This window comes from Erinaceus europaeus, chromosome 2, assembly GCF_950295315.1.
Source record: "Erinaceus europaeus chromosome 2, mEriEur2.1, whole genome shotgun sequence".
Lineage (NCBI taxonomy): Eukaryota > Metazoa > Chordata > Mammalia > Eulipotyphla > Erinaceidae > Erinaceus > Erinaceus europaeus.
In genome coordinates this window covers 47,426,577-47,570,755 of record NC_080163.1, presented here as the reverse complement: position 1 = coordinate 47,570,755, position 144,179 = coordinate 47,426,577, and the positions used below count along the sequence as shown (strand labels likewise).

The window sequence follows — 144,179 nt, the reverse complement described above, 5'->3', positions numbered from 1 at the left end:
TCCTTTCTATTCCCTAATCTTGTCATTATCTTTTCTCCAAGGAGCCCCACTTCCTGCTAGTGAGAAATGATATTAGAAACCAAGATCTGAGTGGTAGATGTGCTCAACGCATTGGCGGTGTCACTATTCTCATGCCCTCAGTGGTCTGAGATAGTGAACATTTACTTCCATCTGTTACTTTATCACATAAGCCAGAGTTCTGATAGAGATCTCTATTTTCACTCCAACTCTAGGAGGGGCATTCCAATAACTGCCACTATTGCAACTCCCCTCTCTGAAAGTGAGAAACTTGATTTCCTTCTTTCCCAATATATTTGCTTGTCTGCTCACTCCCCCTTGTCACCATCTTTTCTCCCTCAATGACTCTCACCCTCTGGCCCCTATCCAGGGACAAGCCCACCCACAGGGGCACACTCCTCATTCTGCTTAGACATGGACCCCATCTATGTAGATCTGACATCTTAGGCACTTTTCCCTTTCTCTCCCCTCAGGTTCACTCCTTACACTCTGGGCACTGCCTTCATTCTTCAAATGGAGACCTCCCAATTGAATGGTAATTTCATTTTTATTTGTTTAGGGACTGTTAATACAATCTTCTAAAGGTACTGCACCATCAACTATTTTTTTAAATACAAATTGTAGGGACCAGGCAGTGGTGCACCTGGTTAAGTGATGCATTACAGTGTACAAGAACCCCAGTTTAAGCCCCTGGTCCCCACCTGCAGGGGGAAAGCTTCACAAGTGGTGAAGCAGGGCTGCAGGTGTTTCTCGGTCCCTTTCCCTCTCTATCTCCTCCTCCCCTCTCAAGTTCTCTCTGTTTCTATCTAATAAATAAATAAAATTACAATTTTGGTGTTACAACTGAATCTTATAACATCTTTGCAGGATGATTAAATCAGATTTAACTATCTAATGCAGAATCATTTAAGCAAAATAGGATGCTAGAAATGTCTAGTACCTTTAGACATGGAGGAATGGAGAGAGGAAGAAAGCAAAGGGGAAGGAAGGACAGGGGTCTGTGGTGGCACACTGAGTTAAGGTCACACAGTATGAGGGAAAGAAGGAGAAAAGGGAAGGAGTGTGAGATAGGGAGATAGGGGAAATGGCATACAAATTCCTGACCTTCCCATTCTTACTCCTTGGGGCTTAAAACCCTCTCCCACTTCCAAACCAAGTAGCACAAACTCATACTTTCCCCATAACTGATAGACTTCCCTCAGTGGCAGGAAGCAGCCCAGGCTGGTTCATTCTTAGGACTTACTGTACATGAGTCTGTGCTGAACATGACCCTGGGCTGTTTGCAACCATGCAATGACTCTGCTTTGTAGCTCCTTCTTGGACTCAACCCAGATTTTACTTTGAAAAAAAATGCTAAGGTGCTTCATGAGTAGTGAATCAATGCTGCATCTCTCTCTCTCTTTCTCTCTCTCTCTCTCTCTCTCTCTCATCTCCCCCTTTCCTTTCACTTTCTTTTTAAAAAATATTTATTTATTTCCTTTTGTTGCCCTTGTTGTTTTATTGTTGTAGTTATTATTGTTGTTATTGATGTCGTCGTTGGTGGATAGGACAGAGAGAAATGGAGAGAGGAGGGAAGACAGAGGGGGAGAGAAAGACAGACACCTGCAGACCTGCTTCAGAGCCTGTGAAGCGACTCCCAAAGCTGGCATAGGGAGCCGGGGACTCAAACCGGGATCCTTATGCCTGTCCTTGCGCTTTGCGCTACCTATGCTTAACCCGTTGTGCTATAGCCCAACTCCCTTCTCTCACTTCCTATGGTCTCTGTCCAATAAATAAATAAATAAAAGAAATGTTAACATACATTCCTCTTTTTCCTCTACATGGTTTATTCTAGATCAACACTTTTCAGAAAGGGTTCTACATGACAGCAGTCCTATGAGATGCACATAAAAGTAAGTCTGGGCACTAGTCTCCACAATATATTCATCCTGGGGGTTAGTCAGCTCATCTCAGCTGCCTATTAATGTAAAAACAGATGAACTGGGGTCGGGCAGTAGCACAGCAGGTTAAGCAAACATGGTGCAAAGCACAAGAACCAGCATAAGGATCCTGGTTCTAGTCCCTGGCTCCCCAACAGTAAGGGGTTTGCTTCACAAGCGGTGAAGTAGGTCTGCAGGTGTCCATCTTTCTCTCCCTCTCTCCGTCTTTCCATTATCTCTTGATTTCTCTCTGTCCTATCCAAGAACAATGAGAGCAATAAGAACAATAATAACAAAACGATATACAACAAGGGCAACAAGAGGGAGAAAATAGCCTCCAGTGGATTTGTAGTGCAGGCACTGAACCTCAGCAATAACCCTGGAGAGAAAACAAACAAACAAGATGAACTTTCTGGTGGCTAAGTGTACCTGAGTGGTTCTTTAGCTTTTCTCTCCCTTATGTGAAAATGTGCCTCATATGTAATAAATAAGATCTTTTTTTTTTTAGAAGGTCCACTTTCTCTACATATCAACAGGTGATGTGAATAGCATTTATGGTCCTACTTAAATACTGAAGGTATTTCTTTTTTATTAAATAACTGTTACCTCTTGATGTTATATAAGTCTGGCTTGCTAATAAGAGCTCTTTATCTGGACACAGGAATTCTAGAAACAGTTAATTACTCTCTTAAAAAAAAGATTTTTTTTGGGGGGGGCTGGCGGGTTAGCTCAGAATAGGATACATGCCTTGTCACACTGCCTAAGTTCAAACCCCAGCACTGCATGGGAAGAGTCATCACACCAGGGGGGATCCCCAATAGTTGTCTCTCCCTTTGCCTATCTGCCTGAATGAATGAAAAAGTGACCTGGAGTGTTGAAAGCACACAGATGAAAAGCCCTGGTGCTACAAAAATAAGAAAATAAGGTCTTTTAGGGCCAGAGAGCTAGCTTACCAGATGTGTGTGTGTGTGTGTGTGTGTGTGTGTGTACATATATAAATAAACACACACACACACATATATATTGGAATGTCTACAATATCCATTTTGTTTAGTTTTTGATGCCATTTTGGTTTTGAGTTGAAGCTCTTTTAGTTTTGATAGCAAGGAGTCTAGCCTGAAGAAGTGGATGTTAGGAAGTATGAGATCAAAATGCAAATATGTTTTTTTTCTGTTTTCTATTAAAATAACTGCACTATTTAACAATTAGGGGCTGATGAGATAGTTCAGTTGGGAGGGTGCCTGCTTTGCCATGTGTGCAACCCAGCTTTGAGCTCCTCAAACACCACATGGGAGCACTGTAGTACAGGAAGTATCCACATTGGGCTGTCTCTTCCTCTATTTCTCTGTGTTTCTCTTTCTGTCTGTAAAAGTTGACTCCAAGAGGTGAAGAACTCAGCAGTAGCAGCAGCAGCAACAACAAAAAGTTAAAAAAAATTGCTTTTGAGTGTGTGTGTGCATGCACAGTGGATAAAGTATTGGACTTTCAAGTATGAGGGTCTCAGTTTGATCCCTGGCATCAGATGTGCCAGAGTGATGCCCTGATTCTCACTCTCTCCTTCAACATTAATATTTTTAAAGTTAAGAAAATTAAAGATTGTCTTAGGGGACACAGCTGACACCCATCTAGAGAGAGACCCACAGTTCCCGGAAATGAGTGCCCCGGAAGTTCCTGAGGCAGTGCTAGCAAAAACAACAGGAACTCTGCAGCAGCCTGAGTGCCACAACCAAAGACACCTTGGTCCAGCTAAAGCTAACCTCAGAGGATCTGGAGAAGCTGGCCAAGAAGGCTAAGAGAATCTCTTAATATGGATCAAGCAAAGATGAAAAAGGCCCTTGGGCATAAAAAAATTTAAGTGTGCCCATGTGTATGCTGAGAAAGCTGTGTGTAAGCAGCAGGAATGTGTGAAGTGGCTCCCCATGGCTTCCAGTGTGGATGCTATGGCCTCCATTGATGTGCAGACAGCCATGACCCTGAAGCTACAGTGACCAGAGCAATTGAGAATATAGTTGCCATGATCAACTCCAAGCATATTCCAGCAATCACAGAGAAATTAAAGCAGCAGTCAGAGAAGCTGGAAGTACTCATTTCAATGATGCAGGCAGGACACTCTGAGCTCTTTCACCGCATAGACAACACCTCAAACACTGGTGGACATTTCATTTTCAGTATTGCAGAGAATGACCAAGAAAAAAAAAATGATGGAACAACTCAGCCAGCTGCCTGAGGGGGCCTCTGCTATTTGCCAAGAACTCCAAGCAGAGCCAGGAACATCAGGTCTATCTTAAGGCAGGAAGCAAAGAAGGCCCCCCTGGAGGCAAGGCTTTTACCCTGGGCTGATACTCCTTCCAGGAAGACTATTTCCTGGCCCCGGGATATGGGCTTTTTTCTTTTTTCTTTACTTTTTTTTGTAGGGCAGGGAATTACACTTATTTCACATTAAGGGGTTACAGGTTGATTCCTACCAGACCTGCACAGTCTTGTATCGCAGCACCCAATTTTTATCTATTTCAAGCTGGGTGCGCCACAAGTCCATCAAGGTGCTGACAATAAAGGTGACAGCAGGTTGGCTGTAATCAGAGCCCACCACTCCAGATACTGGAATGTGGAAGTGAGAGTCAACCAGCAGCAGTTATTTTCATTTTTTTGCCTATGGATTTTTTATTTCATTTGATATGGGTTCTTTTTAATGTTACACACCAAGGAAGAGGAAATGCCCATCTTGAAAACTGGCATGGGGATGGGTCCCTGATGGTCATATCCTGCCTCTGTCACACTGTGCTTGGTTTGCTAGTACCCTGCCCTGAAGGAAGAGCAGCGCTGTGCTGTGGCTGCCTATGTTCGCTAGAAGAGAGACATCCTGTCCCTCTGCAGTCTGTGGGCGCAGAGCTCCAGGGCTGTACTGGGGCATGGGGAGCGGCTAAAAGGGTTCTTTTTACATTTAATTGCCTGGTTTTACATTTTGTTTTAAATAAATTAATTAAAAATTTTTTTATATTTATTTATTCCCTTGTTTTATTGGTTTTTTTTGTTTTATTGTAGTTATTATTGATGTTGTTGTTGGATAGGACAGAAAGTAATTGAAAGAGGAGGGGAAGACAGAGAGGGAGAGAGAAAGACAGACACCTGCACACTTGCTTCACTGCTTGTGAATTGACTCCCCTGCAGGTGGGGAGCCGGGGGCTCGAACTGGGATCCTTCCGCCAGTCCTTGTGCTTTGCGCCACCTGTGCTTAACCCGCTGTGCTACTGCCCAACTCCCTAAATAAATTAATTTATTAAATTTTCTCCAGCTTTGCTTTAGTGGACTGAGAGGGGATGGACAAGGTAGCCACAGGCAGGACCCTGGCTATTGAACCCCCAACATAATGGGAAGAGGCTGTGGAGATTGTACACCCTCAGGCCCAGATTGCAAAGTCAAACACCTGAAGTTTAAAGTTACTTTTCTCACCTTTTGTTTTCTTTCTGGAAAGGGTTTGAATTATTTCCATGAGAGAGCAATAGAGCACTGCTCAGTTCTATATACAGTGATACCAGGGATTAAACCTGCAGCCTCTGTGGCCTCAGGCACAAGAGTCCAGTGTTCTCCCTGCATGCTATCCCTTGGTTCATAAATACTTTTTTTTCTAAAAGCATTTGTCTTGAAATAAAATTAAAAAATAATAATCAGAAGAGGAGAGAGAAACCAGAACATCACTCTGCCATATACAATGCCAGGGATCCAACTGTTGACCTGATGCTCTTAAGTCCAACAATATAGTCGGTGCATCATCTGTTAGGCTACTACCTGAAATAATTGCTAAATCACAAAAATATTGCTGGGATGGGGACACAGTATAATGCTCATGAAAATGAGTCCTAAGTCTGAAGGTTTTTTTGTTTTGTATTTTGTCAAAAATAAGAGGAGCAAGTGCAGGTGGGAAGCCTTGAACAAGAGTGCCCTGCTCTGTGTGCCAATCAGTTCTATCCCCAGCACCACCATAAACCAGAGCTAAGAACTACTTTGGTTAAAAAAAAAAAAAAAAAGAAGAAGAAAGAAATTCTGTGGGGCTGGGTATTGCTGCATCTGGTTGAGCACACATGTTGCAGTGCTCGAGGACCTGGGTCGAAGCCCCTGTTCCCATCTGCACTGGGAAAGCTGCACAAGTGGTGAAACAGTGCTGCAGGTGTCTCTTCCTCTGTCTCTCCCCCTTCCTCTCAATTTCTGGCTATCTCTATCCAACAAATAAACATAAAAAAATTTTAAAGTCTGAAAGAAGTTAAAGATTTATTTATTAATGAGAGGAGGAGAGAGAGAACCAGAGCATCACTGTGGCACATGCAATGCTGGGCATCAGATTTAATAACTCATGCTTGAAAGTCCAGCACCCTATTTGCTGTACTACCTTGTAGGTTGCTCAGGGGTTTTTTATTATTATTAAATGAGTTGAATATTGTTTGCTTAGTGTACCCTCCTTAGGACTGAGACCCCACAAGGAGCACTAAGCAGTCATGTTTCCCCAGCACACGTCTTTCCAGGACAGCCCTGAATGATGCCAGGAAAGGGGCTGTGCACTGCTGTCACTTAATCTCCAGGGCCCAGCATGTACCAGGCCACACTAACACTTCTCAGCAGAGCCTGGGCCTGTTCACTATGTTTCCTGCCCTCTCCTCCCAGAAGTACCCTTGACTTTTGAGCAGGCATCCTGGGTACACGTTCCATGATGCCAGCTCAGCTTTGAGGATGGGCTTTATTTCGGGGAACTATGGGGAGCATTTGAAACCAGGCCAGCCAAAGAAGATGAGGGAAGCTTAACAGATACCAAATGAGTGAGCCATTTCTGGATGTGCGTGCAGACCCTATGAATAGGGAGCAATGTGGGGAGAGAACTGCCAGATGTGTGCAACCTCTGGAATAAGCAACCAGCAGACTACCTAACTGGAGTGAGGTTGGGTCTATGTCCTTACCTCTGCACCTCAGCTCTGGGGTGTTGAGGACCCCCCACAGTGAAAAATCCTCACTGTTTCATTCTAAATCCCACAAAACCAAGTTATGGTTAAGTATCATATATGAGGTATGCTTTTCCATCAAAAGAAATAATATTGGGGGGGGGCTGGGCAGTAGCACAGTAGGTTAAGCACACATGGTACAAAGCACAAGGACAGACATAAAGACCCTGGTTCGAGGGGGTTGGGCGGTGGCGCAGTAGGTTAAGCGCATGTGGCGCAAAGCGCAGGGACCGGCATAAGGATCCCTGTTTGAGCCCCCAGCTCCCCACCTGCAGGGGAGTCGCTTCACAGGCGGTGAAGCAGGTCTGCAGGTGTCTGTCTTTCTCTCCCCCCCTCTGTCTTCCCCTCCTCTCTCCATTTCTCTCTGTCCTATCCAACAACGAACAACATCAACAATGGCAATAATAGTAACCATAACGACAAAAGGGGGAAAAATGGCCTCCAGGAGCGGTGGATTCATGGTGCAGGCACTGAGCCCAGCAATAACCCTGGAGGGGAAAAAAAAAAAAAAGATCCTGGTTCGAGCCCCTGGCTCTCAACCTGCAGGGGAGTCACTTCACGGGCAGTTAAGCAGGTCTGCAGGTGTCTATCTTTCTCTCCCCCTCTGTGTCTTCCCCTCCTCTCTCCATTTCTCTCTGTCCTATCCAACAACAATGGCAACAATAATAGTGACAACAACAAGGGCAACAAAATGGGAAAAATGGCCTCCAGGAACAGTGGATTCATATTGCAGGCAGAAAAAAACAAAAAAGAAAGAAAGGAAGGAAGGAAGAAAGAAGGAAAGGAAGGAAGCCATGAAGGAAAGAAAGAAACAAAGAAAGAGAGAGAGAAAGAAAGAAAGAAAGAAAGAAAGAAAGAAAGGAATAAAGAGATATTGGGCCTAGGAAGGAAGTCATGGGACTGGGACAGCCTGAGTGGGAGGTGACTGGGCAACAGGGACAACAGAGTGATGGGGCCACAGACATTTCCCAGACAGTTTCCAGCAGTTCTTACCTCTTAGATTTTACACTCTGTGCACTGTCATCCCCAACCAACTAATAGCAGCAAAGCAAGAGCAGTGGGAGGAAGTGAGAACATTCCTTTCCTCAAAGAAACATTTAACTGGAATTTCTTTAAAAACACAAACAAACAAGCCAGCCATAAAAAAAAGACTGTTAGCATGTCCTGGGCTTATTCACCCAGCCCAGTCAGAAATGCTGTTCTGAGTCTCCAGAAGGATCAGGCTGGCAGTGGAGGGAAGTGTAAGCCTGACCCAAGTTCCTGTGGAGATCACCCATCCACATGTCCCAAATAACCATCCAGTAACTGGATTTTGAAAGGAGGTGCTTGAGCTCCACCTCCCACTGCTTTCCCTCCCTTTTGGTATTTGCTCCCTTAGTCCACCTCCTGGGGACAATGGGAATGGAGGAGAGGTCACAGATGGCCTCCTCTATCTACCCAGTGAAGGTAGACAGAACCTCATAACCCAGGATTGGGGTTCCTGTGCTACTGTCCTCAGGCTACCTACCAATCTAATACCTGGAATGAATGAAAAAGATCCACCAGAGAAGAGACCGGCTTCCTCATGGAGTTTATATCCTAATTAATTGAATGACTCTGTGATGAGCACAGTGGAGAAACTAGGGACAGTGGCCTTTGTCCTTGACAATCCCAATGTCCTCTCTTCTGCCCTCAGGAAGCAGTTCCTAGGTCTCTTTTGAGGAGTCTATTTGTCCTTCTACTGCACCTCCTCCTCCATGCTCAAGATTTGGTTTCAAATCACAGGCCTTGGGTATGACCCAGAGCCTTCTATTCTCACGCCACAAAGCATATAGCAGGATGAGGAGGGAGAAGTGCCCCCAGCCACAGAGCCTTTGCCAGGAAAGCAGAAGCACAGAGGCCCTCTCCCGGGACTCAGTGAGGGTCAGGAGGCTGTGGGCCACTGCCAGTCTGCTCCACTGGGAGCCTGAGAGAGGACAGGGTGGATGAGTGTCATCTCTGAGCCCAAATCCAATTCATTCCCAGCACCACTTCCAGACATCCTGGTAGATGCTCTGCTAGATAGTTTTCATCTTTTGCTTAAGTCCGGCTGAATTTTCTGTCTTTTAATGACCAAAGCAGACCTGTCTGGCCTGTGACGGTGCCAAGTCAAAGAGCACCCCCGAACTAAATTTGAACTAGTCCATTAAAGACACTGCTACCCAGCTCCTCTTCTCCTTTTGTGGGATAGTAGACACCCAAGAGGGAGAAAGCATGTAACTGAGAGCAGCAGGTGGAGACTTTCTCCCCTGTTCTGGCTACAAGCAGGTCACTTCACTCTAAGTGGCTTTTCTCAGGTGGTCCCCAGGCTCAGGGCTGCTCTTGCAATTCCTGTAATGGGTAGAACATTCTCTTAATGAAAACAGCAATGTTGCAGGGGGAGCAGGTTCCCACCCTCTTAGGAAAGCTCCAGCAGGTGACTTGGATGCTGGGAAAAGCAGATCCCCAAGTCTGGTGGAGTGTTAAAACTCTTAGAGAAGCTCCAGTAGGCTTCCCAGTGTTGTATCTGTCATGGTAGTTGCTGTGAAACATGGGTGAAACCTCCATGAGTCAGGCAAGATGATCTTCATTTGTCAAGAGAAAGTGGAAGAGATATGTAGACATGTAGGAAACCACAGAGAGTGACCTGGCTTCCCAGGGCCAAGAATTTTATAGGCAGTTGGTGGACCTAAACGGGAGCAGGTTGGCCCCATCTGCTATTGGTCCCTGAGGTGATTAAGTGATTAGTTATTCTAGGATGTCTCAGAATAACTGAGGGGGAGAGAGGGAAGACACTACAGCACTGAAGCTTCTTCCCATGTGGTGGGACTGGGCTTGGAAAAGGTTTTTCAGTTGGATATAGATGTACTACATCTTTTCAATGTATCCAATTGAAAAACCTTTTCCAAGCCCGGCCCCACCACATAGGAAGAAGCTTCAGTGCTGTAGTGTCTTCCCTCTCTCCCCCTCAGTTATTCTCTTTCTATCTGAAAAAGTCCTCCTGGAGCAGTGAAGCCCTGATAATGGTAAAAAAAAAAAAAAAAAGTTAATGATTACTCAACACCATTAACAATAAAAACAGGACAGAAATTTTCAGCCATCAGGTTGAAAAAGATGAAGACAATGGGTGAGATACAACACTGGTTCCTCACATTGCCCTGGTTGAGGAATGTGAATGGGCACGACTTTACTGAAGGCAACTTCCAGCAGCTACCCAGGTAGGAGAAATGCACATTCTCTCTCTCTTTTAACTTTTATTCATTTATTATTGGATAGAAACAGAGAAATTGAGAAGAGAGGGGAGATATAGAGAGAAAGAGAGACACCTGCAACCCTAATTTACCACTTGTGAAGCTTTCCCCCGTAGGTGGAGACCAGGAGTTTAAATAGGGTCCTTGCGCACTGTAAAGTATGAAGTGCACATTCTCTGAGTCAACAGAAATCACTTTCAAGAACACTCTAACCTACTGACAAAGATATGTGAAGAACACACACACACACACACACACATCTATTTCTATCCCAGGGCAGCAAGGCTTCAAAGATGGCCTCCAACAGTCTCTCCCCTCCCTGCACCTGCACATTGGCTGCTCTTAACTCAAGCTGTAGAGTCTGTACAATGGAATGTGACTCAGGTATGGTAGAATAAAAGACGAAATGCAACCATTTACAAAAGTATGGATGGAACCTAGAGGACATTGTGCTTAGGGAAACAAGTCAGATAAAGAAGGACAAACACTGTTTGGTTTCATCCATGTGTGGTAAATAACCCAAGTGGCCCAATGAAATGAATTAAACAAAAATGTTCAGACCAGGCTGGAGAGATCTCAGTGGGAAGGGTGAGTGTCTTGACATCCATGAGACCCAGCTCCACACGGGAGATGTTATGGCACCAGAGAATGTTTCAGTGCTATTGTGCCTCTGTTTCTCTCCCTCTCCCTTCTGTCTATCTAAATATGAAAGTGACCCAGAGTGGTGAAAATTCACACATGTGTGAAGCCTTGGTTCTAGGAAAACAAACACTTTCTTAGAATATAAGATCAGAAGGGAAGGGATGGGGAGAAACAAATAGTGAAGGGCAGAACTGGACTTTTTAGTGGTGAATTTAAAGCAGTATATAACTTTAAATTTGATTAATAATGCTGTACATTTGAAGGCTATATAATATTATAAACTAAAGTTAACACTTCAACACATTTCAATGATTCACTTTAAAATTTAAGCGATTTTTGGAAGGTGAGGTAGCTAGTGCTGCAGAGCTCTCATCCGCTCGTGCTCCTGACTCACTGCTGTTCTCGCCGAGGAACAAGTCAGTCAGGAAACCGTACCCACAGCCACGGTCTTTAAGGATACCGGGAAGACCCCTGTGGAGCCAGAGGTGGACATCTGCTGCATCAGGATTACACTGACCAGCCGCAACATGAAGTCCTTGGACAAAGTGTGTGCCGACTTGATCAGGGGTTGCAAAAGAGAAGAATCTGAAAGTGAAAGGGCCGGTTCAGATGCCTACCAAGACTCTTGAGAATCACTACAAGGAAAACTCCTGTAGTGAAGGCTGCTTTAAGACTTGGGGGCCAGGGAGTCCGGTGGTAGCGCAGGGGGTTAAGTGCATGTGGCGCCAAGCGCAAGGACCGGCGCAAGGACCGGCATAAGGATCCCGGTTCGAGCCTCCGGCTCCCCACCTGCAGGGGAGTAGCTTCACAAGCGGTGAAGCAGGGCTCCGGGTGTCTTTCTCACCCCTTCTCTGTCTTCCCCTTCTCTCTCCATTTCTCTCTGTCCTATCTAACAACGACAACATCAATAATAACAACAACAATAAAACAACAAGGTCAACAAAAGGGAATAAATAAATAAATTTTAAAAAAAGAACTTGGAATCTCTTCCAGACGAGGATCCACAATCGACTCATTGACCTACACAGTCCTTCTGAGATTGTTAAGCAGATTACTTCCATCAGTACTGAGTCGGGAGTTGAGGTTGAAGTCACCATTAAATCTTTTTAAATAAATTGATAACTTGTTAACAAAAAATAAATAAAATAAAATAAAATGTAATACTTTTCGGGACTCAGGTGGTAGTGCAACGGGTTAAACACACATGACGCAAAGCTCAAGGACCAGCACAATTATCTGGATTTGAGCCCTCCCCCTCCCCACCTGCAGGGGGTCACTTCACAGGCAGTGAAGCAGGTCTGCAGGTGTTTGTCTTTCTCTCCCCGTCTGTCTTCCCTCCTCTCCCGATTTCTCTCTGTCCTATCCAACAGCAACAATAGCAATCATAATAATGACAACAACAAGGGCAATAAAATGGGAAAAATGGCCCCCAGGAGCAGTGGATTTGTAGTGCAGGCACCAGCCTCAGCAATAACCCCGGAGGCAAAAAAAAAATTAATTAATACTTTTCTTAAAAATCCAAAATATGTGGAAAGAAAAAGGTAGAGGGGCTAGCAGTGGTGCACCCTGTTAAGAACATGTGTTATCATGTGCAAGAACCCAGGTTGCAGTCCCTGATCCTCAGTTGCAGGGGGGAAACTTCACAAATAGTGAAGCTGGTCTACATCTCTCTTTGTCTCTCCCTCTCTATCTCCTTCCCTCTCAACTTATATCTGTCCTATCTAATAAAAAAAAAGAAAATAAAAAAAGGAAAGTGGCCACTGGAAGTGGTGGGTTCATAGTGCTGGCACTGAGCCCAACCAGTCACCTTGGTGTCAATTAAAAAATAAATGAGGAAGTTGGGTGGTAGTGCAGTGGGTTACATGCAGGTGGCACAAAGCACAGGGACTGGCGTAAGGATCCTGGTTCCAGCCCCCGCTCACCACCTGTAGGGGAGTGTCACTTCACAGGCGGTGAAGCAGGTCTACAGGTGTCTATCTTTCTCTTCCCCTTTCTGTCTTCTCCTCCTCTCTCCATTTCTCTCTGTCCTATCCAATAATGACGACACCAATAACAACCATAATAACTACAACAATAAAACAACAAGGGCGACAAAGGGAAATAAATATTTAGAGAAAAAAATAGAAAGTCTAAAAGGAATGAAAGAAAAGGAAGGGAAGGGAGAGAGTGGGGAGATAGCATAATGGTTATGCAAAGGACCTTCACACATGAAGCTCTAAAGTCCCAGGTTCAATACCTAGCACCACCATAAGCCATAGTTGTGCACTAAGCTCTGGCAAAGAAAAAGAAAAGAAAAGGCAGTCGTGCTTGCTCAACCCCAAATCTAGATTTGTTCTGTGATGGGGTCTGACACTAGAATGTGGCAGAAGTGACATGCTAGAGCTGCAACACAAGTGTGGGAAAAACTAACCCCCACACTGAGGCCCATCAGAGTAGAGTTGGGGGCCCCTGAGATAAGTGTAACAGAGTAGGGGTACTCTGTTCCGCAGCCACCTAACTGCCACCTAGCTGTCGACCAGGAGAATGAGAACCCCGGGACCCTCCTTTGCCAACTCCACAGGGGACAGACTCACTCAGTCAACTCCTAGAAACATGAGGAATGTCCAGTGTTGTTTTAGGCCACCAAGTGCTAAGGGTGTGTTCCTCATCGATAGGTGACAGAGAAATAGCCAGGGAGGTGGAGAAGCTCTTGAGCATGGGACTCACAAACACAAGGGCCTGAGTTTGACCCCAGCACTACCAGTTCGTTCTGATTCTCTCTCTCACACACAAGTCAACATATATATATATGTATATGTATATGTATATGTATATGTATATGTATATGTATATGTATATGTATATGTATATGTATATGTATATGTATATGTATATGTATATGTATATGTATATGTATATGTATATGTATATGTATATGTATATGTATATATATATCTCCGAAATACTGATTGTCATTTTGTATGAAGTAGAAACAAATAGGAAACTCTGCAAAAATTATTGGGAAGAGAATGGTCACCTAAGCATGAAGAAAATCTGCATGAGGGGGCTGGGTGGTGGCACGCCTGGTTTAGCGCACATGTTACAGTGCGCAAGGACCTGGGTCTGAGGCCCCCGTTTCCCACCTGCAGAAGGAAAGCTTTGCAAGTGTTGAAGCAGTGCTGCATGTGTCTCTCTGCCCCCCCCCCATCTATCTATCTGTATCACCCCCTTCCCACTTGATTTCTGGCTATCTCTATCAAATAAAGATGATAAAAAATTTTAAAATATATTTAAAAAAAAAAGAAAATCTGCATGTAGTCACAAGATAAGGCCCCCAAGACAGGTCAGCAGGGCAATGTGTCTAGTGTAATTCTATGTTATATCAAAGTGTACATAGTTAGGAAAATGCATGTACACCAACTATGAACAGTAGTCACTTCTCAGGAGAAAGATGGGTTTAAGGGCATAGCAGGAGGCAAAACTTCCACTTTCTGTATTGCTTGATACCTGTTTTGTAGTGATCAAGCATTAGTTTTAGACCTGAACAAAAGAGGACAAATGGATTGTCACGCCTTTTCAATCTAGGCTTCTGACTTACTGAGCTTGTAGGAGGAGCCCAGTTCTATGCTGGCAGCAGCTGCACCCAACACCTGCACAAATCCACATGTTATTGCTGATGTTCACATCAACCCAACACCTCCTGGGTCATTATTTTCCTCATTTCTGAACCATGGGCATTAAGGCTGATGAGGTTCAGGTGGTTAGGGAGCTTCCCAGGTGGCACCCATAGAGTGCTAGAACCTGTATTTGTATCCAGGCAGTCCCACTCCATCACCCTGGCAAGGAATTGTGATGCCCTGGCTGGGGAGAACCACTCATAAGAGAGGCAGTGATGGCTTCAACTATTGCATGTATGAACTTGGGTGCCCAGTCCAGCTTGATGGCTGAGAAGCTGTCAGGCGGCAGACAAGTGCTCAAGCCTGGACCTCATTCTTGCATCAACCAGCACTGACCAAAAGCCTCCTCAACTGCTCTTGCTGGCAAAAGTTGAGAGAAGGAAACCCCAGGGGTACCTCAGTTTCCACATATATAAAATGGGATAGATAGCAAAAGTGTAAACTCCATGGGCCTGCTGTGCAAAGTTGATAAACCATGTCATGTAACATGCTTTGTGCCAAGGCAAACAGACAGCCAATTCCGATAAGCAGAGGTCACTGTAACACTAGCATCACAATGTGCTCATTTGCCGATAGCTAGGCTGTGTGCGACACACGCATTCAACAAATATTGCAAAGAATTGAATAGTTATAGAGGACATCCCAGAGGAGATGCTAGGTGAGCCTGTGCTCAAAGCCAGATGAAGCTTTGTAGGGTGAAGGCCCCCACCTTGCCCAGGAGGCTCTGGAGGGCCAAACACAAGACAGAGGCCAGGCAACCCTGCCAACTGCCTGGCTAATACAGTTAGTTTGGGCCTTATCACAGTGGGGAGCTGGGCCTCAGACACTGTGGGGGCTGAGCGCAGGGCCTGCTGAGAAACCAGACTGGGAGCAGGCCTGCTGCTGCCTCCACAGGGAGTGTGGCGGGGGTGGGGACGCAGGAAGGCCTGGGGGAGCACCGGGTTATTTGTTATGGGGTGAAGAGGAAGCTGTAAGTGGTCCTCTGTCCTCCATTAACAGCAGGATGGAGTCAGGCTGGAGCCGGCGGCTGCGGAATCAGCCTTGTTTTTTAAACACACATGGCTGGCCCGGGCCTTTTAACCCCGAACACCCCAGGGTTCCTGCAGGAAGAAAACAGTAGCCTTTGGTCTAGCAGCTCTGCAGCTGGGGTGTAGCTTAGGGCATTTCTGTTCAGCTCAGAAACAAACAGAAGATAAGAAAATTGTGATAAAAGGAACTGTACTTTTATAATGGATTATTCAAAGCCAGGGAGTCTGGGCCTGCAATGGTTCTTTATACTGGAGACTCCTCACTGTGCGTCCTCAAGACTGGGGCTGGGGGTTGGGTGGAGGCGTGGGGGAGAATCAAATCAGGCAACTTAAGGCCATAAAGAAACTCTCACCATTTCTCTTCACCCATCCACCCCTTCCTGTCACCAAATGTTGGCTGAGTATAAGATCTAGAAACACTGGGACATACCCAGGTCCCACTCTGCCCCTGAACTTTACCTGGTGCCATATTTCATTGGGACTATTTCTGCAGCAGATTTCAATAAGGGGGAAAGTGACTAGACTTCTTAACTGTTTGGAGAAGTCTCAGTATACTCAGGAAGGTCCTGAAGGCCTTGGCTGTCTCTCTAGGAAAACTTGGGTGTTCTGTACAGAATTGTGTAAGTACAGGCTGTGTGCAGAAAGGTGCACAGCTTTGGTTCCAAGACCCCACCTCCCTCCACCCCCTCCACCAATGAGCACTTTAAAAAAAAAAATTCCCTTTTTGTTGCCCTTGTTGTTTTCTATTGTTGTAATTATTGTTGTTGATGTCGTCGTTGTTAGATAGGACAGAAAGAAATGGAGAAAGGAGGGAAAGACAGAGGGGGAGAGAAAGAGAGACACCTGCAGACTTGCTTCATGGCCTGTGAAGCAACTCCCCTGCAGATGGGGAGCCAGAGGCTCGAACTGGTATCCTTGCGCCGGTCCTTGCACTTTGCACCACATGCGCTTAACCAGCTGCGCTACCACCGACTACCACTTTTTTTTTTTTTTAAGACAGAGAGGGAAAAGGGTAGAGAGAGAGTGAAAGAGACTGCAACACTAAAACTTCCTTCAACACTGTGGGGGTCGGGTTTGAGTCTGGGACACGGCACATGGCAAAGCAGCTCACTAACCAAGTGAGCTACACCTCCAGCCCAACACTGAGCACAGACATTTTAAGGGGCAGGTCTGTCCCTCCTAAATCAGTCTGGCAAACATCCTTCCAGCTCTTTCTGAAACTGTTCTGATTCTGCATCCCATACGTGAGACAATCCTTAATGATCAGAGGCTGATTACAAACATCTTGGTGGTTCAGAAATACCCAGGAACATGGTCAAGCTGGAGTAGTGGCTCTGCCTGTGGACTCTGAGACAGAAATACCCAGAAGGTTGAAGCTCAGGTTAGTGACAGGGAAGATTAGAGCTCCACTGCAGACCCCTGGAAAGCATCTCAGAACCCCACTTCTCTCCATAGCATGGGGTGGGGTGCCTTACAGTCCGTAGGTCCAGCCTGCCTCATCACACCCACCACTAGGCTGAGGAGGAATTGAGGAGACAAGACGGTGGAGCCTTCTAAGGCCCCAGGCTCATCACCCACTCTTCCCCTGTCTAAGCCCTGCCTAAGGGCCCAGTCCTCACTGACTAGAGCAGGAGCCCAGGCTACAGAGAAAAGAAAGCAAGAAAGACCTGGATTCATCCGATGAGACTGAACTTAGACTCCGTGAAAAATCAAGGATCCTTGACAGAGCTGAACTTCAGCCTAATTCAACCAACTACCCTCCCAGAGTCCTTAGTCCTTTTTAAGAAGAGTCTTGTTTTATTTTTGTGGGCATATTAGTATCAGGGATTGAATCGATGTTCTCAATGCATGCAAGTCCTGTGTTCTATCCAGTGAGCCAACTCCCTGGACACAAAGTTCTTATTTAGCTCATGACTTTCATCCCCTGCTCCCACTACACAAGAACTGACTCCCCCCCAATCCTGCCAGAAAGCAGCCCACAAAGCCTGAAGCTGCCCCAGATGCAGTCCCACCAGGAGCCCAGGCAGTAGGACTACAGCTATGCGGAAGCAAGATTAGGACCCACAGCCTTTGGTCGGACTCAGTGGGAACATGCCAGCCCCCAAACTTGGGAATGATTACTAACAGACCATGTCCCAACTTTACACATGTTCCACATCCACAAACTGGAAAAAATGTTGAATTAAATATGAAACAGGAAATGGAGATAAAGACACACACACACACACACACACACACACACACACTCTTCTAGTTAGCACAGGGATGAAAGCCAGGGGTGGTGATTTTTAATTAGAAAGGAGGACTAATAGCTGCCTCCCAAGGCCAAGTCATTCAGCACCAGGCAAAGTTAACCCCTGCAGCCTCAGGGACTACCTACAAGCAGCCACACTGCTAGAGAATACTTTTGGGGAGGGGGTGGGTTAAAGTCATGCTTGGTTAGTTTTAGTTGAAGAATCTTTATAAGAGCGAAAGGAAAACAGGAAGTGGAGGACAGAAGAAAAGAAAAAGAGAGTGGGTTGAGAAGATAGCACAATGGTTATGCATAAAACCTTCATGCTTGAGGCCCCACAAGTCCCAGGTTCAATCCCCAGCACCATCAGAAGCCAGAGCTGATAAGTGCTCTAGGAAAAGAGAGAGAGAGAAGGAAGGAAGGAAGGGAGAGAAGGCACATAGTGGGTTCACAACAAATATTCATGGAATAAGAAGTAACTAACATGTTGGTGTGGTACAGTGGTATATGTTACCATGCACAAGGACCTAGGCTCAAGACCCCAGGCCCCACCTCTAAGTGGGGAAGCCTCAAGAGCTGGGGCAGTCCTGCAGGTGTCTCTGTCTCTGTCTTAACCTCTATCAAAAGAAAAGGAAAGGGAGTTGGGCAGTAGCACAGCGGGTTAAGCGCACATGGCGCAAAGTGCAAGGACCGGCATAACTAGTGTAAGGATCCCAGTTCGAGCCCCTGGCTCCCCACCTGCAAGGGAGTCGTTTCACAAGCAGTAAAGCAGGTCTGCGGGTGTCTTTCTCTCCCCCCTCTGTCTTCCTCTTCTCTCTCCATTTCTCTCTGTCCTATCCAACAACAACTACAACAATAAAACAACAAGGGCAACAAAAGGGAATAAATAAATAGCTATTTTAAAAAAAATTTTAAAGAAAAGGAAAAAAAAAAGGGCAGCAGGAATGGTGGAGCCATGTAGGTACCAAGCCCCAGAGATAACCCTGATGACAAATAAAATAACATTAAAGAAATACAACAGACAATGTTGTACCCAGTTAATACACACATTACAGCATGTAAGGGTCCAGGTTCAAGCCCTTGGTCCCTACCTATAGAGGCAAGGCTTCACAAGTAGTAAAGCAGTACTACATGTATCTTTCTTTCCTCTCTGTTCTTCTCTATGGGATAGATAGTCCTCTTCCCTTTCAATCTCTGTATCCAAAAGTAATTAATTTAAAAAATTTTTAAAATGTGGTTCAGAAGGTGGCACAGTTAATGAAGCATTAGGCTCTAAAGCTTGAGGTCCTGAGTTCAATCCCTGAGTGATGTCTGGTTCTTTCTCTCTGTGTTCCTGTTTTTTCATTAATAAATAAATAAATAACTAAAAAAATTTTTTTTTTGCCTCCAGGGTTATTGCTGGGGCTCAGTGCCTGCACTATGAATCCACTGCTCCTGGAGGCTATTTTTTTTTTCCATTTGTTGCCTTTGTTTGTTGTTCTCTGTCATTGTCAGTTGTTATTGTTGTTGGATAGGACAGAGAGCAATGGAGAGAGGAGGGGAAGGCAGAGAGGGGGAGAGAAAGATAGACACCTGCAGACCTGCTTCACCGCTTGGGAAGCATCCCTCTTGCAGGTGGGGAGGCAGGAGCTCGAACTGGGATCCTTATACTGGTCCTTGAGCTTTGTGGCATGTGTGTTTAATCCACTGTGCTACCGCCCACCCCTGCCCCCCCAATTTTTAAAAAAGTAACTAACAATGCATTTCCTGGTGTCAGCACCACACTGTGGGGCTAATGTAGCTGTCAGAGGAAGATGACAACAGAGCTGAGCAAGTCTGCCCTGTGAGCTTTCCTCCAGAGCCTCCCACCCCAGGGAGAATCTTCCCAAATGCACACAAACATCTCTGACCTGCTCAGACTGCTATTTTGCCTGCTCACACTGGGGACTTAAGTCACACACTGATACAAGCGAGCTGTTCTTTTTGAACATGGCACAGAAATGCAACAGTGCCAGCAGCTTACATTTCATGAACATTTCTGTGCCAGACACCAGCCTGGTTAACTTACAGCTAAGTCATCCTTTAATTCTCACATGGCCCTTTTGAAGTGAGTTAAAGTATCCCCACCATGCTGACCAATAAACTGTGATTGAGAGAAGTGAAAGAACCTGTCCAAGGCCATAGCCAGTCTGAGTGTTTCCAGAAAGTTCTTTAAATTTTTTTTAACTTTATTTATTTATTTGTTTAACCTGATAGAACAGAGAGACATTTATAGTGAAAGGGAGCTAGAGAGGGAGAGAGAAACAGAGAGATACCTGCAGCGGTGCTTCACCACTTGTGAAGCTTTCTCTTTGCAGGTGGGGACCAGGGGCTTGAACCTGGGACCTTGAGCATGGTAGATGTGCATTTAACCAGGTGCAGCACAACATTTTCCAGAAGGTTCTTATCCCATCTCTCATCACTGACTCCAACCTGTACCAACGACTGAAGCCAGGGCCCCACAGGGACAGAGCAACTAACATGGCAACCTGACTCTGAGAAGCTGGGTCAGGCAGAAGGCAATCAGTCTCTGGTAGTCTGTATATAGAAACCATTCTATATAAGTTTGAGATTTCCCCCGCTCTATTTTGTTTGCCAAGAGAGCTTCATTGGCACTTCATGCCTGCATGATCCCACCACTGCTTAAGGTCTCTCTCTCTTTTTTTCCAGATAGAGGGAAAGGGAGAGAGAGAAAAAGAGGAGGAGGAGGAGGAGGAGGAGGAGGAGGAGGAGGAGGAGGAGGAGGAGGAGAGATTCCACAGCACTACTTCATCTCTTAAGAAGCTTCCAATCTGCATGGTGCTCCCATGTGGTGGCTGGAGGTTTGAACCTGGGCTTTCATGCCTGGTAAATACATACTCTCTATTGCTCTATTGGGTGGGCTCTTTCCTAACCCCCTATTGTGTAGACACTAAGGAAACCCCATTATGAATCCAAAAAAGATAGATGACTTGATAGCTCTAAGATCAGCACTTATGATTGTTCCTGCTTGTCTTACTTCTTACACAAGCAGCAGAACTGCAGCCCCAGTGTATGGAAAGGGAGCCCTTCCTGATCCAGAAGGCCCAAGAATGTGCGTGATTCAAGAACTGGCCCTGACTATGCCAAAGTCCCACCTCCTGCAGCACAGGAGTTGTACAGTAGCCAGATTGTTGAATTTAAACACATGAGGTTGGGGTCAGGTGGTGGCGCACCTGGTTGGGCACATGTATTACAATGTGCAAAGACCTGGGTTCAAGCCCCTGGTCACCGCCTGCAGGGGGAAAGCTTTACGAGTGGTGAAGCAGGGCTGCAGGTGTGACTTTGTCTCTCTCCCTGTCTATCACCCCCCCCTCTTGATTTCTGGCTGTCTCTATCCAATAAATAAAGCTAATAATAAATTTAAAAAAAATTTTTTAATCCTTTAAAAATAAACAAACAACAAAAAAGAACATGAGGTCCTAAATTCAATCCCCTGCATCACCACATGTATCAAAGCAATACTCTGGTTCTTTCTCTTTCATTTTAATAATATTTATTTATTTATTTGCCTCCAGAGTTATCACTGGGGCTTGGTACTGGCACTATGAATCCATTGCTCCTGGCAGTCATTTTTCCCATTTTATTGGATAATACAAAATTGAGAGAGGACAGGGGGAGAAAAAGGGGGAGAGAAAAATAGACACCTGCAGACCTGCTTCACTGCCTGTGAAGAGACCCCCTATGGGTGGGGAGCAGGGACTCAAAACTCCTAGAGCTTAGTACTGTGTGTGCTTAGTCAGGCGCACCACCACCTGGCTCCCAATAATTTTTTTAAAAGATTTTATTTATTTATTTATTTATTTATTAATGAGAAAGATAGGAGGAGAGAGAAAGAACCAGACATCACTCTGGTACTTGTGGTGCCAGGGATTGAACTCAGGACCTCATGCTTGAGAGTCCAATGCTTTATCCACTATGCCATCTCCTGGACCACCTTTTTTTTTTTAAGTCACCTCCTGGTTCTCCAGAAGTGTACCAAATACAAATATTTAGCCCCCCTTTCTTTTCCTTTCTTTCTTTCTTTCTTTCTTTCTTTCTTTCTTTCTTTCTTTCTTTCTTTCTTTTCTTCTATTTTATTTGATAGGACAGAGAAATTGAAAGGAAGTGGGGATAGAAAGAGAAAGACAGACGCTTGTAGACCTGCTTCCTCACTCATGAAACTTCCCTGCTGCAGGTGCGGAGCAGGGTGTAAACCTGGGTTTTTGTGCATAGTAGAGTATTTGCTCTACTGGGTATGCCGCTGCCTGGCCCCCTGAATAAATACTATAAATATTCTCTGAAACAAAGAAGGGTAATTTGGCTTGGCCCTAACTGTCCCCCCTGCTCCCCACCAGCTTTCATTGCACAGTCCCTTTTCGTCAAGTAGCAAACCAAGCTCAGCCTCACTTCCAATCCCTCACCCTTGTCTACCCCTCAGATCCTCTCATCACTTTGCTGGGTGTGGAAAGTCCTAGCCTTGCCCACCTTATTGAGGCCCCTTATTCTTTAAGCCTGTGCTCAAATAATGTCCCTTTTTGAAGTGCCTTGGGACCTCACCCAACCTAAGTAGGGCAGCAACTCCCTTGTCTATGCCCCCATCTTAGCTTAGAGCATGGTGCCCCTTGTAGGGAGGCGAGGAGCCAGTGTCACCCTACCTGTGAGCAGTTAGTTACTAGTCATAGGGCATCCATATTCTCTAGGCAAAACTCTCTTGCTTTTTATCGTTTTTGTTTTTCCCCACCAAGACTCCTTGCCTGTACAACTCCACTGTTCCTAGTGGCCATTATTTTTTTTAACATGGAGAGAAAGAGAGAGGAGAGGTAACAAGGCATCTCTCCATTTCTTGTGAAGCTTCCCTGTGCACTGCCCTCGTGAGTGCTTCCATGTGGTGATCAGGGGCTCAAACCCAGGTTCTCATGCATGGTGACATGTGTACACCATTGAGTAAGCCACCTCCTGACCCCCAGAATGTTTTTTTTAATCACAGTAATGATTCTAGGAAGAAGCTATTACTGTCCTTGTTCCCTAAGAGTAGAAACCAATGAAAGGTGAGGTTCAATAGCATGTCCAAGGTCATAAAGGAGATACTGGGATTCAGCCTAGCTCCAGAGTTCTTGCTCTTCACTGTGCCGTGCTTCTCAATCTCTGTGATTCTTCATAACTCAAACAATAGCCCATCTAAATACTTTGGAGTTCCCACACACTAGCAGCTCAAAGGGTACCAGTCCTCACCACCTAGAGTTACTGCCATCCAGCGCAATAGCCACTTAGTCACAGGTGATTCTGAGCATGTGAAATGTGGCTCATCTAAATTGAAATAGTTTGTGCATGGGAAGTAGAAAGGAGAGGTGGTTCTAGCACATGTGCTACTATATTCAAGGACGTAGGTTCATGTCCTTCATCAGGACTTGCAGGAGGAAGCTTCACAGTGTTACAAGTGTTTCTCTGACTCACACACCCCCTAAGGGGAAAAAAAAGGCTACTGGAAGTGATAGAGTCATGTAGGCACAAAGCCTCAGCAGGAACCCTGGTGGCCTATTACCTGTGGCCTTGGTCAGGGAGTCCTGGAATTCCCACACAGACATGATGGGCCTAAACCTCTAACAGACCCCTCGTTCCACTGTTGCTAGTCGTCTCCATCAGGAACAACATAATGGACCCCTTTGTGGACCCCCATAGGACCTTGCCCTCAATGTGGATCAACAATGGTAGGGAATGTTCCATTCTCCAAACCAAGGTTGGGCAACATACTCTACCAGATGGGTCCTGAAATTAATGCAGCCTGGAATGTTCCTAGCCATGACCACAGAATGTGAGCTCAGAGCTACATGAATGCAGAGGTTATACAGGCTCCTGTGCTGAATATGGGCCCCAGATCAAATTGATGGGATTTACAGTCAACAGTATTTATATAATTTCCCCATATTTGGGATCTACTCTCTTCCCTGATTCAGCGTTCTAGTCTTTTTTCCAATAAAGACACCATCTCCTCAGGCAATACTTTGGGTCCACCTGCATGTTAGCTGTCAGGCTCAGGCAAAAACTAGAAAAATCATGGGTCCTTTGGAATATACCTATAAAAAACCTATTAGCTTTTTCCAAAATGGAGACCCTAAATCTCATCTGAAATATTCTTGCCTTTGGGTTCATGATTAGTCAACAATTTGTTCTGTTTTATATCTTTTTTTAAAATTTAATTTATTTATTTATAAAATGAAATACTGACAAGACCATAGGATAAGAAGGGTACAGTTCACATATTGCACCAAAGTAAAAGACCCTGGGGTGGGTGGGTGGAGAGAATACAGGTCCATGAAGGATGATAAATGACATAGTGGGGGTTGTATTGTTAAATGGGAAACTGGGGAATGTTCTGCATGTACAAACTATTGTATTTACTGTTGAGTGTAAAACATTAATTCCCCAATAAAGAAATAAATTTTTTTAAAAAAGAAGGGTACAGTTCCCACCACCAGAGCTCCATATCCCATCCCTTCCCCTGATAGCTTTCCTATTCTTTAACCTTCTGAAAGTATGGACCCAAGGTCATTATGGGGTGCAGAAGGTGGAAGGTCTGGCTTCTATAATTGCTTCCCCACTGAAAATGGGCGTTGCCAGGTCAATCCATACTCCCATCCTGTCTCTCTCCCTAGTGGGGAAGGGCTCTGGGGAAGCAGAGCTCCAGGACACATTGGTGGGGTTGTCTGTCCAGGGAAGTCTGGTTGGCATCATGTTAACATCTGGAACCTGGTGGCTAAAAAAGAGTTAACATATAAAGCCATACAAATTGCTGATTAATCATGAACCTAAAGGCTGGAATATGGCAGATGAAGATTTGGGGTCTCTGTTTTGGAAATAGCTAGTAGGTCTATGATATGCAGGTGGGCCCAAGTTATTGTCTGGGAAGATGATGTCATGGCTGGAAAAAGGGCTAGAAAGCTGGCTGTTGAAAATAAATCACTGGGAGTTGGGCGGTAGCGCATCTGGTTAAGTGCAGGTGGCGCAAAGCGCAAGGACCAGCTTAAGAATCGTGATGCAGGGAGTCGGGCTGTAGCGCAGCGGGTTAAGTGCAGGTGGTGCAAAGCACAAGGACCGGCAGAAGGATCCCGAACCCCGGCTCCCCACCTGCAGGGGAGTCGCTTCACAGGCGGTGAAGCAGGTCTGCAGGTATCTATCTTTCTCTCCTCCTCTCTGTCTTCCCCTCCTCTCTCCATTTCTCTCTGTCCTATCCAACAACGATGACAACAACAATAATAACTACAACAATAAAACAACAAGGGCAACAAAAGGGAATAAATAAATAAAATTAAATTAAAAAATTTAAAAAAAAAAGAATCCTGATGCAAGTCCCCGACTCCCCACCTGCTGGGGAGTCACTTCACAGGCGGTGAAGCAAGTCTGCAGGTGTCTATCTTTCTCTCCCCCCTCTGTCTTGCCCTCCTCTCTCTCTATAAAAAAAAAAAAGAAAGAATTTTTTCCTTTAGGAGACATCCAATTTCTTTTTTTTTTTAATATGTAACAACATGAAGGCAAATGTATTAAGGTGGACCAATGTTGTTGTCATGAGCAGAAGATAATTTCTCACTGTGTACAATATTGAATTCAAACTAATGACAATAGCTTTTAAATATTAAAAAGTGTTACCTGAAAGCAAAAATACACAATAGTCTGTAGTGAGTCAGTATCAAGTTCATAATGAAATAGTGTCTACTTAGATAACCTCCTCACCTACTTCCTATTACAGTTCTCTCACTCACTCCAAAGCTAATCTTATCAAAGCAAGGACTGTAAAAGCTGAATAAGGGCAAGAGACTGGCATACTTCAACAATGACTCTTTAGTCACTATCAGGCCACCCCATCAGCTGGGGCCCTAGTCTATGAGTCCTGAGATTCCCAAACAGACATGATGGGCCTAGACCTTGAATAAGTCCCTCTCTCCATTGTTACCAGTCATTTCTTTCTTTCTTTCTTTCTTTCTTTCTTTCTTTCTTTCTTTCTTTCTTTCTTTCTCTTTTTTTTTTGTTGTTGTTCCCAACTTTTTTTTTATCCTTTTCTTTTTTCTTCTTTTTTTTTTATTGGGGAATTAATGCTTTACATTCAACAGTAAGTACAATAGTTTGTACATACATACCATTCCCCAGTTTCCCATATAACAATACAACCCCCACTAGGTCCTCTGAATCCTTCTTGGACCTGTATTCTCCCCACCCACCCACCCCAGAGTCTTTTACTTTGGTGTGATATGCCAATTCCATTTTAGGTTCTACTTCTGTTTTCTCTTCTGATCTTGTTTTTCAACATCTGCCTGAGCGTGAGATCATCCCATATTCATCCTTCTGTTTCTGACTTATATCACTCAACATGATTTTTTCAAGGTCTATCCAAGATCAGCTGAAAACGGTGAAGTTACCATTTTTTACAGCTCAATAGTATTCCATTGTGTATATATACCACAACTTGCTCAGCCACTCATCTGTTGGACACCTGGGTTGCTTCCAGGTTTTGGCTATTACAAATTGTGCTGCCAAGAACATATGTGTACACAGATCTTTTTGGATGGATATGTTGGGTTCCTTAGGATATATCCCCAGGAGAGGAATTGCAGGATCATAGGATAAGTCCACTTCTAGCCTTCTGAGAGTTCTCCAGACTGTTATCCACAGAGGTTGGACCAATTTACATTCCTACCAGAAGTGTAGGAGGGTTCCTTTGACCCCACACCCTCTCTAGCATTTGCTGCTGTTACCTTTTCTGATGTATGACATTCTCACAGGAGTGAAGTGGTATCTCATTATTGTCTTGATTTGCATTTCTCTGACAATCAGAGACTTGGAGCATTTTTTTCATGTGTTTCTCAGCCTTTTGGATCTCTTTTGTGGTGAATATTCTGTCCATGTCCTCCCCCCATTTTTGGATGGGGTTATTTGTTGTCTTGTTGAGTTTGGCAAGCTCTTTATATATTTTGGTTATTAGCCTCTTGTCTGATGTATGGCATGTAAAGATCTTCTCCCATTCTGTGAGGGGTCTCTTGGTTTGGGTAGTGGTTTCTTTTGCTGTGAAGAAGCTTTTTAATTTGATGTAGTCCCATAGGTTTATACTTGCCTTAGTCTTCTTTGTAATTGGATTCGTTTCATTGAATATGTCTTTAAAATTTATGCAGAAAAGAGTTCTGCCAATATTTTCTCCTAAGTATCTGATAGTTTGTGGTCTAACATCCAAGTCCTTGATCCACTTAGAATTTACTTTTGTATTTGGTGAAATACAGTGGTTCAGTTTCATTCTTCTGCATGTTTCAACCCATTGTTTCCAACACCATTTGTTGAAGAGACTCTGCTTTCCCCATTTAATAGTCTGAGCCCCTTTGTCAAAGATTAGATGTCCATAGGTGTGGGGGCTCAGGAAGTACAACTCTTAATGTATCTATGTGAATGAAAAAATGGGCCAGGAGCAATAAAATCATGCATGTGAGAGACCCTGGCTTTGGTGGGGAGGGGTGGAGGAGAAAAAGAAAGAAAGATGGAAAAAAGAAAATTACTTTCTTGTAACCCCAATGAAATGACTGATTGATTTATGTAGGGATTGCCAATGGGAAAATCGATTTTAGATCAAATGAATATTCAACACCAACCAAAGTATCACCCCACAAATGGCCTTCTAGTAACAGTGAAAATGGGGCCCGTGGGGCTGGGTTACATGGCACAGTGGGTTAAGCACACATAGTATGAAGCGCAAGGACCGGCACAAAGATCCCAGTTTGAGCCCCCAGCTCCCTACCTTGGGGGGGTGGGGTCACTTCACAAGCAGGTGAAGCAAGTCTGCAGGTGTCTATCTTTCTCTTCCCCTCTATCTTCCCCTCCTCTCTTGATTTCACTCTGTCCTATTCAGCAACAACAATAACAACAATGGAAAAAAAAAAAAAAGGATGGCCTCCAGGAGCAGTGGATTCGCAGTGCAGGCACCTTGCAACATCAATAATCCTGGAGGCAAAAAAGGGGGGGGGCAAAGGGTTGGTGTACTCAGTTGAGCACATGTTACCATAAACAAGTCCCCAGTCCCCAGTTCCCACCTGTAGTGAAGAAGCTTCCCAAGCAGTAAAGGTCTGCAAGTTTCTCCCTCTCCCTCTCCTTCTTTTCTCTCACCCTCTCCCTCTCTCTCACTTTCCCTTCTTAATTTCTCTCTGTCCTCCTATCAAGTAAAATAAATCAATCGTTAAAACAGTAAATTTTGTTAAATATACTTTATCACAATTAGAATAATTTAAGTGATTAGTACCTGATATAAAACAAGATAAAGCGGAAGTCAGGCGGTGGCGCAGCGGGTTAAGCGCACGTGGCGCAAAGCGCAGGGACCGGCGTAAGGATCCCGGTTTGAGCCCCCGGCTCCCCACCTGCAGGGGAGTCGCTTCACAGGCGGTGAAGCAGGACTGCAGGTGTCTGTCTTTCTCTCCCCCTCTCTGTCTTCCCCTCCTCTCTCCATTTCTCTCTGTCCTGCCCAGCAACGACCACATCAATAGTAGCTACAACAAAAAAGAACAACAAGGGCAACAAAAGGGAATAAATAAATAAAATAAATATTAAAAAAAAATCTTTCTTAAAAAAAAAAAATAAGATAAAGCTTAGTCCATACTTGCAGAAGGATAAAGAATAGGGAAACTTCCAAAGAAGGGGATGGGATACGGAACTCTGGTGGTGGGAAATGTATGAAATTGTACCCCTCCTATCCCACAGTCTTATCAACCATTATTAAATCACTAATAAAAAAAAAAGACTCATAAGCCACAGATGTCACATCTCATTATAAGTACTTATAATAGGTACAATTTTTTAAAGATTTATTTTATTATTATTATTATTGCCTCCAGGGTTATTTCTGGGACTTGGTGCCTGCATCAGGAATCCACTTCTCCTGGAGGCTATTTTTTCCCCTTTTGTCACCCTTAAAAAATTTTTTTTTATTTACCAATGTTGTGGTTATTATTGTTGTTGTTATTGATGTCACTGTTGTTGGACAGAACAGAAAGAAATGGAGAGAGGAGGGAAAGAAAGACACCTGCAGACCTGCTTCACGACTTGTGAAGCAACAATCCCCCCCCCTTCCCCCCCCCCACAGGTGGGGAGCCAGAGGCTGGAACCAGGATCTTTACACTGGTCCTTGTGCTTTGTGCTATGTGCATTTAACCTGCTGCGATACCTCCTGACCCTGTAATTATTACTTTTAAGAATTATCTTTATTTTATTTGATAGAGACAGCCAGAAATCAAGAGGGAAGGAGGTGATAGAGAGGGAGAGAGAGAGACACCTGCAGCCCTGCTTCACCACTTGCAAAGCTTTCCCCCTACAGGTGGGGACCAGGGGCTTGAACCCAGGTCCTTGCGCACTATAATGTGTGAGCTCAACCAGGTGCGCCACAACCCAGTCCCTATTTTAATTAATTAATTCATTTTTTTTCTTCCAGAGCACTGCTCAGCTCTGGCTGAGGGACCTCAGAACCCCAGACATGAAACTCTTTTTGCATAACTATTATAGCATATGTATTGCCAGGAATCAAATCCAGGACCTCAGACATGCAAATCCTGTGCATTATTGCTGAGTTCCCCTGTCTCTGCCCCTGCCCATCCCACCAGGTACAATTCTGTCTAGAATTCCAATGCGCTATCTGTTGTGCTACAGAGACAGGTCATCAGGTACAATTCTAAGATACTTTTCAGATACTGTGGGGTGTGCATCATCTTACACTCAGTGCTTGGAAAGCAGCTTCGGAGAGTCTAAGTACCTTGCTCAGTACATCTCAGATGATGTGCTGCTCAATTTTAAAGAGGTCTCTCAGAAAGTGGGGCCTGAATAACCAAACCAGGAGACTTCTCTGCTGCCTCCCCTTGCAGACTGTGTGGCATCATCATATAACACATCGGCCCTTCCCCTAGTGAGGCTGGGCTCCCAGTGTGTAAGGCTGGCTGTTCATCTAATAGCACTCATTACCACCTACCCGTGCTGGGTGAGGCTGGTGCAGGAGCCAAGACCCCATTTAGGTCAAAAGGCATTTAACAATTCATCTGTGATGTCAGCCCCACGGCTAGGCCCCAACTAGAAAGAAGAGCACAGAGGGATGTGGGTGTTGATGGGGACTGGGGGCTTGAACCCAGATCCTTGCACACTGTAGTATGTACACTCAACTAGGTGTGCTATCACTGGGCCCCAGCTTGACCTTTCTACACTTAAAATCCAAAAGCTGCCAGCACAGAGAGGATATGGGTAACAGTGAACGTGGTCATACAGGAAAGCAATGTGTAGAGGTGAGCTTCCTGAAGTCCGTCGTCTCTGCCTGGAGTGGTTCCAAGAACCAGACGTGTTGTCCTTCTGGGCCCTCTGCTCTCTCACTCCAGTCATTTGCCATCTGTCCAGGTGGCCCAGGGCCCCTGGCCTTCCTTTCCAGCTGAGGAGTTGCTACTTCCTACAAAGCTGTGCTCACAGATGCTCAGGGCCCCTGGAATCTGCTCCAGGTGCTGAGCCCTACCTGGCTGCTCTGTCCTGAAGCTTAGCTGCCTTGTCAGTAGCTGGTGTCTATTTGCTCCCAGCCCCAAGCTTTGAGGTCATCCTGTTTTCCCCAGGGGAAAATGATTCAGGAGCCAGTGAAATAGCTCACATACATAGTGCACTGTTTTGCTATGTGTACAACTCAGATTCAAGGCTAGTCCCCACTGCTTTGAAGGAAACTTTGGTTTTTCTCTCTCTCTCTCTCTCTTTCTTTCTTCACCCCTATGATAAAAGTCATAATAAAATAAAAAAGAAGGAAAGAAGAAAGGAAGTTGATTTGGGACTCATGAGCTGGAGATCAAACCTGGGGCCTGAGGCATGCAAGGCCTGTGCTCAACCTCTGAGCTGTACTATCTCCAATCCAGCCCTGAGATTGCAGCCAGGGACAGAGACAGCAGGAGGAAACCTGCACCTCCCCCAGGCCCCCACTCCCCTGCCTCTACCCAGCCCCCAATCAGAGAAAGCTCTGTTTGTGTGTATAGTTCTGTCAAGACTCTTCCCTGGGTCAGGTCTGCTCACTCAGCAAGTCCTCCAGGCTCTAGAAGGACGAGTGTGAGACACACAGCTGGGCCATAGTTTCTTGGCTCAGGTCCCCAAATATGGATTTCCTCAAGTGCCCACTGAGTAAAGAACCCCCTCCCAGCCCAGGTGCAACTCTCCTCCTGACCGAAGGGGTGGGAAGCTAAATTGGAATCTCAGCAACAGCAGCTGCTCCTGAGGAAATACCCCCCACACACACACACACAGTCCATGCCTCCAGGGGCTGCGGTTTGGGTTCCAGTGTGGACAGGCTGCTTGGTACCACATTCCTACCCTTCTTGACACTTGGTGGCCAGGCTCCTGTAGGACTATAATGATTTAAGTTTTTCTCACTGCCCAATACTCACAGAGTGCAAGCTTCACAGCACATTCACATGCCTAAGTCCTCTCAAACAACACCTTTTGTCATTTTGGTTGATCAAGTGAAAGTTATTTGGATTCATTTTAAAGACAAAAACAAAATTTAAAGTATTAAACTTGGATTCTATTCTTATCTCTCTGGGAATATTGCTTGGTTTTTTTTTTTTCTAATAATTAGCTCCATTTCTGGGCATTCTTTTTTTTTAAATTTTTTTTATTATCTTTATTTATGTATTAGATAGAGACAGCCAGAAACTGAGAGGGAAGGGGGTGATAGGCAGGAAGAGAGACAGAGAGACACAGAGAGACAGTGGTGAAGCAACACTGCTTCACCACTCGTGAAGCTTCTCCCCTGCTGGTGGGGACCGGGGGCTTGAACCTGGGTCCTTGCACACTATAACACATGCGCTTAACCAGGTGCGCCACCACCCGGCCCCTATATTGCTTGTTTTTAAAGCTATACTAGAATTTGGTGGAGGGGGCACACATTCAGATTTTAGGTTGACTGGTTCTGAGATGACATTTATGTTCATTCAAGATATGCAGGCAAAGAAATTTAGCTCAAAACAATTATCATTTGAACCTGCATCTTACTCTGATAGGCCTATTAGTCCTACTTCCGGTTGTGATAAACTCATACAAGATCACTTTAACAAGGACCTACTTATTTATCTCATCCCAGTTTTTTGTTTTGTTTTGTTTTGTTTGCACAACCAGTCTATTAAATCCCATGGAATAATGGCATCTTCACAATAACCTTATTTTGTTCCATTAACAATAAGTAAATCTGGCATATAAACCTATCTAGTTAGCAACCCATTCTCAATGCTATACAACGAGGTGGTGTGGTGTCATGGTTTGGGCAGATTCTCTGGAGCTAGACCTGGGCAGAAATCACAGCTGTGTGTGCTTCAGCCGGCAGCATGACATTTCTAGGCAGGTGCTTCTTATGCTGCAAAATGGAGAGGCTGAGGAGCACGTGGTAGGCACACCACAAGTGCTCACTGCTCCTCCAGTTTTTAGTCCTGACCTTCACCCCTCCCAGTTGTAATCTCCTGAGGCAAATGTCTCAGCAAACACATTGGAGGAACCAAACACATTGGTGGGTGGTCTGCATAGCCCTGGGCACCACCTTCATGGTATCCCCGACCTTTTGTCTAGTGTGGAGTCACCAGTAGGGCCCTGGAAAAGCACAGGCACCCAGGAGAGGAAAGAAGATTCTTCCATTTCTCTGAAAAATTTATATCCTGCTTTGTATTTCACCACCCTCAGCAAACCACCACCCCATACATCACATCATCCTTGATTAACTCTTTGTTCCTGAACTAGGAAGAGGTCTAATTTGTTGCCCTGTCCTCTGAGGGTAACTTTTAAATTGTCCTCAAGGTGCCTAGGATTTGGGCCCACCCAATAAGGGTCGTACCGTCCTTGAAAAACCTTAGTCTTCTCCCCTCCAAAACCAGTGTAGGTGCTGCTGAGTTTACATGGGCAGGCTCAGACCAGCTGACACCCGCCAAATAGTCAAGATGTTTCCATAACAGAACTCAGTGAGGGAGTGGGGAAGGAACTGTGAAGCAACTTATACATTCGGTAATGGCAGATAGTGAAAATAAATCGTGGTATCATCAGAAGGCAGAATATAACTCAGCCATTGAAGAGGATGTGCCAGGAGACTAAGCAAAGTGGCCTTGCGACAGATAGAATGAAAAAAGGTTTTGTTTTGTTTTGCTTTTTTAAAGTTTGTGCAGGGGAATGGGGTTTGAAAGTCTTCAGAAACCTTTTCCCCAGACATGTGTTTTAGGTATTTCACACACTTTGTACAGACGCTTGCCCCCTCAAAAATAGGCCAGAAGAAGAAGAACCAAAAAATATTGGCAAGAAAGATTGGCATGTGGTGGATGGGATGCAGCAACCTACTCTCTGTTTTGCTCAGCAATGTTACCTGCAATAAGGAACTGACATCACTTTGGGAAAGAGAAGGAAAAGAACTTTAAGAGAACATTCAGAATAGCCTCACCAGCGCACATCACAGTGAGCAAGAGTCTGGGTTCAAGCTTCCCACCCCCACCTGCAGGGAGGCAGCTTCATCACAGGTGGAATAATGCTACAGGTGTCTCTTTCTCTCCCATCTCAGTTTCTCTCTGTATTTATCCAACAAATAAATTTTAAAAAGGAAAAGAATAGCCTCACCTCTGGCTTCTCTCTGGCTGAATCACATCACACAGAGAGAAGAGACGAAGATAACTGAGCTGCCCCAGCTTGTATGTCACTGACACTCCTCTTGGGGACCACTTCTCAGTAGCAGAGCTCCCCATCTCAGGCCCAGGATGGTCCTGGCAAGAGCTGCCTGCTAACCCGTCCCAACATGTGTTTCTAGTAACCCTGTTTGTGGCCGCTTTTTTTCTCTTATCGCTCCTCCTGTGACCTTTGCTGTTTTACAGACGCACTGGCTGGAGCCAGGTGGATTTGTTTGATTTTTGTTGATGGTTATTAGGAAGAGGAAGTGCCAGAAGGGATTACCTCAAGTTTAAACCTAGTTCCAGCAGAGTCTTGGGGCCTTTAATTATACATCTTGGGTCTGTTTGGTAAAGAAGTGGTCAAAGATGTGCTTTTTATCTCCTTTGGAATCTCCTGTGGTTGGTAGCATTCCATCTGTGCTTGGTGTTCCCCTAAACTCAGACCACTGGCTTCTGGGGGGAGGAAGAGAAGCAGAGGGTGGGCTAGGAAGCTGTTTTTTTAAAGTGCCATATCTGGGAGTTCTGGTCTGGGACATCTGGGGGTATAGACGGAAGAGACAGCGTGGGGGCTGGGCGGTAGCGCATCGGGTTAAGAGCATGTGGCACAAAGCAAAAGAACCAGTGTAAGGATCCTGGTTCTAGCCCTCAGCTCCCCACCTGCGGTGGTGGTGGGGGGTGTCACTTCGCAATCAGTGAAGTAGGTTTGTAGGTGTCTATCTCTCTCCCCCTCTCTGTCTTCCTTATCTCTCTCCACTTCTCTCTGTCCTATCCAACAATGACAACAGCTATAACAACAATAACAACCACAACAAGGGCAACAAAATGGGAAAAACAGCTTCCAGAAGGAGTGGATTCATAGCGCTTGGCACCGAGCCCCAGCGATAACCCTGGAGGTGAAAAAAAAAGAGAGAGACAGCCTAAGAGTCACACACACACACACACACACACACACACACACACACACACAGAGAGAGAGAGAGAGACAGAGAAAGAGAGAGAGAGACAGAGACAGAGAGAGAGAGACAGAGAGAGAGAGCTGGAGTCTTGCACTTGGGACAAGGGAATCACCACACTTCCCAGGCGGGCATCACGGGTCAGTGACTTCCAAACTACAGGGATGAGGGTAGGTGAGATGCTGCTTGTTTCTTTTTGTAGCTTACCCCCACATTGTAACCCGGAAGTGGAAACAGTCTACCTGGAATCCCCCCACAGGCAGGCAATCGCCATGTCTGGGGTGATGGAGCTACAGATCAGCTGGAGTTGTGCAAAAATGGACCTAATTCAAACAGATTCTTCCAGAAACTGAAAACAGTGGGACTCCTTTATTGGATAGAGGGAATGCCAAATTACAAAGCTGCCACAGGTCCAAGACTAGGCAGTTTTCACATATGAAATACAACTTAATTAGAAAAGAAAAGAACAAAAAAGTTGAGGGTGGTGGGTCACTGAGGATCTTAACACTTTATTGGTTTAAATTTAGCCAGGAAATTAGGAATTATCCTTTAGCTGTTTGTATTAAAGACATAGTCATGTAGCTTAAGTGCACACACAATTTCAGACAATAGGACTCCACATCCCATTTAATTTATGCCCCAGAGGGTCTGGAATTTAGGGAGGAACACATGGTTAGAATGGAATCAGGAACAAATGGAGTTTCCTTCGAAGCCTCTTTTATCCCAGGATGGGACCCCTTTGCCACCCAAATTCTGCCCTAAGCAAGGATATTACTTCCATACCTCCCCCAACATCTCAGAGACTCTCTTTAGCAGGAACACACAGTGATTGAGGACAAATTCTTGCCTCATCTCTGGAATTCTTCAACACCCTCAAGGCAAGCTAAGTAATATTCTTTTTCCTTGGCACTGCTGTCTCATTAGAACAATTAAAACACCCTGAAAGATACAAGGCAAGGTCTATACCAGAAGAGCACCTTTCCAAGAGTCAATCCAGGCTCCTAGCTGAGGTTCCCAACATTGTTCTGGGGGAAGTGGGAGTGGCAGAAATGCTGCCTGGCTGAGGGTATCAAGGCCTAAAGACTTCCGGGAGGTCTGAGTTCATTCATAGTTCTTCTGCAATCCAGACATGGGACATCTTCTATGATGTTAGGTGGGACATTTTTCATTTTGGTAATTATATATTGTAGTGAGAATCCTGTGGAGTTACCATGTGGGGGTAAGATTTATTTGTAGGGCCAGGCAGTGGCATACTGGATTGAACACACACATTACTGTGCACAAGTACCCTGATTCCTACCTGCAGGAAGCAACTTTCATGAGCCAGTGCTGTAGGTGTCTTTCTTCTTCTTTCTTATTTTCTCTGTCCTGTCAAATATTAAAAAAAAAAATCAACGACAAAAGCAAAAAATAATTATTTGTTTGTGGCTGGGGAGACAGCATAATGGTTATGCAAGACTTTCATGCCTGAAGGTCCCAGACATGAAAATCCTAGGTTCACTCCCCAGAACCACAAGCCAGAGATGAGCAGTGCTCTGGTTCTCTGTCTCTTTGTCTCTCTCTTCTGTATCTCTCTAAGTAAAACTTTTTTTAAAAAAAGATTTGTTTGAACAAAAATGAAAAGATTTGTTTGGCATAGGGGGAAGAGAGAGAGAGAAGTAAAAAGAGAGAGAGAGAGAGAGAGAGAACACTAGAACAGAGTGCTGGTACCAGGGATCAAATCCAGGACCTCATGTTTGCAAGTCCTGCAGCCAAGCTTCCTCCTCAGCCACTGAACAGATAACTAAAGTTTGGGATAATCCTGTGTCATTTATAAATATTCACCAATGTATATGAAAAGCTTGGTCAAGGGCAGGGCTAGACAGAAAAATGGTATGCAAAGTGATTCTCATGCCTGAGGCTCCAAAGTCCCAAATTCAAGCCCCAGCACCACTATAAGCCAGAGGTGAGCAGTGCTCTGGTAAAACTAAAACACTAGAGACAGTCCTCTGTGGTATTAAGAGCTATGGAATCAGCAAGCCTACAGAACAGAAATAAAACTCCTATGTCAGAAGGTCATGCTGAAAACGAAGAGAAATAATACAGCAGGTCCTTAAATGACATTTCATTTAATGTCTTAACATTGGTGAGAAAAAGACAATTCCAGAAAACAGTGAATTAAAAGATATTATTTAAGTACCACAGCTATTTTAATTAATTCATTCATTCATCTAGGGTTATCTCTGGGGATTGGTGCCTGCACTATGAATCCACTGCTCCTGGTGCCATCTTTTTTCCATTGTTATTGCTATTTTTATTGTTGTTGCTGCTGCTGTTGTTAGGACAGAGAAAAATCGAGAGAGGAGGGGAAGACAGAGAGGGGGAGAGAAAGACACCTGTAGACCTGTTTCACTGCTTGTGAAGTGACCCCTCTGCAGATGGGGAGTTGGGGGCTTGAACTGGGTCCTTGCACTTCACAATGTCTGTGTGGTAAGCTGCCACCTGGCCCCCAGTTATGTTTTAAACCTTTCACTTGAAGTTACTTTCTAAGAACCAACTGGTGGTTCTAAGGAGGTACTTTAAAAGTGTTTAGTGTGGGAGCTGGGCGGTAGTGCAGCGGGTTAAGCGCAGGTGGCGCTAAGCACAAGGACCGGCATGAGGATCCCGGTTCGAGCCCCTGGCTCCCCACCTGCAGGGGAGTCGCTTCACAGGCGGTGAAGCAGGTCTGCAGGTGTCTATCTTTCCCTCCCCCTCTCTGTCTTCCCCTCCTCTCTCCATTTCTCTCTGTCCTATCCAACAACGACGACATCAACTACAACAACAATAAAAAGACAACAAGGGCAACAAAAGGGAAGATAAATAAATAAAAATTACAAAAAAAAAAAGTGTTTAGTGCAACACTTGGTACAAAGCAAGTGTTTAGATAGCAGGGATGGGGTTAGAAATGGAAAGGACTCATTCTTTCTTTTTTAAAATTTTTTATTTATAAAAAGAAAACATTGACTAAACCATAGGATAAGAGTGGTACAACTTCACACAATTCCCACCACCAGAATTCTGTATCCCAACCCCTCCCCTGATAGCTTTCCCATTCTTTAACCTTCTGGGAGTATGGACCCAAGGTCATTGTGAGATGCAGAAGGTGGAAGGTCTGGCTTCTGTAGTTGCTTCCCCGCTAAACAACTAAACATGTGCGTTGACAGGTCGATCCATACTCCCAGCTTGTCTTTCTCTTTCCTTAGTGGGGAAGGGCTCTGGGGAAGCAGAGCTCCAGGACACATTGGTGGGTTGTCTGTCCAAGGAAGTCTGGTCGGCATCATGTTAGCATCTAGAACCTGGTGACTGAAAAGAGAGTTAATATACAAAGCCAAACAAATTGTTGACCAATCATGGACCTAAAGGCTGGAATAATGCAGATGAAGAGTTGGGGAGGGGGGGGTCCTCCATTTTGTAGATAGCTAGTAGGCATATTTTAGTTATAGTCCAAAGGGCCTGTGGCTATACTAGTTTTTGTTTGTTTGTCTTTTTTTCCCCTGAGCCTGAAATCTGATATGCAGGTGGATCCAAGTTATTGTCTGGGGAGGTGATGTCATGGCTGACAGAAGGACAAGAAAGCTGGATCAGGGAAGAGAGTAGCTCCCTAATATGGGAAAAGTGTATAAATATTGTTGACTGTAAACCCCATCAATTTGATGTGAGCTGGGGCCCATATTCAGCCTAGGCACCTATGTGACCTCAGCATCCCTGTAGATCTGAGCTCACATTCTGTGGTCTTGAGTAGGAATATTCCAAGCTGTCCCAATATCAGGACCCATCTTACTCAGGTGTAGCATAGAGTATGTTGTCCATCTTCCCTTCAGAGGATGGGACATTCTCTACCATTGTTGATCCAAGTTGAGGGCAAGGTCCTATGGGGGCCCACAAAGGGGTCTATTTTGTTGTTCCTGATAGAAATGACCATAACAATGGAGAGAGGGATTTATTCAAGGTCTAGGCCCATCATGTCTGTTTGGGAATCTCAGGACTCCCTGAGGCAAACGCTAGAAGAAGAAGAAGGACTCCCTGAATAGGGCACCAGCTGATGGGGTGGCCTGATAGTGACTAAAGAGACATTGTTAAAGTATGCCAGTCTCTTGCCCTTATTTAGCTTTTGCAGAAAGGACTCATTTCTAAAGCAGGTTACCCATAACTGTCCTGCAAACTTTTTCCCAAGAAGATGCAGTCCAAAGAATATAGGAATATTTCTCCCTTTCAGTCATGCATCTGCTGTTCCCAGAGAAAAAGTCCTTCAAATGCTAGGACTACAGACAATTTCAAGGTAGTCATAGTTGACAGCTCCTTTAACCACTTCCTGATCTGACTACAGTAGACCCAGTGGATTAAGAGGAGAGTTAAGAGATATCTCCATTAGCTTCTACCCCAGATTCACTCTGGGTGCTTCTCACACCAGGCAAGCCTGAACACAGACCTCACTCAGGTCATTGCTGCTTTATTCTCTACAGAGGCAGAATGCAAAGGTCTGGATCATCCCCAAACCCCCACTCAGTAGCAGGCTTGTTCTCCCTACTCTATCTCAGTGAAATTCAGTGAGCCTTGCAATTTTTAACTCAGTACTGATGGAGCTGGGTAAACTCAAGTGACTAGCAAATGTACATGGAACACCAGGGGCCCTGATAAGCAACTGATAGGGTGTGCCTGTGCTTCCGCCAGTTCTATTTAAACACTGATAGACTCAGGGCAAACGAGAATGCTTTTGTGTTCTGAGCATCCACAGCTGCCATCCGGAGCCCATTCTGGACATGGCCAATGCTCAGTAGGTAGAAGAGAGGGTGGAGGGTGGTGCAGCAGGTTAAGCGCAGGTGGCTCAAAGCCCAAGGGCCCGTGTAAGGATCCCAGTTCAAGCCCCAGGCTCCCCACATGCAGGGGAATTGCTTCACAGGCGGTGAAGCAGGTCTGCAGGTATCTTTCTCTTCCCCTCTATCTTCCCTCTCCTCTCTCCATTTCTCTCTTTCCTATCCAACAACAACAACATCAATAACAACAATGATAACTGCAACAACAATAAAAAACAACAAGGGCAACAAAAGGGAAAATAAATAAATAGATATAAATTTTTAAAAATCATTAAAAAAAGAAGAGAGGATAGGAAGCAAACTTTTCCTGCAGTTAATCAGATAAATATAGGCAAGGCTACCTGATCTTCAGTATGGGGCACCAAATCTTTCTCCCTGGTCACTGAACACATCTCACAGCAATTTCCACAAGTGAGACTGAGGAAACTTCTTCTAGAAAACTCACTACAGATTCTTCAAAGGCTATATGGGTTCATTCAAGCCATGGTCCACTCACATCACAGTAGTAAAAGATGAATGACTCTGTTCACAATGAAGGAGTAGGGGAAGATGGGAGTTGGTGTGTTTACCTGACAGCATTATTGTAAACCAAGGGGAAAAAAGGAGTTAAGGTCAAGCCAAAGGAACTCCAAGGTAATCAGATTACTATGGAGCTGGAGGACAGGGTTTGTCTCTCATAAACACGTGCATTTCAGTTATTTAGTAAACAGCATTTATAAAGCAATTGAAAGTCTTTTTAAAATTTTTTTATTTATAAAAAGGAAACATTGACAAAACCATAGCATAAGAGGGGTACACCTTTGCACAATTCCCACCACCAGAATTCTGTATCCCATCCCCTCCCCTGATAGCTTTCCTATTCTTTAACCTTCTGGGAGTATGGACCCAAGGTCATTGTAGGTTGCAGAAAGTGGAAGGTCTGGCTTCTGTAATTGCTTCCCCAATGAACATGGGCATTGGCAGGTTGATCCATACTCCCATCCTGTCTCTCTCTTTCCCTAGTGGGGAAGGGCTCTGGGGAAGCAGAGCTCCAGGACACATTGGTGGGTTGTCTGTCCAGGGAAGTCTGGTCGGCATCATGTTAGCATCTGGAACCTGTTGACTGAAAAGAGAGTTAACATACAAAGCCAAACAAATTGTTGACCAGTCATGGACCTAAAGGCTAGAATTGTGCAGATGAAGTGTTGGGGGGGGTCCTCCATTTTGTAGGACATTTAGATAGGACAGAGAGAAATGGAGAGAGAAGGAGAAGGCAGATGGGGAGAGAAAGATAGACCCATGCAGGCCTGCTTCACCTCCTGTGAAGCAATTCCCCTGCAGGTGGGAGCTGGGGTCTCAAACCGGGATCCTTATGCTGGTCCTTGCGCTTCGTGCCACATGCACTTAAGCTGCTGCACTACTGCCTGACTCCCAAAAGTCTTTCTTGAGGACTGCGAAGATAGCATAATGGCCATGCAGAAAGACTTTGATTTGTAGCATTGAGACACCAGGTTCAATCCCCAGCATCACCAGAAGCCAGAGCTCAACAGTGCTCTCTCTGGTCTATTTTTCCCAATGTATATCTCTCATTAAATTTTTTTTTAAATAATAATTTTTTAAAAGAAAGACTTTCTTGACTTGTAAGTGGATAAGAGCCTTGCTCCTCAAAATATGGGTCCCCTAGATCAGTGGTTTAGACATCATGTTGTTATAAATGCAGAATCTTGAGCCCCAGATAAGATCTCCTAAACCAGAAGCTGTCATTTAATAACATCGCCCCGCCAGATATTCGTCGGGATGCGGCATCATCTAAGTTCATTTCCCACGTCTATGCTCGACCAGACCTGCCAATATACGCGGATATCTTCGCCCACCCTGTTCAACGCTTAACGTCTTGTCACCCAATCTGGTCCCCTATGCCTACACTGAACTTCTCTGTTCCAGTCTCTTGGAAACAGAGCTGGCAGTCAGCTGAGGTAAAGAACAAACACCTCATCACAGACCCCTGCGAGCGTCAACCCGGCTTTGACCTAGCATGTTATGATCGGGCCCTCCTCAATCGCTATCGAACAGGCCATGGCCGGTGCGCCGCTATGTTCCATCGCTGGTGAGCCAGAGACGACCCGAACTGCCCCTGTGGCTCCAGACAGACTATGACCCACATAGTCAACGACTGCCACCTCTCCAGATTCAAAGGAGGTCTCGAAACTTTACATCAGGCCCAACCTGATGCTGTTGACTGGCTACGGAAGAAGGGCAAACGCTAGAAGAAGAAGAAGAAGAAGATCCCTGGACAACTCTCATGCAAGTTACAGTTTGAGAAGCATTAGCTGGCTTATAAGGTTCTTGGATAGATATTTTAAAGAATTCTTTGTTTGTTTATAATAGATTTTACCTAACCACCAATTTAAGTAAATTAGGTTTAGTTTAAAAAGATGAGATAGTAACAGAACATCTACTAACAAAATAAATTTTGCCTTTAGGAGGCAGGCATTCTCAAATCATAGTGAAGAAATAGTTCTAACAGATAGTTCAACATACAAGTCACAATCAGAGTAGCTTCGAGCACCCTCTCCAACCTGAAGATGAGATTATTCTTAGTAGTCCAAAGACTGCACACTCTTCCCATGAAGGTTCACAGGTGTATACACGAGGATAAGTTGTATTTTAAAAGATTTATAGAAGTACTCCTATTGAAAAAGGCAGATTTTAAATTATCTGAGTCAAAATGTTCCTATAATTGATATGGATAACCTCTGGGGGAAAAGAAGGCAGAAAGGGAGGGTATATCAAGTGTCAATTAGGGCTTGAGAGTGCCAGGTTGCTCTCTTTGCTCCATTTTCTCTGTGACCTTACCCATTACCAGACATCTGGAAGCTTCCTTACCGTCATATGGGGATAACAACACTGATGATGTTCAGTTCTTATGATACTAAAAGAAATTCTGCATGAAAAGTTGCTGGGATATTGTGCAGATGCAGTCACATCTGCCATGTTGTCCCCTCAGGCTACTGCTAGTTCCCGCGAGAGTTGGGACATTCTCGGAGTGCCTGTTAGGCCATGTTGTGCCCTCAGGGCATTGTCTATTTCCCCGTGATATTTGGAGTGCTTTGGTCACTCCTCCCCCTTCCCATTCTTGCGAAAGCTGCTCCTATAAAAGCCCTTCTTCTTCCGCACCTCGCTCTCTTGCCAGCGCTTCACTTTGGTGTTCAGACAAAGGAAAGGTTACTGCGTGAGGCGGCCATTTTCACTACCTCCATGTGGCCCAACCTGCTTCTCTAGCACCCAACTCTGGGGTGCCAGCGCAAATAAAGATTCGTGTTCCCTCTTCGCTCTGGACCTCCTCTCTCTCTTCTCCACCGCACACAACAACAAAAAGTGGTATACAGCTAGTTCTCACTTAGGGACCCATTATTTATCAAGCACTTGGAGTTACAAGCAACTTTCTGATGAGTCAGCACTGCATCAATGACAAGAGCTCAGGTCACAGAAAACAGCACCATAGAGGCTCCGCTTCAAGCACCTCATCTCACATCACCTCTCTGTTTCAGTCTTGTTCCCTTAGTCAGTCAGGGTGGACTATAATAGCACTTCCCTCTATGTATTTGTACCTCATTATATATTCTATAGGACAGTTAATTTTCTCTACTTTCGATTAGGCTGTGTGCAGCTGACATGCTGGGCTCACAGTGGTAAGGGAGGCCAGAGAAGCCAAGGAAGAGACAAAGCACACGGTTCCTGCAGGCAAGGATCAAGAAGATCATGCAGGCTGACGAGGAGATTGGGAGGATGTTTGAGGCCATGCCTGTCATCATCTCCCGATGCTAGAGCTCTTCCTGCAGTATCTGCTGAAGATAGCCAGCCAGGGTGCCTGATACAGCCCATATGAACAGAAATGTAGCCTCGTCTCCCAGGATCCCCCAGGTCCTGCCTTAGCACAGGTTGGAACCAAGAGAGGGGAAGAGTCCCAGAGCACTGCCATCAGCACACCCTTGTGACATTATAAACTTAGAGGGAAGATACAACAAACAACAACAACAACAAAACTTGTGGTGCAGGCTAACGAGGACAAGAACAAATTCCAGACCCAGTGAAGGAGAAACAGTGATGCGGAGAGTGTGAGCCCACTTCATGGAGAACACAAAGGACAAGAGTACATCTCTCAGGTGACTGTAGCAGGACCTATGGTCTGAGCTCCAGGCTAGAATCCCCCACACCCACCCTCATTGCAACCACAGTGAAAGGCAGTTGTCAGGCTGGATCAAGAGAAAAGCAAAATAATGTGAAAGAGTGAATCAAGATGGTATATGAGAGTGTTGGTGGGTATATAAACTGAGAAGCCCCCAACAAATAATACTCAATGCCTAAACAACTGAGAGAAAAATCTAAGATAATCAGATAAAAAAAAAAAAAAAGGACGACAAAAGTTGGATAAGGGTAAGAGACTGGCCCACTTAATAATGGCCCGTTTCGTCAATATCACACCACCTGAACATCTGGGACTCTAGTTAGGGAATCCTTAGATTCCCATACACATATGATGGGCTTTGACCTCTAAAGGATCCCTCTCTCCACTACGAATGGTCGCTTCCATAAGGAAAAACAGCATTTTGTGGGCCCTCTCAAGACCTTGGCTCTACCATAAAGCAATGACAGTAGGGATAACCCCAATCTCCAAAGGGAGGCTGGGGGTATCTTGCCCTCCCACTCAAAAAAGACTGGTCCTGAAATGAGTGCAGCCAATGTTCCTCAGATGTGACCATGAGCTATAAGCTCAGACCAATAGGGACTTAGAGGTTACACAGGCTCTGGCACTAAATACAAATATGTATTTACATATGGGCCCTGCAGCAGTTGGATGGAGGTAAATAGTTAATTTTAGCCGCAGAATATTTTTTTATATAAGAAAGAGAGCTACTCTCTGCCCTAATCCAACTTTCTATTCCTTTACTCTGACACCATTTTCTCAGACAATCTTCTCATCCAACCTTGGGCTAGCTATCAAACTCAAGCAAAACTACTATAGTTGTATGCCCCCAGCAACACATCTAAAATGGTTCTCCTAGCTTTCTTCTACCCTAAAATCCCTAATCTCATCTGCTCTGACCCTATTTTCTGGTTCCTATTCATTAACCATCTTGTCTCAACTTAGGTCATGCCACCTTCTAGACACCAAGTTACAGATGCCACCATGATTCCATCCTGACTTCTCTGGGCAGACCACCTCACCAAAGTGTCCTGGATCCTCACATCTCCAGAGCTCTGTTCTACCAAGGAAAGATAGAAACAGGCTGGAGGTATGGATTGACCTGTCAATGCCCATGTTCAGCGAAGAAGCAGCTATAGAAGCCAGAACTCCTACCTTCTCCCCATAAACAACCTTGATCCATACTCTCAGTGGGGCAAAAGTGATAGGATGAAGATAAGAGGACTCTGCACTCCAGCTCCATCAGCATCCAGAGAGAGAGAAGGAAAAGGAGAGAAAGGGACATATGGAGGTAGCTATGATGTTATGAGTGGCTTAGAAGGGAAGAGAGGATTGAATCAGAAAAAGAAGGGGCAACTATGTATAAATATGGAAAGATAGTTGTAGAGAAGATGGTTGGCCCATGTCTACAACTTTAGGGGAACTGTGGTGGATTTCAGTGGGGAGAGTGAAGATTCAGAGCTCTGGTGGTGGGAATGGTGTGAATGCAAACCCCTGTGACATGTAATTCTATAATATAAAAATAAATAAATAAATAAATAAATAAATAAATAAATTGAGCAGCCCCTATGGAAGACAGTATGGAGAGTCCTTAAACAAATAAAAGCAAAAATACCTTATAATCCAGCAATACTACGCCTAGATATTTATCCAAAAGATATGAAAACACTATTTCAAAGGGATATATACACCCCTATGTTCATAGCTGCACTATTCACAATGGTCAAGGAGTGGAAGTAACCTAAATGCCCATGAACAGAGGACCAGATACATACTCCCCCTGGAGTATTACTTTGCAATTAAAAAAAAAAAGACATTGCCATGTCCTTTGGATGGCAACACTTGGTTGAATGTACATATTACAGTGCACAAGGACCCAGGTTCTAGTCCCTGGTCCCCACCTGCAGGGGGAAAGCTTCACAAGTGGTGAAGCAGTGCTGTCTCTCTGTCTCTCTCCTTCTCTATTACCCCCTTCCCTCTTGATTTCTGGCCACTCTATCCAATAAATAAATAAAGATTTAAAAAAAAAAGAAAAGCCTGCATGGCAAGAAAAAAATTCTTAAAGAGAAAAAAAAGATGGTGAGAATACTATGGTGGTTACTGTTGGGAGGGTGGACACAGAACTTCGGTGGTGTAGAACTATATACCCCTGTAATCTTACAGACCATTATTATCAGATCATTATTGGTTAGGAGGGGGGAAAAGTCAGGGTGTGAGAATAAAAGGATGGAAAAGAAACAGGTTCCCACATAGGAGCAATAGATGTTGCATCACCACTAGGAGTCCATGCTCTGCTGACAGGAACAAAGTGAAGTGTTGGGAAATTGTGCTGATGTGGTTGAACATCAGCAGGGCCCACAAACCACTATATTTCCATGCAAGTATTATTTACAGATCCCCACCATGTTATCCCCTCAGGGTATTGCTAATTCAGTTAAAACCATTGCAACAGTTGCTAAGGACGCTTCCACCTTCTCAGCATGCCTTTTGCCTCTCTCCATTCCCTTTCCTAGCCAATCCTGTCCCGACTTGCCACTTCCAGAATTCTCCTATAAAAGTCACTCCTATCTTCTCTTCCCCTCTCTTTCCCACTTTCTTCTACCTCTCTTTTCTCTTCCACATCCCGACCTGGAGAAGGGCTGGTGGGCATAATGGGAGGCGGCCATTTTGCTAGCTGCACGTGGCCTAAACCCGCTATGCCCACACCCAACTCTGGGGCATCCACGTGAATAAAGATTTGTGTTCTCGTTCCTCCAGGAGTTCCTGGTCTCTTCTCTCTCCCACACACAACCTGATAGTGAAGAACTTAAAGGGGCAGCCCCTGCTGCTCGGCAGGAAGCTTTAGTGTTGAAGGGTCTTTCCTCCCCACTCTCTCTGTTTCTCTCACTCTCTCTCCCTCTCCCCCCCATCTGAAAAAGTGATCCTAATTGCAGTGAAACCATGATGAAAAATATAAATAAATAAAACAAACAAAAATAAAACCAGAGTGTGCTCCTGGTTGAGAGCAGACATTACCATGTTCAATGACCCAGGTTCAAGTACCTGGTCCCTACCCACAGGAGGGAAGCTTTATAAACAGGGGAGCAATACTGCAGATGTCTTTTTTTTCTCTCTCCTTCTCTATTTCCCCCTTCATTCTCAATTTCTCTCTGTCTTACCAAATAAAATAAAGGAGGAAATGGTTGCCAGGAATGGTGGATTTGTCATGCAGGCACTAAACCCCAGCAAAAGGGGAAAAAAACACCCAAAAAGTTAAAAAAATTAATCTTCCAAAACCTGTCATTTTAAAAATAGAAATGGATGGGTCAGCTTCTTCTTCTAGCGTTTGCCCTTCTTCCGTAGCCAGTCAACAGCGTCAGGTTGAGCCTGATGTAAAGTTTCGAGACCTCCTTTGAATCTGGAGAGGTGGCAGTCGTTGACTATGTAGGTCATAGTCTGTCTGTAGCCGCAGGGGCAGTTCGGGTCAGCTAATACTCTGAGAAACACAGTGGTCACCGCTGGGTGGTGAAGGCACTGAAATTGGGTGGTAGATGTAGTGTGGAGCTATACCCGTTGCCTTATAATCTTCTAAACCACCAAGAAATTACTAATTTATCTTTTTAAAAATAAGATAAAATGAAATGATGGTCCAGACCAGAGGAACGGTTCACCAGGTAGTTTGTCTTGCCAGGGGCACAAGCGGCCCAAGGTTGAGCCTTAGCACCATAGAGGATAGGAGAGCACCACAGTATTAAGAATAGTCCTGCTGCTATGTATGGTGTTTCTCCCTCTTCTTTTTTTTCCTCTTTTCTTAAATATTTAATTTATTAATTCCCTTTTGTTGCCTTCTTGTTTTATTGTTGTAGTTATTATTGTTGTCATCGTTGTTGGATACCACAGAGAGAAATGGAGAGAGGAGAGGAAGACAGAGAGGGGGAGAGAAAGACTCCTACAGACCTGCTTCACCTATTGTGAAGCTACTCCCGTGCAGGTGTGGAACCAGGGCTCGAACCGGGATCCTTATGCCGGTCTTTGCGCTTTGCGCCACCTGCGCTTAACCCACTGCACTACAGCCTGACTCCCTTGTTTCTCCCTCTTCTATCTCTCCTTGAATGAAAAAAAAAAATAGCACCAAATAGTGAAACTGCATGCAGGAGGCTCAGGCCTATATATATAAAGAAAAACATAGCCCAGAGAGATAGCTCAGGAGTTGAGCATTAGGCTTGGATACCTGAGAGTCCAGAGGCCTCAGGTTCAATCCCTGGCACCATCATATGCCAAAGCTGAATGATCCTCTGGTCTATTTCTCATAAAATAAAAAATTCAAAATGTTTATTTAAAAAAAGTATAAAATGAGGACAGATATTAGTATGTAGATCAAAGGTTTGGAGCAACAATTAAATATGTATAGAGATCCTACTGTCTATAAAAAAAAGAATCAAGTAGGATACTGAGCAAGTGGTATAAGCTTAATATATGATATCTATTACTATCTATTGACAGTAAGAACCACAAACACCACGATGATATACATATTTACTATAGGTTTAATCCCTTGGGCCAAGGAATTTGATAAGAATTTCAGATCAACAAAGAAACTGTTGTCTCTTTTTCATGCTCTGTCAAAGAAAGAGCCAGGGGGTTTGGCGGTGGCGCAGTGGGTTAAGCGCATGTGACGCAAAGCGCAGGGACCGGAGTAAGGATCCCGGTTCGAGCCCCCGGCTCCCCACCTGCAGGGGAGTCGCTTCACAGGCGGTGAAGTAGGTCTGCAGGTGTCTTTCTCTCCCCCTCTCTGTCTTCCCCTCCTCTCTCCATTTCTCTCTGTCCTATCCAACAACGAACAACATCAACAATGGCAATAATGATGACCACAACGAGGCTACAACAAGGGCAACAAAAAGGGGGGGGAAATGACCTTTATGAGCGGTGGATTCATGGCGCAGGCACCGAGCCCAGCAATAACCCTGGAGGAAAAAAAAAAAGAGCAAGATTATAGGAAGCCTGTGTCAACTGCTGCAATAGCCTAAACATTCTCTTAAGCAATAAAACAGTGGAAAGAAGATGTACTAGGAATTGGCTTAAAAAACACGGTCTTGGTGTTTGGGCGATAGTGCACCTGGTTAAGCAAAGGTAGTGCAAAGCTCAAGGATCCCGGTGGAGCTCCTGTCTTCCCACCTGTAAGGGGGGGGGGGGGGTCGCTTCACAAAAAGTGAAGCAGGTCTGCAGGTGTCTGTCTTTCTTTCCCCTTCTTTGTCTCCCCCTCCTCTCTCAATTTCTCTCTGTCCTATCCATCAACAGCAGTAGCAACAACAACAATGGAAAAAAGATGGCCACCAGAAGTAGTGGATTTGTAGTGCCTGACACATACACACACACACACACACACACACACACACAGAGAGAGAGAGAGAGAGAGAGAGAGAGACTCACACACTCATAATGGAAGATGTCTCAATGGTGAGGACTTGTATTTAGTTCCTGGCACCACATCACCACATGAAAGAAAAAAGACAAAAATAGGGGCCGGGCAGTGGCACATTGGGTTTTGAGCACACATATTACAATCCACAGGGACACAGGTTCGAGCCCCTGGACCCCACCTACAAGAGGAAAGCTTTCTAAGTGTTGAAGCAGGGCTGCAGTTGTCTCTCTGTCTATCTCCCCTTTCCCTCTTAATTTCTCTTTGCCTCTATTCAATAAATAAATAAAGATAATAAAAAAATCTTTAAAAGGATGTGATTCTCTAAAAAAAAAAAAAAAGACAAAATGAATAAAACTCCATGGATGGCAGAGTAGTGGTTTGCTTTGCTTTTCTGTGTCCTCCTCATCTCTCTCCCTCTTTCTCTCCTCTCTTCTTAAAAGATAAAAAAGTAATAATAGGGAGTCGGGCTGTAGCGCAGTGGGTTAAGTGCAGGTGGCGCAAAGCACAAGGACCGGCATAAGGATCCCGGTTCGAACCCCGGCTCCCCACCTGCAGGGGAGTCGCTTCACAGGCGGTGAAGCAGGTCTGCAGGTGTCTATCTTTCTCTCCCCCTCTCTGTCTTCCCCTCCTCTCTCCATTTCTCTCTGTCCTATCCAACAACGACAACAACAATAATAACTACAACAATAAAACAACAAGGGCAACAAAAGGGAATAAATAAAATAAATATTTTTTAAAAAAGTAATAATAACAAAAAAAACCCACAACAAAACCTGGGCTAGGGTGATGACTTATGGGTGAGAACCTGAGTTCAATAATTGGCACCAAATTTAAAAAATAATTTCAAAAACCCCGCTATTACTTAATATTAATGAGATATATTTGGAAAACAGAAATAGGCAAGATACCCCAATATACAAAAGACCATAAAAAATTTTTTTTTGAATGCCTGTCATAAGCAGAATGGCTTTCTCACCAAACTATACAAACAGTACATTAAAATAATACTCACAGTGGGTCAAAGAAATAAACAGACAGTTTTCTAAATATTAATTTATTTGATAGAGACAGAGGGAAGGGGTCAATAGAGAGGGGCAGAGACTCAGAGATGCCTACAGCACTGCTTTACGGCTTGTGAAGCTTCCACCCTGCAGGTGGGGACTGGGGGCTTTACTCTGGGTCCTTGAGCATTGTAACATGTGCACTCGACCATATGTGCCACTGCCCAGCCCAGAAAGTTTTCTAGAACTATGCACACGTAAGCTGATGTGCCGCCGACTGGCCTCCAGTAAGTTTTCTAAAGAAGAGATACACATGGTCTAAAGACATATGAAAAAAGTGTTCTACTTCACTTATCATTGGAGAAATGCAAATTAAAACTACACTGAGATTTCATCTCACACCTGTGAGAATGTCCTACATCAGCAAAACAGGAAATGACAGATATTGGAGAGGCTGTGGAGAAACAGGGACTCTGCCACATTGCTGGTGAGAATGCAAACTGGTGCAGCCCCTTTGCAAGACTCTATGGAGAGTCCTTAAACAAATAAACATGAAATTACCTTATGATCCAGCAGTACCACTCTTATCTAGTGGACACACACTGATTCAAAGAGACATATTCATCCCTCTGTTCATAGTAGCATTATTCCCAATAGCCAAAGGGTAGAAGCAGCTTAAACACTTCATTAGTCAGGTGACTGGCTAAAGAAGTTATGGGATATATTCTCCATGGAATACTACTCTGTAGAGAGAAAGAAAGAAAGAAAGAAAGAAAGAAAGAAAGAAAGAAAGAAAGAAAGGAAGGAAGGAAGAAAGAGGGAGGGAAGAAGGAAGGGAGGGAGGGAGGGAGGGAGGGAGGGAGGGAGGAAGGAAGGAAGGAAGGAAGGAAGGAAGGAAGGAAGGAAGGAAGGAAGGAAGGGATGGTATTGTGTGCTTTGGGACAAAACTGATGGAGCTGGAGGTGATTATGCTTAGTGAAATAAGTAGAAAGATAAAAAACAATTACCAATGGTTTTACTCACATGTGGAATCTAGAGAACTGATACACATGAACTTACAAAACAAAAGTCAGAAGCAAACAAATTGTTTCTATGACTTTGTGAGAACAACGTCAATTATCTTTGAGAGGTGGGAAGTTGGGGACACAGAACTTTAGTGTTGGGTGTGGTGTTGAACTATATACTATAATCTTACAATGTTGTAACCCCCTATTAATCACAAATTGAAAAAATAAATCACAAAACCAAGGCTGAAAATGAACAAACAGTTGATCTGGGAGGTTAGTGAGATTAGAAAAGACTTTATATTTGTTATTTTCAAAAATAAATTTCATTTATTATTTATTGGGTAGAGACATAGATAAATTGAGAGGGAAGGAGGAGATTGTGGAGGGAGAGGAAGAAACAGAGACACAGAGAGAGGCCTGCTGCCATACTTTATTGTCCATGAAGTTTTCCCCTATAGGTGGGGGGCCAGGGGCTTGAACGCAGGTCCTTTTGCATTGTCACGTGTATTCAACTTGGTATGCCACTGCCTGGCCCCTATATTTGTTACATTAACACTTTTTCTTTCTTCCTTTTTTTTTTTTTTTTGCCTCAAGGGTTATAGCTATGGCTCAGTGCCACTGCTTCTGGCGGACAGCTTTTTTCCACTGTTGTTGTTGGATAGGATAGAGAGAAACTGAGAGGTGATGGGAAGACAGAGATGTCTGGGGAGAGAAAGATAGACACCTGCAGACCTACTTGGTGGGGAGCCTGGGGCTGAAACTGGGATCCTTGCTCCAGTCCTTAAGCTTCACATTATGTGCGCTAAACCTGGTGAATCACCTCCTGGCCCCCATATTGACATATATATATATATAATAGGAAAACAGAAAAAAATACATCATGACTTTTCTGAAAACCCAATATTTTGCAACATCAGGGTGTTTTTAAAACCCTTGTAAGAGAGGAGGAAACGTTTAGTATGCAAGAAGGAAACGTGTATTTTAATTAATTAATTTATTTATTCCCTTTTGTTGACCTTGTTGTTTCATTGTTGTAGTTATTGTTGTTGTTACTGATGTCATCATTGTTGTATAGGACAGAGAGAAATGGAGAGAGGAGAGGAAGACAGAGAGGGGGAGAGAAAGGACACCTGCTGACCTGCTTCACCGCCTATGAAGTGACTCCCCTGCAGGTGGGGAGCTGGGGGCAAGAACCCGGATCCTTACGCTGGTCCTTGCATTCTGTGCTACATGCGCTTAACTAGCTGCACTACTGCCTGACTCCCAGGAAACATGTATTTTACAATTTCTGACAAAAAGATGTGCTGTGGCAGTGATTTCCAGTTTTTTTTTTCAGCTTCAGTATCAGCTTTTTACTTTTTTTCTAAATAAATTCTTATTGAGAGCCCCAATATGTGAAACAGATAAAATACTGCTTTTATTGAGTAAATTCATTTATGCAATTTGTTACTTGCTCTGTTTCAGTCTATGGATAAGAGCATAAATACAGAGACTGAATTAACATTTGGTTAGACATTTTAATATTTTTATTTTATTTATTTTTACTAGTGATTTATTATTGATTTATACAATTATAAGATAATGGGTATAATTACACACCATTCCCATGACCAGAGTTCTGTGTCCCATTCCCTCCATTAGAAACTGCAATAGTTCTCCTAAGGTCACAGATAAGGACTGACTATTATTTCTACAACTATCTATCTGTATACAGTTGTCTATTTTTTTTTTTCCTATGGTACTGCCTTCTCTTCCTTTCTAAGTCACACCTACACTTATTACTACTTCTGAGTGTCCTTCCTTTCCCTACACCCCACTCTTCTCTCTCAGGGTTCAGAGCTCTCTGGTCCTCTTCTCCTAATATTTCTCCCCCTCTAGGAGTATGAAACAAAATTCTTTATGGGGTGAGGAAGGTGGAAGGTCTGGCTTCTGTAATTGCTTCTCTACTGGACATGGGCGTTGGCAGGTCAATCCATACCCTCAGCCTGTTTCTATCTTTCCCTAGTGAGGTAGGAGTCTGGAGAGATGAGGGTTCAGGGCATATTGGTGAGGTCATCTGCCCAAGGAGTTCATCTTTATTTTAATGAGAGAGAGAGACAGGCAGACAGACAGACAAGGACAGAAACAGACAAACAGCAGACAGACATGACACCAGGGCTGGGGATTGAACCTGAGACTGCAAAGCCTTAAGCATAAAAGTCATCTGCATAACCATTATGCTGTCTTCTCAGCCCTGAGTAGACATTTTGTTATATTCTATTGGTTAAGGATATTTATAGAAGGTAAAGTTCTACTTAAAAGCTTATAGACTCTTAGTGGTGCTTGGAAAATAATTTAGAAATGTTGAGAGGATTATGAAATCCAGGGCTAATTACTTGCCTGGTACTTTTCCATACAGACCCAAGGCTTGTTGTAGATGAACACAGAAGTCATTGCACATCAAGTGAGGAAAGTGATGAGCAGAGGACACTCCAGTGTCTACTTAGTGGTAAAACCAATAGGCTAGGAGGTGGCTCAGCATTTGAGCACAAGCCTAGCATGTGTAAGGTCCTGAGTTCCATCCTAGTAACACACAGAAAACAACAAAGACAAAAACAAACAGGACAGGGCTGGGAGATAGCATAATGGTTCTGCAAAAGACTTTCATATCTGAAGCTCTGAGGCCCCAGGTTCAGTCCCCAGCACCAACATAAGTCAGAGAGCTGAGAAGTGCTCTGGTCTCTCTGTATATCTCTTTCATTAAAACTTAATAAGTAAAATATTAAAATATAGTTTCTTTAAAAAAACAGAACATTATTCTTTTAAAATGCTATACTGGGGCTTTGCTTTCTTTCTCCCTCCTTCATCTCTCATTAAAAAAAAAAAAAAAAGGTACTTCTCTCTTCTGAGGTGAGCCTGGGACCAATAATATGAGTAATGGTTCTCAGGCTCCATCTCTCATTCTCTCTCTCTCTCTCAGCCTATGTGTACTTCAACATGTGGGTGTTCTCAGTTTTACTGAATAAAGTTTAAACTTCCTCGGGGAAAACAGGCAGCTGAGAAGGTGGTTCAGTGGTCAGAGAATGGAACTTGTATTCATGAGGCCCTGAGTTTGATCCCCGATGTGGCATATGCTGGAGCAGAGCTCTGGTCTTGCTCATAAAATAAATATACAATCATTTTAAAAATTACCACAATGGACTAGCAAGATAGTCACTGCTTTGTCATGTTCATGACCCAGGTTCAATCCCAGCCCCCTCCACCTTGGGAGAAACTTCAGTGCTCTGGTCTTTCTCTCTCTCAAAGTATCAGTCTAGAGTGAAGTCTCGGAGATGGCAGAAAAAAAAAAAAAAAATCAAACACAGAAGGGTCCTAGAATGAAGTGATCCTGGGGACAATGTGACAAAGTATCCATGAAAACTTCCCAGGCTTTAAGTAAATGGAGAACACAGACAGGTCTTACTTGGGCAAGATGGATTTGTGGGTAAGAGGTGCAAACACCAGGTTGGGAACGTCTTCTCCCTCTTGGCATTTTGGAAAAATGACCAGAGAGAGCTTTGGAAAGGAAAACAAAGCTCCTGATTTTCTTGTTGATTGGGGCTAAGTGGAGTGGTAAAGACAGGCAGAGAGTAACAGGTTGGAAGGCCAAGCTTTGAGCTGCAGCCCCATGTGAGGAAGTACTAGGACATATTTCACTCTCTGCCTGAATGTACAAGAAGCCCAGAGCAGTGAAACTGCATGCTCACAAGTCTCCTGCTCTAAAAAGGGAAAAAAAAAAAAGGGGGGGGGCAAAAAGAAGAAAAGGAGGGAAGGAAGGAGAAAAGGGAGGGAGGAACAAAGGGAGGCAGGGAATCCAGACAAGATAATAGAGAAGGGAAAGTAGCTACTGAGAAAAGTACTCTATCTAAAGTTATAGAAAAGAGATGTGTAGGAATTTATGACACAAGTAATATGATCTAAGAAGTACTGCAGGGAGTTGGGCAGTAGCACAGCAGGTTAAGCGCACGTGGCGCAAAGTGCAAGGACGGTGTAAGGATCCTGGTTCGAGCCCCCGGCTCCCCTCCTGCAGGCGAGTTGCTTCACAAGCAGTGAAGCAGGTCTGCAGGTGTCTATCTTTCTCTCCCCCTCTCTGTCTTCCCCTCCTCTCTCCATTTCTCTCTGTCCTATCCAACAACGATAACAGCAATACCAACAACAATAATAACTACAACAATAAAACAACAAAGGCAACAAAAGGGAATAAATAAATATTAAAAAAAAAAGAAGTACTGCAAACCTGCCTAGGGAATGTGCAGAGAGGGAATCAAAAGTTATGTGAGCAGGGATATGAGCAAAGAATTTAAGGGAAGTGCTGAGAGAAACAAGGCAGAGAAGTTCAAAGGGTGCTTTGAAGACCCCAATCCACACAAAAAGCACATGGTGAATCTTATAATATACAAATGGCCTAAGAAAAAAGGAGGCGAGAATCTAGGCCTATAGAACTCAGGAAGGGAAATGACAGTCAGAGTTTATTGGATTTATAGAATGTTTTGATGTGACTGAGTGTTAAAAAATTATTTGCCAAGGGGAGGGAAACTTTGGTGGCATAGAACCAGTAATAATCCCTTTTATAGTAATCTGTGAGGATCAAATGAACACATATATAAATATAAGGCCCTACATAAACACATGATGGTATTATCAGAAAAGCCAGAATAAGTCAGATTTTCATCTAGGCTACAGGAATTTCAGAGGAAGAGTAGCCTGATTTATCAGGGAAGGTCTAATGACAGCCTTTACAAAAGAAGGAAAAAGGAAAAGCAGAATTCATTAAAGCTGCACGATTCTGAGAAGGAAATGAAAGCCCTCGGCTTGAATTATAGGTTTGGTCTCTTTGTGTCCTGCCCTCAGATTTGAGGCTGTAGCTGGTTGGAGAGCTACAAAGAACTGTCTTTCTATGTGACAGGCACTTTTACCAACATTATCCAACTCTGACACTAAGAGAACATTCTGGTACAGATTATGAAACTAAAACTTGGACCGGAGATTACATGGCTAGTAAGTAGGGATCAGGTGCAAGCCCTGGCCTGCTGGGCATCTCTCTCTGGCGCTGGCATGCCAGGTCCAGACTCACAGTCGCCTGAGATATACTCCATCCTTCCACGATCTTTGGGGCTGGCTTCCCCAGGTGCCAGAATGCTCCTTCTTTGCTTCTCTGAAAATCTCTAGTGCCTCTCTAGTGAAAACTAAGTTAAAGACTGATTATCATAATCTGCAAAGTAGAAAAAAAAAAAAGCTTTCTCTACAACCATAGAAATAAAGCAGAGAAAATTCTGATAAGATTTCTTCTTCAGGAAAGAACTTTGTTCTATTCCTCATTCTCTGTGACGGGCTGTCTTGTACAAATCTCAAATACACTAGGAGGTCATACATATCATAGTCAGCTCATGAAAATAAATACTTATAGGCTGGTGAAATAGCTCACTCGGATAGTGTGCCGCTTTGCCATGTATGTAGCCTAGGTTTGAGACTGCCCCCACCCCTGCATTGAAGGAAATTTTAGTGCTGTTATCTCTCCCTTATAAAAACAAAGCCTTACTAAACAAAGGGGCGAAATAACTGTATTCAAGAGGTCAAAGCATTTCAGCTTTTCAAGGTAAGTTCCAGTGGCCTACCATATAACACAGTGCCCATAAGTAACAATATGGCATTGCACATGTAAATGTTTGCAATGAGGGTAGATTTTAATTAGCGATTTAATATTGATTTACAAAATTGTAAGATAATAGGAGTATAATTCTATGTAGTTCTCACCACCAGAGTTCTGTGGCCCATCTCCACTGGAAACTGCAGCAGTTCTCCCAAGGTCACTGATAAGGCTTGATTTTATAACTATGTCTATCTGTCTGTCTGGTTTTTTTCTGCCTCCAGGGTTATTGCTGGGGTTTAGTGCCTGCACTATGAATTCATGGCTCCTGGAGGTCATTTTTCCCCCTTTTGTTGCCCATCTTTGTTATTATTATTATTGTTGGATAGGACAGAGAGAAATGGACAGAGGAGGGGAAGACAGAGAGGGGGAGAGAAAGATAGACACCTGCAGACCTGCTTCACCGCCTGTGAAGTGATTGACCTGCAGGTGTGGAACTGGGGGCTCCTTGCCCTGCAAGTGTGAAACCAGGGGCTCCTTTCTAAGTCACCCCTACACCTGTTACTGCTTCTGTGTGTCTTTCCTTTTCTCCTCTCTTAAATAAGCTAAATCTTGCCTGATTTCCTCTGATGTTGTTGTCTAAATTTGGTTCCTTTTCATTGCTGGTATAAAAACAAGATTCCTGGTGACAAACACTTTGGGTCCTGAAGGAATGGGGGCACAGAGCCCCCTGGTTTACTTCCTCTATCATAAACTCCAAGTACAGACCAAAATTCTTTTTGGGGTGAAGAAGGTGGGAGTTTTGGCTTCTATAATTGCTTCTCTGCTTGATTTGGGTGTTAGTAGGTCAATCCATATCCTCAGCCTGTTTCTCTTTCCCTACTAGTTTAGGGCTCTGGAGAGGTGAGGTTCCAGGAAACATTGGTGAGGTCATCTGCCCAGGAAAGTCAGGATGGAATCAAGATAGCATCTGTAACTAGGCGGCCTTATTTAGCTTTTGTAGTCACTTCTTTATCTGACAAGCTTAGATTTTCTTCCAGTTGTAGTGCTGAGTGTCTTTGGTCATATCCAAGCCAGTATAGGTTTATGGGATCGGGTCTCAAGTTAGGGAGGAAATAGACGAGATTAGAAGAGTTGGGAGGTTGCCATCTCAGGCTTGGCGTTGCTGGAGACAACCCGCAATAACAAGTCAGTAGCAGCATAATGTAGGATGGCAGCACTGAGAGCATTGTTGAAGTCAACAGAGGCAGTACAACAGGGTAAGAGATAAGGGAGAAGAAACATCAAGAAACATGAGCGAAGTCCCTGAGGTTCCAGGACTAGGAGAAATATGGGTCTTAAAGAGAATGGGGAAGGCTCCTTGTAGTCTTAAGAGTTTGAAATAGCAATAGTTAATTATGATAACCAAGTGAGTTGGGTGGGAGCTTCCTTTTCTTTGAAAACCCAGTGGTTAGGATTTACCACAATAGACTTGACCTCACTATGTTTTATGCCATTTTTTAAAGATCTTATTTATTTATTAATGTGAAACATAGGAGAGAAAAAGAACCAGGCATCACCTTGGTACATGTGCTGACAGGGATTGAACTCAGGACCTCATGCTTGAGAGTCTGATGCTTTATCCACTGCACCACCCCCTGGACCACTGTTATATGCCATTTAAGGATGTCTACTAATAACATTATCTTAGATACTGACAGAGCCAAATGGTTTTGGTCTATCTGACCTAAGGTTGTAAGTAACTTAGGTATTTAATATATATAGACACACATACACAAATATATTTTTAGAGATGCTTAAACAATTTTTTAATTTATTCCCTTTTGTTGCCTTTGTTTTTTATTGTTGCAGTTACTATTGTTGTTATTAATGTCGTCATTGTTGGACAGAACAGACAGAAATGGAGAGAGGAAGGGAAGACAGATAAGACACCTGCAGAGCTGCTTCATTGCTTGTGAAGCGATTCCCCTGCAGGTGGGGAGCCGGGGGCTCAAACAGGGATCCTTACGCTGGTCCTTGCGCTTTGAGCCATGTGCGCTTAACCCGCTGCGCTACCGCCAGACTCCCTTAATTTTTTAACCACAACAGTGTTTAGCTCCAGTTTGTGGTGAATGAACTTGGGACTTTGTCACCTCAGTCACAGAAGTCTTTCTGTAAAACCATTATGTTATCTCCCCTGCCTGAACCTTAACACTTCTAACATAACTTGACTTCCCAATTTCACCTGTTATTTCTCAAAGGTGAATAGAATACTGTTACATGGAGGTGAAACCAATGTCACTTGGAATCTGAAGTTGTAAGGAAGGTGTCTTGGCATCTCTTCAGCTGTCTGATGTCACCAAAGCAGTGCTCTACAGGGTTAGCTTGGGTAAACTTATGACCTGTTTGATCATGTGTCTCTAAAAAAATTTATGGGAAGGTCACTAATAAACCAAGTGTTTAAATACTCCACCAACTAGTTAAAAAATAATAATCTGACTGCTACTGGAATTGATTTACACTACATATTTTCTGCAAAACACATTTATTTACCTTTCCTTCTAATAAAACATACCCAGCAATAAATAAAAGGCAGTAAAAATATCCACAGCTTACTATTAAAACTTGATATGCTTTTTAACGACAATTTTTAGTAAACTGTTTTTGGATGACTCAGGTAGTATTTGAAAGTAAGTGCCCAGTGATGACATGCTTAAGATTGGCACCAAGGTATAAACACAATAATTTACCTTAAATAAAATACCTGTATTCAGAGAATTTAAATATCTTCCCCCTAAAAGATCATTCTGTATTTTAAATGGTCAATATAATTATTTGTATTAAAAATGCTACCATAAAACACAATTGCCTTATTATTACTTTTTTTTCATTGCAGTCTAGTTGAATTTAGTTCATCACACTCTTACATAAATGCTATAGTGGACAGTAGGGGGAGGAGGGAGGTCTTTGACCAGAATAAAAGAGGAATTTAAAAAATGGAATCACTCTTTAAGTTTATTCTTTACTTTAGGCCAATCTTCTTTTATAGAGGGCTTCTAGTAATTAACTGGCAATCTCATCCAGTGAGTCTAAAGGATTAAAGCAGGGGCAAAACAAAAGGAACCGATTTGCTATACTCTTCCACCAATCCTCCTTTCTGAACAAATCAGACCTCATTTCCTCCAGGGAAGGTCCTTTTACCCAACTAATCTCTTTTTCTTTTACTCAGAGTCCCTGAGGGTAAGGACTCTTCAAGGCAACATTAGGAGATACCACCTAAAGAAAAATCCTTCAGAATATATACACAAAGGATTAAAAATAGCACCAGAAACTAGAAGGTGCATTCCTGCCCCAAAATTTTGGAATTCATGTATGTATATATACACATACATACATATATACATACATATATATGTATGTATGTATATATACACATACACATATACATACATACACACACACACACACACACACACACACACACACACACACACACACATATATATATATATATATATATATATATATATATAATGCAGCTGTAGGTAAGAAACCAGCCATTAGGTCTACTAGAAGTCTAAATGAACTTCTTTTCCCTCCTGCAGACTATTTAGGACAATGTTCCCAGAAGGTCTCAACACTGAAGGAAGTAGAGCCTGGGAATTGCATATGTGACATGTGCCATCCCATTTGTCACTGACATGGGCCACATATAAACTTTTAGAGCTACCAGGGACACTAAGGGACTTGTTAATCCCATTTCTTTTTCCTTTTAACCTTCAACCATTCCAGAGGAGAATCTACTGTTTTTTAAATATCTTAGGAAAGAGTTCACAATGGCTCTTGGCCAAATATTTAGAAATTAATTTCCCCATGGGTTTTCCTTACTGCTCTTCATGCACATTTCTTCCCATAATCCTGCTACAAAAAGGAAAATAGTGACTGTCATGTAGATGACAATGACACTTAATTACCACTGCCATGATAGTTACTCACAGTTGTAATTGTAGTTAAGTTATACTCACTCTGCAAGTTTCTTCTACTCATCATCTTGCGAGGAAAGATTTGAGATGAGTACTTACACATTACCCTTATTTGCAATCCATGTGCACGTGGTGTTCCTGCAAGAACCAAGTCTGACCTTTTCTAATTCTAGAGGATGGATGTTGCAAATACATTAAAAAAATAAGAAAAGAGGTTGCTTTCAATAGCTAAATCTAGGGGACTGGTAAACACAGAGGGTTAAAGGTTAGTATATAGTATAGATAATCTAGTGTAAACCGAACCCATTTCACACATATAGGGTCAACATACACAATGACAGTAGCAAAAAGATTTATATCATATGCCTGGCCATGGGCACAAAGATCTACAGTTTGAGATTTACTGGGAAAAAAAAAGAAAGTGGATTGTTAATTTTCTTTAGGCCACCAATGCCCACTACTACTACTGCTACTTCCTCTTCTCCCTCTGCTTCTGCCTCTCCCTATATATACAACTACATATATCAAATGATGTTAGTGTAAAAAAGGATTGAAGAAAATGTCCAGTACATCCAATAGCTCATTTACTAATTTATCTGCAATCACAGTTAAACTATAAATAATAAATAAATCATGGATGTACAAACACTCAGAGATGACAATTAGAGAAAGAAAGTGGGCAGGGAAGACAACATAATGGTAATGCAGAACACTTTGATATCTGAGGCTCTGAGGTCCCAGGTTCAGTCCCTTGCATCACCACTAGCCACAGCTGATCAGTGCTCTGGTCTCTATGTATCTTTCTCTCTCATTAAAATAAAATGTGTGTGTGTGTGTGTGTGTGTCTTTAAGAAACAATATACTGATGACCACCATGACATTTAAACCAGTGACTGCCAACTATGACCTGTGAAATGTTCTGTCAAAATAAAGATGTGGACTCAGGAAGCAGATGGCAAAATTCCCTCTGAAGCCTCATTTAAAGGGAGCATTTTAGGCATTTCTGACTGTTCTGCAATTGAAAAGAAGGATGTTTCATCAAGTTAAAAAAAAATGCTAGGTGAGTTATGATGATAGTTTGCTCCAATCCTCTCTACTTAGTTCAGGAAACAACTAGCTAAAAGCGTGAAGCATCCCTCAGTGAAAACATGAATTCTGTAGCTCTGGGTGATTTCAGAAAAGGCTGGCTTTCTATAGTTTAGTTGGTAATGCTGTGGATTAAAAAAATAAATATATAAAAATCCCCTCCTCTAAGATCTTTTAGATTTTTGACCCATTTTATAGGTTTTTTTTTTAATTTTTAAAAATATTTATTCCCTTTCATTGCCCTTGTTTTATGTTGTAGTTATTATTGTTGTCGGCATTGTTAGATAGGACAGAGATAAATCAATAGAGGAGAGGAAGACACAGAGGGTGAGAGAAAGATAGACACCTGCTGACTTGCTTCACCGCTTGGGAAGCGACTCCCCTGCAGGTGGGGAGCCGGGGGCTTGAACCGGGATCCTTAAGCCGGTCCTTGCACTTTGCCCATGTGTGCTTAACTTGCTGTGTTACTGCCCAACTCCATTTTCTAGTTTTACAGGCTACATATAACACTGTGGAAACTTCTAGACAACTAATGAATAGGGAACACTATCTTCTCAGATGTCCAGCACCAATCTTTTGTATTCTTCTCAGTTTTAATGTCTATAAACCTGCAATTACATATGGAGAAGTTTGTGAAACATCTTCTTTCTCACATAAACAATGAGCAATAAATCAGTTATGGAGCAAGTCACGTTTGGGAGATGTCTATTTCATACAGCAACATCTGGTCTGACCTGCATGAAATACCACATAAATGCAATTCTGTAATTATTATTATTATTTGCCTCCAGGGTTATCACTGGGGCTCGATGCCTACACTATGAATCCACTGCTCCTGGTGGCCATCCTTTTCCCCATTGTTGTTGTTTCTGTCATTGTTGCTGCTGCTGTTGTTGGGTAGGACATAGAGAAAATGTGAGAGGTAGAGATAGGTATCTGCAGACCTGCTTCACTGCTTGTAATGTGACCCGCTACAGATGGTGAGCCAGGGGCTTGAACTGGGATTCTTGTACCAGCCCTTGAGCTTTACACTATGTGCATTTAACCTGTTGTGCCACTGCCCGGCCCCCCTCAATTGTGCATTTATGATGCTAGAGAATTCTCTGTATTTAAGATTCTATCTTCAGGTTTATATTTGCATTCAAGTTTCTATTTTACTTTTTTGCCAGCTGACAAACTTAATTTAAAAAATGGGGGTGGGGTGGGAGGTGGTACAAGGTGGCACAAGGTGGCTAAGCGCACATGGTACGAAGTTCAAGGACCCACTCAAGAGTATTTTCCACAAGTGCCCCAAATGAATGCAACTATGCAAAAATATAGAATTTGCAGCCCAGGATATGGCACAGTGGGTAGTGCACTGGAGTTAAGAGTGCTAGGCTGTGGTCTGGGAGGTGGCACAGTGGTAAAAGCTTTGGATTCTTAAGCACGAGGTCCTGAGTTTGATCCCTGGCAGCACATGCCAGTGATGCCTGGCTCTTTCTCTCTCCTATCTTTCTCATAAATAAATAAAAGCTTAAAAAAAAAAAAAAAAAGAGTACTAGGCTTGGGGAGGTTGGGTGGTAGCGCAGTGGGTTAAGCACACATGACGCCAAGCCTAAGGACCAGCATAAGGATCCCGGTTCAAGCTCCAGGCTCCCCACCTGCAGGGGTTTGCTTCACAGGCGATGAAGTGGGTCTGTAGGTGTCTATCTTTCTCTCCCCCTGTCTTCCCTTCCTCTGTCCATTCCTCTCTGTTCTAACAACAACGACATCAATAACAAAAAATAGTAATTATAACAAACAATAAAAAACAAGGGCAACAAAAGGGAAAGTAAATATTATAAATAAATAAATAAAAATCATCACCATCAGAAAACTCACTTGAAATCAAATTATATCATTCTCACCTGAAATCAAACTATATATACAATTTATGTGCACTCATCACTGAGGTTTCCATGACACAGTTGCAGATAGGTAACAGGGGCCCTAATTACATTTTCATAAAATAGTTCCTCACATTTTATTGGGTTATCGGGAAAGTCATGATACATTTTTGCATACAAAAATGTCATGATTTCCTAACAATCCAATACTTATATGTATAGTTCTACTGCTCATTTCTGGCATGCATTAGGCTAGAAATTGACTACTGATATTCACTGGAACCAGAGCCAAGTGAATTTTTAGTATCTATCAGTACTGTGCCAACTCTCAAAAGGCCAGACATCAATCAGTAAGAGATTGGGTTCAAAGCTGAGGCCTGTTTGAGTATAGTGTATAGTGAGGCTTACACACTTAAAAACAATACTCCTGACATTTTACAGTATTATGATATCAATGATAAAATTTGCCTTAAAAGTTTCATAAGGGTTTACTACAAAGCTAAAAACAAAGCAAAGACCAGGACTCCACTCATGGGAATTTTTTTTTTTTTGGGGGGGGGGCAGGGCATGATTCTCATCCTAGAGCCCTGCCACCTCAGGCAACCACTTAAGTTATTGCTTCTACTGGCTTTCAAACTCCTGTGTGCATGTGGAAGGGGAAGCAGGAGAGGTAATCCTATACTCCTTTAGGTTCTTAGGCTAGGCAAATCATCAAACATAAAGTAAAGAGAACTGTATTAATTGTACTTCCTTTACACACAGGAGTCCCAGGATTCTGAGAAAGCTAATTCACCTGATTTGAGCATGCACATAAAAGCTGTCTAGTGCAGACGACTTGGGAAAGAAGAAAGAAGAGGTCAGGGTAGGGGAGACAGCATTATGGTTATGCAAAAAAGACTCATGTCTGAGGCTCTGAAGTCCCAGGTTCGATCCCATGAATCACCATAAGCCAGAGTTGAGCAGTGCTTTGGTAATAAATACATAATCCATGTCTTAAATAAAAAGGGAGGGTCTGCCGTTTTAAGCAAGTAAAGGGGTCTATCAATTCAAGGCAATGATCCTACTAGCCCACTGGCCCCCTTCAGTAGTTCTCTCTCCTCTTAAATATAGACAATATGTAAATGAAGTGGAATATATTCTAGTATAAGGATATAGTTATAGCCAAAAGGAATTCTACCTATATATACTACTGATGATTCATGGTGGGCTACTATGCAAATCAGGTAACATGAAAGCAAAAAAGAGAGAGGTTATAAAAATCTTGCCATTTCTTTAAAATTCTAAATTGTGATGTTATTTGTCCTTGTTCTTATAACTAAAAATATTGATTCTTAGGATCTCTGAACAGGTAACAAAAAAGTTATAACCACACAAAGCAATCTATTTTTATGGAGAAATGGCTACACTGTATGTACCCTTTTTTAGGAAGGAAATGATTTTAGAAGGAAGTGGCTACACAGTACCCTCTGAACAAAACTAATGCTTACAAACGGCATCAGCAAGCAAGAGATGTGAGGAAACTCTGTGGTTGTCAATGAGCCCAACTAACTGTCCCTTAAGCCAGGCTTCTATTTACTTATTTCATATAGCATGTATCCACTTTCAAGTAATTAAAAAACCCACCTTCAAAAGGATTATTCTTAAAAAAAAAAAAAAAAAAAACCTACCAGAGACTGAAAAGAAATAAAAGGAAATATGAGAACAGTGCAGTCTAACACATTTCCTCCCTAAATGGCACTGACTCTAAATGATATATGGCACCAACTTCAGGTGCACTGAGATACTTTAAAGGAAAATGAGAGAAAACACTCACCTGACTAAGTACTTTTAAAACATATAAAAACAAGGGTTTCTATCTGACAGTTTTTATGGACCACCTAATATGTAGAAACAGGAATTCTAAATATTTCAGTTCTCTGAATATACAAAACCAAATAAGGTACAAGGACCTAACGAGTAAGCACGAAGTGAATCTACAAGTGTTAGAGTTGATGTGGTTTAGGGCCCTTCTACTTTGTCCTGTAAGGGAATATAAACAGCTCTGCTGCACATGTTCACATTTATTTAGATTGTTACAAGTTATACTCATTCTTAAACGTACAGTGTTCTAGGCTATAAAAACATCCTAACTCCACTGTTGGTGTGATCTAATTCAAAATATATATTAAAAAAATCCTCAGATACCTTTATAAAGCCTCCTAATGACTGACTGTAAAATACAATTTCAAATTGACTATAAAATACGAATAACAAGATTATTTAACATTATTGTTTTTGAACAAGTAAAATAACTCAGTTATTGTGACAATAATCCAGTCTGAGATAAAAAAAAAATTGCGCAAGATCTTGTCTGCTATGTGCATGACCCAGCTTTGTTGTTGGTCCCCACAACAATGAAGGAAGCTTCTGTGCCGTAGTATCTGCCCACCCCCATCTGAAAAAGTTGGCTGAGAGTGTTGAAGCCCTGGCAACAATACCAAGAATTTACTAAATGAGCCTGTATGAATCTACATGCATGAATGACCAGAAAAAAAAAAAAGCATTAGCAATCAACAATGCAAATCAAGAAATTAAACACTGGTCTACAGCAAAAGTTGCTACACAAGAGACATTTATTAATGTTCTGTTGTATTTACAGTTTTAACATAGCAAACCAAGGTGAGTTACCACTTGGCAGAAAGCACATCATTCTACATTTATAACATCAGTTCTAACACATTGTAAAAGCAAGTAGTACAGTATGTTAGGGATCATCTCAAAAGTTCCAAGCTAATTCTTTGCTCCTAGTACCTAAAATCCTTCCTACTCCAAGTCTCAGACCTAATCAGGAGACAAAAGAAAAGAAAAAAAAAAAATGGGGTAGGAACTCTATGTAACCATACAGAAAGTATCAAGGATTATATTTTAGTAATTAATCTGCATTTGACTTTGTCCTTTCTATTTCAGACAGTGGTAACACCTTTAGAGTCCCTTAGGTACACAACACAGAACAATAGGTACTGCAAAATCCAGAAGACAGACTATCCAAAAAAAAAAAAATATATATATATATATATATCAATGCTCATTATTTACCAATTAAGAACATATTCTTGACCACACTTTAAATGTTTTTTGCACTATGATTTTGTTTTCAAATGTTCACAGTATAACTGAATCAATTTCTAGGTTAATTTTAACAGCAAATATGGATTATGTGCAGAAATGCAGTCATAACAAAAATTTTTATCTTTTGAGAAAACCCCTTTAAAATGGCCAGCATTATACATATCTTACACTAAATATTTAACTCCAAATTCTTTTTGAGATGAAAGATGGATAAAGCAAGATTGCCCCCTACTGACTATAGGGACAAGGCTCATGCTATTTAAAATGACTACAAACAATTGATAAGGCAGTATTAATACATCACAGACTTGACTGCAAGAGCTTTTTCAAACATTACCACTAATGATTCAATGATTACAGAATTCTGCATTAACTATTAAAATTTTACACCTAGGAACAAATAGAGAGAAATGATCTTTTTCAACAGTACTTTATTATTTTTTTTAAAGCAGGTGATTATTCCTCTGTGTTCTGCATCTTGATTCACTTCCTGCAGGTGTTCTCTTGCTTCTTGAGAGAGAATTCATAAATGCAGGAAGGCCTTTGCCAGAAAACATCTGCCAGAGAAGGATATTGAATATTGAAACTAGTTAGCTTGTTATTTTGGCTAAGAGAAGGATGTAGTGACAAAAGAAGGCAGGATGTTTAGAGACACAAGAAGCACATTTATACATAGTTTTAAGATTACTATATATACTCTTTCATCATACACATTAAAATTTCAGTCCTTAAAGTTAGTAAGCATTGAGAACTAGAAAAACTTGAATGTCTTCTCTAAAGCTCTTAAGGTCAGGAATCTCTCTTTTCAAACCTAAAAAAGAATGAAACCCAAGTAGCACTTCCTTTATCCCACATTTAAAACCAACGGGGACAAGGAGGCAGCAGAATCCAAGTCTATAGGACATTTTCTTACTAGCCCTGAAGCTACTGTTTACCCTGTCAATTTTGCCTAGACTACTGCCTATTCTTTAAAAGGCTGGCAAATGTAAAGAAACTACACCACCACAAGAAACCAGCATATTCTGTGTATTACCACCACCATCAATGTCATGAATTGCAGTGCTGGGGCCTCACATCTGTGCTATTCTACTGCTCCTGAGTCAATTTTTTCACTGGGGGTTGGGGGAAAGGGTGACTAGAAGGGAGACACAGCACAGCACAGGAGGGTTTTTTGTTTGTTTTGTTTTGTTTTTTTTGTGCTAGGGCTCAAACTGGGAGCCCTCAGGTACAGCAGGGTACACACTACAGCAGGTAAACTATATCTCCTGGACGCAACATAATTTTTTTAAAAGTAAGTAACTTAAAAAAAAATTTTATTCTTTATTTATTGGATAGAAACAACTAGAAATCAAGAGGGAAGGGGGTGATAAAGAAGGAGAGAGACAGAGAGACATCTGCAACACTGCTTTACCACTCACAAAGCTTTCCCCCTGCAGGTGGGGACCAGGGGCTCGAACCTGGGTCCTTGCACATTATAATACGTGCACTCAACCAGGTGTGCCACCACCTGGCCCCTATAATTTTTTTTAAAGACAAAAAGACCTTACCCTTTTGAATTTGTAATTAATAATAGATTACAAGGTTTTTTAAAATTTTATTTACTTTCCCTTTTGTTGCCCTTGCTTTTTATTGTTGTTGTAGTTATTATTATTGCTATTGTTACTGATGTCATCATTGTTAGATAGGACAGAGAGAAATGGAGAGAGGAGGGAAAGACAGAGAGGGGGAGAGAAAGACACCCGCAGACTTGCTTTACTGCTAATGAAGTGACCCCCCCCCTGCAGGTGGGAAGCTGGGGCTCTAACTGGGATCCTTACATTTGTCCTTGCACTTTGCACCATGTGTGCTTAACCCACTGTGCTACCGCCAGACTCCTGATTACAAGATTTTAAGATCACAAATGCATACATAGTTCTATACGACACCCACCACTAAAGCTGAACATACATAACCTTTTTTAACTGTTAAAATCTCCCCAAACTCTTACTCTTAAGTCCAGTTGTTTTGATTTGAAGTAAACCAATGACACTGACATAAGAGCAATGCTTCTTTAGGGTGAGAGTCAGTCTCTAAACTAAGAAACCAATATGTTTAAGTGGAAAGGGCACATGACTTGCATGTGTGAGGCCCTGGGCTTGATTACCTTGTGTGTAGAAACAGTGTACTAATGCTCACTCTTTCAAAATATAAGTCTTTAGACTGAGATACTTCAGAGTATGCAGGAACAAAAAAAGGAATTAGAAGGAACTCTAAAAACTATGCAAAAAGAAAACTAGCAGACCAATAGCAAATGGAGGTTTTATACTGAAGCTAATTTATTACAAACATAAGTCATTTCAGTTTTATCAGCTTCCACTAACACATGAAAGCCAATGTAATAATTACTATTTGATCGAACTCTGGAGTTTTCAAGAACAAATGATATAGTCCAGATAACAGAGTAGCAGCTGTGTTTCTCTCCTCTCCTCTCCCAGGTCAACTAGGAATACCAAAGGAGATCATCTGGGACCACAACAAGGCAAGACTAGAGGACTTCAGGAATCCATCAAATCACTGGTGGGTGCAAATACATGTGGCTCATGGACAGAGAGGAGCCTAGGGAGAGATTAAGTGGCTGTTAACAGTCTAGCAGTTTACCAGTTGAGGCACCACCTCCAGTCTATTTCACCAACAAAATGACTGCTGAAGGGAGGAGAGGACTCCCCTAAGACTCACCAAATGCAACTGTGAGTCTCCATTGCTACTGCCCTCAGAGGCCAAAGCAGCAGGGGGGAGGCCCTGTGCTGACATCCGGTGACAGAGAACTAGCCAGGAAACTAAGAAGATCTACACCTTGGCAGCCTAGCGATGGGGCTGTGTGGTGGGAGCCTTTCCATGTTGTTCCCCTGATGAGAACATAGTGAATACTTGCCTCAGAACCTACAGACTATAAACGGGACTTGTTTAGAAACTCACAGGGCCAAGCAGTGCTGCCTGGCTTGGCAAACAAGCTGAATTGAACCTGCAGCTTTGGATCCTTGGGGGTGTGAGAGTCTCTTTGCATAACCACTGTTTTATCTCTCCCCCACCCTGCTTTATCCTCCAGTGAGGGATTAAGCTAAAAAAGCTTATTTATAGTTTAAAAGCCCTCAGGTTCCCATAGCCTACAGGGAAGAAAAGAACAAAAGAGGCTTTAAAAGCCACTGTGCTCCAACTCAGGGATTAAAATAATATTGAAACAACTGTTAATTTCCACAACTGTGAACCCTTTAAGTACCTTACTTAGACACAAGTCAATTCAGGCAAGAGTGATCAATAATTTGAATAGTACTGAGAGGGACCTCATAACATACTATATAGAATAGTTAAGCCAACAAGAAGAAATATTGGAGAAATAAACCAGGACAAGAGTCCAGCTAAAAGCCCTCCAAAGGTTGAAACACAAAATAATGAGGTCAACATCCAAACAGGTAATACCTTGGTCACCTTCTTTAGTCTATGCTACTTCCACATATAAAAAGAGCTTCAAAGGATCTCTCTAAAATCAAAATCAAAACCGAACAAAACAAAGATCTCTCAAAGTAAGGACCTGCCACACAACAAAGGCAAAAAATCCATTAGCTTCTTCCAACATGAAGACAGCAAATCTGCTATATTCTTACCTTTAGGTTCTTGATTATTAAACAATTTGTTCTGCTTTATATCTTAATGCTTTTCAGCCAAGTTGCAGATGCTACCATGATGCCAACATAACTTACCTAGGCAGATGACCTCACCAATATGTCCTGGTCCCCACCTCCCCAGAGTCCTACCCCACTAATGGAAGACAGAAACAGGCTGGAAGTATGGATTGACCAGTAAATGCCCATGTCCAACGGAGAAGCAATTATGGAAGCCAGACTTTCCACTTTCTGCACCCCATAAAGATCTCTAGCCCACACTCCCAGAGGGATAAAGAATAGGGAACCTTCCAATGGAGGGGGTGGAATATGGAACTCTGGTGTTGGGAATTATATGGAATTGTACTTCTTTTATCCCACAATCTTGTTAATCATTATTAAATCACTAATAAAAAAAACTCATTAAGAAAAGGTTGATGGGGGCTAGGTGGTGGCACACCTGGTTAAACGTATACAATACAGTGTGCAAGGATCTAGGGTTGTTTGTTTTTTCTGCCTCCAGAGTTATTTCTGGGGCTCAGTGCCTGCACTATGAATCCACTACTCCTGGAGGCCATTTTTTGCCCTTTTGTTGCCCTTATTGTTTACCGTTGTTGTTGTTGTTACTGCTGTTATTGTTGCATAGGACAGAGAGAAATCAAGAGAGGAAGGGAAGACAGAGGGAGAAGGACACACATCTGCAGACTTGCTTCACTGCTTGTGAAGCAGCCCCCCACCCCTGCTGCAGGTGGGGAGCCAAAGGCTCAAACTGGGATCCTTATGCCAGTCCTTGAGCTTTGCACCACATACGTTTAGCCCTGCTTGCCCCCACCCCTAGGTTTAAGCTCCTGGTCCCCACCTGCAGGCAGAAAGCTTCACTAGTGGTGAAGCACTGCTGCTGGTATCTCTGTTTCTATCCCTCTCCCCTCTCAAGTTCTCTGTTTCTATCCAATAATAAATAAATAAAATTTTAAAAAGAAAGAAAAGAGCAGCACTACTAAAACAGAAAAAGAAAAACTAGGTAGGTTACCAAAATCATATTAAACCCTGAAATGAAACTACTAGAGAGGCAAGGAGCCACTGCTCTCTGTCTAAATACCTGGAGGTCTGCTCAAATCAATTTGGTTTATCAGTTGTTACAAAAACACTGATGAGACCTTAACTGGAAGACAAACAGATTTAGGCTCTGTGAACATCATTACTAAACTATAGATCAGTATCACTTTGTGTACAAAAAGAATCTGTTATCTTAGAGATCATTTAATTGCAATAGGAACATAATAATCTTTGTTGAACATTATGTAAAATTTTAAGCAGAAATTTCACTGGAAACATTTTAATTGTCTTACTATTTTTTGCATAGCAAACTCAAATAAAGTATTTAATTTTAACTTGAGAATAATTTCCTTTAATAAAATGTAAAGCATCAAGAAGGGGGTTGTAGGGTAGGGGAGATAGCATAACAGTTATGCAAACAGACTCTCATACCTGAGACTCCAAAGTCCCAGGTTCAGTCCCCCCCACCACTATAAGCCAGAGCTGAGCAGTGCTCTTGTAATAAACACACACAATTATAGAAAGAGAGAAATGAAAATGCATGTCTTTATATAAATCCCTTCAGTGTTTCTTATAGGAGTGGGTTAGCAGTAGTAAAAATGTTTACTTGTCATAAAGGAAAAAAATTAAATACTCGACTCCTAACAGGTATAGTTTACCAGCACTGAGGGAGCACTAATACTGCAGGACTCTATTCACTGATGTTCGAGTTTACAAACTGCCTCTACACTTCCCTTCCTATTTTGGATGTGGCTAAAATAACTATAAAGCTTCATATGTACAGGTACTTTGGGAACAGTGTTAGATACCTGTTGTGACACCAACAGGAGTTTGAGACTACTAGCATATGAATGATGTCAGCCTGAGGCGGGACACACAGAAAAGGGAAGGTATAAAGCACAGGACTTTGAGCAGGTTGCTCTCTTTGGCTGCTGCTTCTTCTCCTAGTCAGAAGCATCTTGGTGGAGGTGCTCCAGGTATCTGTCATGGCTACTTCTCCTGGGAATTGAATACATGTGACTGCCAGCTGGCAACTTTTAGACCCCTCTACAGCTATGAGCAACCTTTACCAGAGCTGATAATTGTTTATCTCTTTTTTATTTTTTTAAAATATTTATTTCCCTTTTTGTTTTATTGTTTTATTTGTCCTTGTTTTATTGTTGTAGTTATTATTATTGTTGTTATTGATGTCATCATTGTTGGAGAGGACAGAGAGAAATGGAGAGAGGAGGGAAAGACAGAGAGGGGGAGAGAAAGACAGACGACTGAAGACCTGCTTCACCGCCTGTGAAGCAGCTCCCCTGCAGGTGTAGAGCTGGGGGCTCCAACCAGGATCCTTACACCAGTCCTTGCACTTTGTGTCACATGTGCTTAGCCCCCTGCGCTATCGCCCAACTCCCAATAATAAGTTTATCTTATGGAGTGAACTTTTGATAAGTATACTCAGACTTTATGGACCTAGTGTACTCTGAACCCTTGATGATAATTGCTTATTTTACCTTTTACTTGTTTCACCCTAGTAAAATTTGTATTGTTTAAATGCGTTCCCAGCTCCCCACTGTGAATCCTTTTATGTGCTGCAGCAGCCCCCCAAACCCTTTTTAAGTTAAATAATAACAGATACCAATTAACTGTACTACCAATATAAAGCTACTAAAGCTAACTTCCCCATAACCTGGTAGTAGCAGAAGTAGGTATTCTATAGAAATGTTCTCTGGGGGCTGGGTGGTAGTATACCCAGTTGAGTATACATACTGCATGTGCTCCCCACTAAATGGAGGATACTTCAAGAGTGGTGAAGTAGGTCTACAGGTGTCTCTTTCTCTCTTCCTATCATCCCTTTCCTTCTCAATGTCTACCTATCCTAATAAAAAAAGAAAAGCGGGGGCGGGGAAATGGTCACAGGGAGAGGGGAAATTTTATAGGTGCTAAGCCCCAGCGATAACTCTTGTGGCAAAAAAGAAAAAAAAATTAAATTAAAAACACATTTTTCCAGGTAACTGATTTATAAGTATAAACTACCAAGATTATACAGTAATGTAAATGATAAATAATAAATAGTATGTGTAAATAATAAATAGTAATGTAAATGATAAATAATAAATTATAATTAAAAATCTAAGTATGTATGCTTTTATTTTTACTGTACCATTTAAAGAGGTTTCTAAAAAGTATGTTTATCTTTTAAACATAAATGTTTTGTTTATTGTTATGGGGCAAGAAACCAGGTTTATTTTGGTTTTATTTTTACTTTTTAATGAAAGATTAGGTGAGTTCTGAAAGTGAAATAGAGAACTATTCCTTTGATAGCAATGCATGAACTTTAATACTTGGCTTTTGTAAGATCTAGACTTTTTTTCCAGCTTATGTCCAGGCTATTTCATTTGCCTGGAGTATATTTGGGTACCCTAAGCATAAAAGTCACTCTTCTTATATCCTTTTCTAATAAAACAACAAACAGTATGGTTTGAGAAGTTATTTTCCTGCTACAGCAGTTATTTTCCAAATTGCCTACTAGTGTCTTACTGGAAAAAATAAAGCTTTTAACTAGTGACAACTCCATCAAAGAAAAAGCAAGAAGTCTCAATGACTTCTTACATGATGACTTTCTAGCATATTTTCAAATTTAAAATGAATTTCCTCTAAACTAGAAAAAAAAAGTTTTACAATTGACCTGGATGGAAAGCTCTTACTTATCAAAGGACAAAGAAATTCTGTCCCATGAGATTTTAAGGCTTTTCAGGTTCCCTCTGGGCATATTGAAAATTAGCAAGGAAGTCATTAAAATTCTAAATACTGCCTTAAGGCTCCAAACCCTCAATTTAGAGCTCAGAGTCTTTTAGGCATGCCAGGCATGATTTCAAATCAACTAGGATATCAAAGTCAGATATAAGCTACTATGCCCTCTAATGGGGAACATTCATATACCTCTGATTAAGATGCTGACAACTCCTGGGGGCTGGGCAGTAAAGCAGCGGGTTAAGTGCTCATAGGGCAAAGCACCAAGGACCAGTACAAGGATTCTGGTTTGAGCCCTGGCTCCCCACCTGCAAGGGGGCATTGCTTCTCAAGCAGTGAAGTAGGTCTGCAGGTGTCTTTCTCTCCCTCTTTCTGTCTTCCTCTTCCTCTCTCTCTATCTCTCTCTGTCCTAACCAACAACAATAACAACAACAACAGCAACAAGGGCAACATAAATATGGGAAAAAATGGCCTCCAGGAGCAGTGGATTCATAGTGCTGGCACTGAACCCCAACAACAACCCTGGAGGGAAAAAAAAAGTTTCTAACAATTCCTAAAGTACAATGAGGCTTCTGAACCCAAAATTTGGGGAGTAGCAAGTCTTTAATCTCCTATTGGGAGTAGCAAGTCTATAATCTCCTATTACAGAATCATCAATACTTGAAGTCATAACACTGAAGATGCTTTATTTGGAATATTTTCATGAAACACTTAGAGATTTTTGAATACCAAAATAAAATATAATGAACTGTACAGATAAAATTTATAGTACAGTCCCTAACAATACAGAAAAAGGGAGTTCAGGTTTTTTCTCAACCTAGTTGTTATTTTTTTTGTATTAGAAGCAAGATAAGGAAGGGGAGTACACTCTCCTCATAAAGGGAGATATTTCCTTCTAAACTGAAGGATGACAAATAAGAGGTCTGATCTCAGTCCACTGAGAAATTTAAAGCTATTATTAGACTAGAATTATAAAAATCTGTATTTAAATAAGAAAAAATGTATATGAAAAAATGTATATGATGTATATGGAAAATACATGTATATGAAAAAAAATGAAGACAATGACAGTTGACTGAAACTACATACATCATAATGTATATGAAAAAAATACATGTATATGAAAAAAAATGATGACAATGACGGTTGACTGAAACTACATACAACATCTAATAATCTGATTAAAAAAAAAAAAGAATTTATTTTTATGAGACAGAGACAGACAGACCAGAGTACTGCTCATCTCTGGCACAGTGTTATCAGGAATTGGTCTATAACCATGGAGATCAAATTCAAGATATTTATATGCAAAACACCATTCTACCAGTGAGCTACATTCCTATCTCCCCACAGTTTGTGTGTGTAATAGAACCAGAGCTTTGCACACGGGTGATTTCACTGCTCTGTAGCACTTTTTCATTCAGCTAGAAAGACAGAAAGAAAAACAGAGAGAATGCACCAGAGCTTCCTCTACTGCCATAATACATCCCAAGTGATGCCAGGACTCAAACCTGGGATGGATGCATGGGGATGCAGGTATACTACCTGATAAGTTACCTCTCATCTCCCCAGCCATCCACACTTTTAACCATGCAATAAAATGTTCTGAGGGGTGGGGTGATGAAAAATGGAATGAAGAGGGTCAAATGGTAAAAAAGAAAAGGGGGGGCTGTCTTTTTTAAAAGGCATTTTTTTTACAACCACTTACGTAACAAAGAAAATGCCTATATAATTTTCCATATTTATAAAAATTGTTTTGTAAAAAGAAAAGAAACTGATTTGGTTTCACCACTCTGGGATTGCTTTTTCACATAGAAACAGACAGAAGAGAAAGAGGATAAGACACTCCCCACCCCCTGCACCAAAACTTCCTTGGATGCGGTGGGGGCTGATTTCAAACCTGGGCTTCACATGCCAAAACAGGTGCATTATCCAAGCGAGCTACTTTACTAGTCCATGTATATTTAAAAATTGCAAAGTATGCATTATTTCTATTAAATAGTCATTAATGGTACAGACATACATGTCAGTTACAGGCATGCAAAAACTCTTTTCTAGCCAGATTTCCCATAAACTTAATCTCTAGTAATAACAACCATTAAGATTTTTTACTGCCCAAATATCAAATATTCCTTCTCCAAAAATAAATAAAAATCAGAAGTTAACTAGACTTACTGTCTGGTCACTTCACAATATCATATATAATAAATGTTGTGGACCTAAAACAAATGTAATATTATGTATCAATCATAAATCTATTAAAAATATAAATACAAGTGGTACCCTTAAATGATTAGACAATTTTTCTAAGTGAAAATATATACTCTCTCAAAGAAATGAATCAGTACAGGCCTAAGTTCTTGGTATGTTAAATGCCTTGTGAATATACTCTACCATGTACAGATCTGATCATATTTACAAGGTTACTTACAAATGTACACTTAGTTATACATGTAAGGCATATGATATCCAATATAAGAGAACATTTATCAATATATGAATGTTGTTATTACTGTTTGAAAAAAATTGTTAAATCTGAGAAGTTCTCTGGCAGGAATGTTAGTTCACTGGGTAGGGAGCCTGTACTGCTAAGCACATAGCCCAAATTGGAGCCCCAGCACCACATGGGAAGTGCACATGTGGTGTGCCTGCCTGCCCGCCTCCCTCCTTCCCTCGACTTATTGGAATGAAAAAATGGCCTGGAGTGGTAAAATCGTGCATGCTTGAGGCTTTGGCTTCACACACCAAAATTATTTCCATCATATCACTCTGCTTCTAAAAACACTTTCAATGTAGCCAAACTAACTGGCAAATTAACTACTGTGTATACATACCTTTTTGAGGTACATGTGCACCAGAACTTAAGAGTTCCACTCTTAGCATATACCTACTATAGAAACTATGACAACCCAATAGCAAATACAGAATGAACTGATGTTCACATTAAGACTAGCCAATAAGTCACTGGGTCTAAAGGGAACTTCTATGAATTTATTTTATTTTACCAGAGTGCTGTTTTGCTCTAGCTTATGGTGGTGCTGGGGATTGAGCCTGGGATGACCTCAGAGCCTCAGGCATGAAAGCCTTTATAGCATTATGCTATCATCCCAGCCTTAAATGCTTAATTTATTTAAAGACTTACTTCTGAGAGAGACCCAGAAGAGAGACTGAGACCACAGCATGGTGCCAGGGATTGAATGGGTCTCAGTGTGCTAGGCATGTGCTTTACTGCTGGGTTATGTCACATGCTCTTTGACTTCTAGAACCTCATAAAAAATGGATGTAATACTCAAGATACTAAACAGTAGCCCAACGCTCTCTTCCAGCTCTGGAATTTAGGGATCCTGTATAACTAGAGCAAGGTGATCAGGTTTCTTCTCAAATCACCTTCTAGAACTGGTAGAAGAGAAAACAGTGGATTCAGGACTCAAGATTCAGACCTCAAAGATTCAGGATCTGGACTCTAGTCATATACCCTAGTGACTTCATGACTCCTGCCTCTTCCACACTGTCAGAACATATGATAACTTTCTCCTTGGTGGTTTTTAAACACCTCTCTACAGAACACCTCTTACTTAGGTAGAAATGTCTAATGAGCAAGGACTATATCTTTCTTGATTTTTCTATATATCTCTTACTATAGATATAAATGTACATGATTACAGTCATATGTGGACAAATTTTGTTTGTTTCCTCTAATACCTTTAATAAATAAAGAGAACTCTGGTCCGGGGGAGATTTGAGAAAGTCTCTGGCATCTTCCGAACTTTTGCATAATTGATAAATCCTCTGAGAAACAGGAGAAAGCCTAATTTAAAAAAGAAAGAAAAGCCAAGGATGAATTTATAGTTTCCATATTAATTGCTATTCCCAGAAATATCCCTCAATAGCTACATTTTATTTTTCTGTGAAAAATATCGAAACAGAATCAATTCCCCCTCCAATATTTCCAAAGAGTTTTCATATTAACTGTTCTATTTCTCAGTGAAAAGACAAATACCAAAAACCAAATAAAAGTTTCTGCTGTACATTCAGGATCTAGTTGGCCTAAAGAAAAAAAATAAACAAAATACAGCCAAATATTTATATTTGGAAATTTGATTGAGATGTATTATCAAAACCTACCTTTTAAGTTAAAAAAAAAAAAAAGTAATCAAGATAATTAACTCTTTTTTTTTTTTTTTTTACCAAAGCATGGCTCAGCTCTGGTTTATGGTGGTGCAGGGGATTGAGCCTGGGACTTTGGAGCCTCAAGCATGGGAATCTGTTTGCAAAACCATTATGCTACCTAACCCTGCCCAATAACTATTAAAAAAAAAAAAGAGGTTGTAAACTGTTTCTCAAGTGTGAAAAATTCCATCCTTTCTTGTCATGGGATCTTTTATTTCTGTGGACAGTACATAATGTTGTCCACTAGATGTCAGGATTCCTTTACCTATTAACAGCAATTCTCAGACTCACTTGTTAACTATAAGAACTAGAGCTCTTACACAAATAAATTAGTGCATAGGGTGCTTTGCCATTTATTTACCAGGCAGTAAAGGAGTCAGACTGATTTTGTATGACTACACCAGAACCTATATATTCAGGCAAGTTTGCATGTCTTGGGATATCAGAGGGGAAGATACCTGCTCAAGAGGTAGCTCAAACACACCCTTGATTGCTGTTCATAGAGACCCTGCATCTTACATACACTTGGGGAGTGGGGAAGTGGTGCACCTGGTTAAGCGTGCAAGCCAGCATTCACAAGGCCTTGGTTCAAGCCTCTGCTCAACAACTGAGGGGGTGGAGGAAGCTTCATGAGTGGTGAAACAAGTACTGCAAGTGTTTATCTCCCCTGCCTCTCAAATTCTCATGGGCAGGTGCACCTGGTTGAACACATATGTCACAATGTGCAATGAGCTGGGTTGGAGCCCCTGGTCCCATCTGTAGATGGACAGCTTTGTGAGAGGTGAAACAAGGTTGCAGGTGTCTCTCTGTCTCCTCTATCTCCCCCTTTCCCTCTTAATTTCTGTCTCTATCCAATAAATAAAGATAATTTTTTTAAAAAAATAAAGGAAAAAAGGCCACCAGGAGCAATGAACTCATTGTGCAGGCACTGAACCCCAATAATAACCCTGGAGGCAAATGAGGAAAATAAATAAACTTGCAAAGCAATTTTGAGATATAATTTACATAGCAGAAAGTTTTTGTTCAGTGTGCACGATTCACTAGCTTTTAGCATAGTTATAAAGTTGTACAACTATCCCCATAATAAATTTTTGAAAGTTTCTTTATCTCAAATATACTCTGTATCTGGTAGCAGTTACTTTCTATTGGCCTGCTTCTTCCTCCCAACCTCTCTTCTCTAAACACAGATAAAATTACTTTAGGCTGAAACCAAAGTCCTCAGAGTTCAGTTGGCACCAAAAGCAATAATAAATTAAAAAAAAACCCATAGAGCAGGGGTCACCCCTTCAAATGCAGAGTGGGAAAATCCCAGTGAACTGGAGAGCACTTAATCTGCAGGGGTGAGCTACAACTCAGCTTTACTCAGAGAGAGTGTGACATGTGAGAATGATGAACTGAGATGCCTGTGAGAGTTTATATAGTTTGTAGATGTTATTTCAGGAAGATAAACCAGCTTTGTTTGATCATCCAATTTTAAAGAAATTTTAATTCAAGTATTTTATGAGAAGCCATTGATGTTTAAAAGTCGGCAACTAACAATAGAATAAGAGAAAATGAAAATAACTATGGAACAAATAAGCCATAACTACAGGCTTGATGTAGTTTATTAGCTGTCTACCTGCTTGAGAGCTCTGAGAAATAGGAGAAATTGGGTTTTATAGGAAAGACTTTAAAAATATCAATATTAGCTCTCTCTACAACAGCAGCTTTAAAAATGACCCCAAACTGGGAGTAAATGTACATCTAAAGTCACTTTTTTTTAAAATACTGTAAGTCTATTCTCTCTGAAAAGTGAACATGGGAAGCAATCAAATCATTGACTTCCTCTAAATTACCATTATGAAAATATGCTTTATGGCTTCTCTCTGGTCCATCTGGAATATGCCTGGACTTCAGGCTTGAGGGAAGAGTTGTTTTTTTTTTTTTTTAAGATATGTATATATAATTGAGAGAATAATCAAAACAAGAAACTCTATTCCAAAAGAACTCCTACAAGAATTTTTTTTTTTTTAAGCTTCTTAATAATGAAGTGAAGGAGATACTCACAATTTTCTTTTCCTTGGAACTGCAATGAATAAGAGTAGAATTGATGATGCTATTGGGGAGTCAGGGTGGTGTGAAAGGTGATGCCAATTTTCTAAGTAAAATGTAACATCAGCAATGCATGACACTGTCAGCATATGGAAAAAAAAAAAAAAAAAAAAAAAAGCAAGGCCTGAATATATTAAGCACCTGTTGAACATGGGTGCCAGGCAGCCAGAAAATAGCAGACTGGAGCCAATACAGCACATAGGACAAAATGATGCCACAGGTGCAGAGGGAGGCGACCGTACTAACTTTCATCTTTAATGGCTGTTCTGCTGTGTAGAAATGACAGCAGTGAAGGTGGTCTTATGTTGTTGCATTATATACAATCCCTTTACGGAGAAATGAAGAAGTCAGCAGAATCCAGCTATGTTCATTTCTTTGCTGTAAGGCATCTTGGAAGGTGCTCCAGGAGATGATACAGTGAATAAAAGCACTGTACTCCTAAGTACGAGGTCCTGAGTTTGATTATGGGCCATCACGTGTGTCAGAGAGAAATGATGCTCTGGTGGCACTCTCTCATTAACAAAACTTTTTTAAAAAGATACCTTGAAAGATTTTTAAAACAAATATTTAGAATTAAACTGTAATCTCAGGGGGCGGAGCCAAGATGGCAACTCAGAGACAACATCTGGCCTGAGCTCTGCAAGGAGGCTGCTTCAAAACTGGGAAGTTCGGCCACCAGGTTCCAGATGATACCATGGTGCCAAACAGAATTCCCTGGACAGACAACCCCACCAATGTGTCCTGGAGCTCTGCTTCCCCAGAGCCCTGCCCTACTAGGGAAAGAGAGACAGGCTGAGAGGAGTATGGATCGACTTGCAAATGCCCATGTTCAGCGGGGAAGCAATTACAGAAGCCAGACCTTCCACCTTCTGTACCCCATAATGATCCTGGGTCCAGACTCCCAGAGGGTTAAAGAATAGAAAAGCTATCAGGGGAGGGGATAGGATATGGAGTTCTGGTGGTGGGAATTGTACCCCTCTTATCTTATGGACTTGTCAATGTTTCCATTTTATAAATAAATAATAAAAAAAGAGAATTAAAAAAATGTAATCTCAAAATCACCAATCTGAAATGTACATTTAATTCATTTTAAAAGACCTCCACTGTTAAGCAATTCTTTATTTTTTAAGTGTTTTTATTTCTTGTCATGAGGGTTTTCGGGCTCAATGCGAGAACTGAATTCACAGCTCCCAGCAGCCATCCCCACCCCTAATTTTTACCAGATAGGACAGAGAAGAGCTTGAGATGGAATGGGGAGATAAGAGGGAGAGAAAGACACCTGCGGACCTGCTTTACCACTGGTGAATCAGACCCCATGCAGGTGGGGAGCAGGGCTCACACCCTTGTCCTTGAGCTTGGTAATATGTATGCTTAACTGGGTGCATCACCACCCAGCCCCTAAAACAATTCTTATTCACAGGAAGAGTGATCTAAAGCATTCTAGAAATCCAGCTGAGATTCTTTCAGAAATTATGTCTCTTTAGACTACACATTTTTTTGTCTTCTACTGACAGGTCAAAAACTCAAGTAGTTCAATTGGTAATAATAGATCTAGAAGCAATTTGGTTGAATTTGCAAAGTTTTTTACTCACAGAGGGAAAAATGGTGGTCTATAAAGTCATCTTATCAGAGGAGTACATGGGGAACCTGGGATGTGTATGCAAGTGGGTTAAGAAACATCTACCACCACTAAGATGTCTTACTAATATGCATGTTACTCCGATGGTGACAATGATAGAATCTTTCAGAAAGAACTGTTTAAAAAAAAAAAAAGAACTGTTTTAAAGTTGTATTTATTATCACTGTTTAATAAAAGATGAGGTAGAAATGATTTTATTTCTAAAATTTAGTATAAGATTTTCTCTCCTTAGTCTACATTAAAAGTACTTACCTAAGACCAGAAACACCCACCAGAGCCAATACTGACCATCAAAATATCCAGGGAAATAGGTAGAAAACTGAAAAATAAAACATTTGGTAACAGCTTAGTAGATATAATTTCACTTTCAATTTTTTATATTTATTTTCCCTTTTGTTGCTCTTGTTTTCTTTTTATTATTGTTGTAGTTATTGTTGTTATTGATGTCATCATTGTTGGATAGGACAGAGAAAAATGGAGAGAGGAGGGGAAGACAGAAGGGGAAGGAAAGATTCCTGCAGACCTGCTTCACCTCCTGTGAAGTGACATCCCTGCAGGTGGGGAGCCGGGGGCTCAAACTGGGATCCTTCAGCCAGTTCTTGCACTTCGTGCGCTTAACCCACTGTGCTACTGCTCAACTCCCTCACTTTTAATTTTTACTGGTCTTTTTGTTTATTTGGCTGGTTGAACCTGAGACCCCAAAGCCTCGTGATAAGACTGTTTGCATAATCATTATGCTATCTTCCTAGTCTTTACCTTTTAATTTAAAGGTGCACAAATGGGGGCTGGACGGTAGTGCAGTGAGTTAAGCTCACATGGCGCAAAGCACAAGGGCTGGCGAAAGGATCCCAGTTCGAGCCCCCGGCTCCCCACCTGCAGGGGGGTTGCTTCACAAGTGGTGAAGAAAGTCTGCAGGTGTCTATCTTTCTCTTCCCCCTCTGTCTTCCCCTCATCTCTCCATTTCTCTCTGTCCTATCCAACAACAGCAGCTATAACAACTACAACAAGGGCAACAAAATGGGGAAAAACAGCCTCCAGGAGCAGTGGATTCGTAGTGCAGACACAGAGCCCCAGCAATAACCCTAGAGGCAAAAATAAATAAATAAATAAATAAATAAAGGTGCACAAACAGCAAGAATTCGCTTTATATTATTAATACTGTGACTCATCCCTTGTGATAAAAAATAAAGCATTTATATATTACCAATTTGAAATGGTTATATACATAAGCAAATATATTTGCATGAACCAGCCCTGAAATATAACATCTTTCACCTTCATGAACTTCGTATTTTATAAGTGCTCAAAACCTATTTATTTACTTTTTTAAATCTTCATGTATTTACTATGAGAGAGTAAGAGGGAGACAGGAAATCAGAGCACTACTCAGCTCTGACATGTTGGTGCTGAGGATTAATTAAATCTGTGGCCTCAGGCATGCAAGGTGGAGCTATCTCCCCAGGCCTATTTAATTCTTTAAGCCTATTATCTTGTCTGCAAAATATTCACCCTTATAAAAATATGTTCTGATGATACTTTACGATGCTGAAAGTCAATTGGCCTCCTTTCTAACAAACCTTATTAATTTTGTTCTTGTACCTCCAGGTCAGGCCTTGTCTTTGGAAGCTTTTTTATGTATAAACACCATTCCCTTGCTAGGGATTAGTATGTGATCATATAGTGTTATTTTGATCAATGGGAACTGTGGGGTTCTTGGAAGACTTTTCTGGTCTTTTTCTTTTTTCTTTGCTTGTAGCCAGAGACTTCATCCCTCTAGGCTGACTTTTCCAGATAGAAAAGAGAAACAAAGAAAGACAGAAGAAAGGGAAAGACACCAAATTTTCCCTCACTGCAGTGGGAGCTGAGCTTGAACCTGGGTCATGCAAATGGCAAAGCTATCCAGGATAGCTTTCCAAGTGGGCTGACTTCCTTTAAAAAAAAAAAAAAATTAATGAAGGAAGTAGTTTTCTTTCTTCTTTTGAGCACTGTTGTTTCTGCTGTGATCTCAAACTGCCATGCTCACCTTTTAATGTTAAGAGAGAAGCAGCTATACTAGGAAGCTGAGCAGAATTATCAGGTTTTGTTTTTTAATTTTTATCTTTATTTATTGGATAGAGACAGACAGAAATTGAGAGGGAAGGGGGTGACAGAGAAAGGAAAAGGACAAAGACACCTGCAACACTGCTTCACCACTTGCAAAGCTTTCCCCTTGCAGGTGGGGACCAGGGGCTTAAACCTGGGTCCTTGCGCATTACCAACATGTGCACCCAACCAGGTAAGCCACTAGCAGCTCCTAGAGTATCAGTTCTAATGCTATCAATAATGATATCAAGAAACACCTGAAGTAACTAACCTATCAGGTTGGGACATCAATTTTCCTTATAGCTCTCTAAGCCATTTTGAGCTTGGCTTTCTGTTACTTGCACACCAAGTAGAAAGCAAATGCTACAATTCACAAGGACCCAGGTTCAAGCCCCCGTCCCCACCTGCAAGGGGAGTTTCACGAGCTATGAAGGATTGCTGCAGGTATCTCTCTTTCTCCCTCTCTACTCCCCTCTCAAGACAGACTTTAAAATAAATAATAAAAAAGTAAATAAACAAAAGTTTATTTCTTAATAAAAAAAGTAATTAAGATTTAGATAATGTATGAGAAACCTCTTTAGGACTTGAGTCCTTAACCCAATGTACATGTTTTAGATGAGTATGCATTGGCTGCTGAAGGAAGATTCTCAAAAGAATTTAGAATTCTAATAACATTAACTACTCTAGAATAAATAAAATTAAAAAGTTCCACTGGCCAGTCAATACCCACTAATTAGTTAATACTAACCTATCATGGATACAGTTGACAACAGTACTGAATTTATCTGAAATATTAAGAGACTAGATTAAAAAAAAATGTTTTTAATATTTATTTATTCCCTTTTGTTGCCCTTGTTGTCTTATTGTTGTAATTGTTGTTGCTGTTGTTGGATAGGACAGAGAGAAATGGAGAGAGGCGGGGAAGACACAGAGGGGGAGAGAAAGGTAGACACCTGCAGACCTGCTTCACCACCTGTGAAACGCCTCCCATGCAGGTGGGGAGCCAGGGGTTCAAATCAGAATGCTTACACCGGTCCTTGCACTTTGTACCACGTGTGCTTAACCCACTGCGCTACCACCTGACTCCCAAGAGACTAGATTTTTAAAAAATTATTATTTATTTTCGTTTTAAGACTAGATTTTCTATAACTTTAAATTACTTCATGAAAGGCCCTTCAATTAATAATTCCTATATCAGTTTAAATTTACTTTAGAAACAAGGCCCCCTAGACTTCTAAGATAACACAGTGTACATTATGCAGACAAGTCTTTCATGCCTAAAGCACCAAAGGTCCCTGGTGCAATCCCCACCTCTAGATACCAACCAGGGTTTAACTACTGGAAGGAAGGAAGGAAGGAAGGAAGGAAGGAAGGAAGGAAGGAAGGAAGGAAGGAAGGAAAGAAGGGGAAGGGAAAGGACGAAAGAAGGGCAAGGCAAGGGGAGAGAGAAAGAAAGAAGGGGGGGGGCTTGAGTTGAGGAGATTGTAAAATGGTTATGCAAAAAGACTTTTATAACTGAGGCCCTGAAGCTCACAGGTTTAATCCCCAGTACTATCATAAACCAGAGTTGAGCAATGCTCGGGCCCCCTCTGTCATTATAACAAATTACATATTAAAACAACAACAACAACAACAAATAAGGTCCCCTAAAAAAAATAAATTAAAAGTTAAGTTCCCTAATGGAGTGTTACTTGTTAAACAAGTTTGACTCCTCAAACATTCTGGGATAATCAGTGATGGTAAAGATAACCATTGCTGAAAGGAAGAAATTAAGCAAGGAGGGGAAAATAATCAAAGGGGAAGAAAGAAGAAAGTTTATCAAGAAGTTAGGAAGGAGAAATAGCACAGTGGTTATGCAAGGAGACTTCAAACCTGAAGTCCCAGGTTCAATCCTTGCCCCTCCCTCCCCCTTCCACACATAAATCAGTGCTGAACAGTGGACAACAACAATAAAATCCTCAGGAGAATTGACCCTGGGAGGCTAAAGCCCTGGACTCTTCCCAGCATGAGTTACTGAGTCTGATCCCTAGTATCACATGTGCCAAAATGGTGCTCTGATTCTAGATCTAACCCCCTTCTTTCTCACGAATAAATAGGTTTTAAAAATTAAAAGAGGGGCTGGGGAGACAGCATAATGGTTATGCAAAAGCCTTTCAAGCCTGAGGCTCTGAGGTCCCAGGTTCAATTCCCAGTCCTACCATAAACCAGAACTGAGCAGTGTTCTGGTGTCTCTGTCTCTGTCTCTCTCTATCTTTCCCTCTTTATCTACTCTTTCTCATTACAATAAATGAAATAAAATATTTTTTTTAAAAAAGAAAAAGAATGTATATACAAAAAATGTATAAAAACAAGATATTGACAGGGAGAATAGCACAATAGCACCAAAGCTTCCTTCAGTGAGGGGGTGAAGGGGGTCAAGGCTTAAATTTGGGTCTTGCCCATAACAAAGCCAGTACACTATCCAAGTGAGCTGTTTTGCAGGCCCTAAAAAAAAAAAAAAAAAAAATTAACAGAAAGTTGGTGTATTGCACCATAGAAAAAGGCTGGCGGGGGGTGGGGGGGGGGATTTGGGTCTTGGAACAGGATGGCAAAGGACCTAGTGGGGGTTGTACTATTACATGGAAAACTGGGAAGTGCTATGCATGTATAAACTATTGTGTTTACTGTCTAAAACATTAATCCCCAATAAAGAAATAATAAAAAAATTAAAAAGAAAACACTTCAGTAGCATTAACTGCTTTTGATAAGACACCAAAAAGTTGATACCATTTTATTATAAACACAACTAATTCCAGAACATGCAGATTAGATTACATTATAAACATTACAGCTAAAGTAGCTGGTGAATAATCTGTAAAACTATGTCCTTAGGTTTTACTAAAAAATTGTATGCATGAGTAATTACAAATGATTTTTGTTTGACTTGGCGATAACAGAATAAAAACAAACCAAAAATCAAACCAAAAATCTTTTATTTGTATACGGTGCAGAGTATGAACTGAGGACATTGAATGTGTGCTGTACCACTTAGTCACCTTTCCAGTTCAATTTTAATTCTATTTATTGGGGGGAGGGAGTGAGGGAGAAAGAGAGAGAGAGAGAAAGAGGGGGGAGGGAGGGAGAGGGAGAGAGAAAAGAGGAGGGAGAGGGGGAGAGAAAAGAGGAGGGAGAGGGGGAGATAAAAGAAAGGAGGGAGAAATACAAAAGTACTGCTACATCATCCCTGGTGCTGTTCATGGAGCTTCCCTGTGGTGTTGGGGATTTAGAGCAAGGCTTTAATCATGATAATGCATTTTACCACTGGTCATTTTCTAGTGCCCTCTCTCCCCCCTACCCCATCATCCTTTAATTTACTTTTATGAGAGAGGAAAGAGAAACCAGTGCAACTGCTCAGTTCTGACATACAGTGGGTACCTGGGATTGAACCTTAGGGGCCTTTGGCATGTAAATTCTCTGTGTTAATTGACTGAGCTATCTCCCTGTCCCAAAAATCATTTTTAAGGATGAGACTATCAAAAAGCAAACAGAAAATGAAAAAATAACTATTCAAAATCACTCAATGTATTGCTTCTCTATAGAATTTATCTTTTCCGGTATGCAACTTACCCTGACAATCAGGATCCACTTAATTAGAGAGAGGCCAAATCCAGAAATGGCCCCATATCTTCCTGCAGCTGAGGTGGTCAGGCAAAAAGACAGGAAAAAGCCAATCCAGTTAAAGAGGAATGCCACTGTAAAAGAAGAGGGGAGGGGAAAGAAAGATGTAGATATGAACTATTACTCAAGGAATTCCCATAGCTCTAAATAGTTTTCTTAAGGACATAATACAGCCTATCCCACATCCACAACCATTATTATTATTATCATTAACATTATTATTCTTACTCCACCTACCCAAGACATTCATTCTTTCTTCCAAAAGCAAAAAAAAAAAAACAAAAAAACCCACTCCTCTTTGATTGTCAGATATTAGTAGTACTGTAAAATCTACTACTATTCACTTTCAAAAACACCTTAATATTCACCAATGATTATGATCAATGCCCTTTAATGTATGTTACACTGAAGTAAATAAAACGCCTTGAAAATTAAACTAAGGCCCCCAATAAACAAGATTTGTCATTCAATATTCTGCTTCTATGAATTTTGACAGTTTACACAATCACCTCTATAAACATTAATTTTTATTTATTTTTTGTTTAAATTTTTTTATTATTTTTATTGGATAGAGAGTCAGAAATCTAGAAGGTAAGGAGAGATAGAGAGGGAGAGAGGGACACCTGCAGCACTACTTCACCACTTGCAAAGCTTTCCCCCTGCAGGTGGAGATGGAAGGGCTCCAACCTGGGTCCTTCTGCACTGTAGCATGTGCTCAATCATCACATGCACCAACACCTGGCCCCACTATCTTTTATATATTTTTTATTTTAAAGATAGAGAAAGAGAGATACAGAGAGAAATAACAGAGCACTGCTCAGTTCTGGCTTATGGTGGTGCTGGGGATTGAATGCAGGTCCTTCAGGGCCTTTCTGTCGTTTAGGTCTGAGAGGCACTCAAACAAGAAATTCAAATGTTCCTAGAAACAAATGAAGGCACAAATTATCAAAATATTTGGGACACAGCTAAAGCAGTACTGAGAGGGAAACTCATAGCCATACAATCACATATTAGAGAACAAGAAAAAGCTCAAACAACCTTACTGCACTCCTTAAGGACTTAGAGTTAGAGGAACAAAGGAACCCTAAAGCAACCAGGATAGAAATCACTAAAATTAGAGCAGAAATAAACAACATCAAAAATAAGAGAACCATACAAAAGATCAATGAAGCCAAATGTCGGTTCTTTGAAAAATTAAACAAGATTGAAAAACCCCTAGCCAGACTCACTAAACAAAAAAGGAAGAAGACTCAAATTCATAGAATTGTAAACGGTAGAGGAGATATCACAACTGACATAACAGAAATCCAGAAATCATGTGAAGCTTCTATGAAGAACTATATGCCACCAAGCTAATGAATCTGGAAGAAATGGAAGAATTCCTGGAATGATATACCCTTCCAAAATTAACAAAGAAGAACTACAAAACCTAAATGCACCACTCAAACAGACAAATCAAAACAATTAAGAATCTTCCCAATAACAAAAATCCTGGACCAGATGGCTTCACAAACGAATTCTACAAAACCTTCAGGAAACAGCTAATACCTATACTTCTAAAGCTCTCTGCAAGACTGAAGAAACAGGAACACTTCCTTCCACCTTCTAAGAAGCCAACATCACCCTGACAGCAAAAGCAGATAGGGTCACAGCAAAAAAGGAAAACCACAGACCAGTATCTCTGATGAACATAGATGCCAAAATATTAAACAAGATCTTGGCCAAATGTTTGGATATGTGTAAGCTTGATAGAGCTTAGGGAGAACTCCCCCAATCCTTGGATGGAGGTCTGAGAAAATACCCCCTTGTGAGTCTCTCTTGCCAAGGTGAGCAAAGGGGAAAAACCGTCTCTCAGAATTAGTTCTTCCCTTCTTGACTCTCAAGCCCACAGAAACCTCACTACCTCTCTCCATTAACCGCAGGCCACATGGCTGCCTAAATTAAGGTTCATTTACTCAAAGTTCACCTCACCTTCTGATCACAGAGGAGAACACACCTTATCACACACTCCATCATACACCTCAGACCCCAGACAAGAGAAATTCCAAACTATATGGCCTTTGATATCCATCTTCTCTCTGTCTCACCCCTATGCTTAACCCCTATGCTTCTCTCAAATACCTTTGGATAATTAAGTTGCTTGCGTCATGGAGAATAACTGTCTTGTATCTCATCAATTCCTGTCATACCAGCCCCCTACTATAGAGGCAAGCTGACCTTTAAGAAACCTGTAATTTTTGACAGATTTGAATAATGTCCTTTGTTTGGTTTTCTATTTAAACTATGTCCACCTGCCAATAAACGAGATTTAAGAGTTCCTCCATTCTCCCCGGTGTCTTTTGTCTGTCTTCGCGTTGTCCCTTGAACGAGCAAGAGAGAGCCAGTCAGTTTTGCCTTCCAGCTGGACCCCACCTCACGAGAGTGCCGGCAGCCAGCCAGATACAGCAATATATCAAAAAAATTGTTCATCAAGACCAAGTGAGATTTATTTCAGGAATGCAAGGCTGGTTCAACATATGTAAGTCAGTCAATGCCATTCACCACATCAATAAAAGCAAAACCAAAAACTACATGATTATCTCAATAGATGCAGAGAAAGCCCTTGACAAAATCCAACACCCATTCATGCTCAAAACACTACAAAAAATGGGAATAGATGGGAAATTCCTCAAGATAGTGGAGTCCATATACAACAAACCTACAGCCAACATCACACTCAATGGTCAGAAGCTAAAAGCACTCACTCCCCTTTAGATCGGGGACTAGACAGGGCTGTCCATTATCACCACTACTCTTCAATATAGTATTGGAAGTTCTTGCCATTACAATCAGGCAAGAGAAAGAAATCAAAGGAATACAGATAGGAAGGGAAGAAGTCAAGCTCTCACTATTTGCAGATGATATGATAGTATACATAGAAAAACCTAAAGAATCTAGCAGAAATCTACTTGAAATTATTAGGCAATATAGCAAGGTGTCAGGCTACAAAATCAATGTACAAAAATCAGTGGCATTTCTTTATGCAAACACTAAATCTGAAGAAGAAGATATCCAGAAGTCACTCCCATTCACTGTTGAAGCAAAATCAATAAAATACCTAGGAATAAAGCTAACCAAAGAAGTAAAAGACTTGTATACTGAAAACTATGAGTCACTCACTATTCAAGGAAATAGAAAATGACACCAAGAAATGAAAAGACATCCCAAGCTCATGGATTGGAAGAATAAATATCATCAAAGTGAATGTCCCCAGAGCCATATACAAATTTAACGCAATACCCATCAAAGTTCCACTAAGCTTCAAGAGAATAGAACATAAAGTGCAATCATTTATCTGGTGTTGTTTTCGCCGGGCTATGTTGTTTTCGCCGGGCTGGCTTCACGGGCGGGTAAGAGATGACCAGGTACTCATGGTTGAGCTGTAGGCAGTATCTCTTTATTCATGCAGGATGCAACACAATCTAAGCCGAGCTAAGCTAAAACTCAAGTACCCTAAAACTCACAATGCTGTCTTTATATATACTTGCCAAGTAGGGTGGAAACAGGATGTGACATAGAGAGGGTGGAGAGAAAAGTGACTGGTGAAAATCAGGGTATGATAAGGAGAGGATCAGGGTGTGACAAGGAGAGGGGGCGGAGCAGGCAAGAATTCTACCACTAAACCACTAATGCCCTGGAGGGAGTGTGGTGCTTTATGTAAATGTAAAAGTGATTTATGTAAATAGACCGCTTTGAATGGGATCAAACCCAATCCCTATAGAGGCATACTGGTGCTTGGTTAAGCAGAAGCCAGGGGGAGCTGGCATACTACCCAACAATCTGGAACCAGAAAACACCTAGAATCACCAAAACAATCTTGAGGAAAAGAAACAGAAATGGAGGCATCACACTCCCAGATCTCAAACTATATTATAAGGCCATCATCAAAACAGCCTGGTACTAGAACAAAAATAGGCACACAGACAAGTGGAACAAAATTGAAAGCCCAGAACTAAACCCCCACACCTATGGGCATCTAATCTTTGATAAGGGGGCCCAAAGTATTAAATGGAGAAAGGAGGCTCTCTTCAATAAATGGTGCTGGGAAAACTGGGTTGAAACATTCAGAAGAATGAAACTGAAGCACTTTATCTCACCAGAAACAAAAATCAACTCCAAGTAGACCAGGACAGGAATGTTAGACCAGAAACTATCAAATACTTAAGAGGAAAACATTGGTGGAATACTTTCCCATCTAAACCTCAAGGACATATTTGATGATACAAAACCAATTGCAAGGAAGACTAAAGCAGAAACAAATCAATGGGACTACATCAAATTGAAAAGCTTCTGCACAGCCAAAGAAACTATCACACAAACAAGGAGACCCCTCACAGAATGGGAGAAGATCGTCTCATGCCATACATCAGATAAGACACTATTAACCAAAATATACAAAGAGCTCAGCAAACTTAGCAACAAAAAAGCAAATGACTCCATCCAAAAATGGGCAGAGGATATGAACAGAACACTACAAAAGAGATCCAAAGAGCTAACAAACACATGAAAAATTGTTCCAGGTGGCTGATTGTCAGAGAAATGCAAATAAAGACAACATTGAGATACCACCTCACCCCTGTGACAATGGCGTACATCAAAAAGGACAGCAGAAACAAATGCTGAAAAGGCTGTGGGGATAGAGGAACCCTTTTGCACTACTGTTGAGAATGTAAATTGGTCCAGCCTCTCTGGAGAGTAGTCTGGAGAACTCTCACAAGGCTAGACATGGACCTTCCATATGACCCAGTAATTCCTTTCCTGGGAATATACTCCAAGGACTCCATAACACCCAACCAAAAAGATGTTTGTACACCTATGTTCATAGCAGCACAATTCGTAATAGCTTAAACCTGGAAGCAACCCAGGTATCCAACAACCGATGAGTGGCTGAGAAAGCTATGGTATATATACACAATGGAATACTATGCAGCTATTAATAACAATGAACCCACCTTCTCTGACCCATTGTGGATGGAGCTAGAAGCTATGGTATATATACACAATGGAATACTATGCAGCTATTAATAACAATGAACCCACCTTCTCTGACCCATCGTGGATGGAGCTAGAAGGAATTATATTATGTGAGCTAAGTCAGAAAGATAAAGATGAGTATGAGATGATCCCACTCATCAACAGAAGTTGAAAAAGAAGAACAGAAAGGGAAACTAAAATCAAGACTTGACTAAATTTGGAATAGGGCACCAAAGTAAAAACCCTGGTGTGAGGGTGAGGGTGGATATTCAGCTTCCCTGGGCGGTGGAGGGAGGGGGGGTAGGGTAGAACACAGTCTTTTGGTGGTGGGAAATGGTGTTTATGTACACTCCTATTAATTTTTAGTCGTATAAACCACTATTTAATTAATATGAGAAGGGAAAATTGATTGTATGTCTCAAACTTTTTAAAGCAGAGATCGAATCTTTTTAATACATAAGCTGAGTCTTTGATATGTTGACTCTCTTAAAAGCCTAGACCAGGGAGAACAGAAGCAATCAGTAGCACAGCTATACACAAATAATGTCAAAGGACATAAATTATGGTGATGTTGTGTATGATACAGCAAATCCTAACAAAGAAATTTTTCAAAGTTAACCCAATTACCAAATACTGTGATTATAGCAATAACTATCTATTGTTTTCTTAACCCTAATACAGCAGGAACCTCCCATTTCCTCTATAGAGCCTATATTTCCCCCAGTTCTGGAACCTTTAGGGTGGGGTTCACTTTCCTGCATGCTTCTCTCAATTTATACCAAATAATATTGCATCCACAGATCCCAACCTAATCAACACAACAAGTACCACTTCAGCATGCTTCACTTCAGACTGTGTCCAGACACTTTAGGCTTGGAATAACCCTTCAGCCTCATTACTCCGGTGAGACCTTTCCTTTCATAGTATTCTCTAATTCCATTTCAGGCAAGTCACTTCCTAACAAAGTCTCAAAACCTAGATATAGGCCAGGTCCCGTGAGATGGAGCATATGTTCACATGTATCCATAAATTATGGCAAAATATATACCTGAAAGCAAAAGTACACAGTAGTCTGCAGTTGGTCAGTATAAAGTTCCTAAGGAAATAGTATCTAATTGGACTTAGATATCTTCCTCACCTACTTCCTATTACAGTTCTCTCACTCACTCCAAAACTAACCTTATCAAAACAAGGACTACAAAAGCTGAATAAGGGCAAGAGACTGGCATACTTTAATGATGACTCTTTAGTCACTATCAGGCCACCCCATCAGCTGGTGCCCTAATTGGGGAGTCCTGAGATTCCCAAACAGACTTGATGGGCCTAGACCTCAAATAAATCCCTCTCTCCATTGTTACCAGTCATCTCTTTCAGGTAAAACAAAATAGACCCCTCTGCGAGCCCCCCATAGGACCTTGCCCTCAACTTGGATCAACAATGGTAGAGAATGTCCCATCCTCTGAAGGGAAGATGGACAACATACTCTATGCTACACCTGAGGAAAATGGGTCAATATTCGGGCATCTTGGAATGTTCCTACCCGTGACCACAGAATGTGACCTCCGATCTACAGGGATACAGAGGTCACATAGGCTCCTAAGCTGAATATGGGCCCCAGACCAAATCAAATCGATGGGGTTTAGAGTCAACAATATTTATACCCCTTTCCCATATTAGAGAGCTACTCTCTTCCCTGATGCAGCTTTCTGTTCCTTCTGCCAGCCATGACATTATCTCGCCAGACAATAACTTGGATCCACATGCATATCAGATTTCAGGATCAGGAAACAAAAGAAAACAAAAACCTAGTATAACCACAGGCCCTTTGGAATATAACTGAAATATGCCTACTAGCTATCTACAAAATGGAGAACCCCCCCTCCCAACTCTTCATGTGCACTATTCCAGCCTTTAGGTTCATGATTAGTCAACAACTTGTTTGGCTTTGTATGTTAACTCTCTGTTCAGCCACCAGGTTTCAGATGCTAGCATGATGCCAACCAGACTTCCCTGGATAGACAACCCACCAATGTTTCCTGGAGCTCCGATTCCTCAGAGCCCCACCCCACTATGGAAAGAGAGAGGCAGGCTAGGAGTATGGATCGACTAGTCAATGCCCATATTGAGCGGGGAAGCAATTACAGAAGCCAGACCTTCAACCTTCTGCATCCCACAATGACCTTGGGTCCATACTCCCAGAGGAATAAAGAATAGGAAAGCTATCAGGGGAGGGGATGGGATACCAAGATCTGGTGGTGGGAATTGTGTGGAGTTGTACCCCTCTTATCCTATGGTTTTTGTCAGTGTTTCCTTTTTATAAATAAAAAAATTTAAAAATAAATATTATGTATTTCAATAAATTATTTATTTTTTCTGTTGTCACACCTGTCAATCATATTCTATTTACCAACTTTAAAAAGTGTGTTTTTATATTAATGTATAAATTAATTTTATAAAATCTCTAATACATATTTATATATTATATTTTTGGGAGAAGACAGAGAACAAGGGACATCATTATGCTGTCATATATATATATATATATATATATATATGTGCGTATATATATATATGTGTGTGTGTGTGTGTGTATATATATGTATTAATATAGTGAGAGGGTGTTGAGATAGAACAAGGGCCATCATGCCACTCCACTGCCCATGAAGTAACCCCCCCAAGCAGAGCTCCCATGTGACAGGAACTCAAAAAGTTCTTGTGCACTTGGTAATCAATGTACTCTGCTAGATGAGCCACCTCAGTCCTGTTTTCAACAGTTTAGTGTGAAATGTCTTCAATAGATTCAATTAGAAACTCTCAGAAAATCTAACTCTTATGCCTTTTGCGGCTGTTACTGTTAAAGGTACTGTATCTCCTCCCCCATCTCGGTCATATCCCAGAACTTGATAGTAATCCTCCTTGCTCAGTATCTAAATAGGTTTAGGTGAGTACATATGATCCATATGTGTCCTTTCCTACAAAAGACCCCAGGGATGACTATGTTCTATGCATGTGTCAAAGGCACAGGTATCTTTAAAATTTATAAATCAAATGATTGTCTACTGTTATGTTGATTTATGTTTGAAACATACTATGAAGTATGGAAAACCATTTTTCAGTTTAACCTCCATTTTTGTAGACACTCCACTGAATGACAGTATTTGTCATAAGGAAGACAGTATTTTGCCTTCATGAACTGAACATCTAAAAGGGACATAAAATCAGATATTATTATTGTTTTGTTTTGGTTTTTTTGGAAGCATCACCTGGAATATTTCTCTTCTTTTACTTTTGAGATTCACTGCTGTTATAGGAGGACGGCATCTTCCTGAAATATATAGGCTTTGGAGTCAACTACAATTCCTGCTTCATGCACTTACACAGTTTGTATCCATACATGTTTTAAGACTTCTCTCTTTGAAGTTTTCTATCTGTAAACTAAGGTTAATAATAATGTCTGATTCAAAAGGATATTCTAAGAAGATAACATCTGCAACGTGCTTAGTAAAGTTCTAGTAAATACTAGCCACAATTACCAGCTGAATATCTGGGAGCCAGGTGGTGGCTCCCTGGGTTAACTGTACATAGTACAAAGTCCAAGGACCCATGTAAGAATCCCAATTCAAGTTTCCAGCTCCCCATCTGCAGGGAGGTCGCTTCACAAGCAGTGAAGCAGGTCTGTAGGTGTTTCTCTGTCTCTCTCCCTCTCAATTTCTGTCGTTCAATAAAAATGAAAAATGGTAAGGAACAGTGGATCCATAGTACCCGCACCAAGCCCTATCGATAACCCTGAATGAAAAAACAAATCTTAGAGGTTGTGCCTCCTTATATGGGCAAATATGAGGGAAAACTTTTCAAGATACAGTTAATAAATATCACATAACTAAACCAGAATATATTGACAAAAAAATTATATTTGTTTCTTCCCTTTTACTGTTTTCTCTGGGGATAGATGATGGAATAAACTAGATAACAACAACAAAAAAAAATTGTACTTTGTGGGGAAAAAATCATCAATGAGATTTAATTTTCATTCTACAGGTCAGTTTAAGAGTAGGAGCAGGTGGTGGTTCAGTCACATGTTACCATGCACAAGGACTCAGGTTCAATCCCAACCTGCAGGGAAGAAACTTCCCAGTAGTGAAGAAGTGGAAGGAATAGAAGTAAATGCCAAGTGGCCCTGAAGACCTGAAAGATGCTTAGTTCACTACGTAGAAAATCTCTACCCCCATAACTGCTATATTTTCCATAGATGTTCATAGAAATGGGAGGCAAAAATAAAATATATTAAAATAAAAATATACTAACTTACAAACATTTCAATAAAAGGCATCAAATATATACAATATATAAAATGTTAGCTCAAATAGTTGTTTTACTTCAAAGTCAACCTTAATCTAAAGGATGGATATATATATATATATATATATATATATATATATATATATATATATATATATACACACACACACACACACACACACATATACTTACTGAAAAAAGTTAACATGAAAATTCCATCGTTTCCTATCCTCAGCTGGTCCGCATCATCAAAATCATCTCGACCCACAAAATCATCATCCTAAAAAAAAGAAAGGTAAATCAATAAAATTTTCTCTTTCCAGGAAAAGGAAAGACAGTAAGAAGTTGAGGAAGGGACATTAGTGAGTATCAAGGAGACTATGTATTGTTTTGGTTCAATTCAAAACTGACTGTTTACAATATTACTTATCATCAGAGAATGCAAATCAAAACTACAGTGAGACATCATCTTGAACTTAAAAAGACTGGAAGCAGCAAGTGTTGGCAAGAGTATGGAGAAAAAGGAACTCTTGTACACTACTGGTGAAAAACAGTATGACAATTCCTTGAAAACTAACAGTAGAAATACCATGCAATCCAGCAATACCACTTCCTGCTATTTATCTGAAGAATATGAGAACTTGAATTTATACACACCCCTAACTTATAGCAGTATTATCCAGCCAAAACATGAATCAACCTTAGTGTCTCTCAATGGATGACCTGACTAGGTAAATAAGATGTGGATAACCATATTCAATAGAATGCTACTGCAGAATTTTAAAAGATGAAATTTTGCCTTTTGAGACAAGATGGATAGAACTTGAGATGATTATTCTAAGTCAGAAAGCAAAAGATAATTACTGAATGGTTTCACTCACATGTGGTTACTTCACTCAACAGTGCACAATAATCAAAGCAAACAAGCAAAACACACAAAAATGACATACTCTGAAAAATATGGTGATTATTAGAAGTGGAGAGGAAAAGAGGTAGGAGGACTGAGTATCGGATATCAATTTTATTGTGTGATGGCATTAAGACTTTGGTGGTGAGTGGGTGAAACATATATAGAGGTGTGAAGTTTTACTCTCTACACTATTAAATGTTGTAAATCAAAGGTAAATGAATGAAATTTGAATTAAAAGCACTAAGAGCACTAGGGCCCAGTATGAATTAAATTTTAATAGTCTTATAAATAAGACAATTAGAGATAAAATAAGTCTTCTATCTTCAGTTTTCTAAATGAAAGGAATTTTTTATTTTATAATCCAAGTCAAAAATTACATTCCACCTCTCCTAGAAGACTCTTTCCCCTCTTCCCCCACATACAGTCCTGTAGCCCAATTTCAGACCGGGGTGGGGGGGTTGGGGGAGTGGGGAGCAGAAAGAGAGTCAAGAGACATTCTTGTCCCACTTTACTGTTCATGAAAACTAGTGCAGATGCTCACTCCCATGTGGTGGCCAACCAAAACTTGCTCTACACAGAACAGGGGCTAAAAAATCCATACCAAACTTAACAGTCATTCTTCTGAAAATGAGATAAAGGGAAAGTGCCAGCTTCCTTTTCTGACTTAACATTCTCCTCCCACATATATATAGTGTTATAAGCAACCACCTACTGTAAAGTTAGAATCTTTGGAAGCTATGACATCACATAGCCCAGACTAAATTAGGTTTTCTTCCTTTTCTTTTTTTTAAAGAATGTATTTATATTTATTCATGAGAAAGATAGGAGGAGACAGAGTAAGAACCAGATATCACTCTGATACATGTGCTGCTGGGGATTGAACTCGGCAACTCATGGTTGAGAATCCAATGCTTTCTCCACTGTGCCACCACCTCCTGGACCTCAGGTTTTTTTTCCTTTTTGCCACTAGGGTTACTGCTGGGGCTTGGTGCTTGCAAACCATTCCATCACACCTGGTGGCCATTTTATTTTCCTTCCTAGCACTCCATAGTCCCCCAAACACTCAGAAACAGAGAAATAGAAAGGAAGAGAAAAAGAGACACTAGTATCGCCACTCCACTGCTCATGAAATCTCCTCCTCAGCAGGACTACGGGTTTGAACCTGAGTCCTTGCACATGGTAACATGTGCACTGTATTGAGTGTGCCACCAGCCCAGGCCCTAAACTTCAGTTCTTACCTTACAATCTAGCTTTGTGCTAGAACTGTGGTCTAGAGGCACAACCATAGTCATCCTGGGGGACTAAATCCTGCTCCCCATTTCCCCTATACATGGGCCCTGGGCCCTAGGCCCTACCAACATCAACTTTACCATGGATTAATTATTTATTAAACCATATCTAGATGAGTTTGAGGTCTGACATCAAGAATCAAAGTGCTCCTAAAACTTTATATCACACCATTCATAGACTCAGCATTAGGTCAGATGAGATCAAAATTCACTAGGCCCCAACAGATGGCATGATCTGGATTGCTGGTGACACAGCGCTTATCTTGATAGGAACTTTTTATAGATTTAATTCCATGACGTTGCTCTTATTTCTCTGCATAGCTGTCCCTAGTACTAAAATATTAAGAGTGTAGAATCAGTGGCAGGGCCTATGCCTTACATATGTAAAAGGTTCTGGATTTAATCCCCAAAACTAAAAATAAAAAATAAGGTCATTCAAAGTAAAGATATTATTTTTTGTTTGTTCCTTTGCTTTTTATTATTGTTTTAATCAGAGCACTACACAGTTCTGGTGTATGGTGGTGCTAGGGATTAAATCAGGGTCCTTTAATGCCTTAGGCATGAAAGTCTTTTTGCATAATCACTATGCTATCTCCTCAATCCAGAGTTGTATCCCAAATCAGTTCCTGTTCCAATATGTTTTGGCCATCTCAGGAGACTTGAGGAAGTGGTGATTACAGTGAAGACACAGGAAAAGTGAGTTAGCCTGACTTAGTGGTTTTCTATTCTTTTGTATCTTTTACTTCATTATTTCCAGGAAGAGATGACAGTTTATTGTCTCAAAAGAAAATGCACCTGTCTTTAAAATTTTGCTGGTCTCTGCAATCATAAGTAACAAATCAAAAGTCAAAATGAAAAGAACTTAATTCCCATAAAGAAGTCACCATGTAACACAGTAAATTGCACTTACTCTTCCAGGAACCAAAGGGATAGTAGCTTCAGCCTTGGTTCTCTCAGCTTCATCATAACTGGGCAGAGTTGTTGCCACATTATAAGATGGAGGTTTTGGATACCCAGACTCGTCTTTGTAGTCAAAATATACTGCTGTATAAAAAGGAAGTCGCAATTATTTGATGATTAGCAGAACTGAAGCAAAGGCAGAATTCCATTCTCATCTGGTCAACTAAAATAGCTACCTCTATTTCTCAATAGTACATATAATTGCATCAAAAGACATTGGCAGACAAGTAAGAGGACTGAAGATGATTCTTTCATCATTTATTCTGCAATTATTAAAATTCCACACTCAGTTGGCATTCCCTTCCAAGTGCTTTTGAATGCTTGTTTTCCACTATTAATGCAGCAGGTCCACAAATGGCATTGATATTAGTAATACCATAAGGAAAACATTTAAACTGAAAACACTTTGTGTGTGTACGCTGTAGATTTATACCACTTACAAATATAAAAATCAAATTTTAATGAAAATTAAAATTGATTTTTCATAGATCTGTCCTTGTTCTCTAAGTCTTTCACATTGTTTTCATCATGTATTATTTTCCATGATACGTGCTAAAGCCATTGTGTATCAGTATTAAGTACTTTTTGCCATGGGCAGTAAAAGCATTTGATAAAATTCAACACTCTAAAAATAAAAACACTTAGCATACTAGGAATGAAAGGAAACTTCCTTAACTATTCACAAATCTCCATGAAAAACCTAGAGGGGCTGGGTGATGGCACACCTGGTTGAGCGCATATGTTGCAATGTGCAAGGACCCAGAGTCAAGCCCCTAATTCCTACCTGTAGGAGGAAAGCCTCACAAGTGGTGAAGCAGTGCTACAAGTGTCTCTCTCCTACCTATCTCCTTCTTCCTCTCAATTTGTGGCTATCTCTATCCAATCAATAAATAGACATAATAAACAATATTGAAAAAAAACAAAAAACCTAGGATAGGCTTAATGGTAATAGTAAACCACTAAAACCTCTATAATTAAGAGAATTAGGCAAAAATATCAACTAATACCACCTCTTGAGAGCCAGGCAGTGGTGCACCGGGTTAAGCACACATAGTACAAAGTGCAAGGATCCCGGTTCAAACCCCTGGCTCCCCACCTCCAAGGATTTCAGCAATTAAAGCAGAGCTGGCTATCGGGAAACTAGTAGCTCAAAATCCTCATCTACTGAGCTTTTTCTTCTCCCCCACCTCTTCTACAGATATATGTAAAAATAAAAAGGATAATCAAGCATAGAAGGTAAAACTAAAAGTAAATTAAGGAGTTTTAAGCTATGGAATATATTTATACAATGAGGAATATACTGAAAGAGTTGAAAAATGTCTAGATTTTTTTCATTAAGAATTTAGTCGCCTAAATTTAGTTGAATTTAGTTGCCATGGGCTGGCAAAATTGCTGGGAGGGAGGGGTTTGGAGGTCCTAAGTTGAGGGGGCTTAGAATATTTTGCAGAAATCTGTTATGTGGATCTGGAAAATTGTAGCCACATGTAGATAACTGTGCTATGAATCATTAACCCCCTCCCCCAATAAAAAAAAAAAAGTCTGTTGGAACAGAATAAAGAAACATACCCAAAAGTCATATGGATCATTCAAAAAGCCATAGTGAAATTGGATCATTCTTTGTTTTTTAGGGAAGTAGCATGAATTTTTAATTTTATTTATTTCATTTTATTTTTCACCTTACCTTTGCACTACAGCTAGCAGTAGTAACAGTAGCAATGGCAATAGTAATGAAAATTGAAGGTAAAACTAATATAAACAGACATCAAAAACTATAGGTGCATTTCAAATGACCTCAGTAGTATCGGGCCCCATGACCTACCTGCAGTCTCTGCAGAGATGCTGCTGTAAGGTGGAGGAGCATCAGCTATGACTTGTTCATGCTGTATAGGCTCTTCCTGGTTCTGCAACTAAATAAAAAATGTCACATTTCAATGCAAAAATATAAAGCAATTAGAAGAGAAATTGAACACTGGAATAGTCTTTCTTGAAAACTATTTTACTATATGCATTAAAAGTCTTAAAAGGTATAATTCTTGGAGCAACCAAAACACTTATACATATCAATATATGGTGGAGAAACTTGTTTGACATATATCACACAAGTATAGCCCATGACCAGTAACTTCATTCTCAGGTATATCTATCTCTAAGGAGCGCTTATGTGCATATGTGTGCTTCTGAAAATGCAAGCAAAACATACTCAAATTAACATTTTTGTTAAAAATATAAGCTGGAAACATACAGATGTCTATGGAAAAGCAAGTGATACGCAGAGCTGCATATGGGATAATTTACAGCCACTTAATAGTTATAAAAAGCAATATGGGGAGTCCGCGGTAGCGCAGTGGGTTGGGCACAGGTGGCGCAAAGCACAAGGACGGGCTGAAGGATCCCGGTTCGAGCCCCCGGCTCCCCACCTGCAGGGGAATCGCTTCACAAGCGGTGAAGCAGGTCTGCAGGTGTCTTTCTCTCCTCCTCTCTGTCTTCCCCTCCTCTCTCCATTTCTCTCTGTCCTATCCAACAACAACGACATCAATCATAACTACAACAATAAAACAACGAGGGCAAGAAAAGGGAATAAATAATAAATAAAAAATATTTTTTAAAAAAAGAAGCAATATGGTTGATATGTTCATTTTTAAAAAAGAGAAAGAGGGGCAAAGACTAATACACCTTTGAAGTTGCAACTGGCAGCACCAACCTATGACTTTTTAATTTATAATTTGTAAGTTAGACTAGTGGGGACTGTGACAACATTGAGAGGGCGTCTTCTGAGGCTCTGGTAATATGTGTGATATTACATATGTGCATTTGATGCTTGAAATTCTATGATCTGTGAACTCTAGACTTGTGCATTTTTGAAGACATGCTGTTGTACTTTGTTAAATAAAGTCTTATAAATGTGGAGAGGCTGTGGGGACAAAGGAACCCTCCTGCACTGCTGGCGGGAATGCAAATTGGTCCAATCCCTGTGGAAAGCACTCTGGAGAACTCTCACAAGGCTAGAAATGGACCTACCCTATGACCCTGCAATTCATCTCCTGGGGATGGAAATATCCTGAGGAGCCAAACATAACCATCCAAAAGATGTATGTATATATATATATATATATTTGTGGTATACAAACACAATGGAATATTACTCAGCTATTTAAAAAGGTGATTTCACCAATTTCAGCCCATCTTGGATGGAGCTTGAAAATATCATGTTAAATGAGATAAATCAGAAACAGAAAGATGACTATGGGATGATCTCACTCATAGGCAGAAGTTGAAAAACAAGATCAGAAGAGAAAACACTAAACAGAACTTGGACTAGAGTTGGTTGTACTGCACCAGAGTAAAAGACTCTGGGGTGGCGGGGGGGGGGGGGGGACAGTTCAGGTCCTGGAACATGATGGCAGAGGACCTAGTGGGAGCTGTATTATGTAGAAAACTCGGAACTGTTATGCATGTACAAACTACTGTATTTACTGTCAACTGAAAAACATTAATCCCCCAATAAAGAAATTTTTTAAAAATCTTATAAACATATGTATACTATATATACAAAAAATGTACAAATTCTTTACAAAGTTACCCACCCCTAGGAATTTAACCTCAAGATATAATTAAATAAAAAAGTGAAACAGATCAAATCAATGGAGTTTACAGTTAACAATATTTATATACTTTCCCCATATTTGGGAGCTACTCTCTGCCCTGATCCAGCTTTCTAGTCCTTTTTCCAACTATGAAACCATCTCCCCAGACAATAACTTAGATGACCTACATGTCAAGTTAGATGTCAAGCTCAGGCAAAAACTAGTAGGGTCAAGGGCCCCTTGGAATATACCTAAAATAGACCTACTAGCTTCTTCCAAAACGGAGACCCCAAATCTTCATTTGCAATATTCTTGTCTTTAGGTTCATGATTAGTCAACAATTTGTTCAGTTTTATATCTTAACTCTTTTTCAGCCACCAGGTTCCAGATGCTACCATGATGCCAACCAGACTTTGCGGGACAGATGACCCCACCAATGTGTCCTGGAGCGCCATCTCCCCAGATCCCTACCCCACTAAGAGGCTGGGAGTATGGATCGACCTGTCAATGCCCATGTTCAGCTGGGAAGCAACTACAGAAGCCAGACCTTCCACTTCAACATTCCATAATGACCCTGAGTCCATACTCCCAGCGGGATAAAGAATAGGAAAGCTATCAGGGGAGGGTTTGGGATACAGAGTTCTGGTGGTAGGAACTGTGTGAAACTGTACCTCTCTTCTATGGTCTTGTAATATTTCTTGTCAATAAATAAAATTTTAAAAAGTGAAACAGATAAATATAGATGCTACTGCAGCAAAAGTTAGAAGTAAGCTAAATTCTGATGGTAGAACGTCTCAATCTCTGTACTACAATAAACTAGAAGTGAGGAGAGGGAGAGAGAAAGAAGGAAGAAGGGAAAGAAAAGGAAAGAGAGGTCAGATGGTGGTACACTTGGTTAAGCAGTTAAGCGTACATTTTCTCATGCTCCAGGACCTTGATTAGAGGCCAACTCCCCTGATCCACACACACTCTACGGGAGGGGGTTAGAGGGGTGGCTTCAAGAGTAGTGAAGAAGTCTGCAGATGTCTATCTTTCTGTCTCTCTCTCTTCCCCTCCCCTCTCAATTTCTCTCTGTCCTGTCAAATAAAACAGACAGAAATAAAATTAAGTAAAATAAAATAAAATAAAATAACAGCCATCAGGAGTGGTGGATTTATTATGCTGGCACTAGGCCCCAGCTATAACCCTGTAACAATTCAAAAATGGGGGGAGGGAGAAAAGAAAAGAGAAGGGGGAAGAGAAGATCAGCTAGATATTCATATGTATCATTACATGGGAAAAGCTAAAGTTATCAAATAGCATGTATCACCTAACTAGATTTTGACAAAGATGATGGGAAGGTCTAGAATGACTACTATCTACACTATCTCTCGGTGATGAGATTGCAGGGGAATATTTCTTTTCTTTTATTCATATATATCATTACCTGTACTGTGAACCCATCACTCCCAATAGCCATTTTTTCTTTTCCTTTCTTTTCTTTTCTATTATTTGATAGGACAAAGAGGAATTAAGAGGGGAGAGGGAGACAGAGAGGGAAAGAGAGAAACTTCAGCACTTCCTTCACTATTTGTGAAGCCCACCTCCACCCCCAACATAGTTCACCTTGATACAGCACCTCCCGTCTGTCTGCCAGGCTAGCTTTGCGGGTGTTTCTTCCCAGGCATGTGCTCTCTGGATTGGAGAGAACTCGACCAGAGCCAACCTGGGCTGCTGCTTACTCAGTGACATGGGAGAGGAACCAGGAACTTGTGGCGGACCAGGAACACAATGCAATGCCTTTATTGATCAGAGACAACGCCTTTATGTATATCTTTAACCGGAAGTGGCAAGTGGGAAAAGGAAATGGCTAGGAGAGGGGGTGGAGAAAAGAGCTCGAAGGTAGAAAGCTTCCACAGCAGCTGTTGCAAAGGTTCTACCCAGTGGGATTAACCAATACATTGCAGGCAGGGTGGGTCTCAGGCAAAACAACGATTATGTAAATAGACCACAGCATCAGATCAGGGGTACTGCCCGACAATGTCTATGACCCAGGCTCAAGACTGCACTGGGGGCAGTTTTGGTGCTATGGTGCCTTTCCCTCCTCTCTTGCTCTTCCTACCTGAAAATACTTGGCTTAAGAGAAGTGAAGCCTCACAGACAACTGAAAAAAATAATTGGGGCTAGGAAGGTAGTTAATGGTAGTGTGTGAGGTTACATGTGTGAGGCTCTGGGTTTGATCCACAATACCATATGAGAGAGCAACAAAGGCAAAATAAGTGGAATTGCAAGGATGGTGAAGTGGTTCTTTTGGTTTATCTCCCTTAGAAAACAAAACAAAACAGAAACTTGGGGCTGGGCAGTGGCATACCCAACTGAGCACACACATCACCATGCTCGGGGATCTTAGTTCAAGCCTCTAGTTCCCACTTGCAAGGGGGAATCTTCTTCTGAGGTGAAGCAGTGTTGCAAGGCGCTCGCTCTCTCTCTCTCTCCCTCTCTCCCTCTCTCTCCCTCTCTCCCTCTCCCTCTCTTTTTCTCTCCCCCCTTCATGTCCTCTCCTTTTCTCTCAGTATCTTTGTCTCTACCCAAAAAGTTTTTCAAGGGAAAGAAAAAAAAAAGGCCAACAGGCAGTGGATTCACTGTGTAGGCACCAAGCACCAGCAAAAACCTTGGTAGCAGGGGTGGTGACTCAGCTGTACTGAATACACCCGCATGCATGAGGCCATGTGTTTCTTCCCCAGAAACCATATAAAAAATAATAATCTTGGGTTGAAAAACAAGATCAGAAAAAATCAAACAAACACAAGTAGAACCTGAAATGGAATTGGCGTATAGCACCAAAGTAAAAGACTCTGGGGTCCAAGAAGGATTCAGAGGACCTAGTGGGGGTTGTACTGTTATATGGGAATCTGGGGAATGTTATGTATGTATAAACTATTGTACTTACTGTTGAATGTAAAATATTAATTCCCCAATAAAAATAAATTTTAAAAAATAAATAAAAGCTGCTAGTTATGTACCTGGCAGAGTGAGCAGGTTCTGAAAAATAAATAAATAAATAAATAATCTAGGGTCATCAGAATAGCTCACTTGGATAGTGCACTGCTTTGCCATTTGTATGACCCAGGTTAGAGTCTGGCCCATAACGTATTGAAGGAAGCTTTGGTGCTGCTGTCTCTCCTTTGTTATCTCTTTGTCTCTATGTTAAAAATAATAATTATTATAATAAAGCAATAATCTGTTAAGACAAAGACAAATCACTGTATACCACAGTCTACCATAATATTCAATTTGTGCATACAGGGCTGTCACAAGCACTCACTTGGATAGTATGTTGCTTTGCCATGTGTGTGATCCAAGTTCAAGCTCGGACCCCACCACACTGAAGGAAGCTTCAGTACTATAGTCTCTTTCAATCTCTTTTTGCCTCTATGTGAGAACAAAAAGGAAAAAAAAAAGTCATAGTGGAGTGGTGAAGCCCCAGTAATGACAGGGGGAATAAAACCTGCATACTTTCTGCACCCCAAAAAGACTTCTGGCCTATACTCCCAGAAGGGGAGAAATGTTAAGGGAAGATCACCAAAGGCCTCTAAAACCCAATTCCATCAGGTCCCTGAAGAAAGAAAAGGAGAAAACAAGACACTCAGAAGTAATAATAGGTGTGTAGGTATGACTTAGAGAGGAAGAAAAGGCTAGACCAAAGAAAAAAAAAATGGGCAAACAGATAGACAAATAGACAGTTGTAGAAATAACAGTTAACCCATACTGGTGACCTCGGGAGAACCACTGCTATTTCCAATAGAGGGAATGGGGACAAAGAACTCTGATGGTGGGAATGGTGTGGAGTTATACATCTGTTATCTTGCAATTTTGTAAACCAATATTAAATCACTAATAAAATTTTTAAAAACTGCATAGAAATTAAATACTCAAATACTGAGACATTTATAAAAACCTAAAATTCTACTTAACTCTATACCTAATCTGTCAACACATCTTCCTCTTCCCTATTTCAACAACTTTCTATGGGTCAAACATATAGCTCCAATTACTTTAACACACACTGAAAAAGTATCTTCTTGCCACTGCCAGTCTGGGTAGTCTACCCAATTCATCTTCACAGAACAAAGATCTGACTAATTTTCCAGTGTGACAACAGAATAGTTTATTTGAAAAATGAATTGGGGCGGCAAGGATGCAGTTCTGTGGCTGTGTACATATGTAACAAGTCCTAGATTTATTTATTCCCCATAAAATAAAATTATATGCATATTTAAAAAGAAAACAGCTTTAAAAAACTGAATCAGCTGAAAGTGGGTTTCAAACCACATAGTAAAAAATGGTTCTTGCTCTAACTAGTTTGGAGCCTGAGACCTAGCTGTCAAAACAATCATGATCTAAACATCCATGTAAAATATACATGTAAAATGCATATTTCCTCAAACCAAATGCTTACAAAGAACACTCACATGAATTGAGACAGAAAAACAAGACATAAATGAAGAACACAAAATGAAACTTGGATTGTATTTAGTGTATTGCACCAAAGCAAAGGACTCTGGGACAGGAAGGGAAGGAAGGAGACTGGTGGGGCTTTGGGGTCCTGGAACATGATGGTGGAAATAGGGCCTAAAATTGGGGGTAAGAGTGGGGCTGGGGAAATAACATAATGGTTATAAAAAAAAAACCTCTCATGATTGATGCTCTGAGGTGTCAGGTTCAATCCCCAGCACCAATAAAAAGCCAGAGTTAAGGAGTGCTCTAGTGTCTCTGTCTTTCTTTGTATCTCTCTCTCCCCCATCTCTCTCTAATGAAAGAAAGAAAGAAAGAAACAAGAGTCCAGGGGCTGGGTGTTGGTGCACCTGGTTCAGTGCACATGTTGCAATGTGCAATGACTTGGGTTTGAGCCCCAGGTACCCACCTGCAGGGAGAAAGCTTTCTAAGTGGTGAAGCAGTGCTGCAGGTGTCTCTCTATTTCCTCCCTTCCCTCTTAATTTCTGGCTGTCTCTATCCAATAAATAATAATGATAATAAAAAAGAAGAAAACCAAGTCCAAGCTACCATATCATAAAGTTCTCTAATTCACTGAAGTTTGACCCTCTTAGTTTCCAGTCCCTATACTACTCAAATTCAAATGAATTCTTATGCTAAATTTTCACCAGTACTACCATTTAGGCACATTTTTGAACCCTAATGATTCAAAAGTAAACTAAATGAATGTCTCATTTAACTGTACTGAAGCCCTAGATGAATTTCCCTTCTAAAGTCATATGTCAAATCACTGCAAGAATGTTCCTGCTATATCAAACCAGTAAATGATTTAAATGGAGTTCCTGGGCCAAGGTTCACTTGACCCTATGATTCATTTACTAGTAACATTATTTAAAGCTATAAACAGCTCCAACCTACTCACACACCCAACCAACTATTCTTGTGTCCTGGGAAGGCGACAAAAAGGAATTCAATCAGCAGTAAGGAGAAAGACAAGTGGGTACTTTCAAGAATGCTGTCTTTGGCAAAAATCAGTAAAGTCATGGACCTCTTGGAATATGCCCAGAATAGATATACTAGACTTTTTTAAAAATGCAGACCCCAAATCTCAGCTGTTATATTCTTGCCTTTAGGTTGCCGATTATTTAACAATTTGTTCCATTTTGTATTTTAATGTTTTTTTAGCCAACAAGTTACAGGTGGGGACCAGGGGCTTGAACCTGGGTCCCTGCACATTGTGACATGTGTGCTCAACCAAGTGTGCCACCAACCAGCCCCCCAGGTTTAATTTTTTATTTGAGTCCTCATCCTAACAAGGCTTCTCCGCCCCTCCCCTCTCCCCCCACACACACACAAAGATGATCTTCAGTTTAGAAATGAATTAATTATTTGAGCAATAACAGTCAGGAACAGGATTAGGCCCAGATAAAGGGCAACATTTACTGCCGTAACAGATAGCAATAAGTAATTGCAATTAAAAGTCTTCCTTAGAGGGGAGTCGGCGGTGGCGCAGCAGGTTAAGCGCATGTGGCACAAAGCACAAGGACCGGCGTAAGGATCCCAGTTCGAGCCCCCGGCTCCCCACCTGCAGGGGAGTCGCTTCACAAGCGGTGAAGCAGGTCTGCAGGTGTCTGTCTTTCTCTCCCCGTCTTCCCCTCCTCTCTCCATTTGTTTCTGTCCTGTCCCAACAACAACGACATCAATAACCACAACAATGTTAAACAAGGGCAACAAAAGGGAAATAAATAAATTTTTTAAAAAGTCTTCCTTAGATTCTATTTTTTCTTTTCTCTTTCTTTCCTTCTTCTTTCTTTCTTTCTTTCTTTCTTTCTTTCTTTCTTTCTTTCTTTCTTTCTTTCTTTCTTTCTTCTTTTTCTCCTCCTCCTCCTTCTTTTGTGGGGCTTTACTGCTCCAGACTGACTTTGCTTTTTTCTTTTTTTGAGGGTGGGGGTAAGGTGGCGTAGGAGAGGACATAACAGCACTGAAGCTACTCCTATGTGGAGTGCACTAGGGGTTTAAATGTGGGTCAAGCACACAGCAGAGCAGGCACCCTCCCAAGTGAGCTACCTCATGGGCTCTAGGATTCTCTCTACTTTCTAGGAGCAGGAAAACAACAAACACTCCATTAAACAGCAAAGAGGAAAACAAATACTCATAAATTGCTATGCTTCATAATTTAAACAAAACCAAAAAGCATGTGAAAAATAATATTGGGGGCCAGGTGGTAGCATACCTGGTTAAGCATACACACTACAGCGCACAAGGACCCAGGTTCAAGACTCTGGTCCCCACCTGCAGGGGGAAAGCTTCACGAGTGGTGAAGCAGGGCTGCAGATGTCTCTCTCTGTCTTTCTCCCTCTCTACCTCCCCTTCCCCTCTCACTTTCTGGCTGTCTCTATATAGCAAATAAAAAAAGATAATAAAAAAAAAGAGAAAAGAAAGAAAAATAATACTGAACTATCCAAGAGATCCAAAAAGTGACAAGTATCTGCACCATTCTTTTTCTTGGTTGAACTCTATTTAACAATAAGAAAATTCTTTTAAGTTCTAAATCATTTCTTTAAATTAACAATACGTCAGAAAATTCTGGATCAATGCCTAAACTCTGTATTTAAATGTTATTTTCCCACTTCTAATTTCAGAATTAATTTCTAAAATATTTATCTTAAAGTGTAATTTAACCCTTTTATTACCAACCTGTTACTTCTGTATACTCTTTACCTACCAAACAAGACAGCATAACTACCAGAAAGTAAACAATCACTTCTCTTTATATAAACAACTGAACATGCCATTTTACTCTGTTCATAAACAACTGAAGTTTGTGAGGATTGTAAATTTTCTACTGTATGTACATTTTGTATGTATGTATGTAATCTTAGAGTATACTGACTGCAAATTTTGGTATTTTAACATCATCAAATTCTTGAGAATTTTCCATTAAAATGTTATTAACTAGGGGGTGACATTTAGAATAAGAAATAATCCTGACAAAGAGAAACTCAATAATAAAAAGGCACAGAGAAAGGATGGGAGGTAGATCACATAGTGGAGCACACACCTCGCCATGTGTGAGGACCTGTGCTCGAGCTCCCAATAATATCACACGGGAACATACGCACTGAGGGAAGGAACATGGAAGGTGGAGCAATGCTGTGGTCTCTTTCCTCTCTTATCTTTCTCCCTCTCTGTCTCTGTCTGAAACTAAAAGGAAAAAAAAAAGTCCACCTGGAGCAGCAGAAGGAATCTTAAAGCTATAGGAACACATAGTGGCTAATCTTACTGCCACCTTAACTTACCACATAAGTTAAATATAAAGTAGTCTGAATATGTGGGCTGGTCGGTAGTGCAGAGTTGAGTTAAGCACACATGGTGCAAAGTGCAAGGGCTGGTGTAAGGATCCCAGTTTGAGACCACAGCTCTTCACCTGCAGAGGGGTCGCTTCACAAGTTGTGAAGCAGGCCCGCAGGTGTCTTTCTCTCCTCCTCTCTCCATTTCTCTCTGTCCTATCCAACAACAACAGCTATAACAACTACAACAAGGGCAACAAAATGGGAAAAATACCCTTCAGGAGCAGTGGATTGGTAGTGCAGGCATAACCCTGGAGGCAAAACAAACAAACAAACAAAAAACCCCAGCATTTATAAAATAGTCTGAATACAAATGACCAAATTTATGTATAGGTTAGATATATAGTCACATGCAAAGGACTGCCACATCAGAGACAGAGATTCCACATGTGATTAACAATAGGTGACACTACTCAGCACATTAAGCATAGAGAAATAAGGTTTTACAAAGCAATAAAAGCAAAAGGAACTGCTCTTATCAACTAATCTAAAAGCAAACAAGTATGAAAAACTAAAAACCTTTCAAAAAAAAGTTTCTGTGACCTCATTTGCAAATCACAGTTCTTTGATTTATTTTCTCTGTATTCCTTTTGGATATATCTAAACTTCATAATAAAAATGAGAAGAACATTGTGGTTCTATAGTTACCTATTTTTAAAAGATTAAATGGTAACAAAAGTAAAAGTAACACACAGGAGAAGCATTTATCTTTTTAAAAAATCTTTTATTTATTTGTTAATGAATAGGAGGGAGAGAGAGACAGAGAGAGAGAACCAAACATCACTCTGATACATGTGCTACTGGGTATTGAACTCAGGACCTCATGCTTGACAGTCCAATGCTTTATCCTCTGCGTCACCTCCCAGACCATACATTTATCTTTATAACAGACATTAGTCATCCTTTCTTTCATTCTTTTTAAATTTTACTTATTAATATGAGAGAGTAAGAGAGGAGGGAGAAAAAAGAGGAGGGAGAGGAGGGTGAGGGAGGGAAGGAAGGAGGGAGGGAGAGAGAGAGAGAGAGGGAATTCAACAGAGCATCTCTGACATATGTGATGCTAGGGATCAAATTCAGGACTCCATGCTTTTTAATTTCAAGTCAAACTAGGCACTGTACCACCTCCTGGGTTACATCCTTTATCTCTTTAGTTGAAAATAGCATTCAACTTATAACATTTAGCATAATGCATTGGGTACAAACATGGCTTTAATAAATGAAATGCATAAGGAAAATTGGCAGTTTGGTCACACTGTAATACCTAGGACGCTTTTTCTTCTAAAATGAAAGCTGCCAGGTCCAAGAAATGAAAAATTCTACATTAAAAAGACAGTGAGGGTTGGCTAAATAGTTCACTTGGATAGTCCATGGTTTTGCCATGCACTCTCAACTCAGGTTCAAGCCTGGCCTGTACCTCTTTGAAGGATGCTTCAAAGCTGTGCTCTCTTTCAGTCTCTACCTTTAAAAAAAAAGGGGGGGGGGGAAAGAAAGAAAGATGAAATGGTGAGTAGTGAATGCTGAGGATATAATTCGGTAGTAGAGGATATAATTCTTCCCTTCTGGGTTCATCCCCTGGAATCACCACCACTCCATGCTGGGAAGGAGATAAAGATAGTTAAGTCAAATGACAATGGAAGACAGAAACAGAGAAATGCCTGTAGCCTGGAAAGGCAGCATGCTTGCCTCACCTCAAGACCTACCTACTGGAGTTTTCTCTCAGACTGAGAAGTTCCAAAAGCTTGCTTATCAATAGTAGTATTAATATTCCTAGAGTCATTCCAGAGCAGAGAGTATGTATAGAAAAAGGTATTCTACTCAAGAGTCTGTCTTCATTTAGGTCTGGTGATGAGGTCCCTTTCTCCAGTAATACTGAATGTCAATAAGAAGATACATTAGCATTTCATCTTTCCCTTCAACCTATCATTGCTGAATGGAATTTTAATTAAGTACCTAGATTAATCACTCAACAAAAAAGTCAGGCCTTGACTGGTATAGGTTCTGAGAACATAACTGAAAGTGACTGGTATTTATGATCTCACAATGTCTGCAGCAGACAGTCAAAGAAAAATAATTACAGTTTTATAAAGTTACAGTTAAGGATTAAAACTACACATTTGCTTATCTTTACTAAACCTCTCTTAAATGTAAGCAATAGCAAAGTTATGTTAATTTTTAAGGATACACATATCAGTAGCCTAAGGGGATTAGCCATAAAAACCCTGAAAGTTAGAAGGATAGGTAGTAATTAACATGGCCAACCCCGGACCCCCCCCCAAAAAAAAAAAGTGCATCCTAAGGCAGCCTGCCTTTGCACTTTACTCCTAAAAGTCTGAAGAACTGGTGGTACTGGAACCAGTGGAAGTAGAAGGGGCAGAAAAAAAGGCTAAAGAGGTAGTTGACCACACATAGTGAGCTACTTTACTAACTGTATACTTTTTTTTTCCACACTGATTTTTTTTTTTAACTTTATTTGACAGGATGGAAAGAAACTGAAAGGAAGAGGAGGTAGAGAAAGAGAGAGACAGAGAGACACTTACAGCACTACTTCACTATTTGTGAAGCTTTCCCCCTGCAGGTGGGGAACCAGGGGCTTGAACCTGGATCCTTGTGCATGGTAATACATGCACCTAACCAGGTGCACCACCACCCGGCCCCTGGTCTTCCTCTTTTGCCAGGCCCCGGCCCCACTTTTTTAACCTACTAATTATGTACTCTTATCTTAACCAAGCAGGCAAAGATCACAGTGTACCTAAGGAAAGTTTCTAACAGAAAAATAGTCACAAGACATCAAAGCTAAGAGTAAACACAAAGCAGAGGAAACAACTATGCAGATGACGGAAACTAGAAAGGGAAAAAAAAAAAACTTTCAATAATCTCAGGAAAATAGGAGGAAGAAAATCAGAACCATAGGGAGTTGGGCGGTAGCGCAGTAGGTTAAGCGCACATGGCGCAAAGCGCAAGGGCCAGCCTAAGGATCCTGGTTTGAGCCCCCAGCACCCCACCTGCAAGAGGTCACTTCACAAGCAGTGAAGCAGGTCTCAGGTGTCTATCTTTCTCTCCTCCTCTCTGTCTTCCCCTCCTCTCTCCATTTCTCTCTGGCCTATCCAACAACAACAACAGCTATGGCAATAACAACTACAACAAGGACAACAACAAGAACAACAAAATGGGAAAAATAGCCTCCAGGAGCAATGGATTCGTAGTTCAGGCACCAAGCTCCAGCAATAATCCTGGAGGCAAAAAAAAAGAAGGAAGGAAGGAAGGAAGGAAGGAAGGAAGGAAGGAAGGAAGGAAGGGAGGAAATCAGAACCATAAAATGGCAAGGACAGTGTCCATTTTTTAAGGAGGGAGCAAGATAAGAAGAGGCTTTTAAAATAGAAAATATAATTATGGAAACTCTCTGTATTCAAAAGATAACCGAGGACCAGGTGGTGGTGTACCTGGTTAAGCACTCACATTACAGTGTGTAAGGACCCAGGTTCAAACCCCTGGTCCCTACCTGCACCACCTCCCGAACCATCATATGTGGAATTTAGAGTACTGAACATACATACATGAAACAAACAAATTAAAGAAGACAGATCCCAAAAAACTAATTCTGATTGGGCTGAACAAATGACATGCAATGCTTAAACAACTGGGAGAAAGTCTAAGGTCATCAAAGAGATGACTACAAAAGTTGGATGTGGGCAAGAGACAGGCTCACTTAATAGTGGCCCTTTTGGTCAATATCACACCACCTCACTATCCTTGGATTCCCACACAAATATGATGGGCCTAGACCTCTAATGAATTCCTCTCTGTGTCACCACTGGTCACTTCTATCAGGAATGTCATCACAAGCCCTCTTATGGGCCCTCTTGGGACCTTCCCCTCACCATAGAGCAGCGATGGTAGGGACTGTGCCAGTCTTTGAAGGGAGGCTGAGGTATCCTGCCCTGTCACTTGAGGAAGATTGGTCCTGAAATGATTGCAGCCTGCACTGTTCCCAGCTGTGACCATAAGCTGTGAGCTCAGACCAACAGGGACTTAGAGGTTAAATAGGCTCTGGTGCTAAATATATATATACATATACATATATGGCCTGGAGCAGATGGATGGAGGTAAATTGTTAATTCTATCCATATAATTTTTTCAAGAGTGAGAGCTACTCTCTGCCCTAATCCAACTTTGTAGCCCTTTCCTCTACTTGACACCATTTTCTCAGACAATGTTTTTATCCAACTTCAGGCTAGCTATCAAATTCAAGCAAAAACTACCATATTCATCAGCCCCAAGAAACATGCCTAAAATGGACTTTCGAGCTTTCTTCCACCCTAAGATCCCCCATCTCATCTGCTGTTCCTACTTTTTGGTTCCTGTTCATTAACCATTTGATCTCACTTTATGTCCTGCCACCTTCTAGACACCAAGTTATAGACACTATCATGATTGCACCCTGACTTATCTGGGCAGACGACTTCACCAATGTGTCCTGGAACCTCACCTCTCCAGAGCCGTACCCCACTAGGGAAAGACAGAAAAAGGCTGGAGTATGGCTAGACTAGCCAATGCCCTAATCAAGCACAGAAGCAATTACAGAAGCCAGAACTCCTACCATCTACACCCCAAAAACAATCTTTATCCATACTCCCAGTGGAGGAGAAGTAATAGGAGAAAAAGCATGAGAAGGCTCTGACCTCCAGCTCCATCAGGACCCACAGAGAAGACACAAAGGGGAGAGATATTTGCATGTAGTACTAGGGTTGTATGTAGCTTGGAGGGGAAGAGAGGACCTGGAAGAAAAACAGAGCAATTATGTACAAATGTAGACAGATAGTTAACTTGTGTCTGCAACCTTGGGAGAACTGCTGTGGCTTGCAACGGAGGGACTTGGGATTCAGAACTCTGTTGACAGGTAATTTTGTAAATCAATATTAAATTGCTAATAAAATAAATAAATAAAAATAAAAATGTAAAAAAAAGTAGAAGAAAAATAAATATGGTAATAGCCAGAAAGATGGCTTAGTGGTAGATCAAAGCAGGACTGGCATGTACAAGGTCCTTGGTTATATCCCAGGCACCATGTATGTTGCGGTGATGTTCTGGTATATTTTCTCTCTACTACTGAATTATCCTTCTTTTTTCCCCCAATTAAAAAAAAAGGAAATCTAGACTTTAAAAACTCAAAAACTGTATACTAAATTGTTAGGTGAATAAGCAATATTAATGTTATGGGAACAGTTTTACTGGAAAATATTCCCTTGAAAGAGTCTTAAATTTTCTTCAGTATTGGGAGTTTGGCGGCAGTGCAGTGGATTAAGCACACGTGGCAGAAAGCACAAAGGACCAGTGTAAGGATCCCAGTTCGAGCCCCCAGCTCCCCACCTCCAGGGGAGTCGCTTCACAAGTGGTGAAGCACGTCTGTAAGTGTCTGTCTTCCCCTCCTCTCTCAATTTCTCTCTGTCCTATCCAACAACAATAAAACCAGTATTTTTTAAAATAATAATAATAAATCATCAGTATTTAGAGTATTTGGGACTTTTAATAAAAACTTTGTTATTCAGAAAATATGAATCAGTCTAATTGCAACAGCAAATGTGCTAAGTGACCTCTGGTAACACTTGTTTTGTGTGTTACCTCACCTATTACAATAGGTGAGGTAACACACACTGTATCTCTATATGGCCCTACAAGCTGTACAGCTAACGTACATACCATTCAATAAATTCAATCATGATGTTTAACAATCGCCTAGCCTATTAACAAAATGACAAGAATAAAGGTAAGATCATTAAATTGATTTGCAGTGTTAATTTTTAATTACAGAGGTAAAAGCTGCTTTATCTAAATAAGCATCATCCACTGCTATAAAAATATAGTTCTACTAAATAGTTGTTCAAAAATAACCTGAGAAAATAAATCAATAAGAAATAAAAGCAATTATCTAGACCTAAAAACAAAAAGAGGAAATTACCTGAAGCTTTTCAAGTCTTTATTTTTAAATTTACTTATTTACTTAACTAGAGCACTGCTGAGCTCTGGTTTATGGTGGTATATAGGACTGAACCTAGAATTTCTGGTGTCTCCGATATGAAAGTATTTTGCATAAAAAGCATTATGCTATCTCCTCATCCATCTTTTTTATTAATAAAAATACAGAACCATACTCGTGGTAGGATTTATTTTACAACATTTAATGTAGAGTAATGTAAAACAACTGGTGCCTAGATTAAAGTAATTTGGAGTTATGTACTGGCAAACCAGTGGGTGGCATCAGTTTACATGTGCCAGCAATTCCTAGAGCAGCTCAAACTGGCCCTGGGTTTCTATCAAAAGAAAGGGAGTTCTGTTCTGTTTCCAAGGATTAATGATAAAATTTCCCATTAACAAGTTGTCACCATTAGGACCACAAGAAAGTAAGAATGGATCAACAGGAATCCATCACTGCCTCAAAAACAAAGCTCATATAGCTTGCCAACAAGAACAGTTATATATCTGAAATTCTTGACATTCACAAATTCCATATTCAGAACAGATAACAAAAGTGCTCCTAGAATATATTCCTCAGGGGCCAGGCAGTAGTGCATCCAGTAGAGTGCAAAAGACCTGGCTTCAAGCTCCCAACGCTGCAGTGAAGCATAACAGCAAGTGTCTTTCCCTGTCCCTTTCTCCAATTTCTTTATCAAAAAGAAAAGAGGATGAACTCCATGGGTGGTAGAACAGTGTCTCTCCTCCTCTCCCCACCGCCAGCCCTCCTCACACAACCTCACAATAATATAAAAACTGGGACAGGGAGGTGGTTCATAGGTAAAATGTATATGAAGCACTGGGTTAGAGGCTGGCCACCACATTACAAAGAAAAAATGGGCTTTATTCCCACAAATCAATAGTAAAAAAAGTAAAAAACAAACAAACAAACAAACAAAAAAACCAATCAAAATAGCAAAGGACCTGAATATACATCTCTCCTAATGAGCACATAAAAAGATGTTCAATACCACTAATCATTAGGGAGATACCAGTGCACACCCATTGGGATGGCTATTATAAAAAATAAAGTAACAAGTTAAAAGTGTTGATTAGGGGTATTGGGCAGTAGCACAGCGGGTTAAGCGCGGATGGTGCAAAGTGCAAGGACCAGCGTATGGATCCTGGTTCAAGCCCCCCAGCTCCCCACCTGCAGAGAGGGTTTGCTTCACAGGCGGTGAAGCAGGTCTACAGGTGTCTATCTTTCTCTCCTCCTCTCTGTCTTCCCCTCCTCTCTCCATTTCTCTCTGTCCTATCCAACAATTTTGACATCAATTACAACAACTACAACAATAAAAAAACCAACAAGGGCAACAAAGGGGAATAAATAAATAAATAGTTTTTAAAAATGTTGATTAGGATACAGAGAAATTAGAACCCATATGCATTATTGGTAGGAATGCAAAATAGCACAGTCATTATGGAAAATATGGCAGTCCCTAAAAAAGAAAAACATAAAAATAGCATTACCATATGGTCTAGCAACCCCACCTCTGAGTATATATCCATATGAACTAAAAATGGTGGGGGTGGAAAGGTGGAAGAGGGAGAGAGCATAATGGTTATGCAAAAGACTTTTGTGACTGAGGTTCACCACACCGTCATAAACCAGAGCTGAGCAGTGTGCTGGTACACTAAATAAATAAATGAAGGTTGGGATCAAAAAGACATTTGTACAAACTCATTTACAGCACTATTCACAGTGGCCAAAAGGAGGATGCCCAGTACCCATTCACAGTAGTGAGATGTGGCATGGTGCCTGTATATGTATGTACACACACACACACACACACACACACACACAGTCCTGGGTTCAAAACATCAAATAACCAATAGTTAAAGGTATTTTACTCTGATGAGGAAACAAAAGTGGAAGGGTTTCTGACCCATATATTAAGAACAACTTAGATTAATTCCTGACAACATTACACTAAGTGAAATAAGCATAAAAGACCACACAATGATCATGCATACATGAGGTATGAGTAGTCAAATTCATACATCAAAATGGTGGCTATCAAGCAGAAGGAAGGGAAATCTGGGAGTTATTGCTTAATAGGTATAGAGTTTGGTTAGGGGTAATTTTAAAAAGTTCTGGAGATGGATGGTGACAATGTAGCCCGCATAATAAGAATGTAAAGCCTCTGACCTGAACACTTAAAAGTGGTTCAAATAATAGCTTGTGAGGTGACTTAGCAGTAGAGTGTAAGACTTGGAAGCATGAGGCTCTAGGGTGACCCTTTGGGTATCACATACTCCAAAGAGGTTCTTCTCTGGCCTGTCTCATAAAATAAATAAATAAATAAATAAATAAATAAATAAATGGCAATTTTCAACCATTTAATTGATGAGGTAAGTTATATAATTGTGGCATATGGGTAACTTCTCATCTCCATATGATAGGTGTGGGTAGAATATAATGACTCATCCCCAACTTGAGACCTATTCCACCATCACATCACGGACCAGAACCCCAGGGCTTTCACCTTCTCCCACCCCTCATCCCCCAGAGTTCAAAGAAACAATTGTACCAATTTCACAAGAGCACAGAAATATAGTGAAAGAACCTTAAAATCTTGACATAAAATTCCAAGGGGCATTTCACTATGACAATGAAATTCTGAGATTCCTTTGAAGTTAGAAAGAATTAAACCAGCGGCTGGCTGGGAAATAGTTCAGTGGGTAGAGTATATAACTTACCATGCATGACACCCTGGACTTGAGTCCAGATGCCACATCAGAGTCCATGGACAGCACCAGGGACACTCGATAGATGTGGAGTGGTGGTATAGTATCTCTCCCTCTTCTCTCTCCCTTCCCCCCTCCTCTTTCTCTTAAGTAGAATTTTAAATTTTTTGAGTTGAGAAAACTACTTGCTAGTATTACACATGAATTCTCTGAAGCTGCATTAAAAAACACCCAGTAAATAAAATCAGGGGTGGAGGGTATTGCTCATAGCTAGGGCACGTGCCTAGCTGCATGCAGCCTAGGGTTGAGTTCCAACAACACCAGGGAGACCCTCTGGTGCTGTGGTGTCTCTCTGCCTCTGTCAGAGCCTGACTCTGAAAAAAAAAATTATTACTCAATTACACATAACAGAATAAAGCCACTATTTACCCCCTTCTTCAGGATCACTACTTCATCTAACTCTTGGACATGAATGAATATATGATTATAGTTTAGACCACCAGAGATTAATTTCTTTCTCTAGTCTGTCAAAACCTCCACAACCCTGAAAGTATTTATTCAAAAAGGAATTGTTCCCCAAACTGTTCTTTAAGTATCCACAACACACTCACTAGTAATGTTTATAAGCAGTTACCTTCTTTCACAACAGTGACTTTCTGCAGTCTATTTTATATGCCATAATCACCCACTTATATTGAATTCAAATTCAAGTATCTTAAAACATGTCAGGAAGTGCTTGGCAAAATTCATGATACAGGCAAAAATATAATACATTGAGTGTAAGAGGGTTTAGAAGGGATGAAGAGGCACAAACATATTCAGAGAGTAACATTAACAAGTTTTTCAACACTGGGCCTACCGAGACTCTTCTTAAACAGTGCTTCCGAATGTTTGGGAATACAATCTGCTTCAAAATGTAAAAGGGAGGGGCGGCTAGTCGGGGGGCAGCAGGTAGAGCACATACGTCACCAAGCATGAAGATGTGGGTCAAGTCCCTGGTCCCCACCGGCAGGTGGGATGCTTCATGAGCTGCATGTGTTTTTCCCGCTTTCTCCCTCTATTTCCTCTTACTCTCAGTTTTGTCTCTATCAAAAACATAATTTTTTAAATGTATAATGGAGGAGAAAAAAGCTGTAGGGAATATATGAGTCCAGTTTGCTGACTATAATGCTACAGTCAAGTTGTATTACATTACACTACCAACAAAAAGATCATAAAAACAAAACTGTGTCTGTATTTACGAATGAATTATACAGTTTTCAACTACATTTACACAGCTTAAGGACTAGCTCAACTGCATTAACCAAATCAGACAGAAGTCAGACAACCTTTCATGACAACCCAGTATCATGCTCTATCAAATTGCCTGGACAATTCACCAACATTCTATAATGTAAAAGGCCTTTACTTATTTTTAAAGGCTTTTAAATATGTATATTCTCTGGCCAAGTCACATCTGAAAGTCTCTACTTAGTTGTAAAGAAAATTCATATGTAAAATAATTATATAAACACTGTTAGTAACAAACTGGCAGCTCACTAAATTGATTATTGCTGACAATAAAAATGTGTGATGTGGAAAGATATCACGAGAAAGCAAAATGCTGAAATATCAATCCATCTTGTTACGTATCTGCTGTATATTGTGTTCCTCTGTATAAACATGTGCACAGACACAGAGATGCAAATCTGCTTGCATCATGTCTGAGATCATAAGCATGAGTAAACGCACAGAATGCACACATGTACGTGCCCAAGCACAAGCAGAGAACTGCAGGTGTATATACAAAGACGTGTCTGTATACGTTTATGTGGCTGCTCAAGACAACAGCTATGCACATATGTAGATGTGCTAACACACATGTCTATCTCTGGACTGCGCGCCTGTGTTTTAAGTAGGTGAGTGTATATTTATCCTTGTAATCACTGCTTAGAGGATGTGACCTTGAGCAAGTTCCCGAGTCTCTGGGAATCTTGACTTTGTCATCTATACCACAATAATAAACCCTGCCATCTAGGGCTTTTGTGAGGATTATGTGTAAAACAGGATGTAAAACCCTCCATACTGTGATTGGTACACAACAAATGCTCAATCAGTATTAGCTTCCCTTACCTGCACATGCGTACACTAACATATACTTGTGCGTATTTACAAAGCTGTAAGTCCACTAGGATATTCATCAAATATTAACTGTGGTTGCCTATGAGTGTTAGGTTTCTGTTGTGGGTTTCTTGGGGGGGGGGGGGGAGGCTCATATTTTTCCAAGAAAATTATTTCTGTAACAATTGCTGAAGATCATTTCTTCAAAATAATGGCTTTTAACAATGTAAAATAAAAATGCCCCATCTCTGACATCCTTGGCAAAAGGCATTAGATACCACTGGGTTGTCGGAAAAGCCATGACGCATTTTCCTATGTTTTTCTATGCAAAAGATGCATCATGACTTTTCCGACAGCCCAATTCAACTAAGGAATACGTGATTTTGATATACCACCAACATTTCTGTATTCTAGCAGTATGTCAGCATTACCTAACAGCTCAAGAAGATGGCAGTACAAAGAAAAGCTCCCGCATTTTGCTTATTTGCCTAAACCATGGCAAGATGAAAACAATGAGCCAGTTCCCACTACAGGGTGTATGTGACTGACAAACACCTTGCTGCTGAGGTAGGTGAGTGATGCCAGTCGTTCCCATTTTACTAAAGCAGGGAGGAGCCCCAGCCATGCCCAAGGTCATACAAAAAAGCATGGGCTAGACCCCAGGCAGTGAGCGAGCTCAGGACTAGACTGCACCGCCACAACTGGGTGTATTTGTGAAACCCAGAAGCTAAATCTTTAGCCAGTCATTTCAGCAGCCCAGCTGGAGGATGGAAGAAATTACGACACATGGCTGATGACAGCAACAAGCCAGTTACTGGCTGCCACCAGAGTCCATCTAGGTTTTCACCCATTTCGCTTTTCTCATTCCTACAACATAAAAACTGTAGATCATCCATGGTAGAGAACATTTACTTTCATGAAGCGACCCGGCATTTATATGCAAATTATACTGAAAGCATTTGAAAACGTGACAAAACACCAGCAAGCCATCTATCAGAGGCTCTCATCAACATCAATGACTATTCGGCTCAATCCTCCCCCCACCTTCACGGTGGGTTAGATTTAAAAATCGTTAAAATAAAATAAAATAAACCTGCAGAATGTCAGCTCTAGATCTGAGAAAAACCACCCAGCTGCTGCTGACAGTGGTGGAGCATTAACGCGCAGCCCTTTTCCCCGGGGTCTCAATTTATAAATCATACCCGAGATAATCATCCAGTCATTCCCTAACCATTTCCTCCCCCCCGCCCCGAGCCATGCTATTAAATCTCTTTAAACGTCATTCCCAAGCTTTCAAAAAAAAAAAAAAAAGAAAGAAAGAAAAAGCCCGGTACACGCCCTGCAGCCTTCGCAGCTCGACATTTTGGGGGCATCTCGACACAGCCTCGTCCTCGTCTCCTGCCAACTGCGGACATGCCTCTCGCCTCGTCTTGGTTATTTTTCTTTACTGTCATTATTATTATTTTACTTTTGTCTGCAAACAGAGGGCAGGGGGATGGGGTTTCGAAAAGCAGGCGAGGCTCCCCCACCCCCACACCCCCTGCAAAAAAAAAAAAAAATTCCTGAGTAATCGCATCCCGCTGCGGGGAGCTGTGGGAGACAGCAGCCGCGACTGTCATCGTTTTCCCTCCGCTTCATTTCCCTTTCCATTTCATGTCAGCCTCCCCCCCTTTTCTTTTCCCCCTTTTTCTATGGCATCAGCTTTAAAACGTAAAAACGGGGGAGCCAGGGCAGCTGCGTGGCCCTCGGTGATGCTGCCCGCGGGCAGCGGGGCCCCGCCCGCCGTGGGCGATGCGGGAGCGGCGGCCGGAAGGGGCTTCGCACCGTCCGGGACTCGCCCCGGGAGGCGGCGTCGGGCCCGGCCCGCGGCGGCCTCCAATTCGAGTCCCGGGCCCGCCCAGGCCCAGCGGGGCCTGCCAAGCCGGGACGTCGAGTCGGCCGGGCCTGAGGGAGCCGGCGGCGCAGGGCGGGACTCGGGAAGCGCTGCTCACCTGCTGGTACCCGCTGGCGCAGGCCGGCTCAACCGCTGCCAGCGCCGCCAACGCCAACGCCATGGCGCAGCCGGCCGCAGGGACGGAGGACGAGCGAGCGAGCGAGCGAGCGAGCGAGCCGGAGAGGCGCGGGCGCCGCGGCTGGGAGCGCTGCGAGGCCGAAGGGGGGCGAGGAGGGTCTCGCTGACCGCCGCCGCCAGCCGAGCCGCTCTCTTCAGCTTGAGAGCGCCGCCTCCGAGGCTCCGACGCGGCCCTTGGGGAGGAGGCGGGGACGACGACGAGCAAGACGACGCAGCGCGGCGCCCCGCCCCCGGCCCCCGCGCCACCCCCGCCCCGCCCCGCCCCGCCCGGCCGCGCCCCGCGGCCGCGCCGCAGCCCAGAGCCGGCTGCTGGCTTCCTCCCTGCGCAGCAGTGCAGCATCGGAGGAACCGATTCCAGGGAAAATGAAAGGGGCAGGGAACCTGGGGAGAGGGAAAATAATAATAATAATAGTAACAGTAATAATAATAGTAATAACTAACAGTCCTCTGCAGAAGGGATTCCCCACAGGTCCCTGACACGGGTCCGAGCACCATTTTAGAGGCTGACAGGTCCAGAATCTCGATGCTAGGGACCTGGTCGAGCGCACCTGTTGCGATGCACAGGGACCCAGGTTCGAGCCCCCCACCCCCACCCAGTCGCCATCTGCAGAGGGAAAGCTTTGCGAGTGATGAAACAGGGCTGCAGGTGTCTCTCTGTCTCTCTTCCTCGCCACCCCGCCACACACATTTATAGTCAAGGACACCAAAGATAAGATCAAATCCATGGGGCCAGGTGGTAGCGCACCTGGTTGAGCACATTACAGTGCGCAAGGACCAGGATTTGAGATTCCCCGTCCCCACCTGCAAGGGGGAAAGCTACCCTCTTGATTTCTGACAGTCTCTATACAATAAATGAAGATTTTTTAAAAAGACGAAAAAATAGAAAGGAAGGAAGGAAGGGAGGGAGGAAGGGAGGGAGGGAGAAAGGAAGGAAGGAAGGATGGAAGGAAGGAAGGAAGGATGGATCTCGGTGCTAACCAGCTCCTGTAAATAGAGGGGTTAATCAGCTGCAGGGCAGAGGCCAAATCTGGTAGATCCTTCTTGAGCGTGGAAAAGAAATGAAATGCACATCTCCATTCCCTTAAAATGCTGTTCAGCATACAGCCGCCGTCCCCTTTTTTTTAATTAATTTTTTTTTTCTTTCATCCTTTTGACCAGAGAGCTGCTTAGCTCTGGCTGATGGTAGAGCAGGGGATTGAACCTAGAACCTCAGAGTCTCAGGCATGAGTATTGTAAGCACAGGTGGGTGAAACAGGCAGTCTGTTAGCACTGCCCATCAGCAATCACATATAGCTGGGTAGCAGCTTCTCCCAAGAAAAGCCTCACAGGTCTTTATACAGAGCCAGGGACTAAGCCAAGGTGGTGGCCTGAACTGAGAACAGTGGGTCAGCTGACTCTGATGCACTCTAGCTGGCAGACCCCAAGCCCCATCACTACATCCTCACATTCTACATCCTGGAATCCCCAGGTCTTCCCCAAACTCTCTATCAGCTCAACAGCAGGCCCAGTAGAAATGTGAAGCTGGGACTTCAGAGTCTCAGGCATGAGTATTATGTAAAACCACTGTGTCATTTCCCTGTTTAGTTTGGACTGAGGCCTTTAAATTGTTTGCTATATGGCCCATTACAGAAAAAGTCTACTGTGTCTAAGACTTCCAGGGCCTTAAATCTCCAAACATGTTTTTCAGAATGGATGATGATAATAGCATCCTCATTTTTGTTTGTTTTTCAAACCAGAGCACTGCTCAGTTCTTGTTTATGGTGGTGTATAGAGTTGAGTCGTTGGTGCCTCAGGCTTATGCATCTTCCTTTTTATGTAGTTTATCCGTGTTTGAATGGCCTCATCCATGGATATAGACAAGATACTTTCTTATCAGAGTTTTCTGAGGAGGTAACCTATAAGACAAAACCTAAAAGGCTGAACAATGATAAGAAAGTTCTGGCAGCAGGAACATGTGCAAAGCCAGTGAGGGGAGAGAACTTGTTCCATGATAGATCTTAAAGGTGGCAACAAATGCTACTCAGTAGATAGAATTATCAGAGTTTCACAGATGAGGACATAATGCCAGAAGGGAAAAAATATTTTACCCAAGAAACATAGCTAGTAAGAGATAAAGGTGGAAGGTAAACCTACTAAGTATGAACTTTGTGAAGACAAGAGAGCTTGTTTTTTACATGCTTTGATGTTGCCCACAGTATCTAGTACATAAAGCAATGTAGCAGCATCTTGAGGTCTATTATTTCTTTATCTCCCATTCAGCTATCTGGAATTGCTTCTACCCACATATCCAACATAGGACTGGGAAGGGAAAAAAATGGAAGAAGGAGAGAAAGAAAGAAAGAAGTTTGAATTTTCAAGCCTGTTGCAATGCTGACTTCTTCTTGATTGCCTTCCCAAGTTAGTAGCCTAGGACTGGTATTAATATGATTATTGGAAACCAGCAAAGTAGTTCAGGGAGTAGGTTGTGAGTACCAAAGTCCAGTTTCAAGCCAGGTAACACATAGGAAATACTATGGTAACTGAGGAAGCTGCCCTGCTGGGTGTCTCTGTCTCTGCCTCTTTATCTCTGGAGGAGAAAAGTAGCCTGAAATTGTGTATGTGCAAAATGTGTGTCTATTAGTTTATCTTATTATTTTTTATTTATTATTGGATGAGACAGAGAGAAATTGAGTGGAGAGAAACTGAGTGGAGATAGACAAAGAAAGAGACAGAGAGATACCTACAGCCTTATTCCACCACTCGTGAAGCATTGCCCCTGTAGGTTGGAACCTGGGTCCTTATGCACTGTAATGTGTGTGCTTAACCAGATGTGCCACCATCTTGCCCTGCTTCTAATTTTCAAGTTCAGTTAATTACCTGTTTTAAAACAGAACTATGCTTTGATCTTACCCTGGTGTTTCTATACATAGGAGTCAAATGTAATCAATAAAAATTTTACATATTTATATCTCTCATTTTGAATTCTCTAACAGTGTACAAAACTCTTCCATATCAGTCCCTATTCCCATGTGCTAGCATTACATTTCTACACTCTGGGAGAGTAACCAAATGCAGTGACATGCCAAGTTAAGAGTCTCAGAGCAATCCATGCCTTACTCTGTCCCTCTGTTGTTTTTAATCCAAAAAATAAGCTTTAACTATAATGAGGTACAAAGTACAAATTCCACATTTGATGTTCTGCTTTGTAGTCTTATAAGGGAGGAGAAGTTTAATTTATTTATTTTTGCCTCCAGGGTTATTGCACTCAGTGCCTGCACTACGAATCCACTGCTTCTGGAGGCTATTTTTCCCCCTTTTGTTGCCCTTGTTGTTTTATCGTTGTGGTTATTATTGTTGTTGTTACTGATGTCATTGTTGTTGGATAGGAGAGAGAGAATGGAGAGAGGAGTGGAAGAGAAAGATAGACACTTGCAGACCTGCTTCACCTCTGGTTAAGCAACACCCCCACAGGTGGGGAGCCAGGGGCTTGAACCAGGATCCTTATGCCAGTCCTTGCACTTCACACCATGTGTGCTTAACCCGCTGCACTATCACCTGGCCCCCTAATTTGAATTTTTAATTTTTTAATATTTATTTATTTATTCCTTTTGTTGCCTTTGTTGTTTTATTGTTGTAGTTATTCTTATTGTCGCCGTTGTTGGATAGGACAGAGAGAAATGGAGAGAGGAGGGGAAGACAGAGAGGGGGAGAGAAAGATAGACACCTGCAGACCTGCTTTACCACCTGTGAAGGGACTCCCCTGTAGGTGGGGAGCCAGGGACTTGAACCGGGATCCTTACTCCAGTCCACCTGCGCTTAACTGCTGTACTAACGCCTGACTCCCTAATTTGAATTGTTTTAAGGGGCTCACCAATGTAAAGTACAGACTTTGCTCAGATCTTCCAAATTTACATGTAAGAAGGAATAAAAAAGATACCCATCCCGCCTTACATGTCTGCCATCTTTATAGGAGTCTTCAGCCATGCAGCTTTTTGTGGAAAAGAAACTGTATCCCTTCCATTTACATTCCTAAGTTACTTTCTCCCTCAATAACTAGATAGTCCTTTTATCCTTGTATGTGGATACAAATACTTGCCATAATATAAATTATTGGACTCTGACACAGGAATATTTTCTCTTTAGACAAATAAACAAAGAAGTTCATCTCCAACTTCTTATTCCTTCTCTAGTGGCAAAACCCAAAATATTTTGTGTTGACAGTAAGTAAAGAGTTGTTCATTTTTTGTTTTAGGATTCCCTTATTACTTATTAAATAAGTAAATTGAAATTATTTGTATTGATCCAATGGGTGAATTAGTTGAGGAACTAAGAAACTGAGTCAACCCTCTTTCAGGTCTCTAGTTGGCAAGCAAAGTTGACAGTGGAGAAAAGCTCTGTGTGTCTGACACATGGATCCATGCCTGCTGTAAGCCAAGCAGACAAAGATAAATCCAAGGCTGTAAAAGTTGCACTCTTGGCTGCATCAAAAGATGTTGTCAAAAGAGTTTCCACAGAGAAAGTTATTAATTTCAAATTGCTGCACTTAAAACTTATTTCCCTGTGGAATACCAGTAATACTTTCCATGTGTCTCACTTTTCATGTGAATTGCTGACTCTGAGTCATCCAGCTTGAGGGAGAAGAAAAATATTATGGACAAAAACAGCATAGCTTGTGTATAAATTCCTTTTTCTCCCTCCTGGATTTAGATAAAAATCTCCTCCAGGATCCATGAAGCCATCTGACTCCCACATCCACCTGAGCTCAGTCAGCAATCAAGGAGGGTCTGTGAAATTTGCTCATAGCTTCATTGGTCCAACATCTCATTTCAGGTTCTAATGTCTTCAGCTAATGTTTACAAGGCTCCAGCTGAACCATGCAGTTCCATTTCTGTTGAATTACCCCTTTCTTTCTCACTTCATTTCTATGAGTTTCCTTAAGGGCAAAGGTAATTTCTCACATTGCCATCTGCACATATGCACAGATAATTAATGCTTGTGGGGCTTTTTCCTGGGTCTTGGACCCTTTTATACATTATCTCCTTAGTTGTCAGAACAAATTCTGGGAATTTATTATCATTTGCTCAGCTACTGATTGGTGGAACCAAAATGAAAGCTCAGTTCTGCCTAACTACACAACTCAAGCATGTCTCTGGACCTACAGTAAGGAAATAAATATTGATTCAGAAGGACTGTCTTCACAATGAAGTAGAGAGGATGCTAAGCATATATATCCAAGATATTTTAGCTATTAAAATGACAACTCAGTCACTACTGTGTTGATCTATGTAAACTAAAGCTGAGAGATGGTGAGAATTATGTGTGACCAGGTAGAGTAATCAGGTAAGAGAATTTTGAATATGAGAATTTTTATGTTGTAATAGGAAGATGGGAGGGTATATTAAATTTTGAGCATTTCTGTATACAAACTTAAGACAGAGCAGAGTGTTTTGTTTTGTTTTTCTGCCACCAGGGTTTTCACTAGGGCTTTGCACTTCCATGACTGCACCCAGCAGAGAGAGGAGAGACAACATAGCATGGCTCTACCACTAAGAAAATTCCCCTGTGAATAATGCTCCCATATATATAGTTGTCAGGGGGCTAACACTCAAGTTCTTACACTTGAAAAAAAGATGTATTCTATAAGTTCCCCAAAGCAAATGTTTATGTTGAGGAACTACTAATAAATATTTTGAACCACAAATTCTCTGTCACAGGGACTCCACTTTGTCATTATACCCTGAGCAATTATAGACAGTCTCAGATGAATTGACTGAGTTCTGGTAAAATTTAATTTATGGACATTGAAATTTAAATTTCATGTAATATCACATGTCATGAAATATTTTAAATTTTATTTTCAGCTAAAAAACAAAAACCTAACCAGCAAAAAAACTGCTCTCAACTTTCAGGTCACATAAAAGTAGCAGGCAGTAGGGGGCGGGGGTGGGAGGCGATGCTGGGGAGCTAGCATAATGGCTGTGCAAAAGACATTCATGCCTGAGGGTCAAGAGTCCCAGGTTCAATCCCCAGCACCACCATAAACCAGAACTGAACAGTGTTCAGGTATCTCTCACTCTGTCTTTCTCTCATTAAAATTAAATAAAACGAAAATAATCAAATTAAATAAATACATTTTTTAAAGCAGGCAGTGGACTGGATTTGGATCCCAGATAGTAAGTAGCTTGCCAACCCCTTGCTTAATTACAGGGCAGAAAAGTTTATATGCTAGAAGCTTGAGTAGGAAGTGTAAATAGGAACATGCAGAAGGTCTACTGAAGTGGGAAAGGAAAGAGTGAAGAGTAGGCATTTATAAAAGAAAATTTTTTAAAATTTAAATCAGAGCTCAACTATGGGTTTTGGTGTTGCCAAGGATTAAACTGGGGACCCCTAGCCCTTAAGTCTTATGTGCTACTATTGCAGTAGCTCCCTCTCTTCTAAGAGATTATAAAACATGAATGGACTACACAAAATGGCAAGTTAGAGGAAAAGGGTTACTGAAGTAGGAAGCCAACATGAAACTTGATTCCTTGGTTTACCTTCTTACCACTGGAACACGATTCATTCAACAAATATGAATTTAGCATAAATATGGGCAAAGACATCTGCCTAGAGCCTGAAATTGGAAGACTGTCTCATTTATTCTCAAAAATGAAAGAAATACTAAAGGTGTTTATTTCAGATGCATACATTTTGGGATGTATTTTCATTCATCTCAAAAGTGTTTCTAGATTCCCTTATGGTTTCTTCTTTGACTCATTAGTTATTTAGCTGTGTGTGGTTTAATGTCCACACACCTATGTGTTTTCTTTTTTAAAATTTTTTTATATTTATTTATTTATTGGATAGAGATAGACAGAAATTGAGAGAGAAGGGGTGGTAAAGAGACGGGGGTGGAGAGAGACACCTGCAACCTTGCTTTACTACTCACAAAGCTTTTCCCCGATGGAGATCGGGGGCTCAAACTAGAGTCCTTGGACATTGTAACATGTGTGCTCAATCAGGTTCACCACCACTCCAACCTGTGAATTTTCTAAATTTATTTGTCATTGATTTCTTATTTCATCCCATTGTGGTTAAGAAACATAAGTTGTGTCATTTCAATCCTTTCAAATGTATTGAGGTATACTTATGGTCTAACATATGATCTCTCCTAAAAAAGGGTCCATGTCCGCGTGACAATATATGTTCTGCTGTTGTTGGGTAGAGTTTGTTACTGAGTTTGTTAGAAGGTTGTTAAAGTCTCTGTTATTGTTGAATCATTCATTTCTCCCTTTAATCGTTTTAATTTCTCCCTTTAATCGTTAATTAATTTCTCCCTTTAATCGTTCCACTTTGCATATTTTAATTCTTTATTGTTAGAGACATATGTTAAAAGTATTTACTTATTTTATACAATGCCTATCCAAAAAATGATGTAAGTGGTAGCATGTCAAAGAACTTATGTATTAGAAGTAAATCAGGAAGAAAAACAAAACAAGCTTAACAACATGAAATAGACTGAATCTTCTAGTTTACTGGTATCACCATGTACACAGAGCTTGGTGTATAGCAGGTCCTAGGAATATTGCAATAACATCAGATATGACACCAACAAAAAATCAAGTTACATTGCAAGCAGTTATAAAATTGGCAAGCAGTTGAAATAAAGACCTAATGGTTATATAATTAGTAGCTAAATAAAAACTTGAAGTAAATTAAATAGGCTAAGAGCAATAGAAAAATTTCTTCCAAAGGTCCTAACATTTAATTATATAGATGTTGAATTGAGCCCTCTCTCCTAAACAGAAGATAGGCTTTAAATTTGGGGATTCTTCCCTGCCAAGGGTATTGCTACACATTGGATTGTGCAAACTGTTCACTGCATCACTCGTAAGCATAGGGATCCCATTGTCATTTATGCAAACAATAACGCTACCTGCTTTTGGAGATATACAATCTGTGTGGCCAGAGGAAGTGACCCCTTTTAAGTCTTTGAATGGTAGCTGGGACAGTTGCTAAACTGGTATTGATTAGGACTTGCATACTTGAGGTTCCTGGTTCAATTCCCCACATTACCTATACAGGAGTGGTGCTCTAGCTTCTTTCTCTTCTTCTCTCTTATCTCATGTAAAATAAAAAACATAAAATCTTTAACAAATCTTGGAGTGGCAGCACTGGACTAAAAATTATGAGGTCCCTGAGTTCAATCCTCAGTGTTGCATGTCCTAGAGTAATGCTCTGATGTATGGTTGTTCTTTCTCCTCAATCTTTCTTCCTTCCTCCCCATCAGTAACGTATATATATATGTATGTGTGTGTGTGTGTGTGTGTGTGTGTGTGTGTGATTTGGAAGGTGTGTATATATATATATATATATATATATATATATATATATATATATATATATATATATATATATGATTTGGAAGGTTGTATAGTAAATAGAGCACTGGACTTGTATGCATGAGATCCCAAATTCAGTCCCTGGCATAGTAGGCATGTGATACTCAGATTCTCCCATCTTTCTCTAAAAATAACTAAATAGGGGTGGGGAGACAGCATACCGGTTATGTAAAACACTTTCATGCCTAAGGCTCTGAGGTCCCAGGTTCAATCTCTCCAGCACCACCGTAAACCAGAGCTGAGCAGTGTTCTAGGGTCTATCTTTCCTTCTGTATCTCTCTCATTAAAATAAAATAATTTAAAAAATAAATCTTTGTGTGATCCCATTTCAGACAAAAACTTAGTGTTTGGGGGTACCAAAAGAAGGAGGAAGAACAGCAAAATGTCCACAAGAAAATCAAATACTAATCTTCATCTTTGGACACAAAGTACCAATCAACAGCCTTAATCATGTATCATGATAAGAAACAAAGGAAAAAAGAAAGAAAGGAAGGAAGGAAGGAAGGAAGGAAGGAAAGAAGGAAGGAAGGAAAGAAGGTAAGCAGAGAAAGTGCTTAACTTGTCAATCCTCAACTTGATTAGTAAGGTAAGAAAGGAGGTTTTCACATCTCCCAGGTGGCACTTTTCTTAACTTGTTGAGGTAGTATCATAAGAAACACAATTACACGAGGGAAATCCTAAAGCTAGGAGCTCTGCACAGCCTGTGGAGTATCAGGGGAGAAGCAATGTGAACTAATTATGACACATAAGAGAAACCACCACAGGGGCCCCTGTGGAGAAGCTGCTATTGGTTTGAACTCTGCAGCAGCTGTGGGCATACATGGTAGGTCCCACAGGACTCCAGTGGAGGCTGCCCAGGTGACTTAGAGCCAGCTTCTGGATAAGTTCAAGACTCTCAGTTCTAAATCAGATCACACCAAGATTAGGACACAACCCCTAAGATTTGGGAGGTTTTCAGATTTGTTTGTTAGTATTTATCAATTTATAAGAGTAGGGGGAGGGAGAAAGAGAAGAGTAGAGAAGGAGAAAGACAAGAGCATCACTCTAGTACATGTGATGCTGAGGACTGAGCCCAAGACCTCAAGCTTGAGGGCCCAACACTTCCTGTGTTATCTCCCAGCCTCCCCACCAAGGCCTAGTGGTTGCTCAGTCCCTTAGTTGTTTTTTTTTTTAGAAATACAATTTTATTTTATTTTAAAGAATTTATTTATTTATTCATGAGAAAGATAGGAGAGAGAAAGAACCAGACATTACTCTGGTACATATGCTGCGAAGGATTGAATTTAGGACCTCAGGCTTGAGAGTCCAGTGCTTTATCCACTGTGCCACCTCATGGACCATGCTGTTGTTGTTTTTTTTTTTTTGGCAGTGTGGAAATCCTGGTAAAATCATTCAAGAGCTATGCTCTACCATCTTCCTGTGTGGGTACTCATCCTTAACACATTTCACAGAGTCTAGAGCTGGGAGGTGGAAAAAAGTGGTACCAAGGGTGTCATCCTGGGAACATACCCTTTCCAAAGGTCTTGTGACACAATAAGCCATAAAACTTCAGATTTCAAATTTAAATGATGAAATAGGTTACTCCTTCCTGGTTGAATGGAAGTTGTACTCTTGGCTCTGAAAACACCAAACTTCCTGTTGCCTTATCTTGCCTCTACACGATGAGTCAGTCACTCCACAACCAAATACAGTCAGCATACTAGCCTCCAGGTCATCAGAACACCAGCTTAACATCCCTCTGTTTTGGAGGGGTTTTTTTGAACCTCAGCATTATTTCTTAGGTTCAGTGCCTGCACAGCTCCACCATTCCTAGTGGCCATTTCTTTTCTTGTTTTTCTTTTTGGTAAATGGAGAGACAGAGTGAGAGAGATAGAGAGAGAAAAAGGAGAGATGGACTCTTGCAGTGCTGCTCAACTGGTTATGAAGCTTCTCTCCCCTATAAACCCTCTCCATAAGTGGGAATGGGGACTTGAATCCAGGTCCTTGTGCATTATAATCTGTGCTCTCTATCCAGCGAACTACCAGATGAACTACCCTCCTTCTGTTTTTTTCAACAGACAATTTTAAGGCACAATTTTTATTGTCTGATGTCTTAACAAAGGTTCCTCTACGGACTTGGGGAGATAGCATAATGGTTATATATAAAGACTTCCATGTCTAAGGTTCAGTCCCTAGCATCCCTAAGACAGAGCTCTAGTAAAAAACAAACAAACTAACTAACTAACTAACATCAACTTCTGATTTCACTGGGCCTAAGAGCACTATTTTGAGAACTTATATGTATTGAGCACTTACTTTATTTCAGGGAGTTTGCCAAGCAATTCGCACTTATTATCTTTTTATTTTTTTCTTGAGATTTATTATGACTGCTTTATTTTATCTCTTTTTATGTAGGCTAGGCTAAGATCTTTTAAAATTTCTTTTACACTTGATTTTAGCCAAAAAGCTGAGAAATGATTTTTTTTTCCCTCCAGGGTTATTGCTGGGGCTCAATGCTAGCACTATGAATCCACTGCTCCTGGAAGCTATTTTTCCCATTTTGTTGCCCTTGTTGTGGTTGTTATTGTTATTGTTATGGGTGTTGTTGGTGTTGGACAGGACAGAGAGAAATCAAGAGAGGAGGGGAAGACAGAGAGGAGAGAAAGACACCTGCAGAACTGCTTCACCATTTGCAAAGTGATCCCCCTGCAGGTGGGGGAGCTATGGGTTTGAACTGGGATCCTTACTCAGGTCCTTGCGCTTTGTACCATGTGTGCTTAACCTGCTGCCCTACTGCCCAGGCCCCATGTTTTCATTTTTTAACCACTCAATAAACATACAAGGTAGAGTCTATTCCTCTGTGTATGAGGGAACAAGTCACATGGAGAATAATTATTTTGCCTTTGTATATTCCAGGAGACTAGTGCTGACAGGATTTTATAAATCATTTGAATTAACCTTTTACAGATGAGGAAGCTGCGCTTATCGAGGCTATGTCATATGTCCATGACCAGAAAGGCAGGAGGGGGCAGAGCCTCACAATCTAATGCTGCAGGTTAACACATATCACTCCGGTCTACTGTGACCCAGTCTTTTATGATCCGAGGATTTGTGCCATCTCCCAGTATGGTGTTATCATGCAACAGTGGTCTTTAAAATGGGAGCAGTGTGTGTGTGTGTGTGTGTGTGTGTGTGTGTGTGTGTGTGTGTAGATAATTCCATGTTCTCTGCTTCATATTGACGTAGTCAATCTTCATGACGTAGAACACGCAGAAGCTCTCTGGCCTTTAACAACTTTCCCCACAGGAAATCAGCCAGGTGCTTGGTTACCTTTTGAGTTCTTTGTGGGTGGCAGAGAAAGCATCTAAAAATAGGTCTGTCCCAAACTGTCTTAGAAGAGGCTTCAGACTAAAAATGTCACTCCTTTCCAAAACACAGACTTCATTGCCTGGGCATAAACCCTCCCTTTCCTACCAAGTCACTGCCTAAAGATAAGCTTTCCTCCCACCTGGAGTCTAGGTTTCCTTCTTGGGAATGGAGACAAGTGTCTCTTACTAGCTTGAAAAAACATCTCTCCTATGAACTTCAGCAAAAAAATGTTCTTCTAAAGCAGACTGACTGCAAGGAAAAATATGGTGGCAGTGTGTGTAGGGGGGTGTTGGGGGGATGTCTGTGGACTAGTCTTTTATAGAGCTGAAGACTCAACTAAAATATTCTGCAAAATGCAAGGACCAGGGGTAACTATGTGCCTTTTCAGCAGCACACTGTATCTTCCAAACTACAGTGAGCAGAAGGGGTGACTTCTCTAGTAATACCTCTGGTGACACAGACTTTCCAGCCCCAGCAACCCAGGGAGTTTTCCTGACATGCACTTTCTGCGGGTAACTCCTTGATTGCAGAAATGAGATTCTGACCACTGTGGAAAAACAGGCAGAGGCTGGGTTCATGCAGACCCAAATGGGGGTGGGGAGGGGGAAGAGGTGCTAAAATGAGTCAGAATGAGTTCTAATCAGTAAACAGGACTGAAAAAAGGAAGAGAGTCTATTGGCTGTTGGAAGGACCTTTCAATGACTCTGCAGCTCTGTCAGCCTGCATGGACTTCATACCAAGACTTGGTCACAAGCTTCTTGTCAGGCCATGTGAGGTGTGAGCTTTCTGGAACACCTAGTCATGTTGTAAGTACTTTCAGTCCTTTTATTCATGCATTCATGCAGTAAATGGGTATATAATTTCTTACTCCATGGGCAGCTTTCTTTGCTTAAAACAACTCAGATTGCTACACACATACAAAAGCCACATGCAGTGAGTATAGTTTGGCAGTAAACAGGTTTTGTTTTACACAAAAGCAATGATGTGCCTATTTCCATTGCATCCTAGCCATTCTCTTTGCCTCCTCCTCCCACCCCTCCCATTCCCATAAACAAGAGGTCAACCTGGTTTCTGTTCTGGGAAATTATTACTTTTTTTTTCAGTAGTTAAATTTATCCTTAAAAATAAATTATTTTAGGCTTCTATTTCGGAAAATCTTCCTCACCTACTTCCAACAGCATGAAAACATTCAGCCATATTTTCTCCTATTACTTTATGGTTTGCTCTCTTACATGGATATATTTAACCAAGCTGAATTTAAAAAGATTATTACTACAATTTGTGGTGTTGGAGTCTCACACATGTAGGAGCTCACAATTAGAAGATAGACTCTCTTCTTCTTCTTCTTCTTCTTCTTCTTCTTCTTCTTCTTCTTCTTCTTTTCTTTTTTTAAATAGGGGAAGAGAGAGCTGGGGGGAGTGCCGGGATAGCCTGAGGGTGCTTCTTCCAGAGCTAGTGCTCTCTGGGTTGGAGAGAACTCAACTGGAGCTGATCTAGGCTGCTGCGTGGGAGAGGGATCAGGAACTCGTGCCGCACTAACTTCGCAGGAGATACACTCTGGAACTCTCGGAGCCGGAAAGCAATTTCCAAGTGTCTTTAATCAGAAGAGCAGCTGTTTTTATACTCTCCAAGTAGAGTGGAAATAGGATGTGACATAGAGAGGGTGGAGCAAAAAGTGACTGGTGGAAGATCAGGGTGTGACAAGGAGAGGATCAGGGTGTGACAAGGAGAGGGGGTGGAGCAGGTGAGAATTCTACCACTAAACCACCAATGCCCTGGAGGGAGTGTGGTGCTTTATGTAAATGTAAAAGTGATTTATGTAAATAGACCAAAGCTTTGAATGGGATCAATTCAATCCCTATATAGGCATATGGTTAAGCAGAAGCCAGGGGGAGCTGGCATACTACCCAACAGGGGAGGGTAGGAGGAAGAGGCACCACAGTACCATTCTACATCTGTGGAGTTTAATCTGGTGGTATAGTATTCCCTTTATGTGTTGGATATTAGATTAGATTATGTATTAGATATTAGATTTATGTCCAGGATATTAGGTTAGCATTCTAGGCCTGTGTCTGCCTCAGGTCTGCACAATCCATGGCCTAATTTGTCTGCAGAGCCAACAACACCTGTAAGTTCTCAAATGCTAATTCATGTGTATGGATGCCACAACTCTGTGCCAAAGCCCTAGCCATATCTTGGTGGAGACCTTATGTGAACAAGGAGGTAGATACCTTATGTGAATGACAAGGTACATGACTTGTTAGCTTTTGCAACTATTTATCTGCTAAGATCCTATTAGAGGTACTAATTAGGAGAAAACTGGACATAGTGTAAGTTTGTTAGATTTGATGGCCCTGCTATATGCTATCAATGGCTCAGCCCTGTTGCAGGTATTCCTTTTCCATTTTTGTGCCCCTTGTTAATGAACTAATGCTGATGTAGGCTGTTTTGGAATTCCTTTGATGTACTGCGTAATTAACTAATTAAAAAGACAGGGAGGGGAAAATAAAAGACAGGGAGCTCATGGTCAGTTCTGCACTACTTGCTATCTTCCTAAAGGGTAGTAAGTGATGTATGCCACTGGGCCCCTCAAAATGCCAGACTTGAGTCTTTGAGTAGTTATTTAATTGTGAAGCTCTTGCATGGAGACTATGAGTTGAGAAAATGGACATTAATGGTACTGGGGTTTAAACCTCAGGCCCACTGTCTCTTGGCACAAAGTTGCAATTTAGTACAGGGTAAGAAAGTGTGTTTTAAAAAGTGTTTTTTAAAAAAGTGTTTAAAAGCTTCTATTTTCTTTTTTTAAAACTATTTTTTATTTTTTGGATGTGATATAAATCTATGCCCCTGTAATATTTTTTATTTTTATTTATTAAATGGGAAATATTTACAAGACCATAGGATAAGAGGGGTACAATTCCCCTCTCAAATTTTTCTCCTTCTCTCAAATAAAGAAAAGGAAAAAAAATGGCCGGGAACAGTGGATTCATTGTGCAAGACACTGAGCCATAGTTATAACTCTAGTAGCAATTTAAAAAAAAAAGTAAGATTCATATAACATGCACTTCACTATGGTAAATGTGCCATGTAGTAACATTGACTGAATTCATTATTCTGTGCTGCCACTACCTCTATCCCCTTCCAAAACAATTTTATCATCACAAAAGCAAACCCTGCTCTCATTAAGGAGTCACTCCCCATACTCCTCACCCTCTCCTGCTTCCACCAGCCCCTGGCACAACTAATCAACTTTCTGTCTCTGTGGATTTGCCTGGTCTGGACATTCTAGATAAAGACAGCCATACAATATGTAACCTTTTGTGTCTGGCTTCTTTCACTTAGTATATTTCTAAGTTCTAACATGGGGAACCACATGTGACCTTATTTATCTATTCATTCACTTATTTTACTCTGGCTTATGGTGATGCTAGGGACTGAACCTGGGACTCCAGAGCATCCAGTGTGAAAATGCTTTGCATAACCTCTGTACTACCTCCCCACCCCATGACTTCTCTTTATTGCTGAATATTACAGAGTGAGCATGTACCATACTTTGTTTATCTGTTCATCAGACTGTGGCCATTTTGGTAATTTCTATTCTCTTGTGACAAATATTATAAACATCACAGATCTTTATAGGAACTTAACATATGCTTCTCTTAAAAGAAGCACTGTCTTTTACACAAAGCCATATATTCCTCTGTAGTATCAGTTCTAAGTCATAATTTTATTGATTAAAAAATTTATTTGTGGGAGTTGGGCAGTAGCACAGTGGCTTAAGCGCACGTGGCGCAAAGTGCAAGGACTGGCATAAGAAACCCAGTTCGAGCCCCGGCTCTTCACTTGAAGGGGAGTCACTTCACAAGCGATGAAGTAGGTTTGCTGGTGTCTATCTTTCTCTCCCCCTCTCTGTCTTCCCCTCCTCTCTCTATTTCTCTCTGTCCTATCCAACAATGATGACATCAATAACAACAATTATAACTACAACAAGGGCACCAAAAGGGAATAAATAAATAAATAAATAAATATTAAAAATCTTTTAAAAATTCATTTGCTCATAGCCTTATTTCTTTTTGCTAAATCTAATTTCATCTGTGGGAGCTTTGATTCTGTCAGCCTGCTCTAATCTGAACCTCTATTAAGACAAGTAAATTAAGAATTTCATCGAAGCAGCTACAGTCTGGTGAAGGTCATAACTAGTCGGGAGCTCAAAAGGATCAAATGGAGGTGGTATAGAAGTACAATGTTCAGAAGGCCAGGCTATTATAGTACAGCGAGTTAAGCACACATGGCATGAAGTGCAAGGAACAGTGTAAGGATCCCAGTTGGAGCCCCCAGCTCCCCACCTGCATGGGGGTTTTGCTTCACAGTTGGTGAAGCAGGTCTGCAGGTGTCTATCTTTCTCTCCTGCTTTCTGCTGTCCCCTCTTCTCTTGATTTCTCTCTGTCCTATCCAACAACAACAAGAAGGGCAACAAATGGGAAAAATGGCCTCCTGGAGTGGTGGATTCATAGTGCAGATACTGAGCTTCACTGATAATCTTAGAGGCAAAAAAAAAAAAAAGTACAATGTTCCAACTACTTTTTGCTGCCCTTTGCAAGAATAGACTCAGGTAATTTCATACATTTAGGTCTGTACTAGAAGTTCAGTTTTTAAACTAGTTTAAACACTTAATAGGTCTTTGTCTGTTAATCTTGCTATTAACAGGATTGCTACAGATTAGACTCAATGAAAGTAGTCAAAGAAGCAAAACAAGAAATTTGTTTTTTAACAGACACAACTTCCCCCACTCTACTCTTAAACCCTTGAGGAAAAGAACTAGTAGGTGTGTCATAAACACACTGTATTTGTTAAATAAACAGGCTGAAGGCAGGTGTGTCCAGAATCAATTTCTAGCCTTTACCCCACTCACTACCCTCCCCCATTGTATTGTTTTTATGTCTCCTCATAGGCTTCATGGGATGAAGATCCCAGATCCACCCATTTCTTAGGGGCAAATTGGTAGATTCGTAAATCATGATTTTTCTAAGGTGGGTGTAGTTGGAAGAGTGTCTTCAAGAATTTGAGGAGAGGGAGAAGACAGTGTAAACACTGGAAACCCAAATGGTCTTGTTCAGCCACGTCTTTCCTTTACCTGAAAGGAGAGAAATCTTGCACACTGAATTATTTGTACCGAGAAACAAATAAGAAAGGTCCAAATATTAAATGAAATCCAGAGCCAGAGAAATAGCTCAGTAGGTGGGGTACCTGCCTTGCCATGAATGTGATCCAAATTCAAACCCAGGCACCACATGGAGAATGTTCTGTTGGCACCGGGGGACGCTGTTGTGCGGTGGTCTCTCTCTGTCTGCCTGACTCTCTCTATTTGAATGGAGGGGAAAAAGTCAGCCTAAAGTAATGAAATCTTGAATGTTTTAGGCACCAAAAAAAATAATAATAATAAATAAATAAAGTTGACTTGATCAAACTCCAAAGCTGGCTGTGAGTCTCCACCCCTCCTCCGAGGACTACATGACCACTTGTCAAATTGCTGCTCAGGGACAAGCACAGTGAGTGTACTGATCGATGATGCTATTTAAAGCTCCAAGCCTGATAGTTGATGCTGCTGGCAGACACCAGGCTTTGCGTAAGAAAGACCTGCACAGACCAGACAGCCCATGTGTTCAGCATGATCCACTGAAGACCAACTGTAGGCAGGTTCCAATAGCCCCTCCTGGGGAAAGACCTCTTTGCCTCTGGTTAGTTAAGCATTTGATAGACATACAAGGCCTCAGAAATCTCACAATTGCAGATATACTGGCATCTGACTCTTTTGTATCATTTGGTAAATCAATTCAAATGTCATCCCTTCAGCAGGGGACTCCCAGGGGCTTCACAAAGACCTGAGACTCTTAAGATGAAGTTATTCCTGGTTTCAGCCATGGCTGTACAGAACAGGCTGGTATGACACAGTGCCCTTGACCTGTCTACTGCTCAATGGCTCAGTGAAGAGCCACCACCTGAAAGGCTGGCAGTGGTATTTATTTATTTAGTTATTTATTTTTGATAGAGACAGAAGTTGCGAGGGAAGGGGGAGGCAGACATCAACATACCTGGTTAAATATACACGCTGCCTTGCATAAGAACCTGAATTTGGGGCCAGGCAGCAGCATATTCAGTTAAGCACACCTGTTACCATGTGTAAAGACTCAGGTTCAGGTCCCCAGTCCCCACCTGCAGAGCTGCCTTATGACTCTTCTTGAGAGCCCCCAGTTCTTCCAAGGAGGGAGGAGATCCCTTTGAAGATATATCTTTCTTTCTTCCTTCCTTTCTTTCTTTCAATTTTAGAAAAGTGTTATATTTTCAACAGAGACTGAAATAAAGGATAAGAATGTTTAATAACTAAGCACTTCAGTTAAATGCTAACATGAATAAACACAGAACTAGTCAAGCACATTAAAGAAGGTCTCTGAAGAGGCATGGAGCATGCTGTCCAGTACAGAGGCCACACCAACCTCGTTTGCAGCATTATAGCCTCCGCATATGCCTTAGTGCTGCCAATGTGAGCACTGAAAAATAAAAATTTCAAAGTAAATAGATAGGCTTGAATGTTTTTAAGCGTAGAGGAGGAGAGAGGACACCTAATGGCCCATCTTATTGAACTGTTAATTCCTGTAATATTAAATGAAAACATTAGAGTAATAATTACATGTATGAGGCATGATATTTTATTACAAAATTTTAATTAATGATTTAATATTGATTTATAAAATTACAAGATAATGGGATGCAATTCCACACCATTCCCACCACCAGAGTTCTGTGTCCCCATTCCCTCCATTGGAATCTACAGTGGTTCTCCCAAGGTCACAGATAGGAGTTAACTATTATTTCTATAACTGTCTGTATATCTATCTATCTATCTATCTATCTACATTTTTTCCATATTTCTTTTATCATATTTGTTTGTTTGTTTTTACCAGAACACTGATCAGCTCTAGCTTGTAGTGGTGGTAGTGGTGGAGGTGGGGGATTGAATCTAAGACTTCTGAGCCTCAGGCATGAGTCTCTTTGAATAGCCATTATGCTGTCTACCCCCCTACCTTGTGCATTTTTTCTATGGCCCTGTCTTTGCTTTCTCTCTAAGTCACACCTATTACTACTTCTGAATGTCTTTCATTTTTTTCCTCTTTTTTTTCTGGGTCTAGATGAAGAGGCATGAAATTTTAAGCCTTGAAGTCTAAAATAATAAGTGATAACCTTTTTCCTTTCTTACTGGTAACAACTATTACATATGAATATTTGTATGGATCCTTACAGAAAAAGCACATGCCTGCACATATACATGCTTTTAAATTTTACTCCCCAAAGGGAGAGGGATTGTGCTTTATAGTATGTTCTGCACTTCGCTTATTTTTTTTTTAAGAAAGAGGAAATTCTTCTTTTAAATCTTCATATTTTATTTAAGGTAGAATTAGAGAGAAATTGAGGGGAGAGGGAGAGAAGGAGAGAGAAAAAGAGATGCCTGAAACACTGCTTCACTGCTTATAAAGCTTCCTTCCTGCAGGCATGGACTGGGGATTTGAGCCTGGGTTCTCATATATGCTAATACATGCACTCTACCAGGTATTCCACTGCTGCACCTTGTTTTCCTTCTCCTCTTCTTATGGCATAATACATCTTGGTATCCCTTCCTGATCCACCTCATTTATTTGATCAGCATATGGGCCTCTTCCAACATATATATCAATATGTGTCACAATTTATTTATTTAATCAGTGCCCTAGTAGTGGTAAACTAAGTCTAAAGACATTAGTGGGCCCCTCAGTAGTTGATATGCTATTCATCAATAAGGGAAGAGAGACTCCTATTTCATTCATTCTCTTGAAATTCTGTAACTATGAAGATCACTCAGCTTGCTGAACAACATCTGGTAAATACAACTACAATGTGAAGCATCAGTCGAGCTGAGGGTAGGGTGGTGGTGTGAGAAGTGCTATTTACAATGCACCAGAATGCAAATCACTTTCAGTGATGTTCTTAAGCAGTAATGCTGACAGTTCTAACAGTCAGTCTTATGGTAGGGCCAGGTGGTAGCGCCCTGGGTAACATAAATGCAGTATTGTTTCACACAGAGATTTCAGATACACAACGTCTCAGATGTAGTGCAAAACTGGAAATGCTTTATTCATAATGGATAGAATTACCACGAGTGCTGCATTCAGTAGGCCAGGCATGCTTCCCATC

At 41.4% G+C, this 144,179-nt stretch overlaps 1 protein-coding gene across 1 annotated transcript; it reads right to left on the bottom strand.

The window, feature by feature from the left end:
* Positions 1–65,913: 65,913 nt before the first annotated feature.
* NDFIP1 (Nedd4 family interacting protein 1) lies at positions 65,914–124,454 on the bottom strand. The gene is made up of 8 exons (XM_007518993.3): positions 124,166–124,454; positions 101,790–101,877; positions 99,921–100,051; positions 97,004–97,091; positions 87,449–87,573; positions 82,013–82,079; positions 77,563–77,668; positions 65,914–66,984 (listed from the first exon to the last, which is right to left on the bottom strand). Exons 1-7 carry the CDS (start codon positions 124,226–124,228, stop codon positions 77,565–77,567), a joined length of 666 nt encoding a protein of 221 aa, XP_007519055.1. The 5' UTR covers positions 124,229–124,454; the 3' UTR covers positions 65,914–66,984; positions 77,563–77,564.
* Between the last annotated feature and the right edge of the window lie 19,725 nt (positions 124,455–144,179).

Coding starts and splice junctions, on each gene's coding strand:
- NDFIP1 (XM_007518993.3), bottom strand. CDS start 124,228: ATGGCGTTGGCGTTGGCGGCGCTGGCAGCGGTTGAGCCGGCCTGCGCC. Junction 100,052..101,789: donor CATCTCTGCAGAGACTGCAG/GTAGGTCATGGG, acceptor TTTATACAGCAG/TATATTTTGACTACAAAGAC. Junction 82,080..87,448: donor AGTGGATCCTGATTGTCAGG/GTAAGTTGCATA, acceptor TTTATTTTTCAG/TTTTCTACCTATTTCCCTGG.